Source organism: Callionymus lyra, chromosome 12 (assembly GCF_982586985.1).
Source record: "Callionymus lyra chromosome 12, fCalLyr1.hap1.1, whole genome shotgun sequence".
Classification (NCBI taxonomy): Eukaryota; Metazoa; Chordata; class Actinopteri; order Syngnathiformes; family Callionymidae; genus Callionymus; species Callionymus lyra.
Genome location: NC_141829.1, coordinates 18,817,947 through 18,948,429, shown reverse-complemented (window position 1 = coordinate 18,948,429; position 130,483 = coordinate 18,817,947). Strand labels below are relative to the sequence as shown.

Here is a 130,483-nt window from a genome sequence, read left to right as displayed (position 1 = left end):
ATAATAATAATTAAATCTTGATCTCAGTTTCAGTTGCCTGGGGTGAAGTTCAAAGGTCAGAAGTCAAGAGGCACAAGAGGTTGGAAGGGATCGAAAGATGTGTAGCAACTGAAGTTGTTGTCAACACCAGTGTGACCAAAGAGTTCCTCACATGAGAAGTCAGGCAGTCACTGTGTGGCCTCTCTGAGTTCCTCTTCTGTTTGTGTTGTCACAACATCATGGCCCCCCCCTTCTCTCAGATCTCATTCATGTGGTCTGTGTGGTTCACATGACGGAAATCAGCATCCAAAATACATATATATATACACAGAATAACTACAAACGTGTATTCAAACATTCTTCAAATATTCCTAACGTTGATTGATCGATTTATCTGTTCGTCTCCAACTTCTGCCTTTTCTGCTTCTCTTCACTTTCTGGAAAGCTACATAAATCTTTTTTAATTGTCATTTTCTTCAACTCCCTTGTCAAAAAGATGGATTTCTCTCCGCCTCAATGACTTCTGCCCGTGTCAAAGGTCAGATGACCTCACCGCTTTTCAAAATATCCACCAACTATTTAAGCCGAGTTTAGAATTTAATCAACACAGAACTATCCATTGCAATAGAAAAGGACCTTCTACGCGTCAAGAGAAGGTCTTGACGTAATTCTATAATATATATAATATGTATAGTGTTTTGGCAGATCATACATATATTCCTAAAACAATCTTGATTCAAATTAGATACATTATTAAATGTTAGTTTTCATCTAGATACTAACCTTCATAACTGAGCTGGTGTTACAGTTCTTCTCTAAGTTGTTCTCTCCTTTTCTCTAGAGATTTTTTCCAAAACTTTTCCCAAAAAGTGACAGCACAAACAGTGGATATCACAGCTGTGTGGGGAGGAGAGTAGGCGGTCAATAACCTCTTGTTTTTTTCAAATAAATGTACAGCAGTCTCAGGTCTTACTCATGACATTGTTGAAGGTCGTTCAGGAAAAGTTTCTGTCTGATTCCTTCTAGTTCCCAGTACTATCCAGAGACTGGGCGTGACTTCATCCCCTCTGGTGGGATCTGCATTTTTGTTTCAGCAACTCATTTTTAAAGACGGTAGCTCCGAAGGTTTCTGTTCACAGTGACAACATAAGTTAGTCAAGCACAGTTGAGAGGAAGATAGAACTACGAGAAAAGGATTTAATAGTTAAAACGTTTTTTTTTTCAATCTTTAAGTTTAGTCCGGACACTATGGATGTGTGTTTTGTAAATAAAATAATACTCTCTTAAGATCAAGAAGAAAAAAAACTAATTGATCTGGTATTTGTCAAATATATATAAAACAAAAACCATCTGTCAAATGCGATAGTTCTTGTGAATAAACCGTGTCCTGTGAAGTAAAAGTTCATATCAGCAGCTGTCGCTTCGTCTTTGCTCTGGTCATTAATCGCCGGATAGGAAGTGTCTGTGTTTGTGTGTGTTTATGCATGTATGTGTGTATCTAGGTGTTTGTGTTTATGTGTGTGTATGCATGTGTGTGTGTGTGTGTGGGGGGGGGGGGGGGTGCTGGGGGTGCTTGCATGTGTGTTTATCTCTGTGTGAGCATTTGTGCATGTGTGTGAGTATCTTTGTGTGCATGTGTGTGTGTATCTAGGTGTGTGTGGGGGGGTGTGCGTGTGTGGGTGTGTGTGTGTGTTTGTGCATGTATGTGTGTATCTAGATGTTTGTGTGTGTGTGTGTACATGTGTGTGTGTGTGTGCGGGGGGTGGGTGCATGTGTGTGTATCTCTGTTTGGGCGTTTGTGCATGTGTGTGAGTATCTTTGTGTCTGTGTATGGTAGTGTGTGCGTGTTTGTGTGGGTTTTTTATTTTTTTTATTACCTTTATTTATAAAGGTATAATTCTCATTGAGACCCAGGGTTTCATTTTCAAGAGAGACCTGTATGTGTGCGCATGCATGTCTATGTGAGTATGTGTGTCTGTGTGTATGCGTGCATGTGTGTGTGTGTGTGTGTGTGTGTGTGTGTGTGTGTGTGTGTGTGTGTGTGTGTGTGTGAACATATGTGTGTGTGTGTGTGTGTGTGTGTGTGTGTGTGTGTGTGTGTGTGTGTGTGTGTGTGTGTGTGTGTGTGTGTGTGTGTGTGTGTGTGTGTGTGTGTGTGTGTGTGCATGTGTGTGTGTATGAGTATGTGTGTCTGTGTGTATGCGTGCATGTGTGTGTGCGGTTGTTCGTATGTGTGTGTGAACATATGTGTGTGTGTGTGTGTGTGTGTGTGTGGGGGGGGGGGTGTGTGTGTGTGTATGTGTGTGTGTGTGCATGTGTGTGTTTGTGCGTGTGGCAATTTGCTGAATTGGTCACAAGTTCTCCTGCGGCATCAGGTTTGTATGTTTCTGCCAGAGGCAACACAATCTGTGGACGTTGCCTTTTGACGCACAATCGTTCACACAAAAATATGTATTTTCTGTTTCAGTCTTCTGTCTCCGCTCTGGAGTCAGTTTAGATTGGCGTCTGATTAAGGACGCCTCCTGGACTCCTCGCTGGGGAGATGTCTAGGTCATGTCCCACTGTTGGGGGGGACCAGGACGGGGACCCAGGACTCGCTGGAGGGACTATGACTCCCAGCTGGCCTGGGAGCGCCTCAGGTTCCCCCAGGAAGAGCCAGAAGATGTAACTAGGCAGAGGAAAATCTGGGCCTCCCTGCTGAAGCTGCTGCCCCCGCGACCCATCTTTGGATAAGCGGAACAAGAGAAAAAATTCTACTTAATATTTATGTATGTTGTATATATATCTAATACCTAATAATCTATATAATATTAACAGTAAGAACATTTTTTTATATATTTAAATCACATTCCATCCTCCTGTGATAAGTCAATAGTTTAACGCGACAAACCGTCATATTTTGATTATTATTACCAGCTGAAGAACTGAACTGTGGGAAAACAAAAGGCTCACAGAGCAAAAACGCTAAATTTAGCTCAGAGCAGCATGGACACGACAGGAAGTAGGACACAGTTACAACTTTAACAATAAATAAACTCCATTTATTAGTCGCTATTAGACGCTGAAATTATTTCTTCAACCTTTCTTTGTGATATGCTTTGCTCAATAGAGAAGGCAAGCTTGTGGACAGCCACAAATATTACTTCCTCTTTTATAAATGTCGTCTAGAAATGACCGAATGACAGAATCCACTTTTTAAAATAGGATCATGTTGTTTTTTCTGATCTCAGGTGAAATGTTTTTAATGACAAAATGATTTGCTCAAAATAAATGAGACATTTAGAAGGACGGCTGTGGAGTAGAACCTCGGCTCCTCCCGTATTGTCCTTGCGTCATAAATATAGTTGGAAAAAAAAGTAAAACATTCAACGACCAGATTCATCTCAGATATTGTCTTGAACTGATGACAAGTTACACCAGACGCCATGTAAATTAGCTACTTTCTGTTGCAGAGTGATGACACCACATCCTGTCTCGGACAACATCCATTGTGTGTTACAGGAAGTCAGCTTTCCGCAAACCGATCGCTCTTCCTAAAAAAGCGGTCAGTGGTTCTTTTGTGTTCCTGCCTTACATCACTGTATATGTAAATGAATGAAGGACGTCTGAGCTCAATCTTTAAGTCAACACCAGAAAACTATAACCGTCACTTGGGAGAGGAAATGTTCCGGTATGGCGACAGTGGCAAGGAAACACTTCCTTTTAATAGGCAGAAACCTTGAGCAGAACCAGATTAAGTGTTACTGCCTTCTGCTGTGACAGACTGGGAGGGAAAAGTAGTGGAAAGGGAGATTATGGAGAACAGTGCAGAGCAGAGGCACATGCTGTGTCTAAAATCACATACTACTCTTAGTATACTAGAAGTTAGTATCCATCAGGATAGTGTACAACTAATACGCAAATTCTCAACAGAAAGTATGTCTCAAATCAAACACTGCCGCTACGCACTAACAGGAAATGTTACTATCGCCGGCAAGCAAGTTTGCAAGAAAAAAAAATATGAGAAACAAAATATTCTCTAAATATTTACGCCGGTATCAGCACCAAAGACGTGTCATCCTCCTACTGTTGGCTGAAATGCAACTGTAAGTATATGCATATATATATGCATATATATGACGTAACTTCCTTTTACAACGTCACTAAGATGGCAGCCGTTTAGGGAGGATAGTGTCCATCGAACCATACTCAGTTTTGCGGGCGTTTTAGTACGACAATTTAGTGTGCATGGCGCACTAAGAATTGAGACGCACTTATGCACTAACTAAAAATAATATCAAACAAAAATACTAACTTTGAGTACGCAAGTATGCGATTTAAGACACAGCAACATTGACTGGTGGTAGCATGGAGATTTTGAATATGATCAAGCCAATAATAGAGCCTTGTGGAACACCAAAGTTCATGTTAATGTGCGTCATTATGTATATATAATTGACATGTACATAGTAAAGTATTTTTGATAGGTAAGTCTTGCATAAAATTGTTCTAATTATACATATATTTGATATTTCTTGTCTCTGTGATATAATAATCTAGTGGTCGACAGTGACAAATGCTGCACTGCGGTCCAGAAGAACAAGTACTGCTCACTAAAGCACCAAAAGTTTCATTGTCCAGCCAATGCAGTGGGCTGCCAAGACCTCCTGGAGAGCTAGATGTTGTAACATCCACAACCCATTGTGCAATGTATTTCAAACAAGATCATTCTGGGTCAGGAGGGGAAAAAAATTAAAAATGATGTGAATAGAGCTGCAAAAGAAGGTAGGACTTTATCAGTTTGGTCCAGCAGAGGGTCTTAGGTTTTGTCACTGTTTTATATGCAGATAATAGGGCATTGTTGGTGCCTCTCAGGCTCGTACTTTCATTCCTCACCTTGTAGATTCACAGGTGAATATTTATGGTGAGATGATAATCCGAATCCTCTAAATTCAAGACCATGGTCCTCATCCAGAAAAGGGTGGAATGTCTAGGTAAGAGGAGTTGGAGAATCATGGGGTTTTGTTCACGAGTGTGCAAAACATGGATCGAAAGATGGCCAGGTTGATGCAGAGTTTCTCAGTCATTCAGTCTCAGTATTGACTGTCGTAATGAAGAAAGAGTTGAGACAAAAGGCCATCCTTGTTCCCACTCTCTATCTATGGTCATGGATTTTGAGGCTAAGTCATCTGGGAGAGACTCAAAGTAGAATTCATTTTCAGTTTACTTTGTATTAGTGTTTCCGGCCCTTCTCTCTCTCTCTCTCTTGACAGTTCCCAGTGCGGCGCTCCGCAAGATCCACAGCTGCTGACAATCAGGAAATCAACCACCAGGTATAAAGCCCAGACACACCTGACAATCAGCGTCAACAGGTTGATAAATCTTGCTCCTGCCTGACCTTCTTGATACCTTCTCTAAACTTGTTCCTCGATTATTGTCCTGACTGCTTTTTGAGTCAGTGTTTTTTGATCTTCTTCGGTGAGTTGTCTTTTAATTTTTGTTTCTCCTCTCCCATAGTGGATCTTGCAGCCACACCTGCCCTGAACTGTCTTTCTATCCCTCTTGGGCATTTTGTTGGAATTTACAATTATTTATGAACAGAGAAAACGGACTCTAGAGCACTATTTTTATCTTGTGGACATTTGTTGTTTTGTACTTTGTATTGGATTAAACTGTGTATTTTATCGTCACCTTTGCTGTTGTTTATCTTCCGCACTTTGGTCTTTTGTTTAATAAATCAACCAACTGGGAAGAGATTTCAGGGCAAAACCTGGAAACATTGGAGAGACTATATCTCCAGCTTGAGCTAGGAACACCTGTATTTTTCTGTCGGAGCTTAAGGAGGTGGAAGTCCATCTTTGTCCATTTTTTTCTGGATCGGTTGCTACTCGTGTAACCATACCTCCGATAAATGGTAGAGAATGGATGAATGGAAAGGTGGAGATATAGAGTTTTTATAGCAACTACCATTAAAAATGTCAGTGTGTACCTCAATCATTTGTCACTTTTTTGTTTGTGTCATGTTTCTGTTGAAGTCTTCCTCTCCCTTCCTCCCAATCTTGGGGAACAAGAGGTTACGAAAGCTGAGTCCATTATGACGTAATGATGTTCTTCACTTCTCATGCCAACTGTAATCATGGCCTGCTTTGTTTATACAACGAGTCCCTTGGGAGTGAAGACTTCCAGGATTGATGACAAGTGGTGCCAAACTTCGATGTTTGACCAACTACAGCAGAGTGGGTTTGGTTATGGTAAACAAACAAAATCTACAGAGAAACAAAGCGTTTTCAGTGGGCGGAGCTTAAGTAAATATTCTAATGTAAATATTTCAATTAAAAGAGTTGTATACAAACCAGACACATACTGATGAGTACAATAGAGGTCCAAGATGTATTTCAGAGACACTGTGTCTATCATGCCCTTTTCTGTTCCCCCTGAAACGCATAAAGTTGTATACAATTAATTGAACATGTATCTTCTCTACCAAAATACACAAACTGCTACTTAAACTGTCTTACTTGAAAAAGTTTACTTGATCAAAGTGAAGATTCTTAAAAGTTTCCCAGCAAATGATGAGAAATGAAAATTACAACTTTTCCATTTGATGCTGACCTATTCTGTACACTTATTTTCCATGCCTCAGCAGAACTATTACCTTGGTCGGTTATTTTTTCCATAATCCAGGCATTTTAAGCAAATAAAAAGTGGTCAGGTGCTGAGGACCCATAGTGGTCCCTGACCTCGGTTGAACCGACCAACATGTGACTAGCGGAGTTCCATTCTGCTGTCAGACAACAGAATACAGGTGTGTCCGTATCTGGGTCACAACAGAACAATGGAGCTAGAGTGGCTGGTTTACTTTTAATTGTTATACGACCTCTCGTCACTACGTTCTTGAATCGAATCCCCCCCGAGTGTTCTGTCCTGTACTTTATGTCCTGCCTCATCAGCTGCTCTGTGAAGGAGTTTATGGTTCACACCACATGCTTGATTTACAGTCAACACATGAATATATCAATCACCCTGGGGGGAAATAAATATTGGGTAGTTTCTAAATGCATTTATATTTTACCTTTTTTTTTTTTTTTTTTTAAATCATCAGGGTTACAACGGGATACTTTGAAAAATTTACAACAAAATATATAAAGCAAGAAATGTTATTTATGATACATTCTTTATATTCAGGAAATGTGCTTTTTTAAAATATAGCCTGATGATTTGAACATACAAAATGATATTGCAACTTCTTTCATTTAAAAAATAAAGCTGTTTTTCTCTTGTAACTTTCTTGCTCCACATCTCTACAGCTATGCCTCCAGTGATGGCAGATGCTCGATATGTTGATGTTGAAATGAAAAGGAAGTAAATCTGCTGTGTTTGTAAATGTTTTTTGGATATGAAGTACAGAGACTATTTGAAGTTACTAAAAAGTTGAAACCAGAAACAAGAGACTTTGTTTTGTCATCCAATGCATTGTAGTTACATTGTTCACACTCCTGGGGGAGCCAGAAACAATATTTTTACACTTATGTATTGTTGCTTTAAGACAAGTTTTCATTTACGCTTAAATATTTTATCAAGAGTGCCTTTCCACAGACAAGATGGCCGACATTAGATCAATACTGGAAAGTATGGATGATATGGATTTATTCATAGTTTTTATATTCCTCTTCCATTTTTTTAATATAACTTTGGTGTATAAATGAGACACATACATGCTGAAAGCCTTTATCGTATATAGTTCTTCTAGCTTAATAAATAAGAACACAGAGACGTAATTGATAAGTTTAAAAACTTAAGAATCCAATTTTTAATCAATAACATGCATTTTACTTTTTATAAATTGTATTTGTATGGATTGCATTGTTTTAAATGATAACTAAGAACTTATTTCAATTAAAGTTTGGAAAATAATTGGTATGGCTGTTGAGACAGTATGTATTGTTTTGATCCTACAGAAAACTCTAAACAACAAGCAGCTGTCTCGCCTGCAGTTAATACAAAACTCTGCAGCGAGAATTCTGACCTGCTCTAGTAGAAGAACTCACATTTCCCCGATCCTTAAAACTCTTCACTGGCTTCCAGCTTCTTTCAGGATCAACTTTAAAATTCTGGTTCTTACTTTCAGATCTATTCATGGTCAGACTCCTCCTTACAGCGGTGATCTGATCCAGCCTTAGACCCAAGCTTGAGCTGTCTAGAAAGGTGCTTTAGAAATGACCATTACTTAGGAGACTAGTTTGTGCGGTCAAAGCCATCCTTCATTGAGTTCAGATCACTTGAAGAAATGTAAGACGGTGAAGATGTTTGTGTAGTTGTATGCTGCCCTCTGTTGGAGAGAATGATCTCCTGAATGCTGATGAAGTGTGTGTGACGTTTACATCCACCAGAAGTAGGAAACACTTTTGTTAACTACAGCACATACACTTGGGGAACCTGTGGAATGTTTGATTAATCGATGACAAAGTGCTGTTCTGTTTCGTCTCAATCAGAAACGTCACACAGTGGCCAAACAGTGTTACTACATTGCTTATGACAATATGCGGTCACTCCATCCAAGTCCCGATCTGAGTTTTAAAAGTAACGTAATTACACACTCTATATTATTCCAAAAGCTACCTACTTCCTGCATTATTTTATATTATAATATTATAAATATTTGTAATAAATATTTTAAATTCACACGATTCTATTAATCTTCATAGTTTTAACCACATTTTACCTTACCTCCAATTGTGTATGTGTTGTATAAAATATCTACCAAAACAATGTATAATAAATTGTGAGAATTATAATATAATTTCTCTAGATTAATTTTACCTATTTAATTTATCGACTCAATTGGTCAGCAGGTGGCAGTAAAGCAACACCTCTCTCGTTGCAGTCCCAGAAAAAGTCATGATCAATGATTTATAAAAACATTCCTATATTCCTTACTGCAGTCATACTTTTATTGATTTATTTCAGTGAACCAATTGTTAGCAATGTTTAATAAATGTTTACGGTATTTACCCTACAGGGCCTCCGTAGTCCTGGGAGTGACACTAACAACATTTCTTAAATCGCGATGAAACAGAAACCTAAAAACCACATAAAAGTTCAGCCACATTTAATCAAACATTTATTTTAAAGGGAAAAATAGGTTTTGCAAGAGTTCGAAAATTAAAACCTATTTGAAAAGTAATTGATTCCGTTTTATTTTTATTTTCCTTCATGATTTAAATTGTTGTAGATCAATGAAAAAATATATATATATTCTCGTGTTTTTAAAAAAAATACTATTGCAAAAAAATAAAAAAAATCTAAAGTTTGAAATACGATCAAATGAAATACATTTGACTGTAACTAGTCAGGACATGGAATGGATCAAAAGTGATACAGAGTTGCTTAAAAGGATATATATATATAATCTATCTATTAGTTATAACCAACTCTTAGCCAGATGTAATACTGTTTTCCATCTCGAAAGTGTATCACAATAGTGTTTATATAGCATTTTAATTAGATTTATTTTCCCTTTTAATAATGGTAAAAAACACGGGTTCTACAAGAACTACTAATTAAATGATTATATCAATGAAATAAAATGAAAATTGTAAATTAGGAGATAAAAATGCCTGTCAAATTATGATGGTCTTCAAAGACCAACATTTTTGCACAGAACGGTCTAAGCAGGGCCCTTGAGCCAGGCACCCTTTAGACTGTGGAATATCAACTAAGTTCAATCCACTATCTTTCTGCAGTATTGCCTCTTCGCTGGTGACCTCTTTTCTCTGGGGAGCCTGTGGCCTTCAGCCACCTGTGAGGCCTCTCTGCCCTCAGTGGTGTTCATGCATGACTCACTCTCAGGACCAACCTTTGAGCCACTAGATCAGTGATTATGCAACATGTCTGACAAAGACGAGACATTTCTGATTCCATGCCCACATTTTTAGACGTTTAAATCATCATTCAAGCTGGAAGTCGTGTCTTTAGCTACGGTTATAAGCACCAGTAATGGGAACCTGGCCCCATTAACTGCTATTATATAGAAAGAACATTTTTGTGGTTGATTCGACTTGCTGTCCTTTCTTATCTTAAGGCAACATGCTTTTCGTCACCAAACTTGTCATAAATGTGCTCAACAGGTCAGTGTTCCTTTGCAAACACATACAATGCCTTGCTACATTTTCCAGCTCAATAATTAATATTCTTTTTTGGTTAGCCGAATATACATTCTATTCTTTCCTGAGCAAAAAAATGAAGTTTCTTGAAACTAAGAATAAAGATGGTCACTGGTTGTGGTGATATTATTCAATGTGGAAAAATAAGTGCACATAACCAAAAAATAGAATGGGTTGGATTGATGTTTTTTTCTAACACCTTCACACATAAAATCATTTAGTTTTAATTTGTCATTTAAATGCAAATTGTCTATTTTCCCAATTTCTTGCGTCTTTTTTTTTTTAGGTAGGTTAGATTAGGTAAAACTTTATTGATCCTGATTGCTCTTGATGTGCGTCCTGAGGTGCAGCCTACTCCCATCAGTATGTGTGACTGGCTGTCAAAGCGCTTTGTGACCCTGGTCTAAAAAGGCGCTATATAAATAGAGATTATTCTTGTTTTTTTCCAATACGACACAGCAATACAGTAATTATGCATAAAAATAAGAACAAGAACAAGAATAAGAACAAAGACAAATAAAGAGAAAGAACAAGATGATACAATCAAGTATAAAGATAAAGAACATAGACAAAGGATACAAAGATTAACATGGAACAGAACATCATGATACTTTCACTCCACTCCTGCCCCCAAACTCGAATTGTACAGTCTAATAGCACAAGGAATTAATGAGTCCTTGAGTCTATTAGTGTTGCATCATAGGAAGGAGCACTCATTCTGCTTCTCTGCTCATTGATGACAGTGTTCAGAGGATGACTATCATCATCCATGATGGACAGTAGTTTGTCCAGTGATCTCCTCTCAGCAACTGTCACCAGTGAGTCCAGCTTCAACCAAAGAACCAGCCCTTCTGATCAACCTGTCCAACCTGTTGACACTTCTCTTGGACACATTTCCACCCCAACACACCACAGCATAGAACAGGACACTGGCCACCACAGACTGGTAGAACATTACCTCAGTTTTATATTTTCTGGTTGAGAAAAATTCCATTTTGTAAATTCCAGAAATTATTTTTCTCCATTCTTTAAGCGTACCAGATGGTTTTCTCACTAGCCACATGCACAATTTTTAAAAGGTAGTATGTATGTAAGTAAGTAAGTCATTTTTATTTGTATAGCGCTTTTCCAGACCAGGGTCACAAAGCGCTTAAACAATCAAAACAATATTCAATAAAGTATATATTTTAAAGATCAAGATCAAACTGATAACCCATCAGGAGTTCCAGAAAATAAAGGAAAACCCTGAACAAATAAAAACGTCTTAAGATGTTTCTTAAAGGAGTCAGTAGATCCATCAAGCGCAAAGAGAGAGGAAGATCGTTCCAAAGCTTAGGAGCAACAGCCTGAAAAGATTTCTCTCCTCTGGTCCTGAACCGTGTTCAGGAACCATAAGTAGACTCTGATCCTCAGAGCCCGAGCTGGGGTGTAAGGCTGGATCAGATCAGGGATGTAAGGAGGAGCCTTATGGGTGTGAAGATAAATTATAGATATACATATTATTGTTAGTACATGGAAACTATAGCCCATTATTTGAATGTACTTCCTCCCAGAATGTATTACTTAAAATATACCACGTTTTGTGCCAGCAAGTTTGGGTTATACAGTATATATATTTACTTTTTATTTTGGTTTAGTTCTTGTGAGATTAGGGAAAACTAATAAAATGTAAGTTTGATTGAAGAAAAATGAGGTCATAGACAAACGTGTGATGTATATGGCACAGGTAGGAGTTTCTACTTTGTCAACAAAATGTACAAAGGTTTTTTTTATTTTTAGTATACTTTTGAATGATAAGAGCAACCCCTCCCTCTCTGTTATGCAACACCTTTTTTTTCTTGGTATTGATTGAGTAAAGTGGTTGATTCAGTCTGGCAGGCCCTCTCTAAATACTGCATCCACGACCGACATCAATCTATCTACTGTTTCTACATTAAACTTTAGGTCATATTGTCTAAAAGCCATAAATCCTGCTTTTCTGTCAAAGGGGTGTTTTTCCCTCTTTATGGCCCCGCCCTCCTCTCTCCTGTCGGATCACTTGGCCACGCCCCCCGCTGGCTTGAGGAAGCGGAAGCAGGAATGTCTGACTGAACCGTTCTCACTAAAAGTTTGGAGACTTTTGACAGCTTCGGAGAATTTGACACTTTCGCTCGCGTCTGACAGCTCTGGAGTCAAGACCAAGCCTCAAACTATGGCGGTGAGTCCTCGAAGTTGACTTACTTGCGAGAAAAAAAAACAAGCAACATTGCAAAAGGGAATCCCAACAAGTTTCAGTAAAAGTAGTTCCGCTTCGGAGTTCTTGTAAACAGGATAAACAAGTCAAACTGATGAAAGAAAAAGATGTCCAGCGATGTGTTTATTCGTATAAAACATGTTACAACTTGCTCTGATGTGAGATAGATTTTTTTGGAGGCTACCTCGCGCACCTTTCTGCTTTTTTTTGTGAGCAAACATTTGGTTGTATAACTCAAAGTATTGCAGTGCTAACCATGCGTTTAATGGACCTTATCTGTGATCGATTACTTTTACTGGTTCATTTCAAACCATGACTATATATCACGCATGACTCGCTTGTTGTAAATCAATTCAAATTATAACTATAAATGTGATTTATAAATATAAATAAAGATGTTACAATATAGACTGAAGGATTTATGTTTCTGGGGAAAAAAAACGGAACAAAAAGTTTCACTAAATAAAATTGCTTTATTTATATTGTTTTATTTTTCTTTAACCAAAGCAACGTGCTCCTGTTTGTTATGAGAGGTCAGTCATTTATACTTAAAAAATGGGTTTTTACTGACTGGATATTTTAAATAAATAAGCCATGTCTTCTAGAGGAGTTGGAAAATATTGATGTATTGAAGCAATATATCACTTTATCGATATTTATAAATATATATATATATATCCTTTTTTTTTTCATGATACTTTATCAACATTCAAAAGCACTTTGTTATTTTTTGTTGTTGCTTTAAATTACTCTTTTTTTTTTTACCACAGTTCAATAAAATTAGTTAAAAATAAACAAATTCTATTTTAAAATTACATTTGACATACTACGTTCACGGTGTTCATTTTGGGGTTGCAATTAAACTTTCGGATGCTAGATTGCAGCAGTCATTATGTCCACTGCAACAAGAGGATTTATGAAATCCTGTGAGATACAGGGGATAACTGAGGACAAGAGGATACAGTCGACTTCAGCAGCTTTTAAAGCTGATGTTTTGGACACTTAATGGTTTAAAAACGAATGAAAGCAGTTACGACTTGATCAAGAATCATGTGTCATATACATTTTCCTACAGTATCGCAATATATTGTATCGCTGCCCCAGTAACATGAAACGTATCGTATCGCCAGATTCTTGCCAATATACACCCCTGTGTTTGGTTTTCGAAAAATTGATTTATTTTTGTACAACCTTTTTTAGATTTCTTACGAATATTGACCTAAAACATTGCGTTTTATCAACCGAAAAAATGTTAGAAGACTCGAAACACAATTGTATATTTTGTAATGGAGTAGAATGTTACTATAACCTGTTTGCCTATTCAGCTAATTTCTGTACATTTCATTTAAAATGCTACAATTCATAAAATGCCATAGACCAAATGAATCTACGGCAATGTGCGTCTTTGTGTGGGGGGTTGGCCTCTCTAAAGGCTTTGTTTTAAATTTAGAATGCTAAATGAAATTGTATATCTCTAATCGACCTTTTTGCCTTGTTGTATTAACTTGATTAAAAAGTATTAGTAGTATAATAGTATTTCATAATCCATGGATATTGGTTAACAGAAGGTAGATTTTAAGAAATCATTAGAGATTAAGTGATTAAATTCAATTCCCCTTTCTTAATACTCGAGCCAAACATTGGCTTTGTTTTTTTGTTTTTTTTTAATTTTCCCTTTCAAGTTCTTTGACCCACCGTGTGACCTTGGTTTCCTGCTTTTTAGCTGTTTCTGAATTTGGACGCTGTGGTGTTGTGTAATAGTCCCTGAGAAATGAGACAGATGAGAGTCTGGGAAGGATCAGCTCAGAGGATGTGCTGACACAGAACATGCCGCTATGACCATTTGTTTAAGTCTACGTCCAGTTCTCACTTTGTTTTCAGCCAAGATTTTAAAAATAGAGATCCCCCACCACCCCTCCCCTCCGTCCCACATTCTGGACTGAAACAGGAAGTTATTAATGTATTTCTTGTAAACAAATGTTGTTGTGTTTTCCATTCAGCTAAAGTTTGCGTGTGTGCGACTTCAAAGGGGTTCTTAAAAAACACACCTCAGCTCCTTTTCCATCGTTCCAGAGGTTGAAGATGTGTAACGCTTTTTAAAAGGCGGTCGGCCACGGAGGTGGACTTGCCTGAACGTTGACGGATGGATCCCTGAAAAGGTGCTGATGAGGCAGGTGTCAACATGTCAGGCAGCTGTCTGGGTCCTTTTATATACTGTAGATGATCCATGTCAATGCTGGTCAGCCTCTAGGTCAAGTTCCAAACAGTAAGACAGTAGGCGCCCCAAGTACCACAGCTAACAATACAGTGCGTACCCTATTTCTCTGGGCTGTATTTTCAGACATGGTTAAACTCTGCTGGGTCTTTTTACGGCCTCAAAGGCAAAGTTTTCACTCGTCCCTTAAGTTACCATCCTTAATATCTTGGCCGTTAAGGGCAGGAGAAAAACACGCATTTAGTTTTAGCAATTTGATGGCTATTGCTCAATCTGCACATATTCCAATTCCTCCCAGCATTTTGATGTAAAAAGCAACTACAGTATTTTCCGAACTATAAGTCGCTCCAGAGTACAAGTTGCACCAGCCATAAAATGCATAATAAAGAAGGAAAAAACATGTACAAGTCGCACTGGAGTATAAGTCGCATTTTTGGGGGAAATTTATTTGATAAAATCCAACACCAAGAACGGACATGTCATCTTGAAAGGCAATTTAAAATAAAAATAGAATAGAGGCAACAACAGGCTGAATAATTGTACGGTATATTACGTTACACGACACAACTGAGAACGTGCCTGGTATGTTAACATAACATATTAAGAGTTATTCAGATAATTATAGCATAAATAACATGCTAAGAAGTTTACCAAACCATCCGTGTAACTCCAAATAACTCCAAATAACTCAAACCCAATGAAATCTTCATCCTCTTTGTCACTTTTAAACAACTCCGCTAACTCCGGAGGTAGAAGATGCGGCGCTTCCTCTTCTACGTCGAAATTATCAACAAAGGCCTAGAGCGCCCTCTTGCAGTTTAGTGTGAAAATAACATGTGAAATGATATACCGGTAATAATGTGTTAATTATTTCACACATAAGTCGCACCCTTGGTCAAACTATGAAAAAAAACTGTGACTTATAGTCCAGAAAATACGGTAGTAATAAATCTAGTGACTTTTCCAGTGCCGTTTATGATTTCAACGAACCGTCGTAAAGGGACGACAGAAAAGTATCGGAGATGTAGACGCTTTACTTGGAACACGTCATTCTTGTCTAAACATTCAGCATTTTTTTTCCATGTCATATAGTCAAGACTTGGCAACAACTCTTGCGCAACAAACTCTCCAGACAAAGCCCCTCATGCACACTGTCTCAAATACATTTTATACCCAAAAATTAAACTTACAGAATGCATCTTAGAATCTGTTACAATTGACAGAATAAAGCCCCAAAATAATACTGACTGATGGGGGTGTAAGAAAATATTCATACACTTGTATTCAACAGCACTGTATCAATTTGTTAAATTATCAATTGACTTAATTTTGCTTGTTTTTCTTCTCGTTAAATTATGACTGGCATTGTGTGTTAACTTTGATATGACAGTTTTCCTGCTTTTATTACCTTTTAAAAGATGCCATATCTTATCATTGCGCGTGTATCTTGATACTTATTGTATCATCAGATTCTTTCCAATACACTCCCTAAGTGACTGATTGTGTTTCCGTTACTGCACTGAAAAGAGTTTTGTACTGTCATCATTGTTTTGGGGGTTTCATTTTGTTAGTAGTCACAGACTGAGCTACATACCCGTTTTTTTTATGTAAGCAAAGCTGAGAAAATTGGATTTTTATGTCATTTTTTTGTTCACTCTCCGGGTGGACAGTGTCCCAAGTGTAAGACTTTCAGGTCTCCCATGGCCCATGTGCTCTCATTTGTCATCCACTTAACCTCAAAGAGGTAGGATGTAGCAGAACGTTTTCCTTGTGCATGAGCGAGTGCAAGTGTGTGTATCCTCATGTTAATAGTTGTTAATGTAAATGTTTGTGCTTCGGTTAAGCAGTCGGGGATTATGCGTCGCCTTCCCCACCTTTTTCTGTTCTTAACCACATGGATATGTTGTTATAAGAAGTTTTTTTTTTTTTTACATATGTCGCATGCATGCATGAGCTTTAGCTGCCGGTCAGTTTGTGCCACCAAAAGACGCAAAAGAAGAGTGTAAAACTGGGATGTTTAAAAATCGTAGTTGTGGAGTGTGAGCGATAATTTATGAAAATGTGTGGTTTTTCTGATTTTCCTGTGATACTACAAAGTAAAGTGTAAATAAGGGCGTACGACTTGATTATTAAAATGTTGGGTTCCCTTATTGGAGAGCGGACAAGGGAATCCTCGAAATTTCAATTTTAGAAACCACGGAAAGTATTTAAAATAAAAAATGCAAAAACCTTGTTATTTTTGTTTTAATATTTTAGTGTCGATTTAATACGTCTGCATGGAATTTAAAGGGTGCTAGCGCCACTTTTCAAGAAATGACATTGGAGCTGCTAAGGGCTAAAAGAAGGCCAAAAAACCTTCGAGGACTTTTAAAAGGATGCAACTTGCTTAACCCTTCGGGTCACTTTGACCCTGAGATATCAGGAGGGTTAAAACTTTTAGCATGGCCTTTTAAGCCTTTACACACAAATAAGGCAAACAATTAAAAATTAGGCTTAGTCCAGTTTCCGAACAATTCGAGGCGGTCTATTTGAGCCCTGTAGCACCAGTGAGAGGGTAACTAGTTGACTCAAGTGCCCTTTATAGATAAAGATGAATGAAACTTTGACAACACCACAAAGTCATGCCTCCAGAGCTGTGTAACATACATTTGCAAACTTTTTCTCACTAAGCTCATTAAGCTAAGAAGTTTTATGACAGCATTATAATGTCCCTGAGCATCGAAAATAATTATAAAATACCATAATGCAGTATAAACAAGGTTTTTTTTAACTGGTTTTCTGTGAATGTGCTGAAACACCCATTCACAGCTGTAAATTGTGTCCCTAGATGGGGGGGCCCTAGCTGGGGATCTAGAGAAAGAATGAATAAAGTAATTTATAATAAAGCTAAGTACGAGAAGAAAATGTAGCTACATTTGGAATGATAAGATATAGCAGAGTAACTGTAAGTTCCAAACAGAAATGATGAGTCGTGAGTACATATTTAAAAATATAAACACACTCCAGGCCTCGGGCATTCAGCTCTACAGATACCGTGTGTTGTCAGAACAGACACGTTTTGTTTTGATAGGCTGTCAAAACAAAACATTTCTATACTTTGCCTCCTATTTAAACTCTTAAAAGCAGGAATAATTAGGTTTTTTTTAAGCGTTAAGTTTCTTTGAAGCTGCGACGAAGATGGTAGCTGGAATGCTCAAGGAGGACGTAGCCAGCGATGCCACTAGTGTGGGATATGTTGTGGCACGATTGCAATACAGATTCTCCTGAGCTCCCTTTTCGTTGCTTCAGCCTTTTAGGGGTGCATCGAGAGGAGAGAGGCCTCATGAAATACCCGTCCACAAGGCCTTGCTTAACACAAACCAAAGAAAACGCTGTGTTACAATTTAACCATGAATAAGGTTGTATATAAGCTTTAAACAAGTGATCGAATATTTCTTTACAGCTTAAATATCAAATCAATATGCTTGCCTAAAAATGTTTAGAAGAATTAAAAAGCTAATATCGACGGAGGGCTCGAATGATAGCAGTTTTGTCTGTAGTTCACTGGTGACTGTCATAAGTAAACAAGACTTTTCCATGAAGCTGTAGCACCGAGCTGTGGGCTTTGAAATCCTCCTGCTGTAGTTTGTTATTTGCTTATGCAACCGAGGGTCTTGAGTGAGTCAGCAGGATGTGAAACAGCCTGAAAGATGACACAGATATTGTGCCATTAGGGGAGTGTGTAGCTGCATGCATGACTTTGTTAATATTTTCTGCGTGCTTCTTTGTTTATAGTTAAAAAACCCCAGATGTTTCTATTCAAGCAATGGCCTAGTTAGTCGTTTCCTCATTAAATGAGTGGTTCTAATGGCTTTGATGTGATGAGATAAATGTAGATATTTTGAGGTCCATGTTTTGTTTGTGTGCGTGTGCATATTTTTCCTCTCACCTCCCTCTAACTTTCTTTCTCTCCGTCACCAGGTGTACGATGTGTTGATGCTGCAGCCGTCCGACTGACCAGCAGATGTGATGTTGGCAGACATGGAGAGCACGCCAGTTGAAGTGGAAAGCAGCCCAGCTTCTGGTACTTTCTCACCCCTTTCTTGATACTACTCACTACAAACCTAGATGTCTACCCATATATTCATTTAATTAAGAGTGTCTATCTGGAAATAATGATTCTATGATGACCGTGTTGAAATGAATCTGTTAGCTAACTAACAATTGTAATAATAATAATAATAATAATCTCTATTTATATTGCGCCATTACTTTTTATTATTTTTAAATTCAACATATAACCACAACATGTTTTTTGGGGGGAATGTGGGGTTTTAGGCCTCTTCTTTTTCTTTTTTTTTTACTTTATTTACCCTCAATTATTATGAGAGCCTCTAGAAATGGCCTGTTGAAGTAAATAGAAAAACGCTTTTATATAAAAAAAATTATATTTATGTGAAAAACTGATTTCAACAATCAATATACAATATTTATAAACCTATGTATTATCTTTATCTTTCATTTTGAAGTAGTAAAATGTTTTAACACATTAAATGGATGTATTGATGTTGTATACACATAATATAAAATGTTTTTATTTTTAGAATTGTTTTGTGTTTTATCAAGATATTGCTGTGACGCTGTAAAAGATTTCAAAGTAAGACAGTTGACAGGTTTGCTAACTGATGATTATAGTCATAATTCGGTCACCATCATCATTACGCAACTAATTAATGAGAAAAATGCATTTTAATAATGACTAAGATTAAGAATATGCCTAATTTTGTTCACTATGAATGTATTTATTTCAAAACGTAATAATCCTTGCAGCCTAAACACGTGATTAATTGTGATTGGGAATCAGAGAGAAACATAAATCAGAGTAAGAAGTTAATAAAAAATATTTTTTGATTTCACGCAAATTCCAATCCTTTTTTTTTTTTTTAACTGTATTTTTCGACAGTCTCTTCCGAATTCTGGGTGCCCTTAGAGCAGGGGTGTCGAACCCAATCAGACAAGAGGTCAAAATGATACCACTCACTGAACAAATTGTATATTTACTAAATTATCTCAAATATATTCCCGTCAACTTCAGTTTTACTGTTATTCAAAGCCTCTTTATAATACTCCGTGATCTATGTTCCTTATCTTAGAAGTCTTTAAAGGTCACCATATCAACATCAACATTTTACTATGAGATTGAATAAAAAAAGCAAATGGTGGGCCACAGTAAATGAGTGAAAGCTCTTGGACCTTTTTAAAGTGCAAATATGAAATTTAATCAAAAAAACAAGTGGAGATTCTTATTCTGCTCAGTGAGTTAGGAAGGAGGTGGAAAGTGTCGTACAAAACGGCCTGTTTTGTGAACCATTGTTGCGGGCGGTGCCTGTCCCTTTGAAGAAGAGATGGGTGGGTCTGCGTGTCAGTGAGAGTTTTACAGTTTGATGATTGAAAAGTTCAGTTAAAGATCTTGCCATTGTGATCAGGAATATTCATTTTGCTGTGACCAGGTGTTTTTCATTTCTTATTGTTTGTCCAATGAGTTTCGAATGACTTGGTTCATAAATGGCAACAGGTTTTAAAATAAACAATTATAACTCAAATGAGCGTTTACATGCAGCTTATATAATTGACAACCGACTCTTAAACTAAACAACACTTTTGATACGAACCTGATGAACTTGAAAAAACATTTTTGCTTGTTGTACACTAAGAAATAACCGGCTTATAGCTGTGCTCCTTCCTGAGTAACTTAACCTGCTGATGTGTACTCTTTGGGTCAACAGATCGAAGAATCCCCTCGGACAAAAGCCTCGCAGTTCTGCGCCGTGAAGCCTGGGCCAAGAGCAGAGATTCTACCTGGAAAGACTCTCAACAAGGGGAGGAACCCCAGCAGGCAACGACAGAGAAAACGCAGGGAACCGCAGAAAAATCAAGTAAGTATAGTCCTGGTGTGAAAGTAGCCTTCAGTTTATCCTCTACCAAAAACATACATTTTCTTTCTTAACTTTGCATGATGTTTTTTTTAGCAAACACTATTTGTGGCACAAACTCAAACTACACAGCTGGAGCAGAAGGGCAAAAGCTCGCTTGATCTTGATTCAAACTACACAGCTGATGTGGTAGAAACGGTCATATGCAATTATTTTTATATTATTTATTATTAGTTCATTCATTTGTTTTGGGGTTTCTATTTTTATTTGTTATTTTATTTACTATTTTCTTATTATGTTCATCGTAGAAGTTAATTAAATAAGAGTTGGGGGGTGGGGGGACATTTTGAAATAAAATGCTATTTTAACACATTTGCATTACTTGCCTATAGATCTTTTGCAATGAAAATATGAATAAAACAAGTAAATGCAATTATATATTAAAAATATATATTTGTTTTTCCTTTTGTCCTTTCAGTGTTTTATTTTTTTATTTTGAGAAACTGCTTATAATGGGTTCAAATTTCAAACTTCAATCATTTTCTACTTGCTCTCATGTCGACCAAGGCTTGGTATGTTTTTTAGAATAATCTGTTCCTTTTTAGAGTTATAGGCAAAAATGTATGTTCCTTTTTAACGTAGTGACTGATGCTTAATTGTCATCGTCTTCATCTTCGTCCAAAAAGACACTTTAAAAGATCCAAATACCTCCATGCTGCTCGTCTGTAACTATCATCTTGTATTGAAGAGAAGAATTTTTCCAGAAAAAAAGTCTAAAAGTAACTCCTAAACCCTAACCCTTTTTTCGTAGCAGACATTAAAAGAATAACAAGCCATACAAACCAGAAGTGCTCCGGGTAAATATTACGAGCGCTTCTTCCAGTGTAGACAGTACACTGTACAAGTTTCACTGTATGTGCTCTGGCACCACCGAGGTACATTGATGTTTTTAAGTGTCTTTTTGGAGAAAGATTCAGATGAAGACCACTGAGCTCGAATCAATTAATATAAATGGACATTCTTTTTTGTCTGTAACTCTATAAAGAAACGGATTACTCTGAAAATAATACTAACCTTTACTCGACATGAGGGTGAATAGTAAATGAGGGAAGTTTGAATATTGGCTGAATTTACCCTTTAAAAAGCAGTCCAGTATGACTATAATGACAAAATGCATAAATAACATACTATTGATTATAAAAGGCCTTTTTTCACTTTGTCTTTCTATCACATCAGTGTAAAAACTAACCCAATATTTCGTCCGAGATGTCGTGTGTGTGTAAGTTTTTGTAAGTTTGTGTAACAAGATGGATGAAGGGTTCCAAATTTCCATTTCCTTTGGAGTTGTTAAAACATTTCAAATTTGGCTTCCTCTCATCAGTTTGTGACATAAGTCGGACACTCGGCGCTCAAGCAGTGTGTCCTGCTGCTCATCACACTGACAGAAGTTGTTGAGCTGATGGATCGTAGGAGGCTGTGTCGCGCCTAGAATATCTTACCGAAGTTGCAAGAATCTTGTTCAAGTAATAGGCTTTATATGTTATTAATTTGTTCGTGTTACATTTTTATTAATTAAAAACCATTTGGATTTAATTAGATCTTTTTTTTTCACCCTTTACTTTTTAACAAATGTTGAGAATCATTCCTGCATGATGTCCATGTTAACGGTTGTGTCTGTGTAAAGGTCATGTCCCGAACAAGATCACCAGCTGGCTGATTGACTGCAGGTACTGTCACGGAGATTCTCCCTTTATACTGGTTTCACTTTTGGTGGGCACTGTCTGCTAATAGGACAACTCTTTAGATAGCAAAGTGTTGGATTGATTACCTTACACTGACTTTTATCAGTCTATCTATTGGCGTGAATATAGTTATGTAAGGATTTTAATAAATTGTTGACGATGGGGCATAAAAACCTTTTAAGCATTGTGATTTATTTCTACTCGTTTCGTTATTAATTCACTTTTTTTCTGCTTATTAAACATTTATTATAACCAGAAAAAAATAATCTTGTGGATATGATGAATTCGATTTCTACCTTTTTCCCTTCACAAACCAAATAATATTTACTGTTCATCATTTTAGCTTTCAAATTAAAAAGATAAAAAATATTTCCCCCCCCAATTTGATATGTTGTTAGTTCTGTTGTCTTGGGAGAACAAACAGAATCAGGATGTGGCTTAGCGACGTGAAAAAAAGAAGGAGGAAATTGGAGGACTTTTCTCGGCAGCACTGTTATCATAGTTTTGCAGAGTTGGTTGCTGTCAATCACTCTCAAGTGACGTGACGTGTCGTATCCATGTGGAAACTTGGAGAAAAATAGGATGTCTAGTGTCAACAAACCCAAGTCCTCCTTGCATGTGCGTCAACTCTGGTTCAAATAAGAGTCGCATTCATATGTTTTTGTGTTGATATATTAATAAGAATGATTTGAAATTGGTTAAAATCCATTAATAAAGTTTATTTGTATCATTTGCTTATTGCGTTCATTCCACACCATTCTTGGAAAGCGATTTCTAGCATATATAAAGAGTAGAGAAGAAGGTAGCGTAAACATTTTTTTAATAAAATACAGAAATCTTTATCTAAAAATAACTTGATGCAATTGTAGCTGCAATGTTGTAAAATCTCTGATGCAGAATTGTTAAATACAGCATGTGCATTTGTTCACAAAATTAGTAAAAAGGCTCTTGTTTTGATTTCCTTTTTGGTACATTCAAAAAAAGTCTCTCAGTACTTCATATCTCTTGTACCCACCACTGTAGAGCAGTTTTTGGTCATTTGGACACTTTAAAGGCTCCCCCGGGAGCCAGACCAAGTTGCAAAGTTAAAAGGCTACGGAAGATGTCATGTTAAAGCAACTTAACCATTAATTACCCAAAAATATGTCATGATAATGTCTAAATGTTGCATCGTTTTGCTTTTATTGCAGCAATGTGAAAGTATATCAGCACACTAGGATGACCCTTATTTAAGCACTGAAGCAGCTACTCCTTTTCGCATCTCTAATCCAATTCTAAAATTGTCCCTAAGGCCAGAAAAATGCTATTTCTTAAGGCAAGATATTATTCAATACCTGACTCTGTGATATATCTTAAAGGCACTATAAAGCAATTGCCGCAAGGAACTCGCATGCGAGTAGCTAAAGGAAATGTATTAGTGAATTCCAGTGTTGTTGGAAATGAGCCAAGTTTTTAAGCAAATACGACTAAAAATGCTAATGTTTGTCTTTCGGAGAAAAGTTACTACATGTACTCCAGAAACACTGAGCACCCAGGGGCGGGACATGGAAGCAAAGCAATACTTTCTTTCACTTGATCTGGGATGAACTCATCTTGTAATTGAACCCAATCTAACACCTTTATAGATAAGAGAATTTAAACGTAAATATCATTTTCCGTCCTGACCCTCCTGAATTATCATGTTTCCTTCCAGGAGTCCTCTGGGATCATCTCTAGATGAGCACACTCCACCCCCCAGCAAAGGTATTCTATTCAACGAGATTTAAAAATGATGTTTTCATGCAACATGTTACATCACTGGTGTGTGTACTACAGGACCGCTGAGGAATGGCTGCAGCTTTGAGGATGACCTTTCGCTGGGTGCAGATGGTCAGTCTATTGTTTTAATTAAATTTATATATAGAACAGATACAATATTTAACATTGTTGTTAAACCATGTTATGCATGGCAACAGATCGAAATTAAAGCTAATTTGGGTCTTCAAGCTAATGTATATAGTGGTTCATAAATGTTTTTGTAAGCGTCTATATTGCTATAATATATATATATATATATATATATATATATATATATATATATATATATATATATGGTCCTTAATTACTTGCAAATGGCAATTGAAAATGATATCTACTATACATAAGTACTCTTGTCAGGTCCTGTACAATTGGTTTATAGGATGATTAATGGTTAATTATAATAATATAATGCCTAAGACAATATGTTTTGATGTCAATACTACATCCTAGTTGTTCATGGACAAAAAACGTGATGTTTCTACGATTCCTGTAGAAAGAGAACGAAATTACTACACTGTCCAAGTTTAAAGATGTTTTTTTGTCAAAGTTTACTAATATTCATGAACTGTTGTGAAATATGTTTTTTTTTTTTTTCTCCGACACGCTTGCACACGCTGACACAGTCGTTGTTCGACATCTGTAACAGCCGAGAAAGTACAGCAGGGGAAAGTACTCAAAACGCAGCTTGAACAATCACAAGATGATGGTTGTCTGAGATCAGGATTTCGATCATAATACCATGAATCATTCTTCCTTAGCTCTAGTCGTACCTGCCTTGTTGTTTCTCCATGCTTTTCTATAATGACCAAAGGTCACATATCTAACCCTGTAAGTAAAGTAGCCATTTTTTCATCTGCCACATGTGTATTTGGAGTAAACCTCCTTGTCAACCTGCGTGCTACTTATGCCTCTAATGGTTTTGCCAAAGTTGTGATGATTTCTTGCAGCCATGAGCCTTGACATGTTGACTGAAGGCAGACTGAATAGATGTTAATGAGATCTTTCAAGTGAACAGACACTTTTGTGGTAAATTAGACGTTTAGAGTGTTGATCCAAGAAGGGCAAGCTTGGGCAAAATATGGAAATTCCAGGTGTTAATAACCTTTTAACTGATGGTGTTTTGACTGCTGCACTTCACTTTTGGAAGGGTATTTCTAGTGTACTTCTATTCTCTACTAGATGAATTATGTCTTGCACTTTTAATTACAATATTGTCTTTGTCTGTGTTATAAAATTGATTAGTTTCATTCTTTGCCCAGGGTTAAGGTTGACACTAATCCTGTAAAGAAGAAGTTCTCTCACCAGAGCCTTCAAAATGCTTTGTGCTCTTGGATGTTTGTGGATTGCTTTAGTGACAGCTTCATTCGAGGCAGGATGGAGGGAGATTAGAGCAAACCTCTCCAGGTTGAAGGTTGTGATGGAATAAGTTCTCACTCAATGGCATGGAAGTAAATTAGGCGGAGACAGAGTGGTTATGTGTAACTGTATTCAATTCTGTCTTTGACCGATGAAAACAAAACTGAATTGACGAAAGGAAGAGGCGGCTTTTCTTAAACTATGTGAACCACAAGACAAGTTCTGACAGATTGCTGTTAGCAGGATTTTAAAGGATTTGTCACGTGAGGTATTCGTTTAACCGTTTCACCAAAGTTTGTTTCGATTGTATCATTAGTCATTTAAACATTAAGGCACTAGCTTCTTCTTTCTATGATCATAGTAATGCTTAAAATGATTTTCACCACATACTTAAAACTAATAAAATGTGAATGTACACACATAGATGTTATCATGCATCTACAGTAGAGTGCATGTGATGAAGCATATTTTGAAAATGCTTTTGAAAATACCTATTCCGCTAAATGTTTTGATGTTAAATACTTTTTGCGTAGTTTTGTGAGTCTATGGTAGCAACATATTGGCTCTTTTGTGTCATTTAACATGCTGGAACTTTTTGTTGTTGTCAATTTGTCTTTTGGGGAGAGGGGTTCGACTCCACTAGAAAAAATAATTTGAGTGTAACGTGGCAGGAATGGTAGAAAAAGAATGAGTACCTTTAAATAAAAAAATGTTAATATTCAAACCAGTTATTGTCTGTAAATAAATACTAAACAAATACTTTGTATGAGTCTCTGTCTCTATATTTATTTAACAAATGTCGAAAATCTCAGTTTTGTCTAATGTTTTTTAAAGGTTTGTTGGGCTTGAACACATTTACTTCAAGATATACTGTATTATACTATAATTAATTATGATTGTTTTCCTCCTTTCATCCCGTTCTAACTGAACTCTGCGTTCACAGCTAATCACCTTAATTCCACCAATAAGAAACTTGGATCGTGGTGAGTCTGGTTACTCCATCTTTTGAAAAAGCTAAGTGGGCAAAATGTTCTCCTTAATTCTCCCTTTGTTTCCAATGACCTCTTTTAGTTTGGGCTTGGTGGCTGATCAGAAGAGAAGCCAGTTCAAAGAAAAGGGGAGGAGCATGAACTCGACGGGATCTGGGAAGAGCAGCACAGTGTCCAGGTCAGTAGGAAGTGCATGAGCATATGTCGAGGGGGGACACACGGCTGCTTCAGAGCAATGGTATCTTCCTCGTGGTGGCGTGGGCATACACGGACTCGCTCGCTCAGTTTTAAAATGTATGTTCAACTGGTTGATCCTGATCCAGCAACAGAAGCTCAGACACGCATCAACAAAACAATATTCCTAACTATTGGAAACCTCATACCTCTTAGGATGACCTCAACAACCTTTACCTTTGACTTATCAGAGATAAGACCCTAACCCACGACTCTGTTTTTCCTGATAATCTTAGGAACCCACCATTATGCAGTAACGTCTCAGCACTTTTGCTGCACTTTTTAACTCCACCAGTATATGTTCCTGCTCATCCAGAGTCTATGTTAGATTCTTACTGAGCTCTGAACTCATCCCTCCTAATTCTCTTCCCAGCAATAATCTTGGCCTTCATCATCATCTTCCTCTTTTTGGTCACATACCTCATCCTAGTACATACACAGGCCCGTGCTGTCTGGAATATTTTACACCTTTCACTCGGATATCTCTTTCAGATTTGTCCTTCTGCTCATGTTTGACATTATAAGAAACAGTTATTACTTAACATTGGTTAAAAATGAACACAAAAATGAATTAAAGCATATTTTTAAAAATAAATTCTCAACTTTTTACATGTTTCCATCACATTATACTCACTTTCTAAGTCATTTCTGACCGTATTGTTTTGGGGATATATTATGTCAATTGTTAATACTGAGTTGAGTTCTGTCAGTATAATTTTGGGGTTAAATTGTGGGTGCGGGAGGTGGCATGCATGAGGGGCTTTGCTAGGCAGGTTCCAATGTGGAGTGAGTGTTGTAAATCACTGTCATCGCTGTATATGTTTAATAAATGGTTAATGTTGTCATGTAAGAAAGAAAAAAAACATTTTGGTATGTTACTAACATTTTTGTCAGAACTTTTAACATTATGGTATTAGTTTCTGTATCCATCCTATAGTCATGATATAGAATCTTGATTTAAAACTAATTTTTACATTTGTCACAGCAGTTCATAAATATTACGCACCAGCTAAAAGTTTCTATAACTACTACTAACAGTTTGAAACTAACATTTATTATATAGCTATAACGCGGTGGGCGTGCCTTTGGTCTACAAGTCTTCTTGATCCATTATCAGTTCAAATGAACTGATTGTCTGTCCTGAAGTCTGGAAACTTGAACGTACTGAAGGTTAGGATGTTAATGTTGAATGTGGTTAGAGACTTTTACATTTAAAGATATGTATTTAAGTTTATGATCTAAAATTTATTTCCATATTTGATTAATATAATTACTGTATTATCAGAAATTTGACTCAATTTCACAACGGGTGGATGAACTGTATTACTTTGCAGGTGTGATTCAACTGTCCATGTAGAATTAGTTTAAAGGGCAACTAACATAAAAACCCAACTCTCATGACTTACTCGCATGTTTCAAATGTTGACGTCTTGCTCTTCAAGATGCAGTAAGTCCCTCATCATGACCATGTTTTGAAGTTAGATAAAATTCTCTGAAATCTCTGCGAACAAGAGGTTACGAGAATGGAATCTATTATGTCGTAATAATGGGCTTCGCTCCTCCTGCAGCGGCGAAGAACGCCCTGCTTCTTTCTTTATACATGAGTCTGGAGTTGGAGGTAGAGACTTCCAGGATTGATGACACGTGGTGACAGACCTTGATGTTTGACTAATCATAGCAGAGTCTGCTTTGGTTATGATATCCAAGATTTTAGCTTCAGTGGGCGGGGCTTAAGCACATTTTCTAATGTAAATATTTAAATGAAAGAGTTTTGTACAAACAGACACATACTGATGATGGACACACTATCTTCTTTGTCTTGTATTGTTCAGTCGTCATCGATTTTTAAAAAAAAAATTTTTTTGCTCAGAATGGTTAAAAAATTACATTTGGCTGCCCCATGGTTCACTTGTAAACTTTTTTTTTCACATTATCCTTTTTAAATCAGATCGAGATCAGACTTGTTTCATATAGGTTAGGTAAGGTAGAACTTTATTGATTGAATTTTAAAAAAAATCCAATTAGCCACAGCAATACAGCAATTATTCATAAAAAATAAATAAAAATAAAATAAGAACAAGAACAAAGAGAAAGAACAAGATGATACAATCTAAAGTCTAAAGATACAGAACATAGATCCAAGAAAAATAACAAAAAATCATGATACTAGATCAATCATGATCTAGATGGTGGGAGAGCTACATGTGCTAAAAAAGAGCTTGTGTTTTTGTCTTGATTTAAGTCAAATATTTCTCCTGGGAGCTGCAGAACTAACGGCAAAAAGTGTCCATGTGGGATTATGATGTAAAAGCCTGGGTGCTGATCATCTTCTATGCTGCTTCACGCTGTCTAAATGAGGCTGTGGGTGCGGTCTGCATCTTCTTTGCCATCTGCTCCAAGACATCCATTCTAACCGACTAACTTGTCTCTTTGTGAAGCACTAACCGATGTGTATCTTCTCAGCGTGTTCAAAGTAATTGAAGACTCTGCGGAGCAGCCAGAGGAGACCTTAATGAGCCTCGGGTTAGGGTGACTAACCCCTTGCTCGCCTACTTAACCGATTCTAATTATAACTCCCTTCATGATCCAGCCGCTGACTCATTCTTTATTTGTACGCAGTGTGTCGGAGCTGCTGGACCTTTATGAAGAAGACCCAGAGGAGATCCTTTTGAATCTGGGCTTCGGCCGAGATGAACCCGACCTCTCCTCCAAGGTGCCCTCCCGGTTTCTCAACAGTGCCTCATCTGCGAATGGCATCGATGTCAAGGTACTTGTAGACATTCAATTCTATACCCATTGCTCTTGGGGTCAACTTGGCCAGTGAACCGGAGGATTACGCCATGTGTTGCTGATTTAGTAACCCAACTGCAAAGTCCGTAAGGGTACAGAGCATGTATGACATAGAACTTAAAGAATTTATTTTTGTAAAGATGAGTCTGCGAAAATCCCTCTTGAGGCAAGTGTAAACCTAGTGTTTAACAACAGGAAGCTTATCGCCATGCTTGTCAACAAGGGCGTTTCTACCAAGTACTGACTCAATCATGTTTTGATTTTTGTCTGAATGCACAATAATGTGCTGCTTGCAAAGTATTCATTCATTCATTTTTTTTATTTAGTCATCCACCACTTAGTCCCTTACTGGGGTTGTTTTCAGACTATTGAAAGAACATTATGAATGATAAAAAATAGCCAAAAAAATCGACAATAAAAAAAGATTTGTTGAATAAAAAAGATGATTGGTTTCAATGTTTAATGTCGTTAATAAGTTTGTGTACATCAGCCTCTCTATGTTTAGTAAGTATTAACAGTAGTCAATATCTTTGAGTTAAAGTCTTTGCTCTCTCTCAAAAATTTCAACCATCTTGCTTCCTGTGTTTCACGTGCAGGTGTATCTTGGAGCTCAGATGCAGCGGATGGAGGTTGAGAACCCAAACTACGCTCTGACAAGCAAGTCCTAATTCTAGATACTTCTCAAATCTACGAGAAATATGTGCTTAAACTGAAACAAGATCTGGAGATTATCGGGCCGTCACTAGTGTTTTGGTCTAGACGACTTGTAGGTGGTCTCTGACCTGACTTGGTAATGGCAGTCTAAAGGCTTGGTCTGTGACTTGCCTGTATTAGGAGCTTCATAGTGGTATGTACTGACAGTGTTGTCTTTGTCTTTAGCAATGAGTCTTGGTCTTGTTCCTACTTTTGGTCTCAAAAACTCTACGATCTTGGTTGTGTTTTAGTCTTGGTTGAAACCAGTCTGAATACAAGAATAGCTGTCACATTAAATCATTGTTTTGTGTGCCTCTACTCGTTTTACCATCGTTGCCAACTTGCCCAGACAACAGTGAGTGGAGACTAAGATTTGTATATATCACAGCTTCATTTTCTATTTAGTTTGGTGAAAATATAAACATATGTTTATGGTCTTTTAAACCATGAATGGACATTTGCTTACATCCTGAATGTTTGTGTTATCTTAGCTGAGTGTCCGACATCTCAGAACCTGTTCACCACTTGCTTTCATCTGTAGCTGTGGTTGTGTAGATGTAGTGTACTGATAGCAGGCCACCCAGGCTTAAAGGAGCCCAACATAAACCCACACAAAGTCTCACAGCTGAGACACTTCCACGTGACAGTTTTATTATCTGGAGTCCTGTTTCTCACTGTAGCTCCTTTGTGCAAGAAGATGAATCGCACATTTATAAAGGAATTCTTACTACTATATTATTTATAGACACCAAGGGGCTAATGTGTTTGTTATATTAAAAAATTGTAGCTTTTCAGGCAAGTGTTCTTGATCTGTACGGAGGTAATTGAGATTAAATTACACACAAACTGAAAAAAACCCACTTCAACTACCCCTTCCCTAAAAATAATCCCTGTGTGTGAAGTTCTTTCTGTTAAATTCAGATTTTCAGATGAAAACATTTGTTTTACAAATAACCCTGCTTATTAACAAAGAAATGAAGGACTCAGCTGATAGATCTTTTATAACATTGGTGTCAAATGTATTTTTAACTCAGGAGCCACATGTACCAAAATCACCAAGTAATGCAAATTTAACGGGAGAAGTTGAAAAAATGGCGCAGGCACAAAGCACAAAGGAGCCCATTCGTAATAACTGTACTTTCTTGGCCTGGTTGATCAGCCTCAGTGTATTACTGGGCTAGCACCTAAAGCAGTCTCTGTACTATTTTTCCCCCTGAGAAGCAGAATGAATGCAAATCCTCCAGAGGACTGGTTTTACCACGAGCAGCGCACCATGATGCAACACTTCAATTTAATTGTTTTTTTATTTTATCCTCATCATGTCGTAGCACCGATGTTGATAGGATAATTAAGGCAGGGAAGTTATTTCGCAAATTGACCGGACGCACGCTACTTTTTATCAAGGAATTTCTGCAGACGTTAAATCGCTTTAAATTCATACCATTACTTCATCACTGGCCTTCACGCACCAACACATCTCTCTGTGATTACAACTTTGCTTCACTTCTTCAAAGCATTTCATCAATTTACATTTTGTTTCATACAGATCAGTAATATACAAACCAGGCTCATTCAGGGAATAAAGCTGTAAAAGGATGAATATATAAGTTCTCTTTTCTCGTACCAGCAAGTTCTACGATCCTTAAAACTATTCACTGGCTGCTAATTTCTACTGACTAAGAAACATCTTAAGACACTTTTATTCGTGCAGACTCCTGTGTTTTTCTCTGTGTTGTCTCGACCTTTAAGGCATATTTTTTATTGGGTAAACTGTTTAAGCGCTTTGTGACCCTGGTCTAGGAAAGCACTCTACAAATATTACATAATTACTTACTTACTTACTTACTTCAGTGTTTTAAATAATTTCTACACATTTTCCTCAGTTTCCTCAGTTTGTTTTTTATCAGAATTTTTCTTTATCTTTCTCTTGCATTCTCTCCCTCTTTGTCTTTATTTATGTCTCACTTTCCACTTCTTTATCTATCTTGTATTTCGCTCGAACTCTTTATCTCTTTATCCCTCATCACTGCCTATCCCTGTCTCTCGTCCCCAACACGTCTGTCTGTTCTTTTTGTCTCACGCTCCCTCACTTTATTTCTTTACTCCCTCTCTCTTTCCCCCTCAAACTCTTCCTGTCTTCCTCTCTTTATCTGCCTCTGACTCATTGGTTGTGTGTGTGTCTCTCTTCCTATCTCTTTCTTAGGTCGTTTCCGTCAACTGGAGGTTTTGACAAACGTAGCTAATGAGTTCTTCCAGCTCTTCAGTCAGGTTTCTGGTCAGTCTGTCGAGTGCATCAACAACAAGGATAAAGGTAATGACATCCACTTCCTCCTGTGTAGCAGTGAAATTGTGTCAAATTTCTTCTGTAATTCTGTAACATTCTCGGTGATTGTAATTGTAATTCTAGTAGATGTTTTTTTGCTGGGAGGAAGGATGGGGGGGGTAGACAGATGGATAATGAGAGGAGTGAGGGAGGATATAGTGAGAAGAAAAAAAAGAGGAGAGTGTGGGAGAGTCCATGGAGGTGCTGGAGAGAACTCGGGATCTGATGACGTGGTGAAGATCCTGGGGCTCCGGGAGAGAAATAAAAAGGTGTGGGTTTAAACTGCACAGGTGATGAATGTAATGCAGAAAAGAAGGATATACAGAGCTCGGTGTCTAAAACTCCTCCAGCATTCTCAGCCTATAGCAGCTAAGATAAACAATTAAGTTAGTTATAGGCTTTATCGAAAAGTAAGGTTTTAAGATTGTTTTAAAACATAGAGAGGGTGTCTGCCCTCCGGACTGAAGCCGGTAGTTGGTTCCACAGCAGAGGGGCTTGAAAACTGAAGGCCGTGGCTCCAAATCTACACTAGTTTGGGGGTCACCCAGAAAATTTTGTGTTTTCCATAAAAAGTCACACTTATTTACCACCATGAGTTGTAAAATGAATAGAAAATATAGTCGAGACATTGACAAGGTTAGAAATAATGATTTTTATTTGAAATAATGTTTTTTTTCCTTCAAACTTTGCTTTCATCAAAGAATCCTCCATTTGCAGCAATTACAGCATTGCAGACCTTGGGCATTCTAGCTGTTAATTTGTTGAGGTAATCAGGAGAAATTTCACCCCATGCTTCTAGAAGCCCCTCCCACAAGTTGGATTGGCTGGATGGGCACTTCTTGCGTACCATACGGTCAAGCTGCTCCCACAACAGCTCAATGGGGTTTAGATCTGGTGACTGCGCTGGCCACTCCATTACAGATAGAATACCAGCTGCCTGCTTCTTCTCTAAATAGTTCTTGCACAACTTGGAGGTGTGCTTTGGGTCATTGTCCTGTTGTAGGATGAAATTGGCTCCAATCAAGCGCTGTCCACAGGGTATGGCATGGCGTTGCAAAATGGAGTGATAGCCTTCCTTATTTAGAATCCCTTTAACCCTGAACAAATCTCCCACCTTACCAGCACCAAAGCAACCCCAGACCATCACGTTACCCCCACCATGCTTGACAGATGGCGTCAGGCACTCTTCCAGCATCTTTTCAGTTGTTCTGCTTTTCACAAATGTTCTTCTATGTGATCCAAACACCTCAAACTTCGATTCGTCCATCCATAACACTTTTTTCCAATCTTCCTCTGTCCAATGTCTGTGTTCTTTTGCCCATATTAATCTTTTATTGGCCAGTCTCAGATATGGCTTTTTCTTTGCCACTCTGCCCTGAAGGCCAGCATCCCGGAGTCGCCAGTTGAGGACCTGTGAGGCGTCTATTTCTCAAACTAGAGACTCTAATGTACTTATCTTCTTGCTGAGTTGTGCAGCGGGGCCTCCCACTTCTCTTTCTACTCTGGTTAGATCCTGTTTGTGCTGTTCTCTGAAGGGAGTAGTACACACCGTTGTAGGAAATCTTCAGTTTCTTGGCAATTTCTCGCATGGAATAGCCTTCATTTCTAAGAATAAGAATAGACTGTCGAGTTTCACATGAAAGTTCTCTTTTTCTGGCCATTTTGAGTGTTTAATCGTCCCCACAAATGTGATGCTCCAGATACTCAACTAGCTCAAAGGAAGGTCAGTTTTATAGCTTCTCTAACCAGCTAAACTGTTTTCAGCTGTGCTAACATAATTGCACAAGGGTTTTCTAATCATCCATTAGCCTTCTGACCCAATGAGCAAACACATTGTACCATTAGAACACTGGAGTGATAGTTGCTGGAAATGGGCCTCTCTATACCTATGTAGATATTGCACCAAAAAACAGACATTTCCAGCTAGAATAGTCATTTACCACATTAGCAATGTATAGATTAGTTTAAACTTAGATTAGTTTAAAGCACTGTTTAAAAAAACAGTGCTTTTCTTTCAAAAATAAGGAAATTTATAAGTGACCCCAAACTTTTGAACGGTAGTGTACATTTAGAGATTTGTGGTATAACTAATAGATCAGAGTTTAAGGATCGTAAGGTCCTAGAGGGTTGGTAAGTTTGGATTAAATCTTTAATGTATGTTGGTGCTAGACCATGTAAGGCTTTATAGGTTAGGAGAAGGATTTTAAATTGTATTCTAAATTCTACAGGAAGCCAATGTAGGGAAGACAGCACAGGGGAAATGGGTTCGCGCCTCTTAGTCTTAGTCAGGACAGGAGCTGCAGAGTTCTGAATGAGCTGAAGAGTTCTGAGAGATTTTTTAGAACATCCTGACAGAAGAGAGTTACAATAGTCCAGCCTGGAGGTTACTAAAGCATGGATGAGCTTCTCAGCAGCATCTAAAGGAAGGAAGTGCCTGATTTTTTAAATGTTACAAAGGTGGAAGTAAGCAGTCCGTGAGATTTGTTTTATGTGTGAGTTAAATGACAAGTCCTCGTCAAAGCATACACCCAGATTCTTTACAGTGGTGCTAGTAGCAGGAGCAAGTCCATTATGTAAAGCTAGATCATCAAAGATTGTCTGAGATGTTGCGGACTAACTAGTAAAACCTCAGTCTTTTCCGAGTTCAGTAGGAGGAAGTTTTTGGTCATCCAGGACTTGATATCTATAATACAGGACTGTAGTTGTGTTAGCGGATTTCTTTCATCTGGCTTCATGGACAAATAGAATTGGGTGTCATTAGCATTACAGTGAAAGTTTATAGAGTGTCTTCTGATCAAGTCCCCTAGTGGGAGCATATAGATTGTGAATAGTATTGGACCAAGGACAGAACCTTGTGGGACACCATAGCTGACCTTAGTGTGTGTCGATGAGAGGTGGTTGACATGTAAAACCAGACTGAAACGCCTCAAATTGATCATTGTCCTGGAGATAATCACAGAGCTGACTTGTTACCACTTTCTCCAGAAGTTTTGAAATGAAGACAAGATTAGAGATAGGCCTATAGTTAGTGAGAACCTCTGGATCAAGAGTGTTTTTTTTTAAGCAGAGGTTTAATTACTGCAACTTTAAAAATCTGAGGCACATAGCCTGACGTTATTGACAAGTTAATAATGTCAAGTATGAAAGTGCTAAGTAAGGGGAACAGTTCTTTAAGTAGCCATGTGGGAATAGGATCGAGAAGACATGTTGTGGACTTTGAGGAGGAAACAACCCGGGACAGCTGTTGAGGACTCACTGGTAGAAAGGAGTCAAAATATGTATCAGTCATAGTGTCTCTGTCCGGTGAGGCTGCACCGGTTGTATTAGAAGAATCTAGCAGGTCTTGAATCTTTCCTCTGATAGTTACAATTTTTTCATTAAAAAAGTTCATGAAGTCACTGCTACTGAGATGAGGAGGGATGGATTGCTCAATGGACGGATGGCTCCGTGTCAGCCTGGCTACAGTGCTGAATAAGAACTTGGGGTTATTCTTATTTGCTTCTATAAGTGATGAGTAATAGCTGGCTCTGGCTTTCCGAAGAGATGCCTTGTATATTTTTAACTTATCCTGCCAGTCCTGGTAGAATTCATTATGTTTTGATGAACGCCATTTCTTCTCTAGTCCATTGACCAATATTCATTTTTATCTTTAAAAATATTAACATCAGGCATGTTAAAGCGATTTGAGCTTTGGCACATTGCAAAGGCGAGAAGAGTAAAAGGCTTGTTTTTTCAGCAGAAGTAAAGACGGGAAGTAAAGAAGCATCACCTCCACCCCTGAAGAGGAAACAGTCGATTCTCAATTTTGCCAAACAGCTGAAGAGAACAAACGCCAAGCCCAACTTGCTGGCAGGCACAACCGAGTCGCCCGGCTCTAGCCCGCCCTTGAAGCACACACCGCTGAACGGGGAACAAAAGAACACAAACATTTCAGTTAACAAAATTCCAGAACCCGAGAGGAATGGAGGCGACACCGCCCATCAGACTGATGCTGTCAATCAGAAACAACTCGGTAGAAAGCGGGACAACTCCTCTCTAGCCACGGTCACGGAAGAAACCCCCGGAGACGGCGATGACGGGTCAGATCAAACTCTTGTGTTGAACCCTGTGTTTAGTTTAATGTACGCAATGTTGTCTTGTGGGTTATGTTATTACGTTAGTACATTTGGTCAAAATGTTGTCTTGCTAACTACCATCGTTAAAAACTTGAACATCAAATACTAATAAAAAACATCCAATAATATGACCAAGCTACCCATGTGACACAAAATAAATACAAACACAGAAAATGCAACAAATGACACAACATATCAGTACTTACCCACAAGAGCATTATCACAAATGTGAAAAAAAATTGAATACAACAATGATATTAACATAAAACAACTCATTGAGATACAAATGTACAGACACATAAAGAAATAGAATGCAATAAAACACAATAAATAAAAACATAAATAAAACTACATTTGTTTCATTGGATGTTCTGTTAAATTTCTGACTACTTTTATATTAGTGAATATTTCATAATTGCGATTACATTAAATTGATGGTAACCAGTAACTTTCTCATTTGCCCGAGAGGCTTTTCAATAAAGAATGGCAAGAGTTTTATCAATAGTTGAAAACTATTCAAGATCATTGCTATTGAAAAAAATGTTTTATTTCTCTTATTGAGTTATGTGCTCTTGTGTGAAGTTATACTAGTGCGCTAATAAGATCCATGCGCATCCGTGTTGCTGCTGACTCGCGCACACACACACACAAATATTGTAGTAAATACGTTGATCTCCTTTGTGGTGTTTACTATACTTTCTATTTACAGCTTGTCTGAGCAGAGCGACGTCTCTAAGACTAAAGAAAAACATCCGCCTGAGTCAGCTCCACTCCTGTCGACCAATCACACGACAGAGGATCAGGTGATCAAAGAGGAAAAAGAGGAAGTGGAAGAGGGTGGCAACCTCACATCCACCCCAACTAAGGCCCCATCCAGCCTGGCACCACCTCAGTTGGCTCAGCTGCGCACAGAGAATGCCAACTCCTTTGACATTGAGGAGGTATGTTTGTTGGTTGTGGATCTGTGCGTGTATCCACAAGTCAAAAATCTATTTCTTAATCTAAAGGATAATACAATTTGCTTTGTTAAATGATTGAAAATTATAGAAAAATGTTTGTGTTTCTTATGAAACAACATTAGAAATTTAATGCTAATGTTAGCTCGGGCTCAAGGTGACCCAGAGGCCCGAGAATGAAATGTGTAAAAAAAAAAAACGATACCATGATTACCCTGCAAGAATATGGAAGTAAATCAGTGCCATCAGATTCTTGAATTAATTAATTTGGCATTTTAAATGTTGAAACATTTTTTTAATTGAAATTTAAAGGGCTACAATTTTTTGATCACATTACAATTACACAATAATTAATTTATTGAACTGTTCAATTTGTTTCTAAAGTGGTATTTGTTATAATTGTTTGATTATTGAAATGTTGAATTTCTTTGTTAGTAAGTAATTTTTATTTGTATAGCGCTTTTCCAGACCAGGGTCACAAATCACTTAAACAATCAAAACAATATTCAATAAAGTATATACTTTAAATATCAAGATAAAACTGATAACACAACAGGAGTTCCAGAAACTCAAGGAAAAGCCTTAATATAATCATTTGAATATTCCAAAGTTGAATTCAAATCATTTTCTAATGGCAATGAACTACTTCCAAACGAGTATGTATAAATACCGTATTGATTAGAACATTTAAGACCTTTGGTAAAATGTTGAACTAAAGAATTTGAATACTGTTAGTTGTATGTACAGTATATTGTGAATTATTAGATTTACTTGATTATATCACAAACACAAAGCAGGAAGTGGGAACGTTCTAAATGTGCGTTTGTTTTATAAGTGATTAAAACAAAGTGCTCTTTTATTTATTTAAGCCTCGACATTTTCTTATTCTCTATCAGATTCTGAGTATCGAAGACGATGTGCTTCTGCTAAGAAACTCCAGAAACGTGGGTAAGTTGACCTGATTTTTTTTCCCAGCCTTTCAAATGTTACTCGCCTTGATGGTGATTCACACCAGGGACGTGCTGTCAGGGTAGGCAGGTGAGGCAGTGCCTCTAAATGTGTAATCCATCACAAACTGTGTTAATACATGAAATTGACGCGCACCAGGTGCTGTATCTATGAATGTCGTCGATATAATGCGCACAGATACGTTTATTTGCTTTGATTTTTCACAGTCTGGCTGATGTCTTTAACCATTAAAGTTTAAGGTTTGTATACGTCTCCATTGAGGCGGAGAGTTTTTAAAACTAAAGGAAATACTTTTACAACAAAGTAACGGAGGTTTGTTTTAATCTCAATCGTATAAAAAAAAGATGAAAAAAACCAACATGCGTTCTTGTGTGTGTACAGGTGTGAAGAATGCGGCTGAGATATGAAATAACCAGTAGCTAATTGAATAAGCTTCACTTTTGGGTTTATATACTTGTTAATCTGACACTAAAGGAGCCTCACCAACCATGAACCTCACTGCACCTCACTGATTCACACCCAGTATATGCCCTCAATAGTTGACTAATCACCTGATGGATCGAAATTGTTTTTGTTAATTCATTTATTTGAATTATTTCAAAGTAATAAAATTGGAAAAAGTAGTTGAGGAAATAGCTGATTCAGGAAATGGCAGCAATAGCAATGTTAAAAAAATAGCAGTGTTGAAATCTTTCTTGAAAAAATCGAAAATGTACTGTATAAACAGATGTGTGAAGATTCAACTTTCCAGAGATTCATAAACTAATATTAAGTTGCATAACCACAGTTTCTGATAATTGCTTCACATCTGTGGTACATGGAGTCGACCAAATTCTGACACCGGTCAACGGGTATTAGGACAATTTTTAGCTGAACAGCCTTTCATTTTCTGCACTTCTGTATAGGTTTATTAATTTAAACACAACTATAAGTAAGCAAGTAAAGTTAAGGTTAAGGTTATTTGTAAAGCTGTATGCAAATGTTTACATCTAATAGTTAATTGATCTAGAAAATAATTGTTATTTGTTCAAGTTAAGTTTAATTTCTTGGTGTATGAACATCTGTTTAATGTAAATATCAAGCGATTATTGTAAAGAGAGCATGAAGTCTACAATCCTGTGCTGTGGGCTGATCCACATATTGCATCCATGTGTTGGAATGTTTCAGTTTAGAAAATCACCTGCAGTCCAGATAAAAAATGTTTGAGACGCCCAATCCTTCTCACTTCAAGGACTATGCAGTTGTATTGATGGTTACTAAAGTTATTTCCTTTAAATAAACATACATTGACTATAATTAAATCACATGTTCAACCCTATTCTCAACATTGAGTATTTTTTATATTGACAATTTTTATGTTGTTCTTTATTGTATCAATATTCAAATAATATTTTATGTCTCGATATGCCGGCTATCACATTGTACTTTACTTGTTTTTTTTCTCAGTAATTATTGATAACATTAGTCAGAGTTTCCCATATAAAAATATTTCTTAAGTGGGATGTTGAACCATTTTTCTCTGCCCTCAAGTATTTGAAGTAGTTTACTACAGATAACTTAATGCAGAGGAACTTGGAAAGAACTTCTGACAAATGACATCGTGAAATGGTGTTTAAGTCATCAGTAATTCAACAGAATCTGTATTTCCCAGTAATTTCCACCCAGAAAAACAGCCCATCCCTTCATCAATGTGTCAATGTCAGTTTTAAAAATACGAAAACAAAATCAAGAGATAATAAAATACTATAATTTAAGATGCATGTAAAAATGCAATTGGTGTTTCTCTTCCACTAATATCACTGCAGCCATGAATGCACAATTATGCATCAAACACCATTAGTACCTGCATTAAAAAATAGCCAGAAACATGGAATATCTACTAAATATATTGTCTTAGTTTCCCAGTTGAGACCCAGACAAGACCGAGACAGACCAAATTATGGCCAAGCTGCCAACATTTGTGTTTGTGTATCATTAAAGGAGTAGAAAAATAATCACGGCCCCATTATGCTTTAAGACCACTTTATTACCACCCACGAATGGGCCGGACCGAGAGTACCCAAGGCTATAGGCAGTTGAGACAAAGAAGGGACTAAGACCTGGTGCAAGAACTACAACAATAATATTCCATGTACATTTTTGGGCATAACTATTTTGCATAATTTTGGTTCATATATTATTTTATTAAAATGTGCTTCGTATGCCTCTTACTGTAACCATCTTTGAAAATAAATGAGTAATTCTTTTCTGTGTCAGATCTCCTGAGGACCGTCAGTATGCAGTCGGACAGCAGTGGTTTTGCAGAGGAGCCTTCAACTGACTATAGCAACCTCAAGGTGAGATGTTTGGACAGCATCAGGCTCTTGACAGTATTATAATGACACAACAATAAGAGTGACTTGTTCCCTCAGATACCACATTTGTTATAGGATTTATGCTAAAACTTTTATTCTGGATTTGGTCGTCTTTTGTTATTCGTCGTTTTTTGTCGAAAAGCTGCTAAGCTAGCCATATCATTGCTGTTGTCCACTGCCATTTAAATCTCCCCCTCTAACCACTCTGCTGAGCTGACAATGCAAATACCTTCAGGAAGGCTGCTGTCATTGGTCAATGTTTCCCTTACTCCTTCAAACAAACTGCATAGCTTTAATTTGATGACAGATTAATATAGTTCCGACGTAGTGTAAATATTGCTATTTGTTGAAAAAGAAAATCTGCAACTATCTTCTTTTACTTTATAGGTACAGGAAAGTTGTGAGAGCTGTGACAGCGAGATGACAGTTACCTCGCATCCTTCACAAGACATGGCAACACCGTCCGCAGTGGACAAACCAGAATTTGAATTGCCTGATTGCAAAAAGGAGGAGGAAGAGTCGTCTCCCTCCACAGCTACAGCAGCTAAGGCAGATGACGAGAGTGCTTTGTGGGAGGAAGAAGTGGATGGAAGTACCTGTCCACAGCTTCTCCAGTACACGTCCCACCATCTACCTACTAACAAACCAGTCATAAGCCAAGAGGAACAGGTCCAGACGGAGGACCATGCTGACTCAAAACAAAATGCAGAACAAGAATCTACACAAGAAGTCAGTGTGTCAGTGCCAACAGAAGAACCAGAACCCACACAGTTGACCACTACAAATGGAGAACCTTCTCAAAACTTGACTACTTCAGATGCAGAACCGATCCTGGAACTACCGACTTCAGAAGCAGATCGTGCTCAGAAACTAGAAACTCAAACTTCAGACACAGAGGTTTCATCAGTGTCTGATAATATAGAGGATGATATGGAAGATGTGATCTTTGATAGACCATTTTCTACCGCCCCACCTTCTCCGGTTCTTTGTGCTTTGAACAGAGCCAGACGGAACCATTTGAACCGGAAGCGGGGCTGTCCCCGGCGCAGTCAAACGCCTTCACGTCCTAGCAGAGGACGTGGCATCACTCTGCAGAGGTCTTCATCTTTGCCCTCATCACTTTCCGGCCCCTCCAGAGTTGTTTCCTCAGTCAGGATCCAGTTCGGGCAAGGCGAGACCTCCTGTTCCCAGCCAAGTTACTCGATCAAAAATCCAGAGGATGTAGACAAAAACAACGAGGAGAAACCCCAGAACTATTTCTCTACTTTGGTCATGAACCATTCGCCTTCCTCCTTGGGCTCCACCAGCCAAACACAACCCCTTGAAGAGTCCCCCATTTCACCAAAAGCACAACACTCGTTAAGGTCCACACTTTCCTTACGGAGTCCTAGTCCCCCCACTGACTGGTCAACTGAAAGCAACAACCCACAGTGGTGCACACAGAGTGTCCCAGACCTCACTAGAGGTCCACTACAGAACCACCAGTTCCAGCAGGGAGTCCCCAATCAGAACCAGTCTGAATTGAATTCTGGATCAGCCATGTACCCTGCAGCTCCATTATCGGTACACTCGGGCTACAGCTCAGGTCCTTACCATAATCCAGGAATGTACCCCTTTATGTACCCTCCCCAACAATATGCACATCCCATGTATCCATACGGCAGTCTTCCAAACCTCAATCTTAACCCTTCTGCAACCCTCCATTCGAGTATGTCCAGCCTCCACCCACCGTCCTCTTCTTCACTTCCCTACCACAGCAATTTCTCTGGCCTCCAACACGGTTCTCCTGCAACCGGTTCACAGAACGGCCACCTGCAGCAAGAGACTCCCAATCTGTATCAGCAAAACTTTCATCCGTACGTTCATCAATCCCTGGACCCTTCCTCACATGCTTTTTCCACCCCTCACCTTGGTTTCCAAGGACAGAACATGAACCCTCTACTTCAACAACCTTTTGCCTCATTTTCGCCAATGACCCCAGACCTTCACCTCCATCGAGGCCATGTACCTTTTGGATGTATACCGGGCATGTCGATGGGATATTACCCAGTACCTGGAGTCCCAGGACCAGCACTCGGCTCCGGGATGTCAAGTGTGGAAATGCAACTGAGGAAAGTTCTTTGTGAAATCAAAGGAACCGTACAGGGTCTGAACCAGGTTGGTAATGTGTAATTATAACAATTACTATAATATATTTTGTCTATAAAGCAGTTTTTATTTTTAAATAATCTCGAAAATTGTGCTACTGAAGAGTTGCAAGGCCACAAACAAAAACGTTTCTTGTGATGTTCATTTGGTATTGGGTGCATAGGTTCCTGATTTGTTTGCTAGGTGGGGATCTTAGTGAGCTAAAGTGGGACTTGGCCTTGATCGTAATGGTGGTTTACAATATGTCCTTAATATTCAATTCTTTTTGTGATGGTGAGCACATGTACACGTTGTGAATCTTCCACATCAGCTACTATTAGACTTTAAAAAACATTTTAATTATAATAAACCTTAACAGTGATGAAAACATTCTAGTTTTGACTTGCACAGAAACCAAATGAATCCGTTTCTATTACCTTTTTTAGCTTTTTCTCAGAAGTTTGTTTGAATTTCATTCAATGCAGTCGACTCTCAAAAAGTCGAATCTCAAACTAAGCAGTGAGGTGAGAATCTGAAGGACTTTGGTAGGAATCCAATCGGGTAGAAATGAGGATAGGTGGGCGGCAGAGCTGGGAAAAGGTTTCTGAAGTGGAATAAGGATTTGTCACTGATGTCTGATTGGGTTGGTTCTCATCCAATGATTGGTGACTGATGAAACGGGGATGTCTTGGCAGTAAAAGGCGATTGGGCTGGATTGCTACCAAGTAACAAATACGTTTTAGATTTCATTTTGATCAATATAAATGCTTCCTTACATTGGTTTTTACACCGATTTTAAAATGCAGGCTTTTGAGGAGACAAAGGCTGGAAGGGTGTGAAAGACTGCAGTGAGGTCTAGCAGGATACTTTTTTTGGGGGGGACCAACATTGGCTGCCAACAGGAGGTCGTTTGTTTCACTGACAAAGGCTGTTGGAAATCATTCTGGTCCTGTGGTCCACTCTGTGAGGTAGAAGTATTGTGTCATTGTTATTGCCGAATCAGAAGAACCAAATGACTCTGACTACATGGATCAACATTTGCAGTGGAGGTTGTCAGTCATACATGGCTGACATGTAGCTACATATCCAGCAAAAAAAAGAAAAAACTGGACCGTTGTAATTCAAACTTCAGGTTCTACCAGATCGTTGAAGACAATCCACTTTTATCAGAAGGCTGTCTAGGCTACGTTTAGCCTGCATTTCGCACAGTTAAAACTGTAGAGTTAGGTTTAATTGGTGATAGTTATTGGTTCCTTTTTTCCATTTTACGATTACATTTGAGCTTTATATACAAGCAATGATGGCACACAGTTTGATGGCAATAAGCAATGATGATTAAGGAAAGGCCGTTGTTATGTAATTTGGCGGTTAAGGGTTGAGATCACACAACATATTTGAAATGTCAACAGAAGACATGCAAGTTTACTGAAAAACTGTGCTTTAGATATGAGGGGGATTTAAGAAAATGGGGGTTAATCCAACAAACTATTCAATAAAAAACCTAATCATTACTGTTATCAAACGTCACACTGACATTGGTGTTCTCGCCTTACAGCACAGAGTCGACACTCCTGATCTATTCGGGCTGAGAGCAGAAGCCAGCAGCAACCAGGTCGAGATAATGAGATGATGTAGAATTATTTCTATTTTACTTCATGGATTCTGAAGATGGTCTTCGTCTGTCTTGTTCAGGTCTTGGCGGAGTTCCAGCAGAGGAGGCGGAGTCTCTGTCTGTTTCGCAATCAGATGATGGACCTGGAACTTTCGCTGATGAGGCAACAAGCACTCGTCTACAAACAACTGAGCACCGCCGACAGGTGATCATCAACTTTCACACATTTCTTTCTATTTACACTGAACTCTCAATATGCATGTCTTTTTGTAAATGTGTAATTGTGTTTGTCTTCCTTGTACTGTACATAATGGTGACGCCCCTAAACACGAAGGGTTTCTCCATCTCATGCCTCTCTCCTCCAGTCTCTTCTGGGAGAATATAGAAGGTTTCCTACGCCAAGTCTTTCCATGGCCTTCTGTGTTTGCACTGAGGTGTTTTCAGACATGTGTGGAGAACCTCTAGAGGTATCCATTAAGACAGCATCCTTAATATGTGGTTGAGCCCCATGAACTAGCTTCTCTAAATGTGGAAAAACACCCGTTTATCTTTGAGTCTCTCCTGAATATTCAAGCTCACCTTATCTCTGAGGGGAAAGTCCAAACAGTTTGAGCATAAAGCTAATTTTGGCTGCTAATATCCATGATCAATCAGTCACCCAAAGTTGGTCATATATGCTATATAAAAGTAGGAGCTCTGTTGTGGTGAAGAAAAAGCTGAGCCAAAGGGGAGACTGATGGAGAGAGAGGACACTGCACTGATCTGTAAACAAGTCCCCACGATACTTGAAATCTTAGAATAATCTCTCCGCATAGACGGACAAACTCCTTATATATTTATTTTGTGATCTACTATCAATATTATTTGACTACATTTCTCTTTTCTATGTATCATAGTTTTCTTCATACAATTTCTTTTGTGTTGATATCTGTGTATCCTCACATTTTTGTGAATAAATGTGTGTTTGTGTGATATAGGCTGGAGCTGGAGCAGCTTCAATCGTTGAGGTCGGCAGTGAGAGATGAGCTCCAGACGCTGGAGCAACAGCTGGAGGAGAGAATGATGGAGCACACACAACTTACACCCAACGAGGTAACCTCTCCATTCATGAACTACGCTACGCACTCTCAATAGGATGAACATGTAAATGTATAAATCTGCAACACAAGTGAATGACGTAGAGAAGATTAAAAGAAACCGCTGTGTGGTTGAAAATGTCCATCATCTTGCTTCACACACCAAATAATAAAGTAGTGAACATCTCATCAAGACTCTAGATTCTAGATCAATAGTCTTCAGCTCCTAAGTGAGGACCCAAACCGACACGTGGTGGTGGACTCTGTGCTCGTATAAATACAGTAAAAACTGATGATGAGCAGGAGCTTTCAGGCTATAGAAGTATTGACTGTCGAAAATTTCGTCCACACTAGTTGCACTGCGAGTTCGTGTCAATGTTTGTCATTGTTGCTATGCTAATGCTTGCGATGGCTAAATGACGGTCAACAACCTGCTCCAAAATAAATAACCGGAGGGTATTTATACGGTAAAATGGATTTGAACCATGTAAACCTGAATTTGGTCCTACAAGAATGTAGTTTAGCCCAGGTGGGAAGGACAATACATAAGCTGTTGACAAACAAATATGGTGAGTACATAGTCTCCCTCTCGGCCTCTCCAAATACAAAATCGACATCATAATAACGCATGCCTACAGTCCACGGCTAAACTAAGGACTATCACTATGATCCTTGTGATTCACAGATTGTCATGTGCTCAGAAAGTTCTCTCTGGGAAAGGTAAAAGTGCACCTGGATAAATACACCTGAAAGGTGTAAGGGGGGAGGGTGTGACCGGTGGGTTGGTGAAAGATGTCGAGGTGAACCTAAGAAAAACTGGTTAAACTGGTTTATATCTCCAGGTCCCTAAAGGTTGACTGTTTGTCCTTTAATCCCAGCGATGTGCTTCATCGCAGTCCGAATATCCCTCACATGACTTGAGTTCCCTCAGGGAGTTGTCCTTACACGCTACCAACATTTCCCATAAAGAGTCATCCCTCCTCAGATCTGAAGGCTAAACAAAACTCGTTATCAGTGATGCAGTTGATCAGGTTATCAATATCCTCGTCATGCGGTTGACGGCGCCTGTCTGGCAAAACAGTCCTGTCTTTTTCTGTTCTTTCTGGTCCCTTTACTGTCCATGTTGTCTTCTCACCAGAGGAACATATCTTTGACACCCAACTTTGGGCTATGGTCCGCCAACACATCTTATGCATCTTTGGAGATATTCACAAATGTCCGAAGTTTCTATTCCCTCTACTTCGACAACATGTTGGTGAATAATGGATAAAACGATCTTCCGCTCCCCCTGCATTTGATGGAGTCTACGGACTCCTTCAAGAAGCTTTTCTGATGCTTTTTCTTAACTTTCTTGTGTTTCTGTTATCTTGGACTTTTTAGAGTTTTTAAATGTGTATTGCTTTACATTCAAGTGCTTTGTCACTCTGGTCTAGAAAGGGCGCTTCACAAATAAAAATGAGTTTCTTACTTAAAAATTAAGTGCAGTGAGTCATGACGGAAGTCTTCTATAACATCCTCCAATCCTTCAGGAAACCTAGATTGATGGCAGCGATGCTGGTGACATGACGTGCCATCATCAGCTGATAGGGGAATGTAAACAGAAATCAAATGTCTGTGAAAATGAACTCCCTTAGCAAATAATGCTTGGCATTCCTACAGCTAACAGTCCGGTATAATCCATATTTTACATTCCAGCATTCAATCCTTTTTGTTTTTTGTCTCAGTCAGAGTGTAGCAAAATTAGTAAGTGTGGTCTGATGATGAAGGCAAGAACAGAGTTGGAAGCAATTCAAAATGATATCAATAATCTAATAAAAGACATAAAAATTAAAAAAATTAAAAAACGGAACGGGATATGTTGTTGTGTTGTTGAAATGCAATATAAAATAAGTAACTTTTAAATTAGTGGGCTAAAGTAAAACTATATCTATAAAAAAAACATAGGAACTGGAGACACTTCAATTTTTCAGACAGTTGCTATTGAACTGCAATGATGTATGTGATGCTGTCTTCAGGGTTTCCACAGAGATGCAGGCCTCGACAGTCTGTCGACCACATCTGTGCTGAGAGCTACAGAGCCGGTGAGCCAACACTCAATCACCATAATATTTCTTTATTCGTCATGTGCCATTGGTGTATAATAACAACTAGAAGTGAATGTGTGTGTGTGTTGATCAGACCAGCTCAGTGTCTGAGATGTTCTTTAAGAGACTTTTAATGTATTAAAGTTACCATTAAATGGAACAGGAATATCTAAAGAAAAAGTTTTACTAATATGTATTATAATTACTATATTATAACCACGATATTTGGCCATTAAATAAGGAGCTTTGGAAAACTTAGTGTGGACATTCCCGGAGTTTTAAATTGTCACAACGTCATATTCCGCGACAACTAATGGGTACACGTCATATATTATGCGCCCTTGTTTATGTCAGGTATTGAAATTTCTAAAAATGTTTTTGTCTTGTTGAATCTAATTTACCCCAAAGCTGATCTGAAAATGCATTTTAGCTTTACAAACCGAAAACTAGGCGCCTTGTTTTATACTTGGGAATGTGACGTCGGGACAGGAACGACTTCTCTTATTATATAGAAAATGTATACGTTTTTGGCCAATACTGCCATCTACAGGTACTTGCTTATAACTGCGCTCATTAGCACGTTTATGGCGTTTTGTGTTGACGCAATTTTTTTTTTTTAAATCAGTTTTATATGTATTAATAACAATACCATGCTTATGTACAAGAATGACTTTTTGTTATGATTTTCTCTCGTGTCCACAGGTGTCCGACCTTCTCCGAGAACAACTTCTTCTCCAATCAGAGCTGAGACTCGATAACATCACCCCGACCCCCTCTCACTCGTCCAGCGAGACCCGGGAAGGAGAACGTGTTTTCCGAGCGTCCATCAACATCACCCCGGTTATCCCTTCAAGGTTGCCCGAGAAAGAAAATGGGGAGGAAGAGGAGCGTCGGGATGAAGAGGCGGGACGTTCGGAAGGGTCGGGGCAGAGGGGGCCTTCAGCAAATATCACAGAGGAAAACCTACAGCAGCTCATTAAGGAGGTACATCATCACCCAAAGTTTCAAAATTGACTCCTGCTTATTTGACATCTTCCTGGACAGATGTAATTGATTGTCTTTATTTTCCAGATTCGTGACAGTGTAGCCAAGGAGGTCAGAGAAGAGATCTACCACAACCTCATGGCTGCAGTATTGCCCCGCCAGTCCCCCTAGAAACGCCCCGTCTGTCGCGACACATCTTAGTATCTGCAGTTTGATCAACACCACTGTCTGTCTATAACACTGTAGGGTGACATTGTGTGTGTGTGCAAGAATGTGTGTGTGTGTGTGTGCATGCCGGCATGCTTGTGTAGCTGTTGATGTCTTTAAAACATGTTTGACACTGAACTATTGCCTATTTGTGGCTTCGTCAATCTCCTCTTGAGCTTCACTTCTATAGTAACATGATCCCACCGATTGTAATGTGACCTTTGTCTCCTCACCTGTGTGACCGAGAGAAAAAGCAGAAACGAATAACCTTCTACTTCACTGGAATTCTTTCATGTTTTAGTACAGTACCGTTCAGGATTCTCTCATCGAAAACACAAGTGTATAGTCCCGGACAGGGATAGTTTGCGTTACAATTGTCATTGTCAATCATCGTTCGTTTTTACTGTCGTTATGAACAAATAACTGGGCACAAATGGTTTTGCTGGCAAGTGAAATTACGCTTTATCAACTAAATATTCCAATGTCTCACTGTTTCTTTTTTTTACTCCTGTCATGTCCAATTTTATTTTTGTCTAATAATGTGAAATGTAACTTAGATAAAGCGTTTGCTTTGATTATCACGCAGACAAAAATAATAAGGTATAATCGTCAAACCTATCCTTTTCACAAGGGAAGGACTTTTCGGTTGTGGGATTTTTTTTTAAAGTCAAACAAAGTTGTTGTAAACAAACACATTTTTGTTTGGTTGCTTGAGAAGTTGCAATACCAAACGTGTTAACACTGAGGAGGGCGGAAGAGAATGATTGTCGAGGGTCCGGGCGCAAGTGTAACGCCCTGAGCCGGCTTGTTTTCACCTGTGTGTTCAATGTCTCTGTGCAATCATTAAGTTGTATAATAGTTAATATATAATCAATAATGATTTATAATGTCTAGTGTGAATGTTTAGACGCACAGTTCATTCATCATTCCTAAAAGGTTAATACTTGTTGACCATTCGTGTTTTTATTCTCTGTGTTTATTCTTTCTCGTCGTGAGTCTAGTTTGTGTGTCAGTTGTGTTATTACTGATCGTTCTTCACAGGCTCGTCTGATCGTTGGTGTTGTTCATTCCTAAAGTCAACTAATTATGATGTATTTTTTTTTTAAAGTCAGTGGGTCGGGGAGGGTTAATTCTGGAGAACAACTAATAAAGATGTATTTATTTTCAATATGCATCAGTGTCTGACTGTTTTTTATCACAGTAATTACGCGATATGTTTTGTTTTTAAGATGATTTTGAGGCGAATACTGCATGCATTACGTGTGTTGTCCACTTGATGGCGCCCCTTCATCCTTCTGTCAAACAATATCCGATGAAAACATTTAAACCGTAAAATGTGAAGTTTTATATCATCACTAGTGAAATGCCAAATCGCTCCTTCTTAGATCAGAATTCGTCAACAACAGTTTCTAATTCAGTTTTGAGTGATGGCAGCGTCCAATGAAGCGTTCGTTGATATGATTGGTAGCTAGTTTGTAGTGGGCGTGGCTTCAGTTTCATTGCCTTTCACAGTTATGCTATAATATGGAAAAATAAACTGATATACAAGAGGATATTTATCTTTCCTTCTATCAATTCGATTATTTTAACTGACCGACGTCGTATACTGACGTTGAAAGTAGTTGCGGCTTTTATTTTGAAATCCGGAAATGAACCTTAACCCGGAAGTACTAGCTTCGAGTAGAGAATTTCCGCCATATCGTTGTATGCTACGGAACAATTTGCCGGACAACTAAAAGTCAGAAAAGCATACGAGTACGTGGTAATATAAACTTAACTTTACTCCCTTATTATTATTTTCTCTTGTGTTACCTCGTGTGCTCGTCCGTGGGTCATTAGAGTGCGCGTGAAGGTAAAGTTGAGCGAACACGGACACATGGCCCTGAACGAGGTCGAAAACAATGGTTGAAAACTATTTAAGTATTTACTTCATGATGTAGATTTACTGACTGGCGGGATCTTTTTCTTCCTTATCGGGAACGTTTTGTTTTACGAGCCTTTAGCTTAAGTGGAACATCAACAATGACGTATGTCACGGTCTGCCATACAGAGTAAAAAACTGTTCTGTTGGACCAATTATGTTTAATTGTATATATATATATGTTTAATCCAAAAACATTAAGTAAATGTATGGCTTTAAGAGGCGGCATCTGTGATTATGTTTCCCAGACTATATTCATTACTGAAAACGCTAGTGTTTGGTTATCACACAATAATGGCCTTTGCCACACAAAGATTTGTTTAAAAAATATTTGCCGCCGAAAATTTGTCGTACTGTTACTGGATTTACTGTCACTGTCCTAGATTTTAACATTGGTTTATGACATTGAGGCCCTTGACCGCCTTCTCATTTCTTCTGGGTTTTTGGGAAATATTGTAAGGTAAGGTAAAACTTTATTGATCCCTCAGGAGGTCTCCTTCGGGAAATTGTTTTTTACCAATAGCCAGCAATTTTTCATAAACAATAAAATAAAAAATAAAAAATAATACATAAAAAATTAAATAAGAAGAACAAAAAGAGGAAGAACAAGATGACACAATCTAAGTCTAAAGATAAAGACAAAGAACATAGGTCAAAGAAAAACAACAAAGACAAAGGATACAAAGACCAACATGGAACAGAACATCCAGATACTCTCACTGTACTCCTGCCCCCGAACTCAGAATTGTACAATTTAATAGCCCGAGGGATGAATGAGTCCCTGAGTCTATTTGTTTTGCACCTGGGTAGGAGCATTCATGCACTCATTCTGCTTCTCTGCTCACTGATGACGGTGTTCAGAGGATGACTGTCATCATCCATGATGGACAGTAGTTTGTCCAGTGATCTCCTCTCAGCAACTGTCACCAGTGAGTCCAGCTTCATTCCAACCACAGAACCAGCCTTTCTGATCAACCTGTCCAACCTGTTGACACTCCTCTTGGACACATTTCCACCCCAACACACCACAGCATAGAACAAGACACTGGCCACCACAGACTGGTAGAACATGCAGAGGAGCTTCTTGCAGATGTTAAATGATCGAAGCCTCCTCAGAAAGTACAGTCTACTCTGAACCTTCTTATATACATGGTCTGTGTTGCAGGACCAGTCCAGTTTACTGTCCAGCCACACGCCGAGGTACTTATAGTTGTCCACTATCTCCACCTCGTCGCCTCTGATGGACACTGGACGTGGCTTTGTCCTCGACCTCCCGAAGTCCAAGACCAGCTCCTTGGTCTTTGAGATGTTCAGCTGCAAGTGGTTCCTCTCACTCCAGTCCACAAAGTCACTTATCAGACTCCTATACTCGTCTTCGCTGTTGTCCCTGATGCATCCAACAATGGCAGTGTCGTCAGCATACTTCTGGACGAGACTCAGCTCTGAGTTGTAGCAGAAGTCCGAAGTGTAGATGGTGAAGAGGAGAGGGGCCAGTACTGTCCCCTGAGGTGCTCCTGTACTGCACACCACAGTGTCAGACTTGATATCCTTCAGCCTGACATACTGTGGTCGATCAGTAAGATAGTCCGTAATCCAGGAGACCAGACCAGGGTCCACATGCATCTTAGTCAGTTTGTCCTGGAGCAGAGTGGGTTGGATAGTGTTGAAGGCACTAGAAAAGTCCAGGAACAGGATTCTCACTGAACCGCTTCCTTTATCCAAGTGGGAGTAGGTCCGATGCAGGAGATGAAGATTGGCTTAAAACCTTAATCATATCGTGCTTTGTTTTTCATTCTGGCTGAAAATTCACTGAACCCATCTTCTGAATAAGAAAATGATATGATATACGTCTCCTCTGGTCCTTATTTTCTAGGTGACATCACTATATCATACCATATAAGATCATATATTGCAGTGGACATTTATCAGATGACAGAATCAAAAATATTTAAATAAAATATACTAGTTTTGTTTTACACATGTAATTTTATTTCGACCAATGAAACTGTTCCTATTCAAGCCACACACCGTATACATTCAGCACAGTTGTCTTTAACATGTTTTTGTTTTTGTTCTGGAGTGCAAAAGGGGTCTGCCATCTTTAGTTATCTCACTTTCGCCACAGCATGTTTTTACATCGGCTCGCTCTCAAAAATATGTCATAACATCCAGATACTCTCACTCCACTCCTGCCCCCAAACTCAGAATTGTACAATTTAATAGCCCGAGGGATGAATGAGTCCCTGAGTCTATTTGTTTTGCACCTGGGTAGGAGCATTCGTGCACTCATTCTGCTTCTCTGCTCACTGATGACTGAACTCACGCGGTAGATAATACGGACGCATGCTGACAGCCAACAGTTCTAAATCTTGTAAATTAAAACACTAAAGTTATAGGCATCTATACGTTAAAGTAAAACACAGTTCTTTACTTTATTTTTTTTAATAGTAGGGTAAACGTTAGTAGCGTTAGTGACTCAGTTGTGTGGAGAATGTTTAGATGTCGACCTTATGACTGAACTGTCACTTTGTTCACTTTCAGATATGGACTCTCCCAGTCACAATCCGGGCCCTGGTGGCAGTGAGCCTGCAGGTCAGTGACATCAGTTGGGCACATGTGTTGACATAGATTTCCCCTCTTTAATTAGACCCTTTTCTTTTGAATGTGTCCAGTAGAGGCTGAGGAGGACTCTAGTCCAGCCGCAGCAGCAGACAAGACCAGTCAGGAATCCACAGCAAGAAGCCCTAAAAGCGAGTCCAGTTCCTCCGAGAGTGCAGATGCAGAGTCAGACACCTCAGACAGCAGCAGCAGTGATGATGAGCACAAGGAGGCGATGAAGAAGATCAGGAGCAGTGTGGGACATGTCAGGGTAAGCATGTTCAGCTGCCAACGCATTTGTGTGCTTCCTAAGATGCTGTTTGTAGCTTCAGTGTGACTTTCCTCCACTCTTAAATTGACAAAGTAAATGGTCAAAATTGTAAATAAGGGTTTTTATCCCTTAAAAAAAACGGTATAATACAACACTTTCTTCACAATTGCAATACTATTACTCAATGACAATAATAATGATGTAGACAATTTAAAAATGAAAACTTCTCTTATTATACAGTTTTTATTGATATATTTATTATTATTAACTAAAACTATTTATCACTATTAGACTGCTTCTGTTGGAAGTTAGACTCAGCCAAACTGCTTCATACAGAGGTAAATTGAGTATTTAAAATTCTTCAGGCATGAGTGTGTGCATGTTGTTCATTATTCACTCTGTAAAAGAACGATGAACAATATTATGTTCTTATATATACACAGAGGGCACCACCAGAAGAAAGAAGATCCACATCCAGAGAACGAGACACATCCCCTGCTAAAGACAAGGAGGCTCAGGAAAAGGAGAAGGGTGACGAAAGTGATGGATCGAAATCAGAAGAGGGGGACCAGTCCAGGTCAAAGGAAAGGGAAAGATTGAAAGAGACAGACCGATCAAGGTCCAGAGACAGGTCAAGATCCAATGATAGAAGCCGTCGTAGAAGAGACAGACATGGATCTAGGGAGAGGGACCGGTCCAGGGAGAGGTCTAGGGAAAGGGATAGGTCCAGGGACAGGTCTAGGGAAAGGGACCGGTCCAGGGACAGGAACTGGCATCGGGATGACCGAGGTCCTTACGGGAGGTAACACTCTTCTATTTACTATTCTTTTGTTTTACTAAGGCCCTGTTGTTGACACTTTAATATTTGCCATTGCATTATATATTGTTGTTGCTTTTCCTTTTGAAATCAGTGTATTTGTATCATGGTTCTTTATAGTTTATATTTTTAATTTAATTTTTTTTTTTACAGACTATTAACATGCAATTCTACAGTGTTTGATAATTTTTTTTAGTTGCAATTAAACTTGGAAAACAGCAGTCACTATGTCCTCCACAGCTAAAGTAACATTGATTTCCTGCAAGATCCTGGCTATGACTGAGGATGAGAGGATACAGTTAAAAACAAATGAAAACAGTTGCGACTTTGTCAAGAGTCATGTGGTCTTTAGATTCTGCAACACCAGAGCCAAGTACTCAATCAATACAACAAAATATATCCTTTCGTTCTTACAGTATTGCAATATAAGTAAGTAAGAAAGTAAGTAATATTTATTTATATAGCGCTTTTCCAGACCAGTGTCACAAAGCGCTTTAACAATCAAAACAATACTCAAAAAAGTATATACTTTAAAGATCAAGATAAAACTGATAACACAACAGGAGTTCCAGAAAATCAAGGAAAAGCCTGAACAAATAGAAACGTCTTAAGATGTTTCTTAAAGGAGTCAGTAGATCCATCAAGCGCAAAGAGAGAGGAAGATTGTTCCAAAGCTTAGGAGCAACAGCCTGAAAAGATTGTAGATATCAACAATTAGATTAGTAGATTGTAGATAAGAGTGTAATATATCGTATTGTTGCCCTTGTATCATGTTACGCATGATACATCTCTTGAGTTTTGTCAATACACTCTAACCATCGGCAAACAAACTATGATCTACTGCTAAAGCTGTTGCTAATCTAGGTAGAAGTATGATAAATGTATTTTATCTCCATAGCCTGGCTGTAAAAATGGCTGTCTGTGGTATTTCCAAGAGAAATGTAATTTCTACCTTTATCTGTGTCTTGGATGTTAATATGGTGTTCTCAACAGGTCCTACAAAGCTGATCGTTACTCTAATCGAGGTGGAGAGTATGATCACAGGAGGCGAGGTCGAACCCCACCTAGAAACGAGACAGACAAGGCAGAGGAGCCTGTGGTCAAGAGGAAGAAGGAAGAAGTGGATCCCATCCTTACAAGGACGGGTGGAGCTTACATCCCTCCTGCTAAGCTACGAATGATGCAGCAGGAGATCTCTGACAAGAGCAGGTATGTTCAACGTATTTGTCATACGGCTTAGATTGATCTGATTACGACATATGTTGACTTGATTCTCAGTAGCATTCTGATTCTTTCTTTGTCTGTAGCCTGGCGTTCCAGAGGATGAGCTGGGAGGCTCTGAAGAAGTCCATCAACGGTCTTATCAACAAAGTTAACGTCTCCAACATCGTCATGATCATCCAGGAGCTGCTGCAGGAGAACATCGTCCGGGGCAGGTGGTGTAGACCCTCCACATGCGTCGTCTTTGATCAGAGATCGGACCGAGAAATAACCTGTATGTTGTGTGCCTCAGAGGTCCCTTGGCTCGCTCGGTCCTGCAGGCTCAGGCTGCATCTCCAATCTTCACCCACGTTTATTCTGCTGTCGTCTCCATCATCAACTCCAAGTTTCCGCAAATTGGAGAGCTGATCCTCAAACGGCTCATCTTGTCCTTCAGAAAAGGTTACCGTCGCAACATAAAGGTACCATTTTAGTTTATGTTTTTATTCCACATCAATGAATTGAAACCCTTAAAAAAGATGACTAATGATTATTTTATTTTTACTGTTCTTTAATATAATTGACTTTGGAAGAATATCTTTTTTTTTTAAACATAACCAACATCGCCATTTAGTAGAAAACCATTTCCAAATCGCAGTGAATGCAAGTAAAACAAAACGGAGAGAAATGGTTACCTTTTCTACACTCTATTGTGTGTGGTATTTATAATTAATGTTGTCCATGTCCGGGTGTCTTTTGCAGTGTTATTATTTAAGTTTAAAATTTAAATAAAGATATTTCCTTTAAATTAATTAATCTAATTTCATCATAATATGTAGGCCTGGTCTACACGGAGTGTTATATGTTGATTTTATCAAATGTATTATTGGTCATACTATACAATTTGTTAGGATAAGCAAAAATCTGATCACGTGAATTGCAATAGCAATGTTGGTTAAAAGAATCGAAATCAGATTATCTTTAGATTTTACAAATAGTTCAGCCCTACTATGGACTTTCATACAATGTTATGGTTTAACCAAATCCTTTAAGGTGAAAATCCACAAGTTGTTGTTACTCTTGCATCTGTTTATTAAATGAGATTAATGCTCAGGTTTTATCTTCCTGGGAATCGTTGAAAAAATTGCGTTCTACTGCACAATTCATGAAAATAAACCAATAACAGAAAATGCGAAAAGAAAATTAACTAAACAGACCGTATCTATTTAGTGTCTCCATCAGAATTGGTATGAAAAATTAACAACCACAATCCCAAATACATAAATAAAAAATGCTGTTTCTCTCTACAGCAACAATGCCTGACCTCCTCCAAGTTTGTTGCTCACCTCATCAACCAGAACGTGGTAAGTACTGCTGTGTGACGCTTTATTACATGGTGATGTCCAATTGTCCGCATCATTGTCTCTGCACTCCCCATCAGGCTCATGAGGTTCTGTGTCTTGAGATGCTAACTCTGCTGCTGGAGCGTCCCACGGACGACAGCGTCGAGGTGGCCATCTCTTTTTTGAAAGAGTGCGGACTCAAACTGACTGAGGTCTCACCCAGAGGAATCAACGGTACACAGCTCCTTTACCTTTTAGATATATAAATATTTTAAATTAAGATGTTTTTTTCTTTTCTCACAGTAGAAAACAGCAATAATTGAAAGTGCCTGTTCTTCTTTTTACAGCCATATTTGAGCGTCTCAGGAACGTCCTGCACGAGTCGGCCATAGACAAAAGGGTCCAGTACATGATCGAGGTGATGTTTGCCATCAGGAAGGATGGCTTTAAAGATCATCCCATCATCCAAGAAGGCTTGGACCTGGTGGACGAGGATGACCAGTTCACACACATGCTTCCACTGGAGGACGAGTACAACACAGAGGACATCCTCAGTAAGACCCAGAATCATTGAGAGGAGACAACGAAATATGGAGAGCCAATGTGATTTTTCTGCTTCTGTGTGTCTTCCTTAGACGTGTTTAAGTTGGATCCTGACTTCCTGGAGAATGAGGAGAAATACAAAACGATTAAACGAGGTGAGAATCTCAATCACTGACACCCACCGCCTGCCTCTCACCTGTAAATAAACGAGCTCCAACTCTTCGACAGACATCCTGGACGACGCCAGCAGCAACTCGGGTGACGATGGGGATGACAGTGATGACGAAAATGAAGATGATGATGATGAAGATAAGAAAGAGGAAGGAGATGGTAAGCGATGCATATTAACGGCATGAGGTCGATATACTGTACATCTTTGTTCACCAGACAGATTTAAAATGAAGAAAAATTATACATTGTACCTCAGGGAGAGGCTTAGTGTGAATGCTTAATGTGTTTTATTCTCCAGACAGTGTGTACTTAGTGTTTCCACTTGTATGTAAAAATGTAAAAAAAAAAAATCAAACAATAAAAGTAAATGCCGGTAAGGAAACCTTTTTTAACTTCATTTTTTTCATCTCTTCCTCAGATGAGAAGATCACAATCTTTGACAAGACTGAGGTGAACCTGGTGGCTTTTAGAAGGACCATATACCTCGCTATCCAGTCCAGGTACATTCTCACGACCCTCTGGTTCATAAACGTGAATTACTTGTATACATCATAAAAAAAAGCGTAACTTCTTTTACATTTGTGATGATAAAAGTGATTTTTTTTTTTTTTACATTGAAAGGTCTTTAGCACAACTATATTGCAGCTTCTTTTTTTTTAATCCTGCAATCTTTGGATGCATAACATGGAATTACTAGTTACATAAGATTGTGATGACTTCCTTTTGCACTGTCAAAAAGTAAATGCAATGTTCTTTTCCACCAGGAATAGAATCACATTTATTTTACACAATTTAGATACTATTTAATGACTGATGGATGAAGCATATATAGAACCTATATTAAGCATTCCTTTATTAATATTGAGAAAATTACTAGTAAGTAAGTGAAAATTGTAGTCTTATTTCAACTGTATAGTGTCTTGAGATAACTTTGTTATGATAAGACACTTTAAATAAAATTGAATTGAATTGAAAACATCAACTACAAGGACAACATTAACGGCAACATAGTCGGATAAACACCAACAAAGAGTATGATAACGAGAAACACGGCAACAAGTTTAACAACATTAACAGCGAACAACAAATGCATAATAACCAAAAACTACAACAACCTTATCAGTAAACAACATAGACTACAATCAAATCAATACCAATGACAACACAGCAACAACAACATTTACAGTAAAATAGAATTACATCAACGAACACCTAATTTGTTAACGGTGAACAACATGGAAAAAAATAAACGGCAACAATAAACAACAACTAAGAAGTAAAAATTTTGTTTGGTAAATTAAAAAGCGAGTCGGAATAATAACTCTTAAGAATGTGCTAGAAAGACACTCGTAAACAAACACTATCCATTTCGATAAACTATTGTTTGATCTGTTGCAGTTTGGACTTCGAGGAATGTGCTCACAAACTGATCAAGATGGATTTTCCTGAGAGTCAAACGGTTAATACACACAGACACACAAACCTGTTACACACTCGGCCTTGATCATCCTAACCTTGCCTCGATCCGTTTTTTGCGTCAACAGAAGGAACTTTGCAACATGATCTTGGACTGCTGTGCTCAACAGAGGACCTACGAGAAGTTCTTTGGTCTCTTGGCTGGGGTGAGACACACACACACACATAGACACACTCACACACTTGATCGACGCAAACATGGTGTTGATGGAATTGTTTCTGCGACCAGCGTTTCTGCCTGCTGAAGAAAGAGTACATGGAGAGTTTCGAAGCCATCTTTGCAGAGCAGTATGAAACCATTCACCGTCTGGAGACCAACAAGCTGCGCAATGTGGCCAGAATGTTCGCCCACCTGCTCTACACCGACTCGGTTCCATGGAGCGTAAGTACAGATAGTTCCGCCATGATTGTCCTTTGAAACTCTTTTGAAACCATGTGTGTTTATTTAGGTGTTGGAGTGCATCAGGATCAGCGAAGAAACGACGACATCGTCCAGTAGGATCTTTGTGAAGATCCTTTTCCAGGAGCTTTGTGCCTATATGGGTCTCCCCAAACTGAACCAGAGACTCAAGGACATGTAAGTGTCCACAAAAAAACAAAACAAATCTTTACAAACATTGATCATTTTAAACAACATGTGTCAAACTTCAAAATCAACGTAGATTGATGCTCATGTTGATAATGTGACCTTTAAAGATGCTAGTTATTAAGGGTTTTATTAGGTCAAAGACAAAGGATACAAAGACTAACATGGAACAGAACAACCAGATACTCTCACTGTACTCCTGCCCCCGAACTCAGAATTGTACAATTTAATAGCCCGAGGAATGAATGAGTCCCTGAGTCTATTAGTGTTGCACCTGGGTAGGAGCATTCGTGCACTCATTCTGCTTCTCTGCTCACTGATGACAGTGTTCAGAGGATGACTGTCATCATCCATGATGGACAGTAGTTTTAAACAGCTCTCCTCACCTCAGGTTGTGTATATAGAAGCCGGGTCACATCAACTTGCGACCCTGCATTAGATGTCTACGTTTTTAGAGTTGGGCCTGAGCAAGGGACTCCATCTTTGTAGAAAGTTGGATGACTCGGGAATTAATATCTTTACTTCGATTGTTATTTCCAATGTTCCAAAAACATAGGGACAGAAATTTTCCAGAATCACATGAAAATTAGCAAAACTTTAGCAACAAAAAATGGATTAACAAGAGGTTCAAAAAATAAAATATAGTTTGAGACCCCTGCTGTTAAGTATGTTGTCCCATGGAAGTTTTGTGTCTTCTACTTACTCATCATTTCTTTCCCACTTGTGTGTCGTAGGACGCTCCAGCCATTCTTCGAGGGTCTGTTTCCTCGCGATAATCCCAGAAACACTCGCTTCGCCATCAACTTCTTCACCTCCATCGGTCTCGGAGGATTGACGTAAGTAACACGCGGAGACGCATCTGTAGTTTAATTCTACATGGAGTCATCTGACTATTGTAGTCTCTTGTTATACACAAACACAACTAAACACGGTCTTGCACTGTAGTCTTTGGCAAAAACCTCATGATAGTATCACAAGTTCGACATCTGCAACTTTGGTTTACAAATCTTTGAGTTTTTTGATAAACTTACTTGAAAGTTAGCTGCCACTTTGAACACACTATATGTAGATAAATGGTTGTTGTATGTACATGTCATCACGTGTCTTCTCGATCAACATGTCATCAATCCTTGACCAGTTTAAGGTTCCAACATGGCAAGCCAACAAAGGTTTCCATAGTCATCGTCAGATGAATATAATGTCGATGAGCCTGGAGCACGATCAGTGCGAGGCAGCAGCTTGAATGAACATGACCAGATGGTGGTTTGACCTGCGTTCTGATACCAGGATGACCCTTACGTAACGATTCACCCGGTTGACCGACTTATCCCGCCTAATTTGAGCGTGGTGTGAAAGAACTGTCTGTGCTGTTCACTTCATAACTCGTGTGATTCTTGCACTTCAGGGACGAGCTGAGGGATCACTTGAAGAACGCGCCGAAGATCATCATGACCCAGAACCACAACATAGAATCGTCCGACTCGTCCGACTCGTCCTCTTCCTCCTCGTCATCATCTGACTCCTCGTCCTCAGACTCCTCATCAGATTCAGACTCTTCTGACTCCTCGTCCTCCAGCAGCAGCTCAGGTACGTTTCAGGAGGAAAAAAGTTAGAAAAATTAGTTGAACACCTTCGTGATCTTATGTACTAGTGATACCTCATCAACCATTCACTAGTACATACAGAAGGTTTCGACTTTTCACTTCTGTAGACAAACCTTCAAGAGGACTAATGTAAAACTGACTTGATGAAACTATCTCCACAGTTCATAAACACTTCCGTTAGTGTGATATATTTAATAATGTCGAACAAATTTAATTCATAGGTTTACAGCAGTGGTGAGCAAATACATTTCTTCAGGGGCCACATTATATACAGTGACTGCTGTGAGGGGCCATCAATCAAATAATGAAGGAATGAAAAACCAAAATATAATGACAAAACTAGAAAAATAAATCATTAAGAAATCTAATATGTAATCTCTTTTTGAAGGAAATGAATAATAATCAAAATGACAAAAGCCCTAAAACAAAAAAATCAATATACCGTATTTTCCGCACTATAAGGCGCACTTAAAAGCCTTTAAATTACTCAAAAAACGACAGTGCGCCTTATAATCCGGAGCGTCTTATATATGAACATTACCTGATGTGACTTGTTTACAAACACTTTCATTACACTGAGCCGACACGTCGTGGGCGGGATTTGGGCATTGCGTCATCACGGGGTGGGATTAACGATGCACGTCGCATCATTGAGGACGCCTATGGAGTAAGATTACTGCCACCGCTTTGAGCGAGTGTGTCTTGGTGGTTGTACACTCAAAAATCACTCTGGTGCGCGCTCAACCAGTCATACACGTGCGTTCAACATGTCAAACCTCCGCTCAACCAGTCATACACGTGCGTTCAACATGTCAAACCTGCGCTCAACCAGTCATACACGTGCGTTCAACATGTCAAACCTCCGCTCAACCAGTCATACACGTGCGTTCAACATGTCAAACCTGCGCTCAACCAGTCATACACGTGCGTTCAACATGTCATACATACACGCTCTAGCTGTCATACACGCGATCAACTTCACTGCTGCTCACTCAATGTTTTCCTGCTCACAACACCAGTGTCGCACGCTACTGCTTGAAGCTTTTTGAACATCATTTGAACATCGTTACCATGGGAGTGAACGGAGTTGTCAGAACGCTTAATAAAGTTTGACTTTATCTGACCGTTTTGTTGACATTCCCTTTAGCACAGCTTTATCTAGTGGATGCATAACACAACCCCAGTCAAACGTTTGACTTTATCTTTTATACTATGCACCTTATAAACCGTTGCGCCCTTTTTATGGAAACAGTTCTAACATAGACCATTCATTGAAGGTGCGCCTTATCATCCGGTGTGTCTAACGGTAGTCATATTTAGATTTTAACTAGTAAATAAAAACAAACGCAAGATGTTATTTTCTACATGATCTCAACCTCATGAGGGCTACATAAATGCAGTTAAAGGACGGCATGTGTTGCAAGACTTAATCATAACCACAGTATCAACTTAAAATAAATGAGAAGATGATTTAAATGTCTAGTATTGAATCTTATTGTTGATGAATATATCGATCATATGGTGAGAGTGTTTCAATACAGCCCTGATGGTTTGTCTTCTCAGATTCGGACAGCAGACCCAAGAAGAAGAAGAGAAAAGAACGGCATGACGTGAAAAAGGACAAGAAGAAAAGCAAAACCAAGAATCGAGCCGCACGCAGGAGTGACGACGACGAGAAGCCCGGGAGGAAGGATAGAAGAGAGCAGGGCAGGGAAGAGAAAGCCAAGAGACATAAAGACGACTCCAAAGGACGGTTGAGAGGTGAAGAGAGGGAGAGAGGCGGACAGAGGGACGATGAAAGAAGGGATAGAGACAGAGGTCAGGATAGGGATTATGAGGAGAGGGAACAAGAGGATGAGAGGAGGGGGAGAAATGAAAAGAGGCAGAGAGAACATGACCGAGAGAGAGACGGAGATGGTGAAAAACAGAGGGAAAGAGATGGTCAGCGAGACAGAGGCGGTGAAAAACAGAGAGACAGAGGCGGTGAAAAACAGAGAGACAGAGACGGTCACAAAGAGAGGGAGAGAGATGGGGAAAAACAGAGGGAAAGAGATGGTGAAAAACGGAGGGAAAGAGATGGTCATCGGGACAGAGACGGTCACAAAGAGAGAGACGGAGACGATCCAAAAGAGAGGGACAGAGATGGTCACAAAGAGAAAGAGGGGGACAGAGACGGTCACAAAGAGAGGGACAGAGAGAGAAACAAGGAGAACAGAGATGTGGAACGAAACACAAAGAGTAGAAGATAAAACCTTTTTTTTCCAATCCCATGATTACATCTTTCAGTTTTGTTCTATTTTGTACTGTAAAGTGATTATTCATGTCAAGAAACATTTTAGATAAAAAAAATTAAAGAACATTGAAATGGTAAATGATTTTTTTAAATCGTGTTTTATTTATATTCATGTGGATATAGTTTGAAAGTCTTTTAGTTTTAGTATTTTATCTGTTTTCCGATCTATGTTCAGTATCTTTTGCATCGATTATCCAGCATTCTAAGGTCAGTGTGTCTGATGAAGACGATGGTCCCTGATGATGGATAGATGATGAAGAAATGCTCCCCTCAAATTTTCGGGTTATAAACTGAAGGTAAAGCGTCAACAATCAATGAACCAACAAGCCACCAAAATGGGAACGATATAATATAATGTTATGTCTCTCTCACAATTTTGGTTTAGTGACAGTCACCCACTGATGTAACCTTGAAGAATTCGAAATAACTATATTAAGGCACAAATATATTTGCATTAATACGTTTCCTTTTAACCAATGGGATTTAAATAATGTAGACTTCATATCGCCGCTTTATCGCTGCAACGTGCTTTTATTGTGAAACTTCTCTTACGATTTATTTATTTTCCTACATTCGCGGAAAAGCGAGTGGTAGTAAGTTTCCGAGTAAAAAAACGAATTTTATTGCACGTGATCCATCAGCGGTTTTTGTGCGAGAATGAATGAAATGTACCAGTTACCACTGAGCATGCGCAGTCTGGACTCCTCGGAGCGGCGACGCAGACTCCGGCAGGTCTGATGAGTGACAGGATCACTGACGGAGGATTCAATCACTTCTTCAATTGTGTTTTGACTCTGACACGACACTAGATAATCCAGGTGTTACATCACACTAAATATTTATTTTTTAAATGTCCTTTTGAGTCGCTGGAGTTCGTCCTGCGGTCAGTCTTCCTTCCTCGGTGAGTGACTTTTCTACTTTTACTGTCTATGAACTCGTTTTTTAACCTTTAAATATAATACATTTAATATATTATCAAAAGGTCTATATGGAAGATAAATGTTGTGATGATATAATAATGAAATAAATTTGACAACATAAAATAAACAATTTCTAACACGTTTTTTAAATCTATTTAATTCGTTAAGAAATAAAAAATCCATTTGTATTCTGAATATTTAGTTTAGTAAACAATATGTGGTTTAGTTTCTCTCACTTATGACTCGCTGCTCTGATCTCGTGTGTTTGTGTAGGTGTTGATGTCAAGATTGAATTTCTTTCTAGAGGATCTTCTGAGCCATGATTGATAAAACACTGAGTTTAACATCATTTAGAATCACTTTCAGAGAGAATAAGAGAAGGATGCCGAGGCTGCTCGTGGATGACGTCATGTAGGAGACAGTTGGTCGTGATGGTTCGTTGATCTATAAATAAACATGAACCTACACATTTCTTTCCAAGAACGTTTACTGTCAATAAAGTTGTAAATATACTCGTATACTAATGCTGCTGATACTTATTTTATTACTACTGCTTATAATAAAGGTAATAGTTTTGCTAAAAATACTACGACTGCTAAAAATTGTATTACTCCTAATAATAGTAGTAGTTTTCCTTCTACTACTACTTAATACTGAGACTGCTACTACTTCTATTATTACTAGTACTAATGATAATAAAAAATAATAACAGTGTTGCCACTAATATTACACCTGTTATTACATTTATTACTAATAATAATCATAATTATAATGGTTTCAATACAACTGCTTCTACTTTTAGTATTAACTTTACTAATACGGCTGCTCAAATTTATATAATTACTTATAATAATAATAATAATAGTGTTGCTACTACTACAACTTCTATTAATACTACAACTTCTATTAGTTATATGATTATAAGTACACGTAATAATAATAACAGGGACGTTAAGTGGCAATAAAGTTGTAAATATACTCGTATACTAATTCTGTTGCTACTTCTATTTTTACTACTGTTAATTTTTTAATTTTGCTAATAGTACTATGACTGCTACAAATTGTATTAATACTAATAATAATAGTTTTGCTTCTACTACTACTACTTCTTAATACTGAGACTGCTGCTACTGCTATTATTACTAGTACTAATGAAAATAAAAATAATAACAGTGTTGCTACGACTGCTCAAATCCTTATTACTTATAATAATAATAATGGTGTTGCTACTACTACAACTTCTACTAATACTACAACTTCTACTAGTTATATGATTATAAGTAATCTTAATAATTATAGCGATAGTAGTGTTGCTACTACTGTTACTACCTTTTTTCCTAATAATATGACTTCTTCTGCTTATATAATTATTAGTACTACATGTAATGATATCATAATAATCATAACATTTTGCTACTAGTGCTACTATTACTTCTACTAATAATAGGTCTGCTTCTACTTCTTATATTTTTACTAAGGTAAGGTAAGGTAAGGTAGAACTAAATTGATCCCTCAGGAGGTCTCCTTCAGGAAATTGTTTACTACTATGACTTCTAATAATAACACAATTGTTTTGCAACTATTGATACTAGTAAGTTTTCTGATTCTACCACTATTAATTTTACTTATAATAATAACAAATCTGTTGCTCAGCTAATGCTAATGCTACTCCTGAGATTAATCCATCAATGAACCGTGACCATCAAACTAGTTAGTCAAAGGTACTGCACTGTCTTCGTTTAACTTCACTTCTTAAGAGTAGAAACAGTAGTCAAAACATTGTGTGTGTGTGTGTGTGTGTGTGTGCGTGTGTGTTTGTGTGTCAGGTTTCTTTCTTAATTACTTACCAAAGGAGAACATGTTGAATGTTTGATGAGTTTGAAGTGAGGTCATCATAGTCTGTGGTTTAAGTTGCTTTACACAGTTTCCTCTGTTTTCCATCTCTCTGTACCAGGCTGCTTTTATTTGATTTCAAAGTTACAATTTGAACTTTAAACTCAAAGTATTTTTACATTTTCTAAATACTGCTTGAGACTTGCAAATCCGGACAAATCAGATTTTCTGATAATGTCAGCCATAACAATTGAATGCAACACTCGGCTTAAAGGAAGACATCCTGTAGCGGCCGTGTATTTCACTTAAATAGAAAAGATTAAATATTACACAACATGACAAATACATTTGGTTTTTCTGAGTGTCTCTTAAATTGAGGAAGGATTATTGTGTTAAAGGCTGAACTGAGTAGTAGTCTATAGTTCCACCATGGGAGCAGAACATGGTGATGAATGGCCAAAATCGGAGGTTCTTAACAACAACCATAGGTATAGGACACGTCTTTTCAAAGGTCCAGCTGACGATCAGGGGAAGACTGGAAAGATGGTTGAAAAGAGGAAGTAGAGAACATTTCATCTAGATCTGTCCAGACATAGCCATTACTTACTTACTTACATTCAACCTCAATGTCTATTTACCCCTCACAAAAAGTCTTAAACAGGCTCCTTAGTGTTGAAGCGAACATAGTCCAAGTGGGGGAAGCAGCCAAGCATTAACTCAGTAAGGGTGAGAATCCGCTTTTTTTTGACAGCACCCACGGGGAGTCGTGAGTCTTGGTGAAGAGGTTTCTATCTCAACATCCTGCACACAAACGACCAGTATGGGATTAGCCACCGGCCATTGTTCGTTCAGGAGGAGGAAGGATGTTGAGCTCTAGTGGTATGTTTCAGGTACTGCATGAGATTGGAACGATGTCACAGCAGAGCTGTTGAGTAAGTCTGAAAACAAGATGGTGTCATCCACTAACGGTGAGAGTAAGTCATGTGAAAATACAGGTTAATGTAAAGATGAAGAAGATACACAATGGCTGACATGCTATTTTTATTTTTATTTTGTTACAGTTGGATAATTTGAATTTGTAGTCTCAACATATATGCAATTTATTTATATTTTGTGTGTCTGTGTTTGAGTATGTTGCTGGTATGTGACTAGAGATTTATTACCATGGCAACTGCAACTTTTAGAGCCTGGATTATACCACACTCACAGGCTCTCGCGCACACACACAAACACACACACACACACACACACACAATTTATCTCCGGATTATAATCTCAATCCTGCAATCTTCTTGTGACTCGACCAATCATAGTGTGTGATACTGTGCTCGGCGCTGGGTAACCTACATGCAGCTGTGGGAGGAAGCTCAGTGTTTGGTTCTAAATTCTGACATTTACCGTTTGACACATTTCACAGATTTCCATGGCAACGTACAAATCAGCCCACGTGAAACAAATGTAATTCCTGATCCAAAACGATTTCTTTTTTTTTTGTTGACTTCCCAAGTTGATTCAAATCACAGTGAGCACTACCTTAAAGTCACAGATTAAGAGTAATATCAATGTTGAACAACGAAGTTGTTGTGTGTAGCTGTGAAAAGAAGTTGTTATTCTATTTTTTAACTTCATGTATCGTTCAGTAGACGTCAAATTTCTACTTCCACTTATCATCCACATATGTTTCCAACCCCTGTAATCTTGTGCTGGAGCTAAAAAAAAATCTGCTTTTTTATATGCCAGTGTTTGTGTGGTTCTGTGGTTGAGATTGTGTGTCTCTGCTTTTACCAACCACTGGCCTCAGGGTAAGGGTCAAATACTCAGAAACCACTCTGTGTCTTTTTGAATCTCCATTAGTTTATTTATTCAGTATACCCTCCGGCATGTGAGGTTAGAGGTTTCTGTGAGTGACTGAATGAAAAAATATAATACTACTGATCCATATTTTAGTGGACTCTGGACTCCTTCACTGGTTTCTTCAAGTGTTTAGGTGCAATACATTCCTAAGGTAGTGTAAAGCCTTTTAAAATGTAGCATGATGGTAGGTTGTTTTGTGGCAGGTGGGACTGGTGGATGGTTTCTAAAAGAAAAAGAAGAAGATTCTTGTTTTAATGGAAATAAATTTCCCTAGTACAGAAGCGTACCTGCCCTCAGTGTGCTGTCGTGAAAAAAACTGAAATACATCTACGTGGGTTCCAAGGCGCATACACCTGCTGCCACAACCAGGTTCTGAAATATTTGGAAACTGCACTAAAATAACCTCACCAAGCCCCCGCAAGGTAAGACGACTGCTTGGCAACCAAGACCGTTTATCCAGGACGGGTAAAGTCGCTCAATGAGTCTGCCTCCGCCAACTCATGCCCACTGAATGCAGCCCGAGACTGGGATAATCAGGTGGACTTAAGTTAAAGGATGATCATCCTACCCTTAATTACAGTAACCAACTTACGACCAGTCCAGGTTCTTTGGTTGAGTTCCTGCATACGGATCTACATCCAGGAATTTCACTGTGCCATTGCTGAAGGCTGAGATTTGCAGAATTAGCAAGTGAATGAGAGGACATTAGTTCATCCAGTAGAGGCGTGCTGCATGGAACTCCTAGTTAGTTCCCCTATTAGATTAACAAAGAAAGTCAGGCCCTGTAAAATGTGTTGGATTTAATGGATGGATGGATGGATGAATGGATGGATCGAACAACAGATTTATGGATGGATGGATGGAAGGATGGAAGGATGGAACGACGGATGTATGGACAGATTTATGGACAGATGGATGGGTGGATTGATGGATCAAATGACAGATGTATGGATGGATGGATCAAACGACAGATGTATGGACGGATGGATGGGTGGATGGATGGATCAAACGACAGATGTATGGATGGATGGATCAAACGACAGATGTATGGACGGATGGATGGACAGATGGATGGATGGAACGACAGATGTATCGACAGATTAATGGACGATGGATGGATGGATGGATGGATGGATGGATGGATGGATGGATGGATGGATGGATGGATGGATGGATGGATGGATGGATGGATGGATGGATGGATGGATGGATGGATGGATGGATGGATGGATGGATGGATGGAAGGATGGATGGATGGATGGAAGGATGGATCAAACGACAGATGTATGGACGGATGGATGGATGGAACAACAGATGTATGGGCAGATTTATGGATGGATGGATGGATGGATGGATGGATGGATGGATGGATGGATGGATGGATGGATGGATGGAAGGAAGGAAGGAAGGAAGGAAGGAAGGAAGGAAGGAAGGAAGGAAGGAAGGAAGGAAGGAAGGAAGGAAGGAAGGAAGGAAGGAAGGAAGGAAGGAAGGAAGGAAGGAAGGAAGGAAGGAAGGAAGGAAGGAAGGAAGGAAGGAAGGAAGGAAGGAAGGATGGAAGGTTGGACGGATGGATGGATTGACTTCATTAATCCCTCTGGAGATATATAGTCGTAATAGGCCAAAACACCTGAGACACTGGGGTACACAAGATGACATACTGGAGACTGACTAACTCATAGTACCACCCAAAGAGACGCCCCTTAACTAATCTCTAGTTCCATAACTGTGAAGGTATCAAGAGATATTTAAAACCTTTACTTGGTATACAAACTATATGATGCATATATTACCTTTTCTTATATGTTCCAAAGAATGCAACACTGTAGGATGGAGTGTCTGACTGTCATTGTCAGCCACCCTAACACCTTCTCCTGTATTGCTCATCACATTCAGTAGATTAAAAGTAATGATGGTCTGATGAAGCTTCATAAAGCAGTGTCATGTTGTTTTGAGGTCAGTAGGTGGTGCCATTAGTTTAAAAATTATGTTTCATTAGAACAGTTGTTCAAACAAAGGAAAATTGGGCAGAGACCGCCATCTAGTGGACTCTGAAAATAATGACACTGCTTCATGAAGCTTCATCAGAACGTCAATAATTAAATAACTTCCCACCATCATCAGATTTTTATCTCTGTTTCAGACATGGACATGGATCCGATATGTTCATCTGTGGAACCCACAACCTCTGCTGGTAGAATCTCTGTGTCTGGCAATGGTATGAAAATAAGACTTTATACAGCCCTCAAAATCATGACTGATTATTACAAAGTGACCCAGTTCTGAGGAGAGCTAAAAAGGTCCCTGGTTCCATCTGGGGTTTCTGGCAAATTTAAAAATAGGTGGATGACAGATTGTTGCCGTCCAATAATCTCATTTGTTCTTCTAATGCACGTCTTGGATCCTCAGCCATATATTCCTATTTCTATTTCTTACATTCCCTCAGTTGCAATCAATGTCCAGTATCCCTCGCTCGCTCTGAGGTGTCGATCTTCTCTTATTCAGGACAGATCTTGTTGCTGTGTGAGGTCTGCAATCTCCAGCTGACATCTGCCGCTCAGGTACAGCTCCACTACAAAGGAAGATCCCACCAGCGCAGGGTAACACAGCTGAAGGCCGGTGGAGTGTCACACCAGGCATCAGGTATTTCTTCCTCATTTATGATGAATCTCTGGGTTGTTTTTTATTTTAACCTTTCCTTGGTATTTTAAATAATACAAATAAATAGATGGCAAGTGATGATAACAGCTGCTATGATCACTTAGAGCATATGGACATGTAGCGTTTATCTTATTTATTTATATATTACTATTTCCAGAGCACATTTTTGTTCACTTAAGTTACGATTAAAGAAAGAAACGGCACAAATATAGCTGAAAAATCCAATTTATTTAATCCCTAACTAAACCAAATGACATTCTTGGTCAGAGTTCCAAGTTATGATATCTTGACAGGGTTTTTTTCTTGGTCATCTTTAAGAATGCCGGGGTCGTCAGCTGATCTAGGAGTGTCTTGTTGAGTACGGTAAAAAAAAAAAACATATGTTATTGTTCTATACCTCTGTTGGTTGCCTATGAATAGGATAAAAAATGTGTTCCAGATACAACACCCCCTTCAATCAAAGTTAGCATTATTTAAGTATTGACCTTGACTTGTCCCATTGGTTCTGTACGGAACATCCATGTTGTTGTTTAGGATTTTCATATCAGGGCCTTATGTTTTCTAGGTTCTTGTGTGAGCTAGTTAAGCAGTCATGTCGGTGAAGATAGAATAAAATTGTCTGGGCACATAACCCCCGGCAACAACAACAGTAGACCAATATTGGCCTCAAGACCACTCATTTGTTGTCTGGGTATCGTTTTGGTCTTGATCTCGTATTGGTCTCGACGGTCTGTGGAATTGACTTTGTCTTGATCTAGTAATGGTGGTCTTGAAGCATAATGGAACAGGATTACTTTCTGCTCCTGGTAAGCCTTCTTCAAAATGATCATGTTATTGTGTATATGGTGTGTGTACTATTTTCTATGGTCTTGTACTTGGTTTCAATCCTGCAAAGTATCGGCCTTGACTCATTCAGTCTTTATAGGGTCTGGTTCTCAGCTCAGGCGGTCTTGACCACAAGTGTCGACCGGAGAGTTTTTGCACGTTTGCGATCATCAGGGTGGTGGTAAATAAATCAAAAAAAATTGCGCTGTACTTCTGTATGTGAACTGGAATTGATTGAAGGCAGGTGGCATGAGCTTCTTTATGTTCCTGTAGATCTTAAGGTCCCGGACATTGGACACGGCAATGATATTTTCTAGCGTTAAAAAATGTTAGGACCAAAGAAGGGCACCATAGTAAGATAACAAGGTTCCGTTTACCTGGGTCGTCCTACTCAGCCTTGCCCTTTATTTGGTCAGACCACATTCCTGCAGTTCCTGCAAGGCCCAGAACTAGTCGGGTGTAAAATAACAAGTATTTCTTTTTACAGGAAGCATGGGTTCCCCAGTGGAAAGTGCCTTGCAAAAGGTCATGTGCAACATGGGGGGTCCCTCGTTGAAACTCTTATTGCCTTATCCTGAAGAGAGGACATCGCCCAGCGGACCCTTCCCAAACCTCAACTTGGTGGGTTAACTACAACAACGAGTGTATTAGTGTGTATTTCTACACTCTGGTGTGGACACAGTACATGACCTCTGGCCTCTGTTGTCCTCCACAGATGGATCCGATACAAAAAGCAATCATCAATCACACCTTCGGCGTCACTTTGGTGCCCAAAGAGAGGCAGGTGATTTCCTGCTGCGTCTGCCAGCTTAAGTTCAATTCAGATGTAGGTGAAAATGCCAACATTTTTGACTGATTCTTACTGTTCTTTGGAGCGTTATTGTCAATTGAAATGTACTGTAGTTGTGATGTAGTAATATCTGATGTCTTGTCCAGGCCCAGGCTGACGCTCACTACCAAGGCAGCCGCCACGCAAAGAAGCTGAAGTCTCAAGGGAATAAAATCACGCTGTCGATCCTGAAAGAAAGCAAAGGAAGCAGCTCAAACGACTCCGGTCCTCCCCTCGCTGTCTCTGGTCAGTTCCCAGGTGGATCGAGTGAACCATGTGATCATGACTCAGTGAAGTCTAACCTCCAGTGTCTTCGTCCAGAACTTAAATCAATCCTCCCTCCTTCTTCCTCTCCCCCTTTATCCTCCTTCCCACCGGTCTCCTCCAGCGAAGAAGAAAGTGAGCCTCTTTCCAAACCATCTGTTCTCCCCACTTTAATTTCCCCCTCCACCTTCTCCCCCTCTCCTGCACACAGCGTCACTCCCGCTCCGGACAGAGAGGAGTCACCTCCGGCGGAGTCGGAAGAGGAAAAGGCCAAGAAACTGTTGTACTGCTCGCTCTGCAAAGTCGCCGTCAACTCTCTGTCTCAGCTAGAGGCTCACAATGCCGGTGAGCTACACTTTTAGCTCCCGACTTTTCCCCTTATTGGGGCTGCAGTTGGCCGGAGCCGACAAACAATCTAGAGAACTTAATCGACCTCTTGGACTGGCGGAGGACGACTGGAGTGAACCCAAAGAATGCAGGTTACTTTATACTCGTCTTTCTTCAGGTACGAAGCACAAAACCATGATGAACGCTCGAAGCGGCGCCGGTCCAATCAAGTCCTATCCACGACCCGGCACCAAGCAGGAAAACACAAGCAGCTCCATAGCGAAGGGATCAGGCCTCCAGAACAAAACCTTCCACTGCCAGATCTGTGATGTCCACGTGAACTCTGAGGTCCAGCTCAAGCAGGTAAACATGAAACCACTTGCTACTCTGTATCAAAGACGTTTCCATTGATATTTTTTAGCCGAGAGTCCAAGTCCCACAATACCTACCTTGCTAGGTCGGCCACTAGTGTTGTTTTATATTTATATCGTTAATGTTCTCATCCCCTACATCAGTGGTGTCAAAATCAATCTAAGAAACTTTAAGTTGAACAAAATATTTATTTACCTATGAGTCAGATTGGGATTTTTGAGGCTCAGTTTATCTCAATTATCTGTGTTTGTCGTCCTTAAATTTGTTATTATTGTTTACATGATGCCTTATCTTATTTGAAACATTGGCACCTTTTCAGGTCATTATATCAGCATGAACTTAAACCAACCATTGAGCAGGACACTTGCCACATGAGTTTGACACATTTCATTTAACCCTGACATCTGGATAAAACAGTTTCTAAAGAGATGTAGGTCTACTTTAATATGATATGTGATTGGATGAATAATGGCTAAATAATTATTATCGTGTTTAACCAAATATGAAAAAACTAGCTGCTAACTTTCTTTCATGGCCGGTCTATCAAGTTAATTTATTGGGGGAGACACACAGGAACACTCACTTTCATCACAAATCAATGACACAAATAACTGACAAATAACACTATGACTGATTACATCGTTAAACTACTGCTTTTCTTAGCATATAATTTTAAAAATAGAATACGTTATTGAATGGAACAATGACACGATAATTAGTGTGAATGATCGATCGATACATATCACAACACAGGGGCAAAGATACGATTAATTGCGATATAATGCGATATAATGTGATACAGTGGGAACAAAGATTTATTTTTAGTCTTGACTCTGGCATTGCCAAATTTACCGAACGCTTAACTCTTGATGAAAAATATGTCCAAACATTAGCTTTAAAATCTGCAGATGTCGACTGTATCCTCTTATCCTCAGTTACATCCAGGACATTGTAACATTTTATTGTTCATTTAGGATGTAATAACTGCTGCTACCTCAAGGGCCTAAAGTTTACTTTAAACACAAAAATTAACAAACTCACTGTTAACATATAATTTACAATGAGGCCTGTTACTTGGATAGAACTGACTAAGTACCATAGCTGCTAAGGCACAGCAACAGGCGCAGCTCATGACAACAAAACCAAATGGGAAGTGTCAAAGTAAAACAACAAGACAAGTCAGTAAGATCTGTATGCGTTCAAATCAAATCTGATCATGTCAAACTAGTGGTTAGGGTGGAATTAAGAAGCGTGTAAAAGAAAAAAATGTGTTGGATTGACATGTTTGCTGAGGGCCAGTCATGTACCTTGTCATTACAGCATATATCCAGCAGGAGGCACAAGGACAGAGTTGCCGGGAAACCCAGCAAGCCCAAGTACAGTCCCTATCACAAGCCGCAACGAAGCATCCCCTCTGTGAGTGACAGCTCTCAATGATGACCTCCTGTGTTTTCAGTTCATGGAGTTATATCTCTTTTCTTCTCTTCACCGATCAAGGACATGGTCAGCCCCTCCCTCGCATGCACCTTGCACTCCCCCGTCCCTCCCCCACCTCTCCTCCAAGCTCCCACCACACACCTTCAACCTACCATCTCGCTCCATCCGTTCTCTTGCTCCGCCTTTCAGGTCTTCGCTCCTGGCCGGATCACGGCAAGCCCGGGATCAATTCTCTACCCTTGAGATGGAAGAAGACTTCATCGCCGCGTTGCACAACTTCGTTTCTGTCGGAGATCAATTTTTTTTTGTCATGGACTCGCACCAGAAGATGTTTGGAGATGATATAACGTGGCAGCTTTTTCCGGGACCGGATGCTCCTGCACTCAGGAAAACTTTCCTAAAAGGAACATATCCAAATGGATTCATAAAGTTCTACCTAAAACCCACAACAGAACCAAAGGAAAAAAAAAAGGCGGAAGACAAGAAACTTAACTTTAAGTGCTCATGACATTATTTTGACCTTTTGTATGACCCAAAAACCCTTAATCCTTAATCATCAATGATTGCCATCATAACAATGTAATGACGGTGGTGCTGATCACTGAATGAGAAAACATGAGCAAACATAAATGACTGACTGGGTTTGTTTGTTGACAGAGTGACAAGTTCATCTTCATCCTTCAATCCAGAGGCGGTATTTAGGAGTTAGCATCAACATTTTCTTTGTCGTTTTTGTGTGTGTTACCTCTTCTACTGGTGAGTTCTACTTCCTTCCGCCTTGAATCCACATCGTCTTCCAGAACTGAACAATTTAATGGCAGCAAAAACATGTAAATATGGTGTTTTTTTTGTGTCATTGAGTCGGAGGAAATGGTGGAATCGGATTAAACTCAACTTGTTATGTCACTTTTTTATATAAGTTTGCTGTCCTACTCTTTGCAAGTGTGTATTTGTGTGTGTTTTAAATGATCGTCCAGTTTCATTGGTTTGCTTTTTTGGTTTTTATTCTGTAAAGAAATGTTTCTTCCAGATTCAAAAAAGCTTTTATTTATATAATTACATGCATTTATTCAGGAATGTCACCATTTATAATCCACTGACCTATATATGATTTTGTGGAAGTATATCCGTCTCAAATTAGTTCTTATTTACATTTAGTATTATCTTTAATCTTTTTATACTAAATAATCCACATTTTTTCCTAATAATTTAAAGCAATAAACCTATATCAGTAAAAAATGAAACAAATTTGAAATACATTTAGTGCCAGTTACGCTGTAAATTAATTATTATGAAGAAATTAAAAAAAAAGTTTCTTTGTAGAACCTGCAACACCAGAAACTAATTCAACAAGTATAAAGTGAGTGAAGCCTCATCATGCTCCGGAAAGAATTTTCATCTGCAATGAGTCATAGCGATGCGAGGTGTCGTCCAGAACGTCCGCCCACCACAAATGAATCTGGTAACTGATGCTGCAGCATTTTCTGTTGATCTCTCCTCTCACTTTCGTCGAATCCACTCCTAATTTGGTTGCAAGTTAGAACTACGTACTGGAATTTTGTTGGACAGGATTTTGTTTTTATTCCAGTATCCTGATTGATGGTAGTTTGACAGGTTTTGCAGCCCTTGATGATGTTTGTGATAATCGGCCCAAAAGAGACACTTTTAATTGTGAGCTTTCAGAGGCACGATGATGTCTTTGATTCATTTTTATGTTTAAATATTTTACTCCCGAGTTATTTAAATTTTAGATGGAGCATTTTAGCCTCAACACTTCTCCTTCGTTGCGTCACATTCTTCACCTGCTGGTTAAAAAATGCCTGACAGTTTTTATGTCACAACACCATGAACAAGACTTTACCGGACAAAAGTGTGATCATTCACCGGACCTTGTTTATCATCACTCGAGTTAAAGTGTGATCAAGAAATGTTCTCATCAATCAGCAGCCCGGAACTACTGTCCTCAAAGACTCAAAGTGTTTTGAGAGGAGCTCAAACTAGTTTTCCCTTTAAATGATTAGAGTTCAAAGAATATCTCTTGATAGTTTTGTGACGCAGATAAACAAGCTTGACACAAATATTTACCCAATTTAAGGTCTACTTCCGGCACGTGTGCGAGTGGAATACATTGTGTTTTTTGTGTTTTTTTGTATCTGAATAGGCCTGAAAATTAGGGATAACTATCCTTGAGTGACTGAGAAGATTCTAGATCTATACATTTTTACAACGTTACTGACCCTCCGGACACAATGGTTATATGTATTTGCCTATCATGAATAATACATAACTCTTTCATCGCACAATATTTGCGATTTTTTATTTATTTTTTTGCTATCTTGTGTTAATTTAAATTAAGAACCACAAAACCAGGTGATACCTGAAAGTATAAATCAAGTTTATTGCTATTTAAGGGAAAGACACAAAAAAGGACATAAATGTGATTATAAAAAAGATTTTATATGGTTGGAAAATGTAATATTAAAGGGTAAAGTTTGATAACTCCAAATTTATTATTCATCAATATGAAACTTTTTAACAAAAACACTTATCAAACACAATCATACAAGGGGGCAAAAAAATGTCAGAATATCAACACAAACATAAATCCACATTGGATAGAGCTAACCATCCAACAGGCCACACAAAATGACTTAGTGGGTTGGAATCCTGCACCCAGGACCTGAGTGTGACTTAAATTATAAAAAGTTTATAAGACAAATCCAATTATAATTTCTAGTATTACGTGTTACGGTTTAAATTGTCTTTCGACCTTTTTTAACTCGTCATTGATCCAAACTCATATTTTGTTGTGTAATGTGGATTATTTAAAAAAAACACCATTTTTATTCAATTTCTTTTAGAAATCTCATTTATGTAAAGTATATAATTAAAGATTAAATATATATATATAGCTTATCTATATGACATCGCACAAAAAGTTATGCCTTTGTTTTTGCCGTACTTGCTCATCAAGTATCATAGTATATCGCTAACCTGATGAAACTCACTTCATCATGACTGGTCTCTTGAATCATTGACATGATTGTGTCTGAAACGTGTACAAGGGAGTGCAATGGGAGGGGAAAGGCTCAATGGTTTTAAATTAACTGGAGCTTGTTTCTTGAAAGGTCTTTGACGAAGAATTACAGAAAGGAACAAGCTACTTCTAGCCGCCGGTCCAGGCGCTGTGGGTAGGATGCAGAACTACGAGGAGCTGGTGTCTTTTCTTGGTAACTGGGGCCCATTCCAGAAGAGGGTCTTCTTCCTGCTCTGTCTGTCCGGCATCCCGGGAGGATGTAACCTCTTGAGTCTATTCTTCCTGCTGGCAGCCCCGACACACCAGTGCAGCATCCCATCACATGCCAACCTGAGCCAGGAGTGGATCCAGGCCAGCATCCCTTTACAGGTCAGATCCCTTCATTCCAATTAAGATTTTTTTTTTTTCATCGTATGGTTTCAAAGATGTGCAAATGGAGAAAAAAGGACTTTTAGTCCGTAAGGAATACTCAGAAAAAGTATTAGTATTTTGCCAAATGTTTTGACCTAAGTTAGTAGTAAGTTTTGTTGAAATTATTTCCAAATATCTTACAAATATGTTTCAAAGAACTTTAGCGTTTTTCCAAAACAGAATCCATGGATTAAAAACACAGAGTTTGATATATTTATGTCTTTCTTGTTGGCTTCCATTGACTGTGATGTATCTGTGAGGTATAGCGTAGGATTGCAACGGATACATTGATGGACTTGAGGAGCAAGTGAAGGTAGAAGATGAGGGTTATGTGTACCACTGTCCAAGAAACAGTACTGTGGATGTGCTGGAGTTAAAGTAGATTCTTACTGGGAATCCATTGAGCAAAGGCAAAAATAAACTCTAAGCAAATCCACATAAATAAATAGACTTTATTTTAGACCCTTTTCCCAGAGTTCTGTTCTCATCCTAGTACAGACGAGGGTCAGAAGAGGGGAAAGTGGTTTGTACCGGTAAAATCTACTCTCTGGCTCAAGCTAAAAACACAGCAGATGGTTGCTCTGAGATCCTGGTTTGTGGATGGTAACCTGGGGGAGGCTAAAGGACGCCTCTCGCGACCAGACAGAACTGGAAAAGGTATTAAAGTGATGGGTCCATAACACCTAATGAAGTGTATTCCATGAATATTTCTTATTTCTTATTTGTATCATTTTCTTTGTGTTATTCCCTTTGATCTATGTTCTTCATATTTGCATTTTGTCATCCCTTGAACTTTGTTTGCATCCACCACGACAACAAATCCATGTACACTAACACATTGTGTGCATAGGTGTGTTCAGGAAGTGTTGCTTGACCTGTAAATAGATAATGCGTTAAACCACATAGGCATAAGCCCATAAATGTAACGCAATCTCCAAAGCACCTAAGAGGCTAGATTCAATGATTTATTAAGACACAGCTTTGGAAATCAAAATAGAGTATAAATTGAGATGGTATTGTAGTTGTATGTTTATTTTGGTGTTGCCTCAGGAGACTTAATCAAGGAATGGATCACGTTCACATAGATACAAAAAGTATCTTTAGCAGTCTAATTGTTTTCAAAAACCCAACTTTAATGTAATAATTAACTTTACCATGAAGAATATTCTCTGGGAATAAGGGACAGGAACATGTCTACCAATGATCTACTTGTTATTGCTGGTTTAAACTAGTCTGGTGTGTTGATGTGCCTGAAAATAAAGTGTAATGATGTGTCTTGGACAGCAAGGGGCTGGTCAGCTGGAAAGGAGTAGCTGCAGTCGGTACCGGCTGGACCTGGTTCGGAACCTGTCTTTGCAAGGAGCGAGTACAAACGTTTCGCTGTCCACCCTAGAACAGGAGGGATGTGAAGATGGATGGACTTACGACACCCAGTACTTTCAATCGACAGTTGTCACACAGGTACAATAATCATTGAAACCGATGTAAAGTAAAAAATATATAATAACTCGCTAATGACTGGTGCCGAGGGCCTCAAGGGAAAACATACTTGGTGGTCACCACACCCAATAAAACCTCTTTACCCCTGCTGCTCATCTTCATCTGAAACTTAAAAATGGAGAGACAACAAGGCCACACATACTTATAGAACTAGATATGAATACTATTTGTGTGTTGTCTACCTTTAAATGTATTCTCTTCCCAATAAAAATAAAGCGTATATACTTTTTCTCAGTTTTTTCCTGTAACTCTCCCAAATAAAGCACAAGAATACTGGTGGTACAAGGTACTAACAATGTTAGACTGAAGTGCTCAGGGTAAGCAAACAAACTGCCCAACGAATGGAGACAACTTGTAAAAAGATTGTCAAAAGTCTGAAGTATATTCTACTACAGTTGGCGCTTTTACATTATACCGTTTCAGCCCTATTCAACTTGACTCAACTCAGCACTACTCGGTTTTGTTGTGATTCCAGAAGCCCTGATACCTACTCGCGGGGTCAGGACCATCATGATGTAGTGCTGTAAAACTTGGAGGCAATGGTGGACTAACCTGAAACTCAGACCTCGTCCAGGGACCACTGAACAACTTTTCGGATCAACATACCGTAATCCTTCTCACTGGGTTTTATAAAAATGGAAGTCGCGAAGATGATGCTTTAGGGACGTCAATCTCTGACCAATCCGTGTCCGGCAGTTGGTCAACGTTCCCTTGTTACTGCCGCATTGCTTGCTTGGAACCAGAGTGGACTAAAAAAAGTATCTGCCTTGATGAACCATGCAATGGAAATGCAACACAAATCGGGTAGAGTCGAGTTGAGCACAGTAGGGCTAAGACCAGTCGGTGGAAAAGGGCCAAATGGGCCCTTTCATTGTAACAGTAACTTAACTATAATCTTGTCTCATTGTTGGCAGTTTAACCTTGTGTGTGAGGACGAGTGGAAGCAACCCCTGACCTCCTTCTTCTTCTTCCTGGGTGGACTTACTGGGTGCTTTGCCTCAGGCCCCATCTCTGACCGGTAACCATTAATATATCGGAAAAATAATTTAGGATTATAATGCTGCAGGTTATCACGTCTTTTAAAATGAGTCATAGAATAAGGATTATTTTACTTACAGGTGTTTTTTAGAGAGAAAACTGATGGAAAGGACAAATAGGAGGACTTGAGTAAGGCTACTTACCTCACCCAAGTCCTCCTATTTTCCCTTGACTGGTAGTTAAAGTTGTAAATGGAGGGATAGACAGAAGCTGTTCTTTAGTGTAGTTCTTGAGGTGAAGCTTGAATAAAGTACAATACTAATTTGAGGTAGGTATAGCTCAGGGGTCGATAACTTGCGGCTCTTTCAGCCCTCTGATGTTACTCACTGAGGTTTTTGAAAATAAGGATTGGTATAATGTGAATATTTTATATAAATGTTGCGTTGAGTTTTTCCAGGGATGCATGTAAAACCAGCAGCCCTCTCATTCACTTTACCTTTTATTTGACAACAAAAGTGTTACTGTAAAACACCTCACCTGTCTCAGTCTTAAAGGAAAGGTAACACGCACGACACACCTTGCAGTATTTTACATTAGTTTGTTCAAAAATATAATTTTAATTTGATCAGAAATGGAAAAAGGATTATGATAACTAGTCCGTCTTAAATCAGAGAATATATGTAACTATATTAAATTTAATATGTAAACATCACAGCAAAGCATGTTGCAGTGTAATTGTAGTTATACTGGATACAAACAGATGTATTGTTTTACCAGGAAAATCTACCTTGCCCCCACTTTTGGGTCCTGAGCCATCAGTTGACTACAAAAACTACATTTTTCTTTCACATTATGACTATTTTCATCATCTTATTAAAGTTATCTGCTCTCACTAAAGATGGATTCATGGTTCGTTTTACCACTTTCTCTCAAAATAAGAATCTGTGTATAACAAAGCTGTAAATAAAGACCTGTTTAAGATGGATAATATATCCTCTCAGAGTCACAAAATGCTTTGCATAATAACATAGTTATAAACAAACATGAGTCAGCTCTATAGGACACACTGCATTAAAAATAAAGTACAAAACATTGTTAATGTTTAAAATGATATTCAAACTTCACTCATTTTCTACTCACCCATATGTGGACTAAGGGTTGGGATTATTTTCAGAGTAATCTGTTCATTTTAGAGTTAATTCATTTTTGTCTATAACTCAACATGAGAATGTGTAGAAAATGAGTGAAGTTTGAATTTTGGGTGAACTATCACTTTTACCTTTCGTTTATAGTTTATATAGCAATAGCAGAAAGCTATCATATTTCCTTTTTAAAGTCAAAACAGTTTTACAGCTCCAAGTGTTTCCTTAACTGTACGAAACGGCCCCAAATGACTCTTAAGAGCGATCAGGGGGGTAACCTGAGAGTATCCTAAGCATGACATGAGGTATGTCTTGAGGTTGCTAAATTACTTAATTGCCTAATTTGCATTATTGGCTATTCACGCTGATTGATTTTTAGCCATGAGTTGGAGACTGACCATCTGTCTGTGTTGTTACAGGCGAGGGCTTTTACTTATCAGGGCTATTACTTACTGGTCTGGGAACAACACTTGATTGGCTGACATGTGCAGGTTATTGCTTTTGTTGGTTATCCCTAGATTTGTCGTTGATACATTATATTCACAATAAAGATTTAATAACCAAGTCACCAAGTAGTATTTTGATGGGGTAGAGGTAGAGCAGGGGTGGGGAATTGTAATTATTTAAGGGCCACATTAAATTCTGTAAATGTTGTTAGGGGCCGTCAAGCAACAACGATAGAATCCCTAAAAAAAAAAAGATATTCGTCATTTGGGCGTGACATTTATAAAGCTAAATGAGCTGCAATTTTATTCTTGTATATATAAGTTTCTTTACATTTCTTCAACTAACTTGTTTTGATGGATTAATATATACTCACAAAATTACATACAAAAAGTAAATAATAAAAAGTGATGTGAAAATGTAATTGAATAATAAATACAAAATACATTTGTTAATGCATTAGAACTATTTATACATGATCATACTTTGACATTACGAGGGCCGCATAAATACAGTGAAAGGGCCACATGTGGCCCCCGGGCTGTCTGAGGTAGAGTATGAACACCTCCACTACAAAAGTAGGAATTTCACATTTTGTCTTACAGGTTTGGCAGAAAACCGGTCCTCTTTGGGACTTTTACTATTCTAAGCCTCTTCAGTGGGCTTCTGGTGTTGGCCCCATCCTGGCCGATCTTCACCTTGATCTTCTTCATCATGGGCATGGGTCAGATCACCAACTACATCGTCATCTTTGTGATGGGTTTGTGTTCCTCTTTTTCACATCCAAAACAATGTATCTCAATGAAATGAGTAAACGTGTCTGGTCAAGGAAAGAATAGAATAGAATAGAATATAAAACGTTTATTCATCCCCAGAGGGGAAACACACTTTTACAACAGCAGCAGCAGGACAATGAAAATAAAGTGCATGGAAAAAAAGAAATAGTAAAAGAGATAATAAAATAAAATAAAATAAAACGATCTTAAAAATATACAAATTATTTACAGTATTAGAAAATTAGCACTATTAACAGAATAAAATAAAGTAAAAAAAAAAGTTAAATATCCTGACACCAGTTGGGATGAAGGACCTTCTATAACGCTCCGTCCTACACTGGGGGTGCCTGAGCCTGCCACTGAAGGAGCTGGCCAGCTCCTCCACGGTCAGGTGCAGTGGGTGGAGAGTCAACTGTGGAATGGAAAGCCACATGTTGGCAGTATATAAGAAACATAAAGCCTTTAGTGTTGATAATAGCAGAGCTCTGGAAGCTGACCTCACAGCAGGTGGTTCACACAGAGCAGAAAAATGTCTTTGTGATAGATTTGGCCCATAGACATAAGGTCAAGACCCTTGACAACTGTTGGTAGACTGGCAGATAGAATGACAAAATGTTGACTCAACCTATAAGCATGAGGAGAAGAAAGACTTGTCTGTGGATGTAAAATGTAACATTTTTGGAAGGACATGGACAATCCCAAGGCTACAAGTCTGTTCCTGGTGTTTATAATGTGAATGTGTCCACAGCAGCCACTTTTAGTAGCCCTTTCTGGAAACGTTATTTCCGCTGGGTCCACGAATGCCAGTTTAAACTGCCATTGCTGGAGTGTCAGAGGACACAGACAAAGTCACACAAACTAAAGTATGTCTAAAGTTAGTGTCCTTAATAAAGAATATGCACAAGGGGGTTCATTCAATACAGGCTCCAACTTGGCCCAAATTTAAAAAACAAGAACGCAGGATACAGGGACACAACCGTAACAGAACTCAAACCAAACTAAAAAGAGAGAGACAAACGTAACGCTAAAAACATCAGGATTAGTTTCAGGAATATCCAAAATAAGTCAAATTCAGGAGTGATCAGAGTCGAGCCAAACATTGTTGGTAGACGCGATCAATTGGTGATCTCTTCCTGCTTTAGGTAGAGAATTGTTTACCAATATTGTGGTCATGACTGTCAGCTACATTATTGTCAAGACAAGATAATGAAATCAATTAAAGAAGAGACTACATTTGATCATATTTTAAAGGTAATTTAATGCTGGTATGATGTGTCACCAAGTTAACTAGAGTATGCTCTGTTCTTTAGGCTCTGAATTCCTAATCGGGAGGACAAGAGTGATATTTTCAAGTCTCAGCTTACCGTTCTTCTACGTGTTTGGTATGATGCTGATGCCAGGGGCAGCTTACCTGGTCAGGACATGGGAACGGCTGTGTTTGATAATGACTCTTCCCGGTCTTCTCTGCATGGCCTTCTGGTGGTGAGTGTCTGAATAAACCTTGAGAGTAGCCTTTCAAATTATTGGTACTAAAATGGTAAATGGCTCTTACTTATATAGCGCTTTCTATGCTTATTCAGCGCTCAAAGAGCTTTACACTAAGTTACAAAATTCACCCATTCACACACTGATGGGAGTAGGCTGCAATGCAGCACGCCAGCTCAACCATCAGGAGCAATCAGTGTCTTGCTCAGGGACACAAAGCCACGTTCTTGTCTGGAACTGGGATTGAACCCGCAACCTCTCAGAACATGAGTCAACCACTCTACCATCTGAGCTATGACGCCCCCGACATCAAGGTTTCATCCTCAAAAGATCCTAGAGTCAGCTAGAGTAGATCAGTACTGGACCCTGAACTTTGAGTTCAAGTCAGTTTAACCAATTCCAGTTAGTACTTTTCATCCTTTGACCGATGCCTAATCTGGACTAGACTCTACCTTAATGATAGTGACCTCATAATATAGAATGACACTTGTTACTTCTTGGGCCTTAGGCTGCTCAAAATGTTTTACTGTATTTTGTTAAATGTCAAAATAGTTACTAGTAACAAAGAAAGAAATGAATGGTGTTGGTTTATTAAATTAACTTGCAAAGCTCGGTTGGCCTTTCAGGTTGATTCCAGAGTCTCCTCGTTGGCTGGTGTCTCGTGGTCGCTTGGATGAGGCCGAGATTTTGCTGAGATCAGCAGCTTTGATTAACCGAGTGGAGGCTCCGCAAGTGGTTTTCCCTGTGGCTAAGGTAGAAACGTGTTTGCCTTTTTTTGCTAGTACGAATTATCAATAAGAGAAATAACATCTTCTGGCATAGGGTGAAAAGGAAGCCGAAAAGAAAACTGACCCAGTGACCTTTTGGGATCTGCTGAAGACGTCAAACATGCGGACAAACACCCTAGTCCTATGGCTCGTTTGGTGAGTAAAGACAAAATCCTCAACATAAAGGGTAACTCGGCAACGCAAGCTGTATATTAATAACAAGCCTATACCATTGATCTTTGAGAAGGCTACATCAAACCTGTGCAGTTCACGGCGGTATAATGTGGTGCTAAAACATTCTCAAAAAATTGGAATGACCCAAAAGGAATACCATGGCTGGACTTAGACAAATAAACCACACTCCGCCTCCAGAAATCACTCACCACTCAGTTGTTAAGGGGCTTACCCAGCTGCCTCAGTAGCATAAGCCTGAATAGAAAAAGTGCCTTCCTAATCTAAAATAAATGCGCAGAGACAGGGATTAAATACTATTCCTATAGGTCAACTTTCCACTCCCAGCACAGGCTGGAGTTGGAGACCATGTAAAGCAGTGCCAGGCAAAGACAATAAAAGACACCAGAGTATTGGGGAATAAATCCAATCTGGCAGAGAAGGGCTAGGACTGGGAGCAACAACACCTATACAGCAGACGACTAGTGCACCAGCACCTAGTGATTCACCGCCAAGATGATTATGTAGCCACACAGCTTGAATTATTATTGTTATGTGAATCGCATCTCTCTGTTTCAGGTTTTCTCTGAGCTTCAGCTATTTTGGCCTGTCATTCAACATGTCCAACCTCAGTGGAAGCCCCTTCCTCAACTACTTCCTGGTGTCCGCGGTCGAGCTACCGGGCTACGCTGCGTCGTGGCTTGCAGCTCGACATCTTCCCCGCCGCCTTTCCTACATTAGCTTCACTCTGCTTGGGGCTCTGGCATTATTGCTGATCCAAGTTACCATGCATAGTATGTACGATCGATTTTTTTTTACTACTTTTTAAGGCAGCACCACGTGTGATTTTAACAAAGAAGCTCCTCACAGGTCAACCTGCTGTGACCCTGGCTCTGGTGATACTGGGGAAGTTTGGTGTCCTGGGTGGTACAGGTATATTGTACCTGTTCACAGGTGAACTGTCCCCCACCGTCATCCGCAACACCTCCATGTCCTCCTGTGCCACCTTCTCCAGGGTGGCTTCCGCTGTCTCACCTTATCTGCTGCAGCTAAGTGAGCATATTTAAAATCTCAGTAACCATGTTGCCAGGGTCATTAAAGAGAAGTGTCACTGAAATGGTTTTCGTTGCTGATCTGTTCACAGCTTCGATCTATCAGTTCCTGCCATGGATCCTAGTGGGTTCTTTGTCGATACTCAGCGTAATACTCTGTCTCTTCCTGCCGGAGACATTCAAGAAGCCACTTCCTGACACCATCCAGCAGATGGAGCACATGCAGAGGTCAGAATACAATGTGTAAACGACAGATATTATTTAAACATACATCAACAGCAAAAAAAACAAGGGAGGTTAGTTACAGCAAGGGTACCCAACCTTTATTTCACAGACTACATTTCAGGGACCTTCAGCAAAAAATAGATGGCATGATTATGATTTTCGGGATAAAGGGCAATATAAGGAAACATGACAGTCCTCGACTACTTTCTGGAGCTACAATAATTACAGGCTTATTTTAAAAATACCACTAGTTTATATGATTATACGACCAGTACAGTATAGAATGTTATTTATCAGCCAAGAAGGACTACAGCTTCTTAAGGAGCTTTTCTTAAAACAGGTTTTATTCGTAAAATTCAACTCTGTTTTGTGGTGTCTTTCAGGTTCAAGTTGTCTGGTTCTGCCTGCTGTACTTCTGGAGATGATAAAAAGTCAACAGAGCAGAGCATGCCCTCAAATGTCATCTGCATGACTCACCTATGAGTTTACTCGTGTTGAAGCAAGGGAAGAGATTTATAGTGTTTTTCCTGTGAAACTATTACAATTAAGCATTGTACACCTTGTTTTCAAATATTTGTTATTAAATTCATTTGTTTCTTTAAGACTCTTTGCATTTACTTGATTTATATTGTGTGTGTTTTTTTCTTTCATTCTCTCTTGAATGTGGAGTCTGAATAAGTTGGTTACGATTTTGGAAAACATTTTCATCATTTTATAAATTAGTTTCACGGTTTTGTAAATTAGTTTCTCAATTTTGGAAAATAGTTTCATGATTTTTTACATTTGTTTCAAGATTTTGTAAATTAGTTTCACGATTTTGTAGATTTGTTTCACGATTTTGTAAATTAGTTTCACGATTTGGGTAAATAGTTTTACAATTTTGTAAATTAGTTTCACAATTATTCAATTAAGTGTCACAATTGTGTAAATTAGTTTCACAATTATTCAATTAAGTGTCACAATTTTGTAAATAAGTTTCATTATTTTATAAATTGGTCCCAGGATTTTGTTAATTAGTTTCACGATCGGTGTCGCACAGTGACAAACCTTGACGTTTGACCAATCGCAGCAGAGTAGGTGTGGTTATTGTAAACAAGATTTCACCTCCAGAAAGTGAAAGCATTTTCAGTGGACCTGCCATAACCGCATCCAATGTAAATATTTAAATTAAAGTTTCAAATTTTGTGAGAGTTTTTCTTCCTGTTTTGTTGTCCATCGATGTATGGGGTTGGACAAGTGCCACCTTAAATTGGCAGTGAAAAATAATAAAATAATATAGAAAGTAAAAAGTCAAATAACTTGTTACTGTGTGTTTTTCCTACTAGCATCCTAATCTTTTTTTTTCACATCCAATATTTAGTTTTCACTGCCACATTCATCTGGCACTACACTGAGCCCATATGTCAGTTATGGTCCCCCATCCATCTCTGGGTGATCCATTTGGAAATCCAGGCCTTTCATTTTGAAGGACAGTTTCCCGGAAGTTGTTTGTTTTTTCCTTCCTCCTCCTCTAGCTTCGGCCAGTCAGTCTGCAGCAACACTCGGCACCGCCTGTTTCTATCAACGTGTGTCTGACCGCTGGAGACACAACATTCTCCGGCTTGAATGTAAGAAAAAAACAAACAAAAAAAACGAGGAAAGTGTGAAGAAGGAAGAAACCGGAATCCTCTGAGGACAGAAGAATGATCTCCGCCTGACTGAAGGTAAACGTCTCCGGTCTGCGGTTCTTCTAACTTGTCGATGCGGGGAGAGAGAGAGCGAGTGTCCGGCCAACATCACCGCAGTCCTGGGCTAATAAATGTAGGTCGTGGTGTCTGGAGGGTTTGGAGGGGAGACAAAAAAACAGTTGCCGGGCAGGCCGTGGTGGAGGGAGAGACGTCCTCTCGAGGAACCACCCGTGGTTCGTCAGCGGAACATCCACAGTTTTAAAAAAAAAAATGTGTATCACAAGTGAGGGAGTCTTAGCATCGCTAGCTAGCAGAAGTCTGGACACACACTGCCGGGGCCTGTTGGCCATTAAACCGGTTTATATAGAGATCTAGGACCCGAGTTTTTGTTCAGATGCTAATGCTATCGTAGAAACGTAGTTACTTACTAACGTTACACCCACTAGTAGCACCCGAGACTTCTGGGGGATTCTGGGACCAGATGTGTTTACAAACTTCACTCTTCATCAGGTCTGCGTTTGAGAAATAAATGCTATTATAAGAACAAAAAACCTGTTTGTTTGACAGATTCTGGTGTGATTTTCAAGACAGTTAATCTCTTGAATGAGTCAACAGTGAGTCAGCCAAATATTTAGCTTTTTTTCTATAAATATATTTGTCTGATTGTGCAACAATTTAATAGTAAGTTCAGTGGAAAAGTACGAGGCAGAAATCATAATAACTACAGCTATCCTGCCTTCACCTTTTCAACATCTGTTATCTTATTATCTTTGATCAGCTAAGTGTGATTACAATTAAAAACTTTTTGAATATAGTTGAATTTTTCTCATTTAAGTTGAAAATATATGGAATACAGTTGAAAATTGTTTGAATACAGTTGAAAATTGTTTGATTAAAGTTTAAAATGGTTTGAATACAGTTGGAAATTGTTTGATTAAAGTTGAAAATGGTTTGAATACAGTTGGAAATTGTTTGATTAAAGTTGAAAATGGTTTGTATTACATTTGAAGATTGTTTGAAAACATTTCGAAATTGTTGGAATACAGCACACAGTTGTTTGAATACGGCGGAAAAATGTTTGAATACAGTTGGAAATTGTTTGGATACAGCACAAAAATGTTAAAATAAGTTGCAAATTGTTTGAATACAGTTAGAGAATGTTGCAATAAGTTTAAAATTGTTTGAATACAGTTGGAAATTGTTTGAATACAGTTGAAATTGTTTGAATACAGTTGAAATTGTTAGAATACAGCGGAAAAAATGTTTGAATACAGTTGAAAATTGTTAGATTACATTTGAAAATTGTTTGGATACGGCACAAAAATGTTAAAATAAGTTGAAAATTGTTTGAATACAGTTGGAAATTGTTTGCATTACAGTTAAAGATTCTTTGAAAACATTTGAAAATTGTTGGAATACGGCAAACAATTGTTTGAATACAGTGGAAAAATGTTTGAATAAAGTTGGAAATTGTTAGATTACATTAGAAAATTGTTTGGATACAGCACAAAAATGTTAAAATAAGTTGAAAATTGTTTGAATAAAGTAAAACAATAGTGGAATAAGTTGAAAATTGTTTGAATACAATTGGAAATTGTTTGAATCCATCATACAAATGTTAGAAAACAGGAGAAAATAGTTTGATTGTAGTTGGGAAATTATACAACTGTGGTTGTATAAAAAAAAAAGAAGTGTATTATTCAAATTATATTGCATCAAAGTTATAAATGTACTATGAACCGATGTAAAAGATGAGATTAAACTAAATAGTAATCAAAGTAATAGTAGTAATACAGTTAATCATACTGAAAGTATTGGAAATATCTTTGGGTATAATATTCCATATTCAAGTCATGTGTTGTCTCTGGGTGTAAGTAAGTAAGTAATTTATATTTGTAAAGTGCTTATCAAATACCCTGAATTAAAATATTGCCCCCATAAGAAGGTTACATTTTTTAATTTAAGATACTTTTTGCAGCATTTAAAAAGGCTATGACGAAAAAATATCACAAGACACAATCATTTACAGTTGAAGGATGGATTCACAAGAAGAAAAACGTATATACAAATGAAGAAAGTTGACGAAGATGATATTTCTAGTGTATCCGTGTGTGTTTGAAGATCTACACACGATGTACAAGCAATCTTTTATTTTATTGAACTTTTTTTTCTCCTATGTTTTTGCCAATGTTTTTGTTTAAAAGCAACTTCTCTCAGTCTAACCGTTCATTTATGTTCAGTCGTCCTGCTACACCATGGAGGCCACCAACATCCTTCAAGTACTGAAAAAGAAACTTGCCTTCTTATCAGGTTTGTTATTTCACACACACACCATCTACAGCCTTTTCATACATTGATGTGAACCACATTTAACCAAAAGTCAATATGAGTGAAAAAGAAATCTGTCTTTAAAAGGGGGCAAGGACCGTCGCAGTGGTCTCATCCTGACCATACCTCTCAGCTGTGATCAGACCAGTCTGGAGGAGCTCAGCGCCACACTTGATTACCTGCTGGGCATCCCCAGGTACTCCACAGAAACGACAGGATCTTCAGAAGAAAATAGTATTTCTAACATGTGATTGTAATGTTTCCGCAGTGACAAGTGCAAAGCTCGAGGCTTCACTGTAATCGTGGACGGACGGAAGTCTCAGTGGAACATTGTGAAGACCGTGGTGCTCATGTTGCAGGTGTGTGTGCGCTCACTCATCTGCGTGTGTGTGTGTGTGTGGATGTCTTATCACCGCCCCCTGTTTCAGAATGTAATCCCAGCCGAAGTGTCGCTGGTGTGTGTGGTGAAACCCGATGAATTCTGGGACAAGAAGGTCACACACTTCTGCTTCTGGAAGGAGAAGGACCGTCTGGGATTCGAGGTAAGTCGGATTGGTGAGGGTCACGCATGCGTACTCCAACGCTGCGGCGTTGTGCGACAAAAGGACCTTCAGCTAACATGATACAAGAGATGTGTGTTGGTGTGTGGCTGCACCGGGGCCACCGGTGGTTCCACCTCTGACCAGTAGGTGGACTCATCTCCATTGGAAGAAGTCCAGTCAAAGAGATGGCGACCCACAAACTTGAGCTCGATCATGTCGGCGACTGAGTTGCAGCTTCTATAATTAATTAATTCAACATCGAGTCAATATTTTCCTTCCTAAATTAAACGTTGGGCCCTTTTTTTTCACTGCAGCTAAGTGAAGTAGGTCAACCCATTATGTTCCCGTGGTATAAATGGGTCATCACGCTATAGTGCAGATGATTTAAAGACTCCTAACAAGAAGCTGAAGCCTGTCGATTTTTATTTTCCTTGTGAGCAGAGAGTGAATGGGAACATTTAGGGCAGCTGTGTCTGAAGGCATCTAAACAAAGCCCTCCTTTCTATCGCCTCTCCTCCCTGGCCTTGCTCTTAGTCTTAAGATCTAAAACTGTCACCTTTTGAAAAAATAGACATCTTTAAATACATTTACATGTTTATTAATCCTGCCTGTCTCTTGCTTATTTTGCATGAAAAAACAAACAATAATTAAGTTTAAAAGGGTCCATTAAAACTAGAAAATATGAATACACTTGTATATCGCAATTTTTTTTATCCATGCATCAGTATTAACAGCACTTTTTTAAATGGTCTCAAAGCACATGTAAATACATTCTACAACACCAGAGTCAAGTACTGGGACAATACTACATATATACCCCTGTTCCTACAGTTACACAATCAATGTTTCATATAATTTTTTTCTCGCGTCTGAGCAAACACATCATCTCCCTGAGCAGTTCCTTGTACTACTGTGAGCACTTTCAGATGTACTGTACTAAAGCCAGTATCGCATCCATTCAACATTAACTTGGGATAATTATTGATTTATATCATAAACCAGCTATCTTTGACAATTATTTATAAGCGTCCTAATATTATTTGATTATCAATTTCTCTAGATTCTACATTAAAATGATATGATAAAGTGTGGGATAGTCCACATCTTCAAGAAGAGATCAGTCCATGATTGTTCTCCATGGAAAGTTTTGATTTATCACATCTTAAATTTGCCATTTAAATGATCTGAAACCTATTAACTGGGTGATATTCTAAAATTTGTTATAAATAATTTGATGAATAAAATAATGAATAAGAAACGATGAAAAAATGAATGAAAAACAAATGTGTATTTTAAACAGTACAGAGTATGACTCTGATAATGAACCAGGCAGAGTGTACCTGACACGCTGCTCCTAATAATAATAATTATACGTTTATTTCCTACTTGTAAATGACTTTTAGGAAATTTACCATGAAGTTGAGCGACAACATTCTAGATTGAAGTGTGGCTCATGAGTGCAGTTTGTGATCCTGGTCTCTCAAAGTCGCTTTACAAATAAAACTTACTTACTTAAGTCACAATGACTCCATCACGCTGTTTGTTCTAAATAGTTAGAGACGCTAAGACCTGCCTTATGTTGCTTCTAATTGGTTAATATTGCGCTGCGCCTTCTATCCTTAGCGCCATCTTGAAGCTTTAATAAGAGATGCATGTTGTTAAATTCCTCTCCGGAGAGTTTGTATGTGTCAGGCTAAACAACCTCTCTCTTTCAGGTTATCCTGGTTTCAGCCAATAAGCTCACTCGATACATCGAACCTTGTCAACTGACCGATGATTTTGGAGGAAGCCTGGACTATGACCACAACGACTGGCTCAACAAGAGGCTGGTCAGTATGATCCTTAGAAGCGGAAAAAAGTTGTAGTCCATAATAATGGTGTTTACAACATCATCATCTTTTTATTTTCACAGGTTTTTGAAAAGTTCACTAAGGAGTCGACATCTCTGCTGGATGAGTTGTCGCTGATCAACGATAAGAGCAGCTCACTGGACAAGGACAAGTACGGCCAACAAATCACTAACCATGATGCATTCTGATTTTTCTACTTGCTGTAGGAAAAGCTCTCCAGCAAATATGTTTATTTATTACGCTTATCTTTAATTATGTTGCCAAATATGTCTTTGATTTAGAAATGAAAATCCTATGACATTTTTTTTAGATTAATGCAAAATCTGTGATTTTTTAATATATACATCATCTGAAACATCACACAAGAGGCCAAAACATTTCATGTCAAAGTCGTGGGATGACCCAAATGTATATTTTTCAAACAGGATTTCTGATTTTTATATTGCCACTTCCTTCTTTGAGGCTCAATTTATCTTAATAATCTCTGTGTTTGTTCTCCTTCACCAAACACTCTTGCTTTCATTCAACTTCAGTTTTACTTTTTTTGTGGACCTCTATCATCTCTGTCTCTTATCTTATCTTAATCACTGGCACATCTTTAGGTCACTATGTCAACGTGAACATTATTGATACAAGTTGATTTTGAGACGACTGTCTGGCAGACGACATAAAATGACTTCTTTCTAGGAACAGAAGGCCGTCGTCACAGTTTTATGGACAACTTATGGTCCAAGCTTCCTTATCTAGCCGACATACGACACCCCCAGAGTCCCAAAAACAAGTTTTGGTACGGCTTGCGGACCATGTGTGTCTGCAGCTGTTCACACTTAACTGAAACTTAGTGGTAATTCAAGGATGAGCACATCAGAGACACTTGAATAACTATGCCACGTGTGTGGAATTACAATTACAATTAAAATGTTGCTGAACACAGAAGCTGCATTAGCATTAAATACAGTTCAAGTGTTTGTAATGTCATGATGAGGCTCATCCAGACGCTTAAGGTATTTTTTAGGCAGCAGGAAAGCATGCAGGAATTTAAATGAAAATATTTCATCTAGTCTCAAACATTTATATTACATTAACAATATTACCAGTGACAGGGTTTACAACCAGTCGACCCTAAGCTGAGACCTGATTTAGTAGAAATATCCTTATATATACATTTCCAATGTAATGTAGTGGAGCATGTCAACATTAAAGCAAAAAAATGTATGAGAAATGTAAGTTGTGTATAAAATGAACTATTAAAAAAATGTTTTTATGTAATTATTTATTAGATTTTTTTATTCATCTTGCATTTCCCTACAAAACTCATTTAGACTTTACTAAAGTGTTCATGTAAAGGAATTCAAACTAATGTCATTGTTCAATAATGGTTGATCCAACAATTAAGTAGATTAATGTTCAAGATACCAGTGTTTACGATAAGATAAGAAAAAGAGATGATATATGTCGACAGAGGTTTTAAATAACATGAAACTGATGGACAGGTTTGGTGAAGGAGAATACACTTACTTTTGCACTTCCTGTTACTGACAGTTTGATAAATATACATTTATTTTTCGCCCCCGAGACTCCATCTGGTAAAAGATTTCTGCCTCTGTTCTTTATGAAGATTTATATGCTGGGTTCACATGACCGTACAGACCGGCACTGTCACTACTGCTTTTCTGTAAACACACCTAAAGATCATCAATGTAACCTACAATATTCCTTTTTTCCCTGCAGATCAGCGGATTGTCCCCTGTTGCCCACTTTTGACCCAGAGACTGTCCTTCAGACTGGTAAATATGAATTAAATTGAATTACAAATCCGCTCAAAAAGTGGTATCACAGTAGGTGGCTCCCTCTGTAAATGTGTGGTTTACATAAGAATATCTGTTCTAAGCAATAATGTAGAGAATGCCATCTAGTCGCCTCTGAAAAGAAGACGGTGATTCAAAAAGCCTCGTAAGTCAATCACTATTTTAAGTGCATAAAAAAATCAATCTTTTGGATGTTATTTTCTAAACTTTTTCCTGGCAATTCAGCAAACATGACTTGTTTATCGACCTGAGCACACAGTGCTAAAGTTACAGAAGTTTAGTTGCAGATATTAGTTTGCTACAGTATTTATTTCACCTCCATAATGCATGGTAATAAATATCTAGTTCACCTGGCTGATCTTGTACTGAAATCACTCTCTAATAATTCATTCATTAATTTTCTGTACCGCTTATTCCCTTATGGGGGTTGCGAGGGGCTTCAGCCTATCCCAGTTTCTTCGGGCGAGAGGCTGGGGACACCCTGGACAGGACGCAGGGGAAAATTATAACACACAACCCTTCACACACACACACTCATACCTACAGACAATTTCCCCAAGTTCCCAGTCAACCTCTATCTGTTTTTGGACTGTGGGAGGAAACTAGAGTGCCAGGAGTAAACTCACGCAACACGGGGAGAACATACAAACTCCACACAAAAGGTCTCAAGTTGCCTCCCTCCCGACCTGGAAGCCAACTGGCAACCTTCTTGCTAACCTCTGCACTCTGAAAGCACTCTCTAGTGGTGCACCAAAGATCTTATTATTACTGCGGTCTCGATCAAAATAGCACAAGAATGTGGATCAAACAGGACCTTCGAGGAAAAGCTACACATGCTGACATGTGTTCCATATGTTCTGTGTGCAGGTCATGAACTGTTGTCAGAGCTGCAGCAGCGTCGCTTCAACGGGTCGGATGGAGGAGGAGGCGGAGCTGGACAGGGAGGTGAGTGAAGCCCTGAAGTGGAATCACTTCAATTATAATCTTTGAAGATGAGATGAAGAAATCAAATGGACCAAACAAGTCAATAATTGATGGGCGTGTCATTTCCTGGCGCAGCATTTTACATTAAGTGCATTCGAACATGAACAATCAATTTATAATATACTTTGATTCTTGAAAAAACACGGCTTCTAAATGCACTTCCTGCAATCCAGAGAGATTCAAACCGAACTTACTGTAAAAAACAAGCCAGAACTTTTTTTGGTTTAAAAAACAAACAAAACAACAACCTTATATAGGTTATATTTTTATTAATTTGTTTTATCATGATGGCATGAGACGTTGACATGAGTTTATTTCTTTTTAAACTTAAGCATTTTTTGGTTTATAACCATTATGTAGCCTCTACCACTCTTAGATATGAGTTATACACTGACAGACCTGATATTTTGTTTGAAATTGTGAAATCCAAATGCCTTAATTTCAATTTCAGATGTATAATGTATCGTTTAAATAGGTACATTTCTATTGCCTGTGCTCTCTAAACCCTCTGGAACTAAATGGGGTGAGCACAACATTTAAAATTCATTTATTTGAACGTTGGTAAAATGTTGGTAAAAACTAGTTTGAACAACAAACATATTAATAATATATGCGTTTTATATCATCTTGAAATCAAGGAGTGTTTTGTTTGTTCACGAGGCTTGATTGCAGAAATGACTAATATTGCAATCCTGTAGATATTCTAAGTTTGTTACAATAGAGATGTAGTACATTTCAACCTTAAAACTTTAAAACTTTTATTTTTTTGTAAGTTTATTGTCAGTTATTTTACTTAAACATTAACGAAGTAATTGTTATATTCATGATTAATTTGTGTTTCCTAATCTAAAATGTTTGGAGGATTTTAAGTGATCAGCTTAATATTTATGCAATTTTATGCTGAAATACATGTTTAATATTCAGTTTTGTTCATTACTTTAAATCGGAAAGAGAAAAGGGATAAAGTTGTCTCATTATTTCATCATTACGTTTTATTCAGAATTTAACATTTGGAACAGTTGATGTATATATAACGTATTTCTCAAATAATATTGTTCTTTTTGTCCTGCAGGTCCGTCATGGAGTCCCATGGAGGAAGAGCTTCTGGCTCAACCTCAGGTGATGAAGCTGCTTGATTCTCTGAGGGAGCAGTACACGCGCTACCAGGAGGTCTGCAGACAGAGAAGCAAGCGCTCGCAGCTCGATGAGATCCACACCAGAGTCATGCAGGTAAGAGAACAGCCTTCTGGGAAGTAGATAGTTTACATCTTGCTGTGCCTTGATGAACATAAACTCTCTGATATTTTTTGGGGACTCTGATCATTTTCTCTCCATGTCAGGTTGTCAACTGGCTGCGAGGCCCAGGATCAGAGTTGCTGAAGAACCACCAGGCGATTGGAGACTCTGTGAGAGCAGCTCAGGCTCTTCAGCAGAGGCACGAGGAGATCGAGAGCCAACACAGTGTAATGCACCTCTCTGGACTTAAACTATTCAAAAGTAGCACTTCTTAGGTTATTATTAAATATAATCTTGTCGTTAAAGGACAACCTACTAAATGTATGTATTTAAGTTATCAGGGATTTATATATACACCAATATAGTTCTGATGTTCAGGACGTTTGTTTCTTGTAGCAAACAAAAGATATTATCCTGTCCTGGGACCGCTAGAGACAGCGTCTTCTTTGTTTTAGAGCACATTTAGATAAATACCACCCTCTGCTGGGCAGAGTGAGTATCGTAAAGGACGGGGACTAGTTTCTTAAATGGCGTATAGAATATAGTGTTTAATTTGGGTATGTATTGATTAAAAGCCCTTTAAATTTAAAGAGATAATATATTTGGTGAATATTAGTTTTTTAGTAGTCAACTTTGGGGGGAAAATGTGGGTGATGTTTACCCATATCCCTTATCTTAAAGCAAATATTTGTGTAAATCAATGTTTATAGTATATGCAATTTGAGATTTACAGGATATTTTTTTTACCAGAAGCTATATTCCTGCTTCAGTGGTATCCAAAATCAAACGACACACTTTTATTTTGTTGATGGTACAAATATTGAAATGATATTTTCCATCTATGCAGGAGTGGTTTGCCGTATACGTGGAGCTGAACCAGCAGATTGGCGCCTTGCTGAGTATTGGGGAGGAGGAAGAGGACGAGGCGCTGGAGCTGAAGACGATGCAGCAGCAGCTCAGTGACGTTTGCTACCAACAGGCGGCTCATCTGGAGACTCGGCAGAACGTCCTGCAGGCCGCTCAGGTCTTCCATAGCAGCACACAGGAGGTGACGCACTGACACTTATGTCCATGAATGACTTGTGTTTCAACAATGGCTTAACTTGTGTTGTGTCTCTGCAGCTATCTCAACAGCTGGATGGGTTACTGGGCATGCTCTGTGCTGACGTGGCTCCAGCCGATGGGGCCTCCATCCAACAGAACCTTAAGCTACTGGAAGAGAAACTGCAGAATGCCGGTATGTACGAGGATTGTCACACAAAAGCTTCAATAGCTTAAATGTACAAATTCATTAAAACTTAAAATTCTCTTTACATTTGACCACCATGCCTTACAGTAACAGTTGACTAAAACAGTTAAATACCATTGTGAGAGTGGTTGGAAAGTTCTTTGGAATCAGGGTTTGTGAGGTGTTTTTATCAATATGGGGAAAATACTTCTCCAGTCATTTTACAATAGATTAACTGACTATCTTTTCCATCCAACAGAGGCTGGACTTACGTCTCTGCGTGAGAAGGGGGCGCTGTTGATGGAGCAGATGTGCAGTACACAGACTTGGCCTCTAGAGGAGAGCGAGAGTCCCGTCCCGGATCAGCAGAACAACGTCCAGCATATCCAGGCTGTGATGGAGGAGATGCAGCTCCGCAAGCAGAGGCGAGAAACTTTTCTGTTCCCATTTTTTGTTTTCTGTCCAACAACTCGCAGCATTCCCACAACTTTAAAACAAGATAATGAGGGTAACAAGGGCTGGGTATCTTTGCTAGTTGCTTTTTGCTCCAAAAACGATTTTTGATTTATAAGATTCTGAATCGATTCATTTTGATTTAGAATCTACTCTTCAATAATGAAAATGGCTTAAAATGAGTGAGATACTTTTGGTGTCTTTTTGGAGTTACAAGCAGATCTACCAGAGCTCACTTTTCTTCGTCCTCCCGTTCAAAAAGAGAGTAGACCCTGGGAAACTTGAGTGAGATTTAGCCGGCGTTTCATTTGTCCATATCATGGTCCACACTAACTGGCTTTTCATCTCTTTATTAATTCTTTACAATAATTAACACCAGATTGGTGACATAAAACAAATGTCACTTGTAAGTAAAATCATTAAACTTACTCCATCAAAACAGTACCAGCAATGTATAATAAAAATATACATCCAAACCAAGTTAAGCCAAAATAAATGGGCGTGACATGTATTTAAATTGATTAATATAATAATAATTAGTTAGTAATAGTAGTATCAAAGCCCAGGAATTAAACAAGTGTCGTGATGTCTCGACTACTTTTATCGAGCATTGAACCTTCAGTTTATACAACCATGCAACTGAACTAGATCTTTAGGGTCAACTGCCTCCAGGGGTCGCTGTAACAGGAAGCACATTAGCGAGATGGACATTTGGATAAGATAATAAAGATGATTAACTCTTCTTGAAGTCAAGTTTGTATTTTTCTAACGCTAAATGTAAGATGGAGATACTTTGTGGTGAATGATTCTCATGCTGAGCTCTGATGTTTCCTGCAGATGCGAGGACATGGTGGACGTCCGGAGGCTGAAGATGCTGCAGATGGTGCAACTATTCAAGTGTGAAGAGGATGCTCTGCAGGTCTGACTAGTTCTCCATGTAAACACAGAACTACTGAAGGCAGATACAACATTAGTTATGGTGCAATGTGTTTGTTTAGACGACAACAATTATTTTTGGACACAACTCTGAGTTGAGTCTTTTAAAGTTAACCTACGTGTTCATAAGATAAAAGCTGTGACATAAATTCCATCTATTTTGAAATATAAAGTGGTGTGTGTGTGTGTGTGTGTGTGTCCAGTCATTTGAGTGGCTCAGTGAGCTCCTGGAAGCTTTGCTCAAGACTCACGTGAGACTCGGAGAAGACTCTCAAGAGACCAGGGGCATGGTGGACAAACACAGGAAGTTCGTGGACGTTGCTCAGGTGAGAAGACCAAAAGATAACCACTTCATGACGTTATCGTTAATCAGGAAGGTTTCAATAAAGTTGTCTTGTCTATACAGAGCACGTATGATTATGGCCGCCAGCTGCTTCAGGCCACCGTCGTCCTCTGCCAGTCCCTGCGGTGCACGACGCGCTCGTCCGGCGACACGTTGCCTCGGTTGAACCGCGTGTGGAAGCAGTTCAGCGTCAGCGCGGAGGAGCGACTTCGGAGGCTGGAACTGGCCCTCAACTTCCACACGGCTGTGGAGACGGTGAGACTGTGGCTCAGCTGTTGACATGAGCTCTGTCTTTGGATTTAAAAATGTCATGTCAGAACTTCAGGAAACACTTTCTTTTTTTGGTGCTGCATTATTTTATACATGTCTAAAAAGACTTTTCCTGTTTTTTTTTGTTTTTTTAAGTCAAACTGAAAAAATGTATGAATTTTTATTAATCTTTTTGTTTTATTAATCCGACTGAAGTCTATCCACCCTCAGGTCAAACCAAATTTTCCAATTAAATCCCGATATAAGTTTTCTGAGTTAACTAGTGGGCTGTGCTCTCCAGCCCACTATGGACAATCTATAGCAAAGCTATAAAACTGCGATAAAGTTCTTATAAGAAAAAAATGGGATGAGGTCAAAAGTGGCAAATCTGCAACGTTTTTCAAACATCTCCTGCTCTGGCAAACGTTCACGTAGACGCACCATTCAAACTTTAAAATGTAGATAAAAGTCCAAATTATCAACGTGTGATTTTAGTCTTTTGTAGCTTATATAGTTTTTTCGTCACAGGGCAAAGTGCACAGCCCACTCTCGCCATTTCCCAGTGAGGAATGGTCTAGTTTAAAGTTACCATATGATTTGAAGATAAATTAAGAGGTTGATGGTGATTATAAAGAAAACTTGTAAAGGAGCTGGAAGCGTATGATGTTGCAGGTTTTTTTATTTGTTTCTAAAAAATTATATTTAGACTTTTCTCACCTTACATTAAATAAATAAAAAATGTATGTATGTAGTAGAAGTTGTGAAGGAGAAAAATGCTGTCACTCGATGAGCAGCCGTCTGACGTGTGCGTGAGTTGTGTAGATCATGAGCACTAACGTGAGCGTGTGTTTTAGGTGCTGCAGGAGGACGGCGTCGAGATGGACATGTTGGACGATGTGGACTCTGCCGGGAAAGTCCTGCTGGACAGACTGAGAGCACCGGTCATCTTCCCAGACGGGTATAAGACCGACAGACATGTTTCTGTCATTTGACTTTGATGACATAATTTTGCCTACTGAGGTGCAGACAACATTGAGGACGTTTCCAGCAAACATAGACCAGATTCACCTGCGCAAAAATACATGTAAAATGATGGTTAAAGTTTGGTGTGCCTTATTTTGTGATTTTAGTGTAGTATGGGTCTATGGTGTGTTTTTTCAGATTTTTGAGCATGAGCCTCACTAAAAAACCTTCATGCAGCAATATTAGATTCTATTTTACATGTTTTTCTTAATAAAAGTCAAAACGAATCATAATAACCAGAGGCTAGAAAAAGCTTTTTTGTCAAACATGTAAAAAAGTTATATTTATATCTCATTTTGTCTATGTAATCACTTTAGATTTGCTGCATTTTTAAGCCGTTTTAACCATTTAAATTGTCAAAAACAGACAGTATTGTTGAATAAAGATATTAAATGTCTATTTAGGAATATTATTGAATGTAATCAGAATCATTAATGTTCATTTTTAACTCTAAAAGTACAAACATTCATCTGTAGTGAGAACTGCTTGTGTGTTAAATTTCAGGAGCGAGCAGTTCTTCGGGAGTCCCAGCGACACGGTGGCAGCAGCAGAGATCTTCAGAGAGCGCCTCCTGCAGGTGGAGGAGCGGCGGCTACATGTGCAGGAGGCGGGCGTTAACGGCAAAGAAGCGGACGAGGGTTTCCAAGTGCAGGAGGGACGTTTGGATGTGATTGGAGAGGAACTGAGTGAGAAGGAAGAGGAGGAAGAGCAGCAGCAGCAGCAGCAGCAGCAGCAGCAGTTTGAGGCGGAGGACTGAAGATTATACGCCTGTGATATCAAACCCTGGCGCCTTAAAGCATCGTCATCATCACAGGGCTGGTGATTGGTGAACTTGAAAAGGACCCTTTTTTTCCCTCGCTTCAAGATGTTTTAATGACTTCTAAAGAGCAGAATATATCATATTTCCCAGCATGCCTCTTTCATCAGTTTGCAGAGCTCCCGAGTGTCCCTTTCTTGACTCGTTGTCTCCTGATCGCTACAACATGACGTCCGGCCTCCAACTCTTTTTCTATTTCTGCCAGACGTGGTGAGGCAGTGGTACTTTGAACGATGGCCGCCTACAGAACATCCAACCATTTATTAAAAAGCGTTTGAGGAATTACATTGTGATGTCCTAACTTACACTCTTCCATCCTCGATGCAACATGTATTCAATGCAATGTGCTTCGATTATTTATTAGGCCGGAGGGTCATTTTGTGGCGCAAGAAATTGTTGCTACAAGTTTGGAATCTACAGACTTTCAAAGACTACTGTAAACTTTATCAGGCTTGCTTTTGTAATCCTAACTTTATATGTTAACCGCGGATTCCAATAAACATCTGACTAATGGAGACGTTGGATTGGAAGAGAGTTGATGTGTCGATTGAGAAAATAACTTTTATCTTTGTCTACAATCCATCTCATGAAGAAATGTATTGTACAAATGAGTTTAAAGTCCTATTTCTGTTCTTCAGACTTCGAGAAGAACTTGATTTATAGGGAATGGGCTTTTATTGAAACCTTCCTCAGTGGGATTATACTAAAAATATCTCTGTTTTATCAAGGATTTAGATTCGATGAATCAGCTTCTGCCAAAGGCCTCATTGATACTACACACAACCGAAAATGAGTTGTGGTAACAGGTTCTATTACTAGTGAACTAAACTTAAAATGGAAAATATACATTGTTTTGTTCGCATTATATTTATAATCTGTCCAGTTAACAGAGGTATTTTCTTTGGCTACTATTTATGGAGGAGGCTGGGTAACTTTGCAAACTCCTCGACAAAAATGTCCAATAGAATCCCGACTCGGTGTGACTGGTATTTAGAGACACTAAGAGATTTGTGCTCCAAATGTCTTGACTCCTTAAATGTTTTAAATTTTATCTTGAGGCTGACACAACTAACAGATCAATCTATCAATGGTTCAGAAGCTGAAAATAAAGACAGAAGTTAGATCGATTAAAACGAGACACTTGAACTGTCAATTGTATTACATCGTTTTTTCCATAAATGTGTGTATGATCCCTTTTATTTCTGAGTTGTGATCCATCCAAAGGGACCTGAAACTATATTTGACAAACAATGAAAAAGTCCATAATCAGAATTAAAAAACTCATTGGTTGTAGATGATAAAAAACAACCTTGAACTGGTAATATACTTTGATTTTACACAATCAGTATGAACTTATGTTAAGATATGTACTGTATATATATATATATATATATATATTATCTTTGTTGCAATTTAACCTAGCTTGACAATACTAGTTTAAAAATCCGTCCTCCTTGAATTTTAACAACAACAAAAAAAGTTTTATTGTTTCTAAGGCAAAGTAATTGACAGAAAAATAATATTTCTTTACTCTTTTTTTACCACTCAAAAATTTAATGGATTGGCGAAAATATGATAATATTAATATCGCATAAATGTAATATAAAAAACCCAGTAAATTTACGGATATAAAAATAGCTAAAGATATCACGTGACATCAACATTAACTGCTTCAGAGAGGCCACGCCCCCACACACCTGCCCGCCGAGATTTTAACAAGTCACCTGACGACGAGCCCCGGGATTCAAACCCCAGACCTCCTGGTCAACATGTCCAGGCTCCCCTCGCTGCTCCTGTCGCTGCTGCTGCTGTGGGGTCTGGCGGCGTCTGACGGCGAGGACACGCAGGAGCGGATGATCCTCAAGACCCTCGGGTTGCCGGCGCGACCCCGGAAGGGATCGAGTCCACGTCGAGGTCTGAACGTCCCTCCAGAGCTCTGGAAGATGTTCAAGTCCAAGGGCGGCCAGGCGCGAGCGGACAAACCGTGCACGGTGCTGGAGTATGGAGTGTGTGGGAACATCATCAGATACGTGCAGGATCAAGGTGAGATACTGCGTTTAACATTAAAATAAAAAAAATTCAATGTTGGTCACATGACTTAAAGGACATCCACAGAATATTATTTTTTATGTTTAACTAGAGACTCACACTTAATAGTTTTTATTAATATGTAAATGACTCTAATACACAATACTTTTTCAGGCTCTAACTGCAAAACAAATAATAATAAATGTTTGGTCAATGAATTCCATACATAATCCTCCTTTATTATTTTCTGAACCACAAAATATCTAATTTATCCACCAATGTGTATTGATATCCAAAGGAAATGTATCCATTTTTTCCCGCTTTTAAATAATGTTGTTTATCATAGCTTTTGTGGTTTAAAAAGACGTGTATGAAATAAAATAAGCTTTTTTTTAAATTTAATTGGTTGTTAATTAATGCCTATTTACAATTGACATGTAAATATTCATAGCGTTTGTTCATTTTTCTCACATTTAAAGCTCTGACCACTAGAGCAGCTAAAAGGAACAATGAAATCCGGTGAGACAATGGTGATCACTGAGGATGAGAGGATACAGTGGACTCCAGGTGCTGATTTTTGGACACATTTTTGTTTCAAAACACATGAAAGCAGTTACGACCTCGCCTGTGGTCTTTACATTTTTAATCGCTAAAGACAAAACTGCAAATATATCCTTGTACGAACAGTATCCTAATAAAACGCGATTGATCAAACGATTCCCCCTGTATTGTAATACATACAGTATAGTATCACCATTACATAACTCCTACCAACTAGCAAAATTTTATGCATGAGCTGAGTTTTTAATGGATGTAGCGTCTTTATGAGGTTCTCGAAGTTCCTTACTTTTCAAACTTTCTGCTAACTATGAATGAGCCGATACGTTTATTCGATGTAGCTGCGCCGAGGTTGTAGATAAAAAACAAAAAACAAAAAATGTCAATTTTTTTCACCATTCTGTAACGATATCCAACAGCAATGTATCCATTTTTTCGCTTTTAAATAATGTTGTTTATATTGCTTTTGTGTTTCATATATCAATAAGATGTGTATGAAATAAAATAATACGTTTTTCTTTTCATTTCACAATTAACATGTAAATATTCATAGCGTTTGTTCATTTTTCTGTTGCATTTAAACCTTCTGACCGCTAGAGGGAAGCAGTCATGTGCCGCAGCTAAAAGAGCAATGAAATCCTGTGAGACAATGGTGATCACTGAGGATGAGAGGATACAGTGGACTCCAGTCGCTGATTTTTGGACACATTTTTGTTTCAAAACACATGAAAGCAGTTACGACTTCGCCTGTGGTCTTTACATTTTTAATAGCTAAAGACAAAACTGCAAATATATTGTCGTTCGAACAGTATCCTAATAAAACGCGATATATTCAACGATTCCCCCTGTATTGTAGTACATACAGTATAGTATCACCATTACATAACTCCTACCAACTAGCAAAAATATCTGATGCATTGCAAGTTTTTGAAGGAGGTAGCGTCTTTATGAGGTTCTCGCAGTTCCTTACTTTTCACACTTTCTGCTAACTATGAATGAGCCGATGTGTTTGTTCAATGTTGCTGCTCCGAGGTTGTAGAAGCTGGAGATAAAAAACAAAAACCAAAAAAAATCAATTTTCTTCACCAATCTGTATCGATATCCAACAGCAATGTATCCATTTTCCGCTTTTAAATAATGTTGTTTATCATAGCTTTTGTGTTTTATATATCAAAAAGATGTGTATGAAATAAAATAAGCTTTTTTTTTATTTCACAATTAATTAAAATATTAATTAATTGTTAATTAATGCCAATTTCCAATTAACATGTAAATATTCATAGCGTTTGTTCATTTTTCTGTTGCATTTAAACCTTCTGACCGCTAGAGAGAAGCAGTCATGTGCCGCAGCTAAAAGAGCAATGAAATCCTGTGAGACAATGGTGATCACTGAGGATGAGAGGATACAGTGGACTCCAGTCCCTGATTTTTGGACACTGTTTAGTTTCAAAACAAATGAAAGCAGTTACGACTTCGTCAAGAGTCGTGTGGTCTTTACATTTTGAATCGCTAAAGACTGAACTGCAAATATATTGTTCGAACAGTATCCTAATAAAATGCGATATATCAAACGATTCCTCCTGTATTGTAATACATACAGTATAGTATCACCATTACATAACTCCTACCAACTACAAAAAAGTGTTGCATGAGCTGAGTTTTTGAAGGACGTAGCGTCTTTTCTGAGGTCCTTGCAGTTCCTTATTGAACTTTCTGCCAGACCCGGCTGCAGAAAAACATTTAAAGGAGGGGCATTACATTTTTTTAGGGGGGCACCTTTTCAACCTAAAAATGTATTGGCTTCAGGCACAATGGCTCTGGGATTACCAAATGACCATCATGATAATATAGACTATTTAGTCATTCTACAGGAGCTTTGTTTTTAAAAGGTACAATAAAAACACTGAACTGAGCCCAAGTCCAAGGCAGGAGTCTTGGTGAGACTCAAGTCAAGGCTTTATCTGCAGCGACTCTCTCAGTTTAAATGTTCACTCCAGGGTTCAGGTTGACTTCAGTGTGTTTTCAGTAGACATGAGATGGCGCTGCTTCCTGCTCGCTCTCCTTGTTACTTTTTCTCGTCAGCGTATTACGGATGTTCAAACTGAAAACCAAAACCAATGACTGACTCTATAAGCAACTCTAACCATTAATGTCAAATGATAATAACTGTAGTGGAACCTAATGACCACTTGGGTGCGCTGTTCTCTTGACATTGAGTGTGTTGTCTGTTTTGTTCCAACCAGTCAAGCGCACATGAGTTAACCAATCAGGCGTCTGAAGACAGTCATCAATGAATTGTCAGTCAAGTGTTTAAGCCGACACCTGATTGGTTAACTCATGTTTGCTTGACTGGTTGGAACATAAACCTCCACCACCCTGGCCCTTATCTGGACCAGTTGGCCACCCCTGGGTAGAGGCGGGCACGGCACCCCCCAATGCCCGCCCATGCCGCCGGGTCTGGTTGTAGACGCTGGAGATTAAAAACCGTTGCCGTGTCTCAAATCGCATACTAGCGTACTCAAAGTTAGTATTTTTGGTGCGTCTCAATTCTTAGTATGCGAAATTTAGTGCGCCATGCACACTAAATTGGCGTACTAACACGCCCACAAAACTGAGTATGGTTCGATGGACACTAACCACCCTAAACGGCCGCCATCTTAGTGACGTTTTAAACGGAAGTTACGTCATATATATAAATGCATATATATGCATATACTTACAGGTGTATTTTCCGCAGCAGTAGCAGGATGCTGATACCAGCTTAAATATCTCGTAAATATTTAGATTCTCATATTTTTTTTACTTTTTCCAAACTTGCAAAACGTGCTGCCAGCAGGTGGCGATAGCGTTCAAACAGCTGGTTGAAACATCGTTAAATAGAAGTAGAAGAAGAAGCTGTTGCATCATTTCCTGTTAGTGTGTAGCAGCAGAGTTTGATTTGAGACATACTATCTGTGGAGAATTTGCGTACTAGTTAGTACGTACACTAAACTGATGCATACTAACTTCTAGTATACTAAGAGTAGTATGCGATTTGAGGCACAGCACAACTCTGCCAAAGTAACTGTGGCGTAGAAGTACCTTGTGACGCTCGAGCCGGGGAAGAAAAAAAAGTATTATTTCGTCACTTCTTCCGGGATCAAATCAGCACCTCCTAGTTCTGGCACGATCCGTCCGAAGCGCCATCATCTAAGGTCTCATGACACCAAAGCACTCTGTTCCGTGTCACGTAGGGTGGCTGGTGTCGGACTGGAGAAGCCGAGGTTGTCCCGACTGCCAGGAGAAACTTCTCTACTTCAACATGTCGGTCCTGCAGCCGGTGGAGCTTCTCTCTCTGGCCCGGCTGGAACTCCACTTCTACTGGAACCGCTTCAGACCGTCGTCGGCGGCGGCACTTCTTCTGGAGAGCCCGCCCGCCTTCGGCGTGTCCCTGCACAGGATCGTCCGGGCCGCCCTGAAGGGCGCCGACCCCGAGGCCAACCGCCGCCTGCTGATGTCCCAGTCCCTGTGGCTGCGGCAGGACCGGACCTCCATCACCCTGGACCTCACCGCTCTGGCCGACACCTGGCGCAAAGGGCTACACAACAACGGGCTGGTTTTGGAGTTGAAGGCCTTAGGAGTCGATCCCGAGGAGCACCTGGCGCTTCGCTCCCTTAACTCGTTTCCACCGGAGCCGTCGTTTCCGTCGATCCAAGCGTCGCTGGTCGTGGTCTCGCTCAACCCGCACCAGTGCAACCCCAGGCAGCGGCGAAGCGCCGTCCACCTGCCGGTGACCCCCAGCAACCTGTGCAAGGCGCGCCGCCTCTACATCGACTTCAAGGACGTGGGTTGGCAGGACTGGATCATCGCGCCGCAGGGGTACATGGCCAACTACTGCCACGGCGAGTGCCCCTTCCCTCTGAGCGAGAGCCTCAACGGCACCAACCACGCCATCCTCCAGACGCTGGTCCACTCCCTGAACCCCCAGACCACGCCCCAACCCTGCTGCGTGCCCATCCGCCTCTCGCCCATCTCCATGCTCTACTACGACAACAACGACAACGTGGTGCTCCGGCACTACCAGGACATGGTGGTGGACGAGTGCGGCTGCAGATGAGCGTCTTTTGAGTCGTTTTCTTAATTCATTCGTTCTTTAAAACTGTGAAAAATAAATGTGACAAAATAAAACGATGCTATTTAATTAAACTAGTTTTGTTTGGTGATTAAAACCGAGTTTATTTAACATAACAAATGGCCTTGAACTTAAGACATGTATCGACGTCTCCGAAAATGGAAAAAAAAGGTCGGAATACTGAAGTATGATATCAGACGCACCATGTGAGCGCAGAAAATTGTTGCCCAAATGTTTAAAATGTTGTTTTTTGAAGGCTCGAAAAAAAGGTATAATTCGACCGATTTTGATCAGTCAAACTTTAAAAAATGGCCAAACATCGACGACTCCGAAAATGCAAAAAAATGTCGGAATACTTAAGTATGATTTCAGACGCACCATGTGAGCGCAGAAAATTGTTGCCCAAATGTTTAAAATGTTGTTTTTTGAAGGCTTGAAAAAAGGAATATTTCGACCTATTTTAATCACTCAAACTGTAAAAAATGGCCAAAAATCGACGTCTCCGAAAATGGAAAAAAAATGTAATACTTAAGTATGATATCAGACGCACCATATGAGCGGAAAGAATTGTTGTGTAAAATGTTGTTTTTTGAAGGCTCGAAAAAAAGGTATAATTCGACCGATTTTGATCAGTCAAACTTTAAAAAATGGCCAAACATCGACGACTCCGAAAATGCAAAAAAATGTCGGAATACTTAAGTATGATATCAGACGCACCATGTGAGCGCAGAAAATTGTTGCCCAAATGTTTAAAATGTTGTTTTTTGAAGGCTCGAAAAAAGGTATAATTCGACCGATTTTAATCACTCAAACTTTGAAAAAATGGCCAAAAATCGACGTGTCCGAAAATGGAAAAAAAAAAGTCGTAATACTTAAGTATGATATCAGACGCACCATGTGAGCGGAAAGAATTGTTGTGTAAAATGTTGTTTTTTGAAGGCTCGAAAAATGGTAGAATTCTACCTATTTTAATCACTCAAACTTTAAAAAATGGCCAAACATCGACGACTCCGAAAATGCAAAAAAATGTCGGAATACTTAAGTATGATTTCAGACGGACCATGTGAACGCAAAACATTGTTGCCCAAATTAAAAATGTTATTTTCTGAAGCCTCAAAGAAAGTTGAAAATTCGACATTTCTCATGACCCCGGGTATGAAAAAGGGTGAAAAGTCAATGTCTCTGAAATCGGGCAATAATGTCCTTAAACCATAGTTTAATATCAGACTGACCATGTGAGCGCAAAAAATGTTGCCTAAACGTTGAAAATGTTGTTTTTTGAAGGCTCGAAAAAAGGTATAATTCGACCGATTTTAATCACTCAAACTTTAAAAAATGGCCAAAAATCGACGTCTCCGAAAATGGGAAAAAATGTCGGAATACTTAAGTATGATATGAGTCGGACCATGTGAGCGCAAGAAATTGTTGCCCAAATGTGTAAAATGTTGTTTTTTGAAGGCCTAAAAAACAGGAAAAAGTATTTTTCCATTAAAATAAAACAACTTCATATACACAAAAACAAAAGTGAAACTTTATTATTAAACGTACAGAAACATATATACACGTTTTTCCAAAGATAAGATAACAAAATGCCGACATTCACAATTAGTTATTTTTAGTAAGCAGCCACTTGCTGCTTCAGGAGCCGTGGTACATGAGCACGGAGTTGAGGTGCATGTAGTCGTACAGCTGCGCGGCGCTCACAGACGTCTGGTGCTCCAGCTGACTGGTGTTCTCATGCTGGTGAAGGACTTCTGCTGCAGGGTTGCACACAAATGGAAGTAGTTTGTCAACTGGCATATTAAGGTAACATGTTTTTAATTGTTCATGCATACATGTATAGTTGGATATGAGAGGTTAATCTACAGACTGATAAATACATTAACCTTTTACAAGTGCTTTTTCTAAATGGATCATATTCTTATCTGAGGTCGTTTGGTTGTAACACGTGTTGATCCGTGTTCAGGCAGAAAAGTTGCTTATTCAGCACAACTCAAACCACACTTTAGCCAAGTAAAAAAAAAAAAGAGGCGGGAAATGTAACACAAAGTCACAGACGTCTTTAGAAAAGTCAGGAACATTTTAATGAATTTACAGCATCTAACAAACAGCTTCCAAAACACAAATGAACGAAAATCCCTAAAAAGGAGCCGTAGAATCACTGTCATCAACGATAAGGCTTTTTTCAAGTGGAGAAAATGAGCGAAAAAACGAAGGTGCACCTTGTTCTGACGTTAACTTTAGCAGATTTATTTGAACAGATGATTGACGACCTATTTCATAACATATTGAAACCAAAGGTTTATTATCTACAAGCTACATTCATTTGCCTTGGCATCTTATGTATAAATTAGCAGTTTTTTTTTGTTTTTTCCAAAAACCGTTTATGAAGTAATCCATACAAAAGTATTTTAAAGGGTTCAGGAAGTTATAGTTCATCAACATTGAAAAGAATAGATGCATTGATCGTTACTGTTTAAATAAGTCAACTTTGACGTTTTAACAGTTGAAGTCAAACCAAAAAATCTCAAACGTTCTTTAACAGTAAACGATACAAAACTGTTGCCCGTACATGACAAACATCCAGGAGTTGACCGTACGTATAATAAACAGATAATTTATCCGTTTGACATTTCAAGGGGAGGAGAGTTAATAGGACAGTACACACTAAAGTCTGTCTCTGCTTATTGTCGATAAGCACAGAATCCCAGGTGGAACAGAACAAGAAGCTTCAACAACAGCAGCCGGTCACAGGTAAGCGTACGAGTTGGTGCAGCGGCACGGCGTCTGCATGGACGCCACGGTAAATACCTCCAGCTCCTTCGCGGCGCTGATCAAACTCGGATCGCTCTGATCCATGGACGCTAAAACCTGTGCTGGTGCTAATCCATTATCTCCACGGTCATAGGACCCGGGCCCACCTGAGGTCACGGCGAATTCCATGTTGATGCTGTTGATCAGGGGCTCTCCACCGCCCCCGTGTGGTCCGTTTCCGTTTAGCATCTCCGCTGGCATGCCCAGACCTGCAGCGACAGAGGCAACAAAGCTCGATCATTGAAGAGTAGGTGAGCTTTATTTGTACAGCGTCTTTCACAGATCTATCGTTGTGATTCATCAAGTACGATCAGGTGACCATTTTTCACGCTCCATTATAAACACTAAATAATATTCATCAAACTCTTCTGTGATCATCAAACTGGCTGATGACTGTTAAACGATGACTCGTAGTCCAGGACATTTATTTATTCATTCATTTTCAATTCATCATCCATTAAGGCTACAACGACGTCAGAAAAGTTAGTGATTGTCAACAAAAAATTAAAAACATTTAATCCTCAACATTAAAATTCAAGCGAAGGTCGACCTCCATCGTAAATACAAGTCCACAATTTTCGATTTTCCACTTAAGAGTTCAGGATGATGAAACAAAACTAAATATCTGTATTGATTAGAATCTCGACAGACTGAAGCAGAAATGAGGACTTCCATAAAACGTAATCGTCAAATGATTATTATGGAATACTTTACAAACTTATATCCCTTTTCATACAACAGCGTAAAGTTTAGTCTTATTCTCTTAGAGGTGAAAAATTATTTTTATCATAGTTGTGTTTACATTAAACAGATAGCAGTAGAGTCTGTTGAACACAGAGACTCTTAGGATATCTGACCGCAAGGCATTTTGTCAAAATACTCTGATTTTCAGTAGAATATCCGGATCGTCTATACTGAACATCTTGGTTTGCGTCGCTCTACACTCACTGGCATCATTTCCTGAATCCATCTCATTTGCCCGAAGCCGAAGAGGCATTACATTTTTTTTTTAATTGAATAATTGAATTCTATAATCAAATGTTGAAAAGATTGATATTGAAAAATTCGAATATATTCAAAAAGAAACCTTTTTTTTGACTGATCCATATTCTTATTCCAATAATTGAAAAAAATAACCACTTTTAAGTTCATCATTAATAATAATCTCTATTTATATAGCGCCTTTCTAGACCAGGGTCACAAAGCGCTTCAGCCATTCACACATACTGATGGGAGTAGGCTGCACACCCGCGCCAAGTCTGCCATCAGGAGCAATCAGGGTAAAGTGTCTTGCTCAGGGACACAAGCTTGTCTGGAGCTGAGATTGAACCTACAACCTCTTGGACTGCAGGCAACCACTCTACCATCTGAGCTATGACGCCCCTGAATGAATGTTGAATGACTTGTACACCTGCTACTGGAGAATCTCTTGCCTTTTAAAAAGGTGCTGCACCTGATATATAACATTTTACTTCTACTTCAACCATGATTTAAAACCCACCTGAGGTCACAGTGGCAGAGAACTCCATGGTAATGTTGTCGATACGTGGCTCTCCTCTGACACCTAGTGGCCAGTTTCCATTCTGCATTTCTGCAAGCAAACCCGGACGGAGAAACAAAACGAACAGGTCGATAAAGTTTGTTGAAACGATGCCGTAGCGCAGACGTTTAAAGAGCTACCGTTCATCCGGACTTTCTTCACGGGATTCACTTCCCGGCCGTCGAACGATCTCTTTCTGTTGGGAACGCCGTTCAGGATGCTGCGGCCCTGGATGGTCTGCTGCGCGAGGCCCCCGTTCTGGGACGTGCCGTTATGCGACAGGGCCATGTTTTGTTGGAAGTTTTGGGCATTGGAGAGAGTCTCCGCGCACTCTTGGAATCCCTGGGCGTGAGCCAGGTCTGCGGCCGTCAGTCCACTGGCATTCCTCATACTGCACAACGGGAAAAGAGAGTCTGAGAAACTCCCACGGCTTGTTTGCGTCACACAAATCAAGAGACAAACATAACAGTCTCTCACACACACACACACATGACAGACATCCACACACACCACCCAGACACAGTACAGAAATATCCTGCTCTGACATCTTCGTCATCGTCATGCGATGCCATCTGATCCCATTTTGGATCATTTGTAATAGTTCTGCTGCGAGAGATGTGATCAAGACAAGTGTGTCTCAAGAGAACGCTTTTTAAAAAAAAAAAAAATCCGATGGGAAGTCGTCTGGAAGTCAGGAAGTCCTGGAGTCTTGCCGATTGGTTTCAAGAACACTCGAGAACGTCAAGGTCGGGAACCATGAGTGACAAGGAGTTCTGAGATGATCCTTCAAGAATATGTAAGATGGAATAAGAATGTAGTCGTGGATATTCCTAAAAATAATTCAAGATTGCTTAAGAGCAGAGAAGCCATGGTGAAAATCTTCAGTTCGATGACGTGAACAAGTTTTCATAAAAGACATCTGGATCTTCTGGCAGGAGGTTCTTCTCTTCATAGGTGATGAATTCAAGAAGTACAAGAGAGGCTTCCAAACGAGGGCCGGTGACGAAGCTGAAGGAAAATCTGAACAGCAGTTGTGTTGATCACATCTGGTCGCAGCAGAATCACCAGTCAGAATGGGCAAACCGAACCGTGACGGATCACCCGACACGAACCCTTTAGTGTGTGGAAGGAAAAACCATCAGGCATTTATACAAATGTGTTTTCCCTCAGCAGCTTTTTTCCCTCCCTCCGATTTTCCAGTCTAATGAGGAAGAACTTGTTTCCCCCTCCGCAGCCATTACGTTCACAACAACACGATTGTTCCGTCCAAATGACACGAACAGATCGCCCATTGTCTTGCGGAGCCTTCGGGGGCAAAACCTAAGCGAAACAAGGCTGTTTGGAAAACTGAACAATCATTTGTTTACGTAATGAATGTTCTTCTAAAAGCTAGTTTCTAATCGCTACGCATTTCTCATACTATTGACGGATCTTGTACTTTTAATTGGTCAAAATTGTTGCATCTTCCACACAATGATGAAGCTCACGGACCGGTTTGCCCATTCTACCAAGTTCTCAACTATTCTGTCTCTGCATGAAATGACAAAGTGAAGTAAACATTCAAATATACATTTGGTTAACAAAAACAAATAAATGAAAACAGACAGTAAAAGTGTTGCAGATTCCCAGTCCCCTTCGAAATTAATGCTTCCTGGTTGGATTATGAATTTGAGCTCAGGACTACGTTAAGGTCTCACTGTAAGGGATTGTTGAAATAATACGGTTTAAAAATGTACATAACTTATCACGTGACTGTGTTATTCAGTCAGATTTTAACATCTTTCCGTCTTAAAAAAGGTTATGTCTAATTTATATAATAGCCAATTTAACATGTTTATCTAGCTTTACATTAGAATAAGTCAGATAGGATACTGGATACTTAGTTTTCTGTTTGGACAGACAAAGACTTAATACTTCAGTATCGTACTTTAGACTTTTGAGCTATTGTGTAGTATGTAGGTATGTGTGGATTGATTAGACGCTTTGTATCTAAAAGGTGGAGGGATTTGAAGTGTTGCGTTTGCAGAATTCTTTTTTGGTTTCCATGGAAAGTTCAAAAACGTCTCCTTCATGTTGCAGGTGTGCAGCAGATGTTTAATTGCACTGGCTGGTTTGATCTATGAGGCTTATCCAGATCCAGCTGTTGAATATTCAACTAAATAAAACTGAATTCATCATATCACTGAAACCATGATGTTGTACGAGTTGAAAATGTACCAGTTAAAATAATAGTCTGCCAAAACTATCCATTTATGATATTAAGGTTGATATAAATCTTAATGTGTGAATTATTTAAAGAAAACAGTTGCATAAATGCAATAAATTTGCTTTTATATTGGTTAAAACTTTAAAATAATGCAGGAGAATAAATCTTGTTGAATATTACTTTTCGTTATCAACTTTTGTCTTGAAAATATTTTTTTTTGTTTAAGTTAGTTTAGTAATGAAATCTTTATCTTGACCTTAAAAGTATATACTTTATTGAATATTGTTTTGATTGTTTAAGCGCTTTGTGACCCTTGTCTGGAAAAGTGCTATACAAAAAAAATGACTTACTTGCTTGCTTATATTGAATAGAATATTATATTTGGAATATTCCTTCAGTGTGATCTTAAAGAAGTACAGTTTACCCCCCAAAAGAATCGGGTGTGGAGATTTGGAATTTGAAAAGGGAAGCGTTAATTTCATCAAATGCCTGTAATGCTTTGCTTTCGGGCCCTAAGCACATAAATCATCGTCTAAAACCCTCAAAGTCAGCCTATAATGCTAGTAGCGGTCGTGAGACTCACGTCATTAAACCTGTCCTTACAAAAGGCTCCTATGGTTAGTTGACAAAATTAAAAAAGAAATGATAAAGTAAAATTAACAAATAAACTGGTACAATCATGGCTAATGATAAGCAAAGCATGCAGGACTATTAAATGTTTACTTGTGATTCATTAACAATATCCTAGCATTAAAACCAATCACCGCAAGAAATACCTCGACAGTTTGCCAGTGTGTAGATAGTGTAGAAGCGATAGTGAGAACACTCAATGCCACAACAGAGCGGCTATCCCAGGGAACGGGGCAGACTCAGCAGTGTCTATGCTCCCCCTTTTCTAGGATTACTTGAAAAAATCAAGTCATTTTCCAATTCAACGGCTGCAAAACATTATGGTTCGAGTTCTGTTAACAGTACAGACTTTGTGGTAACGCATTGTCACTTTCATAGAAGGAAAAGGTGACACAACAGACTATGGGGTTAAAACTGTGACAGAGAAAACAAAAACATTTCTAAGAATAAAAGTGAAATGACATCATAACCTTTGCAACAGGATAATAGCAGTTATACAGTCAATACTTGATGCTAATCTAACCCATCTAACGCTGCATCACTTAATTTCTGTCCTGCCTTTGAACGTCTCATTCCCTTCAGGCTCATGACAATGAACATCTAGTTTAGGTTGACTGTGACTCTCCCTTAACTCATCTATATTAGTAAGTAAGTTATATTTGTAGAGCTTAGAACCAGCTTCTTTCCTCTGACCAGACTGTTTAATGAAATATGACTTTAGCTATGCATTTAAAATATTATGCATTTATTATATTTATAACATATTAGCACTATTTTTCACTTATTTATATGTATACTTTTATTTCCATTAATTATTATATGCAACATTTGAAACGTTATTTATTTATTCTATTTATACTATATTGCACTATTTTTAACTGATTAATATTTATACTTTTTATATATAAATTCATTCTGCTGTGTTTTTATCAGTTGCCATACGAAATTTCGTTTCACTGCTGTGATTTCTGTGCAATGACAATAAAAGAAAGTATAAAGTCTTCTAGACCATGTATAGTTGTATCTTTTAATCCTCAAATAATGTTTAAAAAAAAACAACAACAACAACTTTCACAGCAATTTATATGAACATTGTCTAAATAGTTCACATTTATTTCAGAACAAGAGAATATCTGTCTTTTACAGACGATAAATGACAAATCTCAAGTTTAATTTGTGCCTTATCTCTTAAATATTATGCAGCTTTAAATATACATTTTATTACAGTAAACAATTAAATATTTCAGACATCTTTATAATGCATACTCTAGAATATAAATCTTGATTAAGGTACAGAAACAATATTAATATTTAAGGAGTTCATTAATTTTAGACATACAAGATAGCCCATCATAATATCACCATAGTATTAATATATGCATGTCAATATAATGCAACAGACAGTTTTTAAATAATCAAAATTATTTTGTTAAAGCAAATACCCAACAAGGTAAGTTTAGGGCCTCATGGTACCTTGAGAGCAGCCATGAACTTGGAGAGTCACTGGTAAAGTCATTAATATGTATTTAATCAACCAAATGTTGGTAGTTTATTTAGTCCACGTTCAAACAATAACTTCACTTCCACAAGTGAGGATACAGCATTTCTCAAAATGGACATGTTAAATAAATATATATGCATCTGTCAAAATGTCTGTTTGTATTGGTTTTGGATTTTACTTTTTTGTCATGAGCCGTAATCCCAATTACAAAAACTTAACTTCCCTCCCATTTTTTTAACTGACATTATCAGCAATCTGCAAAGGAAAAAACATCACAAATCATTTACATCTATATAAAAAAAAAAAAAACACTCATCAGCGTATGACCAAATGCACATTTCACATGAAAAAAAGACTTCACATAATTTTTGCATGAAAACCACCAGAGCTGTTGCCTTGCCTCTAAGAAATTTTATATTAGTACTAGTTTGAAAATACTGTTTTTACTCTTTTTTATAAAGAATCACCGAGCAAAAGAATTGCTGGCAGCAACACAAGTTTATAGCTACCAGCAAACAGAAAGGGTTTAAAATAAGATTGAAATCTATTTAGGTGCCAAGTGATGAAAGCCGTCATTTTAAAGAGGTTTAGCATCAACTTGATTGTTAAAAAAAAGTCTTGAAATCTTGACTTGTTCATAAAAGTTAAATAGAGTTTCTGTAAATCCCCTTCGACAGACAAATATTAGCATGAAGACACTCTGTTTACAGACATGCTAAACTTCATCATACATTTGGCCTGGAGGGTTACGTATTGGCCAAGAACATTTGTTTTATGCATGAATGAAGATTTACTGTAATTGAAACGATTAAAAATGTATTGAAAAAGAGAAAAATAGCTTTTATTAATTTCCTGTTTTTCCATGTCTTGTAACCAACTTGTTCCTACCAATGCTAACGTCGATCGATCAATAGACTTATTCTGCACATCATTAAACACAATTAAGCCAGGGTCATAACCGTATTATTACCTTTCAGGGAGAAGCATGCCTCCTAAATGGCGTCAACAGCTTCAAAAAAAAAAAAAGACCTACGAATATTGGGAATGCAATTAAAAATACTTTTTTATAGCAAATACAAAGAAATAAATCCTCATTTGGCTTTAACAAAATATTGGATTTTTGCTCAAACTTATTTCTCTCTAAGAAAAGCAGCAAGTAAAGTTATAGAAGATTATCACATGTTTTGTAACAATGACTAACTATGGAAAACTATCGTTGTGTATTTATAGGCACATCTTGAAACTTCATGGTGGTTTTGAAGCACAAATTAGCTGAAGATAAATGAACAACTTGTTGCAACAAAATGAAAATGCAATAAGTATTACACATGTTACTGGATACACTCTTAAAAAGGCAGATTTATAAATATAACTGTAATGTGTTGAATGTTTATGCTTCAGGATTGTAAACACTTTCTTTAAACTCTTTTATACTCTGTTGTCAAAGATTGACGACAATGAGATCAGTCGTGCACGTTCTAATGATCCATCAATGCAAACGGGATCACAGCAGACCAACAAGTAGTTAACTACAAATGTTGCAAGTTGATTATCTACTACACTTGTAAGGCGGGGCCTTCTTTGTTCCCGTTTAGTGGGAACAACAGAGCTACTATAAATAGTCTAATGACGGGAAAGTATGGAAGGATCTGCCAAGTGTTTGGGTGCGGCTATGACACACTTCACTTTGAGAAATCCTCTTTCTTGTGTATAAGGATCGATTTAATTTATTTCTTATTCATAATAAAGCTATGCTATAAAAATAAATGTATACACATTCTAATGTCAGACTCAAGACTAACATTCAGTTTTTCCAGTTTTCTTGGTTATTACAGTATAATAACTAACTGCAAACATGCAACTATTATTGATCAACAGTTTCCAAATAAGCATTTTCATTTTGTGAAACAAACGCTTGCGGAATAAAATAATTTGTGCATTTGGTCATAAGATCATACTGCATGTAAAAGGCTAAACAAAAATGTTAGACAATCACACTAAATCTAACAAAACATGCAACATAACCTGTTGGTTTTGGGAAAGTGGATCAATCTTCTTATCAAGTTGTCCTCGTCAGTGATTGAATGATTGAAAAAAATATTTACCATTTCAATTGTTTACAATTTAACATGCTTCAAGATTTAATAAGAAATTAAAGGTTTTAACTTAGTTTGACTTGATGAGGACAACTCAACAAAAAATGGTGCATAAATAAATATCAAATTAATTAATCTCAAGGGAAAACCACCAAATCTTTAAAATACATATTCACAATTTAAGGATTATTAATACTCTCTTAAAATAAATCATATTTTAAGATTCCAAAAGGAACCATCTTGAGCAAAAGTCAGACTTAAACAGTCTTTTAGCGGCTCTTTACAGCGTTAGCTAAAAAAATTCACATTTATGAAGTCAGAATCAGTTAAATGTTACTCGTTTACTGATCCTTGAAATTATATAATAGAGTAAATGCTGTAGTATTACATATAAATCTACGATGCAACACGCAAACTTCAAAATGTTACATCAGATCTTAACAATGTGATAAGATAATAGATTGTAATCATTTAAATAAATAACTAAATGATTTAAATAGATTACTTAGAAAATACGTCTTTTAAGAAACTGAATAAAATCCATCAGTTTCAAAAACTTTACTAAATAATTAACTTTTAAGTCTTTACTATCAAGAGAAAAATTGAATTACCAAAAAGAATAAATCAGTACATTAAAATTATTAAAGAAAACCACTTGCTACGCTGCTCGTGTGAAAGTTTGGTGGTAATCCCTTGACAAAATCTAACACAGAGTCTGGATAGAAAAGAGGAAAAGGAAATGAGCTCGCTCGATCGATGTCATGACTTACTCAGCTTTTGCTCCCTGAATCAAGAGAGCATTGATGCACTCCAGGCTGCCTGCACGAGCAGCCTTGTGGATGGGCGTCTCGCCCACATAATCCTGATAGAAAACAGTAAGTGAGTCAACTCCACCGTGATTGCAAAAGTATGTAGTTAATTGTTGATATGCTGGTTGAAGCTTGACACTTAGACACAGTTACAGTTGGAAACCGGACTTGCAAGACTAACAACGGCTGACAAATATGACCACACCTCAACAGAAATACTTTTACTAAAGGACAAGTGGATGAGACAGGGTTGCTCCTGGGTTGTGAAGAGAAAAAACTATAATAAAAAAAAAAATCAGTACACTTATATATATATATAATATATATATATATATATTATATTATATTATTTTCAAATGATTATGCAAATATTCCCTGTAAGAAACTTACGACCGCTAGAGGGCTGCAGTCATTACGCCTCTGCAGCTAAAGGAACAATGTCATCATGGTGATGACTGAGGACAGGAGGATACAGCCAGCTCCAGCTGCTTTTAGAGCGAGTGTTTTGGCTTTCAGTTCAATGGATTAAAGCAAACGAGTGGAACAATCAAAGGTCGTTGATGTATTGTATCGAATCATATTGTGAGGTATATTGTTGAATCGTATTGCGAGGTTAGTGTTATTGTAATTTATTGTCTTTTATTTACTTTTAAATATTTACAATGCTGGCAATAAAGGTTTACCTATTTTCTTAAAGTTAAATTCGGTTGGAGCGTGCATTTATGTTTTGTGCTTTTACACTATTGTTATTATCTGTAATTTGTAGTTCTAATGTAAGCCGTTTCAGGAAACAAACTTAAATTCTTACTCATCCAGACCTTTCTTACTTTTATTTCATGCCAAGTAAAGGCCTCGTTTTTAAGAATCACGAATTAAAACCTTTTCAGAATTTTTAAGGATAGTCAAGAGGCCTCTTAGCAACAGCATATCGACTACACCATTTTCAATATTATTTATGAATATTGAAGGTTTAGTCCAGCCAAAATTCACTATTTTCTACTCATGTCGCCCAAAAGTTGGGATTCATTTAAGAGTAAGCAGTATCTTTTTAGAGTCACATGCAAAATGTAGGACCATTTGCTAACTTTATTTTTATCCATAAAAGACCTCTCAGTGTCACTGGAAGCAAGTGTTTCCTGTCTTTTCGATAAGAAAGAATAAATTTAGCACAGGTCACAACCGTCATATGAACATCCATTGTTGCCTATAACTCCATAAAATAATGTATTACTCGGAAATAAACCCAACCCTTAGTCAACAGGATTAGGAAAATGAGTGAAATTATAATTTTGGGTGAACTATGCCTTTAAGCCGTCATCAACAGACGACTTTTCTCGATCCGGGAAAGATGTAAATCAACACTAATTATCCAAAAAAGAACTGAACTGAGCTCCATGACGGCCAAAATGTTATGTCACCATGACCCACTAATCCCAGTCCTCACGGAGCAGCAGATGACAAAGTGAAGCTAAGAGTTTGCTACGAGTCTGCTATTCTAGCTGGCGAATGACAACATGAAGTGAAGCCAGGGGGGAGAAACCATGACGACGCACACAATCTGAATGTAGGTCAAGAGAAGCATGCAGAGTTCACGACCTCGTCATAGACAGATCCGGTTCATGGGATTATAGTGAGCTCATCCATTATAGTCTTTTACCCTCACATGTACACAAATTCTGACACATGTGTGTGCATATCTTCTAAAATGTCTGTTTTGTTGTAACATACCTGTCTGTTTATTTGTGCACCAGCTTGCAGGAGCCATGCCAGGCACTGGGGGTGGCCTCCAAATGCACAAATGTGAGTCGGGGTTTGAGCAAACCTGGAGGTCACTGCGTTTACATCACAGCCCACCTGCACCAGCCGCATCACACACTCCAGCTGCGAGAGCACACACACACACACATTAGACACCGGGGCGTGTGGCGAGGAACTGGCTTCAGTTAAAATATTCTGTGGCTGTTGACATGGATCCAAATTCCTGTTTTAAAAACCGTAGCGACTTCTCGGTGACAGATGTATGGCGTTTATATTTTTTGGCTACATGCTAATTAGCTTATGCTAACACGCGTTCCTTTATAAAAAGGATTTATTCTTTTTTTTTAACTCGGAAAGAGCACGGAATATTACAATACATATTCAAAAACGCCATTACAATGTATATATAATATGTAATAGTGAGTTAGCTAATCGTTTTTACTGGTTATTATTAGTGTTTTCCTACTACTTCCTTGTTCCACAAGCTAACAATAAAAAAAATAATAATAATGGAATGAAGAAACCGTTTCACCACTAAAAAAAAAGAAAAAGATATACAATATTGGGATTCCTCACCTTCCCAAAATGGGCGGCCCAGTGTAGAGGGGCCCAGCCGTAGAAGGTGTCTTCCACGGTCAGGTCAGCCGGGTTGCTGGTGCGCTCGAGCAGGGAAGACATGGCGCCGACGTCTCCATCCCTGCACGCCCGGTGGAGCGGGAAGCGGCTGTTCAGCACCTCCTCGCTCGAGAACCCGGACTCAATTCCAACAGACATGCTTGTAGGAAAATAAAAAAGGCTTGAAGGTTCGAAAACAAAAATAGGTTGTTAGAAGAAATATGTTTCAGCGGTTGAGTTCGAGGACAAACACACACACACCGTTAGAGGAGCTGCTGCTGCTGCGCTTCTGATGGCACAAAGACCCGGGGAAGGGAGGTGGAGCTGGAGCCGCTTGAAACCTGAGAGTTGCCGGGTAGGGATAAAACTACGGACCGGATCATTGTGACTGAGGGACGGTAAGTAAGTAAGTCATTTTTATTTATATAGCGCTTTTCCAGACCAGGGTCACAAAGCGCTTAAACAATCAAAACAATAATCAATAAAGTATATACTTTAAAGATCAAGATAAAACTGAGAACAACACAGGAGTTCTAGAAAATCAAGGAAAAGTCTGAACAAATAGAAACGTCTTAAGATGTTTCTTAAAGGAGTCAGTAGATCCATCAAGCGCAAAGAGAGAGGAAGATCGTTCTAAAGCTTAGGAGCAACAGCCTGAAAAGATTTCTCTCCTCTGGTCCTGAGCCGTGTGCGAGGAACCATCAGTAGATTCTGATCCACAGACCTCAGAGCCCGAGCTGGGGTGTAAGGCTGGATCAGACCACTGATGTAAGGAGGAGTCTGACCATGAATAGATCTGAAAGTAAGAACCAGAATTTTAAAGTTGATCCTGAAAGAAACTGGAAGCCAGTGAAGAGTTTTAAGGATCGGAGAAATGTGAGTTCTTCTACTAGAGCGGGTCAGAATTCTCGCTGCAGAGTTCTGAATCAACTGCAGACGAGACAGCTCCTTCTTGTTAAGACATGAAAACAACTGTTACAATAGTCCAGACGAGAAGAAACAAACGCATGGATTACAAGCTCCAGATCATGTTCCGACAACATTTTCCTAAGTTTAGAGATTTTTCTCAGTTGAAGGAAACAGTTTCTGGTCAGTTTTCTGCAGTGTCGAACAAGAGACATGTCTTTATCAAATACAACACCCAGGTTTCTCAGGCTCAGTTTGACAGACTGACCTAAGTCACCCAAGTACTGACTCAACCCTGGAATCTTATCATCAGGAGCAATCACCAGAGTTTCAGTTTTGTTTACATTTAGCTGTAGAGTGTTTTCACTCAGCCATTGTTTGATTTCTAGCAAACAATTGACTAAGCTGTTCAGCCTCTGGGGCTCAGTTGGATCAAAAGAGCAGTAGAGCTGGATGTCATCAGCAAAAATGTGATAAGAAACATCAGGAAATCTCTGAATTATTTTACCGAGGGGAATCAAGTACAGCAAAAACAATAAAGGACCCAGAACAGACCCTTGAGGGACTCCACACAACAGATCTGCCGATTCAGACCTCATTTGATTGGCAGATACAGTAAAACTGCGCCCAGAAAGGTAAGATGAGAACCATTCTAACACAGACCCAGACAGTCCCACTTCATCCCTCAGTCTTCTCAGCAGGATCTGGTGATCAACTGTGTCAAAGGCTGAGGACAGATCCAAGAGAACCAGAACAGTGGATTTAGCGGAGTCAGCCGACATCATGATGTCACTGGACACTTTCAATAAAGCTGTCTCCGTAGAGTGATGTTTACGGAAGCCAGACTGAAACTTTTCATGGATGTCGCTCTGATCCAGGAACAAAGACAGCTGCTCAGACACCACCTTCTCCAAGATCTTGTACGTGTAAGTAAGTAAGTAAGTAATTTGTATTTATAGAGCGCTTTTCCAGACCAGGGTCACAAAGAGCTTAAACAATCAAAACAATACTCAATAAAATATATACTTTAAAGGTCAAGATAACACCGAGACGAACATAGGAGTTCCAGAAAATCAAGCAAAAGTATGCACAAATAACAATGTCTTAGTGTCTTAAACACAGCATTGTTGTTGTTTTTTGTGGTGTCAGTACAGAATACTGACAAAAGACAGCTGACAACAAAGACAGCTGCTCAGACACCACCTTCACTTCTTCTTTTTGTGGTGTCAGTACAGAAACAAAAGAATGAATCACTATCAGAATCAGGAACTGTTATTGTAAAGAGGTAAATGTGTGGCCTCATGTTGAAGTGGAATTTCTGAGACTGAATTGCAGCATAAAAATATTAAATTGAAACAATTTAATGTGAAAATGAAATCTTAAAAATGTATGTAAATAAATTCAGTGTAAGAATTAATTTACATTTTTTTTATTTATTTTGACATATTTTTTTCTACAATGGATTGTATGTTTGACACATGGATGTATTGATGCAATGAGATAGTAATTGTCAGCAAAAAAAAATCAGTGTTAACATCCGAGCATATTATAAAACTGAAGATTATAAAGAAGAGATTGCCATCTAGTGGCCTTACAAAAATAGGACAGTGTTTCATGATAATTTGAACATCTGTCAAGATGTATAATGCTAACAGGCAATGCTTTAATTGTAAAAAGCAAGCAGTGAAATACATTTTAAAATGTGAAAATAAGTATCATATTTACCTAATTTCACTCATGGCATAGAGGCCAACTGCAACTGTTGAAATGTATTTTTAATATACATTTTAATTAGTCATTACTTCTTCAAGACTAAATAAAACCAACAATTTTCGCGCATTAATTTCCATTTTACATGTTTATTTAAAAATATTTTGGTTAAATAATTATCATCATTGCTTTTTTTTTCTTCATAGACCATTTTCTGAAAATGTGTTGCCCATCAGAATCAGAAACTTTTATTGTATGCATTAATAAATTCAGTGTAAAATCTAACATGTGTAAAAAATTGACATAACAAATATTCAGGGTAAACAATTTAATGTAAAAATGTAATTTAAAAAAAAGGAAATTCATTCAATAAGTAGATCAGAGCCAAATAATATGAAGCGGAGAGTGACATCTAGTGGCCTTACAAACAAAGTGTTCTTTTGCACTGGATTTTTTTTTCTGTAAGAAAACACCTTTATGTGGACATTGGTTGTTTGAAAAAAATAGTAATGATCAAATGTTTAGATATCATGTCATATATAACTAGAAAATGTGCATTTCCAGAAGAAAATGCAGTGTGAATCCTGAATCTTCTGAATCTGCAAACTGAAATGCTTTAAAGTAGTAGTATACAGTTAGTTAAAATAAGTGGAAACCGTTGAAATGATGGCATAGAGAGAAAAGACTGATGTGAGAACGTTGAAATAAAGTAAAAAAAAGGTTGAGGAGAAGAAAAAAGTAGAAAACAAGAAAGAGAATAAGAAGAAAAAATAAATAGAATTTGTAGTAGGAGTAGAAGAAGTAGAATTAGTAGAATTGGTAGTATAAGTAGTTGAAGTAGAATTAGAAAGTAGAATTAGTAGTAAAAGTACACGTATAAGTAGTAGAATAGTAGCAAAAGTATAATTAAGAGCATAAGTAGAATTATTAAGTGGTAGAATTAGTAGGATAAGTAAAAGTAGTAGTAAAAGTATAATTAATATTAGAATTGGTAGTAGAAGTATAATTAGTAAAAGCAGAAGTATAATTGGTAGTATAAGTGGTAGTACAAGTAGTAGAATTAGTAGTAAAAGGAGAAGTAGTAGTAGAAGTAGTAGAAGTAGAAGTAGTAGAATAAATAGTAGAATTAGTAGCAAAAGTAGAAGTAGTAGAATAAATAGTAGAATTAGTAGTAAAATACAAGTAGTAGTGGAATTAGTAGTAAAAGTATAATTATTAGTAGAATTAGTAGTAGTAGAAGTAGAAGTATAATTAGAAGTAATAGTAGAACTAGTAGTAGACTTGGTAGTAGAATTAGTAGTAAACGTAGAAGCAGTATTAGAATTAGTAGTAGACATAGTAGTAGAAATACTAGTAAAAATAGAAGTACAATTAGTAGTAGAATTAGTAGTATCTGGTCTAGAAAGGCGCTATATAAATAGAGATTATTATTATTATTATTATTATTATTATTTCCATGAAAACAAATGATAGTGACGTCATGTTTCAATCCATTGACATTGCAATTCTATTATCTACCAGTAGATGGCGGTCACTCATCTGCTAACCAACCGCCAGCGCTGGACACAAGACGAATTGAAAAATCAACCTTTATGGAAACAAGATTCCGACACAGAGGGACAACTACAGTTTGACCTCACATTCCCTTTCCCTGGATTACGTCCCTGTGACGTCCGTACAAATGCTGAGCGATAAAGGGCCAATTATGGCCATTAAGAAAGTCAGATGAGGATACTGCTGTATGACAAACACAATTGGACGTTTTGAGGGATTTATTACCATGAACTTGTAAGGAATGCGCAGATATTGACTGATATTGAAGTCATGCTTCATTGAAAGATTACATGTACGTTGTTTTTTTTTCTTAAAAATCTTGTAATGATTGGTTGAACTTTGAACAGTCATGACTCATGTAGTAAGTAATGCTCTCCACAGGACAGAATTTCCCAACAATGCAGTTACACTATTCCGACACACGGGGGTGCCAGAAACCGTATTTTTTAAAATATGGAAAGGGACTTTAATAACAAATAGCTGCAGATGGAAACCAACACAAGCACACTTTTCTCCTGCTCTGGTTCACAAATTCCACTTTAAATGAATAAACTATGAACATGAGCCGTTGTAACTGGGTCAGGAATGAATCATTTTTGACCCGATGGACACATTTCTGAATCTACTCTTACAGTAGATTGCACAACAGAGCCTCAAGTAACATGCCTTAGTATGAAATTTCTGTTATTTAACCCAAAATGTCACTCATTTTCTACTCACCCCCATGTCGACCAAGGGTTGTTATTATTTTCAGGGTAATCTGTGTCGTTTTTTGGACTATAGACAAAAAAATGTTTGTCCATAAGACGGTTCCGTGAACGGTGCTAATTTTCTTCGCCCTCATTGTCAAAGAAGAGACACAAAAAATCCAAATACCTCTGTTTAAATGAAACATCACATTTTTAAACCGATGGCGCCACCTACTGCCCTCTAAACAACATGACACTGTTTCATGAAGCGTCATCAGTACATCACTACTGCTTGACTCTAATGTCCATCTTGTATTTAAGCAACAACAATTCAAATGATTGTGAACACAATGAAATAAGTCTTTATTTTAAAAATAACACACAGGGACTTTTGTAAAATATTGTACTTTTTGTATATTTGTGAATGTAACAAGTCTCTAAATCTAGATTATTAGACTATTGTATTCTTATTTAGGTATTTTATTCAATCTTTTTTGTTTGTTTTTGTGTGTTCTTTTGCTTATTGTATTTGTGTTTCTCCTGACGCTGCTGCAACAAAAAATTTCCCCATGTGGGACTAATAAAAATTTAATCTAAAATCTAATTTTAAGCTTGTTCGTAGCAGAAGCTAAAAGGCTAACATGCTAGACAGACAGGAAGCACTCGGGTAAATATTGCGCAAGCGCCGAGGGTAGAGGTTAGACACTGGAAGTTTATACAAATATCACGCAGTATCGTAAAAAAAAATCTACAAATACAGACTTGTTTATTTTTTGGGAATCAATGACTAGTAGAATCTTTTTTTCGTCTTTTTCGGACGAAGATAATTGAGCTCCATTTGCGGAGTGATCTTTAAGTCCAAAAAGAAAGGGTTGAGATTATTTTCATATTAATCCTTGAGTCCCCACAAGGGTGAGTAAAACATGAGCGATATTTGAATACACTTTAAGCTACTGCAGCAGAGTACCAGACAGGGATGATATTGAGAACCACTATTATTGATCGATCTGAGCCATTAAATCATAAATCAAGGTCATCCTCTCGAGGGGGTTCCCCTGGGTTTGTAATGTATTGTACCTCATTGTACATTTTAGACTTGAATTCAATCAAATTAGAAAATCACCCTGTGTAGCTGGGACGGATTCCAGTGGAAGATAATGAATGTATCATTTTGTCGCAGCAACACTCATACTTTACTGACAATAGAAACATGGATCCGTGTGATTCATGATGACACTTGAACATCTTCACACCAGGAGAGATCCTTGTCCAGGAAGCACTTAATCAACAACATCCTGAAGAACATATCAACAACAACAAAAAAAAAAACCCGAAGGAGACCTCCAGAGGGATCAATAAAGTTTATCTATCTATATCAGCAGACATCATGTTTGTCTCTGCAGAGATGTTCTCAGTCCATGATGTCACCACAAAGTGGTTTGTTTGTTGGTGTCGCTGATGGTTCGAGGACAACTTGAATATGGAGCTCCGGCGACCGAGAGACGTCCTGTTCATGTAGAGAAGAGAGAATGTGCGTCATTATACTTCCTCCGTTATGAAGCATCTTCAGCTGAAAAGAGCAGGATCACACTTCGGTCCTGGAGTCGGTGGTTGAGTGCGTCAGCAGCAGCATTTAAATCTTTCTCTGACTCCATGCCGACTTCATCATGTGGAGAGACAGTTCCTTTTGTTTCCTTCCTTCTTTCCGCTCATCCGTATATATATGTTTGACTAATCCGGCTCGTCTCGGCGGAGGTCGGCACGCCGTGTTATTGGAAGTGAGCCAGAGACGTCACATGACCGCCTGACTGACCACTGTTCTCTCAGACGCACGTCCTTTTCCTCCAGTCACACTTTTTTTTTAATCGAGAGATGGATCACATTCAGTAGATTCTGTCAGACATGAATCTACTTATCTAACCTTTGATTATGAACTCATTTGTGTTACCTCAGAAATATTTTTACTCTTATGATTGTGGCCCAGGTTTATGTTGGTAGATTTAGATTATTATTAGTTTTAAGTTATTTTATTTTTCATTAAGCACAGGACCATATGAATGCCCCCGCAATGGCAATACACTTATAATTAATTAAATTAAATAAATACTTTAATTAATAATAATTTATTTTTTATTGTATTATTTCTTTCCTATTATTACTTTTATTAATTGTATTGTATCATATTATTATTATTATTATTATCATTATTATATTATTTTATTTTTTTCAACATACATTTTTCTGTTTTACATTTCTCATGTTGAGATTTACAGACAATGTTGATACCTCAGAAATGAAACTATGTTGGTAGATTCACATTATATTATTTTTAAGTTGTTTTATTTTTCATGAAGCACAGGACAACATAAATGCCCCCGCAACGGCAATACACTTATACACTTTTATTTTTATTTTCATTTATTTTTTTATGTCTTTTTCATTTTTTTTCTTCTATTTCTTATTTATTTT

The 130,483-nt window shown here is 38.4% G+C and overlaps 7 protein-coding genes across 16 annotated transcripts; 6 read left to right on the top strand and 1 right to left on the bottom strand.

Annotated features, from left to right (window-relative positions):
• Positions 1 to 12,179: 12,179 nt before the first annotated feature.
• On the top strand, positions 12,180 to 50,064 carry itprid2 (ITPR interacting domain containing 2). 5 transcript variants are annotated; one of them, XM_087804718.1, is made up of 23 exons: positions 12,180 to 12,318; positions 18,530 to 18,632; positions 20,335 to 20,484; positions 22,166 to 22,208; positions 23,917 to 23,966; positions 24,039 to 24,092; positions 26,323 to 26,362; positions 26,451 to 26,546; positions 29,066 to 29,125; positions 29,222 to 29,369; positions 29,989 to 30,049; positions 32,289 to 32,396; positions 36,145 to 36,487; positions 37,233 to 37,464; positions 38,376 to 38,427; positions 40,705 to 40,784; positions 41,190 to 42,959; positions 44,485 to 44,541; positions 44,622 to 44,746; positions 45,519 to 45,633; positions 47,633 to 47,698; positions 48,404 to 48,685; positions 48,773 to 50,064. In XM_087804718.1, the coding sequence occupies exons 2-23, from the start codon at positions 18,578 to 18,580 to the stop codon at positions 48,854 to 48,856; spliced, it is 4,071 nt and encodes a 1,356-aa protein (XP_087660844.1). In that variant the 5' UTR covers positions 12,180 to 12,318; positions 18,530 to 18,577; the 3' UTR covers positions 48,857 to 50,064. The 5 variants fall into 5 exon arrangements, with proteins under 5 accessions (XP_087660844.1, XP_087660843.1, XP_087660842.1 ...); XM_087804717.1 differs by having other exon boundaries at positions 29,066 to 29,131; positions 36,148 to 36,487; XM_087804716.1 differs by having other exon boundaries at positions 29,066 to 29,131.
• Positions 50,065 to 50,561: 497 nt separating this feature from the next.
• Positions 50,562 to 63,794, top strand: cwc22 (CWC22 spliceosome associated protein). Of its 4 annotated transcripts, none has more exons than XM_087804712.1 (20): positions 50,562 to 50,647; positions 53,355 to 53,405; positions 53,486 to 53,682; positions 54,126 to 54,484; positions 55,493 to 55,708; positions 55,807 to 55,935; positions 56,013 to 56,181; positions 57,010 to 57,063; positions 57,141 to 57,276; positions 57,390 to 57,596; positions 57,678 to 57,740; positions 57,814 to 57,915; positions 58,175 to 58,256; positions 59,155 to 59,215; positions 59,301 to 59,378; positions 59,462 to 59,614; positions 59,682 to 59,809; positions 60,553 to 60,654; positions 61,224 to 61,405; positions 62,986 to 63,794. In XM_087804712.1, the coding sequence occupies exons 2-20, from the start codon at positions 53,357 to 53,359 to the stop codon at positions 63,669 to 63,671; spliced, it is 3,153 nt and encodes a 1,050-aa protein (XP_087660838.1). In that variant the 5' UTR covers positions 50,562 to 50,647; positions 53,355 to 53,356; the 3' UTR covers positions 63,672 to 63,794. The 4 variants fall into 4 exon arrangements, with proteins under 4 accessions (XP_087660838.1, XP_087660841.1, XP_087660839.1 ...); XM_087804715.1 differs by having other exon boundaries at positions 50,591 to 50,647; positions 53,489 to 53,682; XM_087804713.1 differs by having other exon boundaries at positions 50,592 to 50,654.
• A 798-nt stretch (positions 63,795 to 64,592) lies between these two features.
• On the top strand, positions 64,593 to 75,287 carry znf385b (zinc finger protein 385B). The gene is made up of 10 exons (XM_087804477.1): positions 64,593 to 64,616; positions 70,466 to 70,540; positions 70,828 to 70,965; positions 72,296 to 72,429; positions 72,524 to 72,634; positions 72,745 to 72,883; positions 72,959 to 73,246; positions 73,407 to 73,591; positions 74,921 to 75,016; positions 75,098 to 75,287. The coding sequence occupies exons 2-10, from the start codon at positions 70,468 to 70,470 to the stop codon at positions 75,278 to 75,280; spliced, it is 1,347 nt and encodes a 448-aa protein (XP_087660603.1). The 5' UTR covers positions 64,593 to 64,616; positions 70,466 to 70,467; the 3' UTR covers positions 75,281 to 75,287.
• Positions 75,288 to 75,722: 435 nt separating this feature from the next.
• Positions 75,723 to 87,627, top strand: LOC148068550 (organic cation/carnitine transporter 2-like). Its single transcript, XM_087804475.1, has 12 exons — positions 75,723 to 75,793; positions 78,166 to 78,443; positions 79,770 to 79,946; positions 80,900 to 81,003; positions 83,155 to 83,309; positions 84,636 to 84,807; positions 85,437 to 85,563; positions 85,633 to 85,733; positions 86,328 to 86,542; positions 86,619 to 86,801; positions 86,893 to 87,028; positions 87,409 to 87,627. Exons 2-12 carry the CDS (start codon positions 78,234 to 78,236, stop codon positions 87,506 to 87,508), a joined length of 1,680 nt encoding a protein of 559 aa, XP_087660601.1. The 5' UTR covers positions 75,723 to 75,793; positions 78,166 to 78,233; the 3' UTR covers positions 87,509 to 87,627.
• A 927-nt stretch (positions 87,628 to 88,554) lies between these two features.
• sestd1 (SEC14 and spectrin domains 1) lies at positions 88,555 to 103,004 on the top strand. Its single transcript, XM_087804311.1, has 19 exons — positions 88,555 to 88,728; positions 90,933 to 91,002; positions 91,108 to 91,216; positions 91,289 to 91,379; positions 91,449 to 91,562; positions 93,278 to 93,391; positions 93,475 to 93,563; positions 95,144 to 95,199; positions 96,088 to 96,165; positions 97,277 to 97,434; positions 97,545 to 97,667; positions 98,288 to 98,488; positions 98,563 to 98,677; positions 98,928 to 99,093; positions 99,959 to 100,040; positions 100,261 to 100,383; positions 100,464 to 100,655; positions 101,504 to 101,607; positions 102,177 to 103,004. Exons 2-19 carry the CDS (start codon positions 90,948 to 90,950, stop codon positions 102,427 to 102,429), a joined length of 2,223 nt encoding a protein of 740 aa, XP_087660437.1. The 5' UTR covers positions 88,555 to 88,728; positions 90,933 to 90,947; the 3' UTR covers positions 102,430 to 103,004.
• A 1,254-nt stretch (positions 103,005 to 104,258) lies between these two features.
• gdf3 (growth differentiation factor 3) lies at positions 104,259 to 109,171 on the top strand. Its single transcript, XM_087804638.1, has 2 exons — positions 104,259 to 104,532; positions 108,309 to 109,171. The coding sequence occupies exons 1-2, from the start codon at positions 104,259 to 104,261 to the stop codon at positions 109,169 to 109,171; spliced, it is 1,137 nt and encodes a 378-aa protein (XP_087660764.1).
• A 1,524-nt stretch (positions 109,172 to 110,695) lies between these two features.
• ankrd10b (ankyrin repeat domain 10b) lies at positions 110,696 to 123,449 on the bottom strand. Of its 3 annotated transcripts, none has more exons than XM_087803539.1 (7): positions 123,117 to 123,404; positions 122,511 to 122,663; positions 120,744 to 120,835; positions 113,681 to 113,931; positions 113,502 to 113,591; positions 112,108 to 112,209; positions 110,696 to 110,943 (listed from the first exon to the last, which is right to left on the bottom strand). In XM_087803539.1, exons 1-7 carry the CDS (start codon positions 123,312 to 123,314, stop codon positions 110,825 to 110,827), a joined length of 1,005 nt encoding a protein of 334 aa, XP_087659665.1. In that variant the 5' UTR covers positions 123,315 to 123,404; the 3' UTR covers positions 110,696 to 110,824. The 3 variants fall into 3 exon arrangements, with proteins under 3 accessions (XP_087659665.1, XP_087659664.1, XP_087659663.1); XM_087803538.1 differs by lacking the exon at positions 110,696 to 110,943 and adding an exon at positions 123,417 to 123,449 and having other exon boundaries at positions 111,248 to 112,209; positions 123,117 to 123,336; XM_087803537.1 differs by lacking the exon at positions 110,696 to 110,943 and having other exon boundaries at positions 111,248 to 112,209.
• Positions 123,450 to 130,483: the final 7,034 nt, after the last annotated feature.

Excerpts from the sequence above, each read along its gene's own strand:
- itprid2 (XM_087804716.1), top strand. The coding sequence starts at position 18,578 with ATGTTGGCAGACATGGAGAGCACGCCAGTTGAAGTGGAAAGCAGCCCA. Across the intron at positions 26,363-26,450 it reads AATAAGAAACTTGGATCGTG|TTTGGGCTTGGTGGCTGATC; the intron begins GTGAGTCTGGTT and ends GACCTCTTTTAG. Across the intron at positions 32,397-36,144 it reads CATCAACAACAAGGATAAAG|CAGAAGTAAAGACGGGAAGT; the intron begins GTAATGACATCC and ends TTGTTTTTTCAG.
- ankrd10b (XM_087803538.1), bottom strand. The coding sequence starts at position 123,314 with ATGTCTGTTGGAATTGAGTCCGGGTTCTCGAGCGAGGAGGTGCTGAAC. Across the intron at positions 122,664-123,116 it reads GGGCCGCCCATTTTGGGAAG|CTGGAGTGTGTGATGCGGCT; the intron begins GTGAGGAATCCC and ends GTGCTCTCGCAG. Across the intron at positions 113,592-113,680 it reads GAAGAAAGTCCGGATGAACG|AAATGCAGAATGGAAACTGG; the intron begins GTAGCTCTTTAA and ends GTTTGCTTGCAG.
- cwc22 (XM_087804712.1), top strand. The coding sequence starts at position 53,357 with ATGGACTCTCCCAGTCACAATCCGGGCCCTGGTGGCAGTGAGCCTGCA. Across the intron at positions 57,916-58,174 it reads TAAGAAAGAGGAAGGAGATG|ATGAGAAGATCACAATCTTT; the intron begins GTAAGCGATGCA and ends TCTCTTCCTCAG. Across the intron at positions 60,655-61,223 it reads ATCGGTCTCGGAGGATTGAC|GGACGAGCTGAGGGATCACT; the intron begins GTAAGTAACACG and ends CTTGCACTTCAG.
- sestd1 (XM_087804311.1), top strand. The coding sequence starts at position 90,948 with ATGGAGGCCACCAACATCCTTCAAGTACTGAAAAAGAAACTTGCCTTC. Across the intron at positions 91,380-91,448 it reads CCGTGGTGCTCATGTTGCAG|AATGTAATCCCAGCCGAAGT; the intron begins GTGTGTGTGCGC and ends CCCCTGTTTCAG. Across the intron at positions 93,392-93,474 it reads ACTGGCTCAACAAGAGGCTG|GTTTTTGAAAAGTTCACTAA; the intron begins GTCAGTATGATC and ends TTATTTTCACAG.
- gdf3 (XM_087804638.1), top strand. The coding sequence starts at position 104,259 with ATGTCCAGGCTCCCCTCGCTGCTCCTGTCGCTGCTGCTGCTGTGGGGT. Across the intron at positions 104,533-108,308 it reads CAGATACGTGCAGGATCAAG|GGTGGCTGGTGTCGGACTGG; the intron begins GTGAGATACTGC and ends CGTGTCACGTAG.
- znf385b (XM_087804477.1), top strand. The coding sequence starts at position 70,468 with ATGGACATGGATCCGATATGTTCATCTGTGGAACCCACAACCTCTGCT. Across the intron at positions 72,884-72,958 it reads TCCTCCCCTCGCTGTCTCTG|AACTTAAATCAATCCTCCCT; the intron begins GTCAGTTCCCAG and ends GTCTTCGTCCAG. Across the intron at positions 75,017-75,097 it reads CGCAACGAAGCATCCCCTCT|GACATGGTCAGCCCCTCCCT; the intron begins GTGAGTGACAGC and ends TCACCGATCAAG.
- LOC148068550 (XM_087804475.1), top strand. The coding sequence starts at position 78,234 with ATGCAGAACTACGAGGAGCTGGTGTCTTTTCTTGGTAACTGGGGCCCA. Across the intron at positions 84,808-85,436 it reads CTCTGCATGGCCTTCTGGTG|GTTGATTCCAGAGTCTCCTC; the intron begins GTGAGTGTCTGA and ends TTGGCCTTTCAG. Across the intron at positions 86,802-86,892 it reads ACCTTATCTGCTGCAGCTAA|CTTCGATCTATCAGTTCCTG; the intron begins GTGAGCATATTT and ends ATCTGTTCACAG.